At 48.4% G+C, this 144,179-nt stretch overlaps 1 protein-coding gene across 6 annotated transcripts; it reads left to right on the top strand.

Moving 5' to 3' along the window:
- The first annotated feature begins 24,012 nt into the window (after window positions 1-24,012).
- Window positions 24,013-120,644, top strand: RIOX2 (ribosomal oxygenase 2). 6 transcript variants are annotated; one of them, XM_063956276.1, is made up of 11 exons: window positions 56,477-56,663; window positions 63,893-64,064; window positions 65,897-66,319; window positions 79,835-79,954; window positions 80,460-80,588; window positions 80,681-80,784; window positions 81,940-82,042; window positions 87,417-87,603; window positions 89,230-89,315; window positions 99,637-99,729; window positions 113,696-120,644. In XM_063956276.1, exons 2-11 carry the CDS (start codon window positions 64,062-64,064, stop codon window positions 113,864-113,866), a joined length of 1,419 nt encoding a protein of 472 aa, XP_063812346.1. In that variant the 5' UTR covers window positions 56,477-56,663; window positions 63,893-64,061; the 3' UTR covers window positions 113,867-120,644. The 6 variants fall into 6 exon arrangements, with proteins under 6 accessions (XP_063812349.1, XP_063812350.1, XP_063812351.1 ...); XM_063956278.1 differs by having other exon boundaries at window positions 63,893-64,058; XM_063956279.1 differs by lacking the exons at window positions 56,477-56,663; window positions 63,893-64,064 and adding an exon at window positions 24,013-24,097.
- Window positions 120,645-144,179: the final 23,535 nt, after the last annotated feature.

Here is a 144,179-nt window from a genome sequence, read left to right on the forward strand (position 1 = left end):
GGCACTCTGGCAGCAAAAGTGTGCACTGTACTTAAAATATGTACTCCTGCTATAACTGCTCCCCAGTCTCCCCCACAATTAAGCTGTGTGAGCAGTGAGCACTCAGCACAGTCAGATAATGATATACAGTATTACATATGATGCAGCACACTGGGCTGAGCACAGATATGGTATGTGACTGTGTCACACTGTGTATCGTTTTTTTTCAGGCAGAGAACGGATTAATTAAACTGGTGGTCACTGGTCACACTATCAGCAGCAAGTAGTACTCCTCCTAATAATATGCTCCCCAAAATTTGTGTCTCTCTCTAGTACTCTAGTCTAAACGGAGAGGACGCCAGCCACGTCCTCTCCCTATCAATCTCAATGCACGTGTGAAAATGGCGGCGACGCGCGGCTCTTTATATAGAATCCGAGTCTCGCGATAGAATACGAGCCTCGCGAGAATCCGACAGCGGGATGATGACGTTCGGGCGCGCTCGGGTTAACCGAGCAAGGCGGGAAGATCCGAGTCGCTCGGCCCCGTGTAAAAAAACCTGAAGTTCGGGCGGGTTCGGATTCCGAGGAACCGAACCCGCTCATCTCTACTATAAACCCCTGACTAAATGCACTCTTTCTTACTAACACTGACTAAAAAGGCAGGTAGAATACTTAAGTGTCATGTAAAGTCACAGCGCTGACAACCAGGCGGATTTACATAGGAGGATTTGCCCAAGCAGTCCCAGGAACAGTGAGCTGAGGAGTAATGGCGCCGCAGACACTGACAGGGAGTGAGGAAAAGACAGAGATGCAGCTCCAGGGCAGGAACACTTGCTGGATATGGCGCCCTGGGGCTGGGGGAGGGGCTTCAGGTCTAAGCTGGCAAAACCACCGGGTACTGTGGGTGATATTAAAATCGGTTTTAAGAGAAAACCTGACCTGCGCCCATGCCCTGGTGATCTAGTGGGATCGCCTGTATCCACAGTGTCCACCGCCAGCGCGCGCAGCCCGCCTCCCACTGACCGCGCAGGATCGCGATAAAGACCGGGTCCCGCGAGCGGGACCCACTTACCACCTCCCGAAGCGCGGCCACGCGATCCTGGAGAGACCCAGCCGTGTGTGTCTAACATGAAGAAAACCGGAGCCTCCGCTGTAGGTACCCGGCAACCAGGGCTCGGGAGTGTACAGCGCCGCTGGGGAGAGCTGGAGCTGCAGCAGTGAATGTCACAAGACATTTACCACCGCTGCTGCCCTTGAAGTCTTCACTTTTTACCTCATAAAAAGCTTTTCTCAGGGCTGCTTGGAGCAGCCCCTCTGTTAAGTGCCTGCTTACTGCAGCACCAACTGACAAACTACTGAGCTCCTGTGCTGGGAGGAGGGGTTATAGAGGAGGTGGCGCTGTGCATTCTGGGAACAGTCAAAGCTTTGAGTCTGTTGGTGCCTCGGATCAAGATCCTACTCTACACCCCATTGTCCAGACTTGTGGAGCCCAGTGTACCCTGCAAGCAGAAAGTCATATAAATAAATTGTGTGCACTCGCCGCAGGCGCGTGCTGAAAAAATGGCCATGGCCACATACCCTAAGGGGCGTGGTTACTGAAAATGGGGCGTGACAACATGACAAGCCACCTGTTTCACGTCCCACTGGGAACATTCTTTTCAATTCAACATGCACCTTACCTGTATGATGGTTTCTCACAATATGGAACCTCTGAAGAACTGTATTCTCTGAGGCAGACGGCGTCTTCAGTCGGTATTCACTATTCATGTAGGAGATCCCATCGTCCAGAAGATGCCTGTTTGTGTAGGGATATTAACAAGGTCAGCATCATGCAACAGCGGTTCAACAAGACTCAACATACTGTCCCCTGTGTCACATCCTGCCCGCTGTGTCACATACTGCGTCTCTCAGCCACACCATTATCTCCCTCTCGTGTCATATCTCAGTCACACCATCACCACCCCCTACATCAGCTCTCAGCCACACATCACCTCCTCCTGCGACGTCTCTCAGCACACCATCACCACCCCCTGCATCATCTATCAGACACACCATCACCTCCTCCTGCGACATATCTCAGCCACACCATCACCTCCTCCTGTGACGTCTCTCAGCACACCATCACCTCCCCCTGCATCATCTCTCAGCCACACCATCACCTCCTCCTTGTTAGGTTCCTGGTGCTCAGAACAAGGGAGATGTTGCGTAGTGAGTCCAGAGCACCAGAACGTGACGCTGAAATAAGGTGTGGTGTGGAAATAGCCCCTAGCACCCTACCTCCATTGTTTCACCAGTGTGGTCAGTTCACGCCTGAGTGACTATGGTTTCTTGGGCCCATGGCAGCCGCGTTTGAAGGGCGGATTAGGTCTACCCAACTCCGATGCCCCCAGGTCTTAGAGTGAGACAAGGCGTGAACCGAGACAGGATAATAACAAGGGGACCTCTAACTAAAGCAAACAGAAGGCTAGGGGCTACTAACAACCCTAAAACTAAATATATGTGCGGCACGCCGCCAAAGGAAAAGAACAACAAAGGAAATGCTGTCCACACGCCGTCACAATACTGTTGTGTACCGGCGGTGACAGCATAAGCAGAACCCTCTGCAAAACACCAGTAACAAATATAACCAAAGAATACTGCTGCCTAGGCTGACGGACGCGGCAAAGCCGCTACTCACGGAACCGGTACAAATACTGGCAAATGGACAGGAACCCCCAATGTAGCCGACACAGACTCTCAGAACCGGAGGACAGGCAGAATCCCAAACGACAGACCGGTGGACACCAAGAAGCCAGATACTCGACCAGGCACAGACAAAGCCACAGGACTTCTGGACAGGAACGCTTCACGGCAGGACACAGGATCAGACACTGGAACCGACACTGGAACCGACACTGGAACCGACACTGGAAGCAGCTAGACAGACACTGCTAGACAGGAGCTCAAGAACTGGCAGGGACTAGCTCAGAACTCAAGAACTCTGGAACTATCACCAGCGTCTGTGTATTGCACTGAGCCAGAATATAACAGAGAGTCCTAATTAATTATGTCGTGCAGCTGACCTGCTGCACAACTGAGAGGTGGAATTAACAGACAGGTGAGGCTGAACACATGGGAACAAGCTGCAATTACACAGACTCACCACCGGCAGCAAACAAGAGTCTTCTTAAACCAGAGCAACGGGAAATCCTGGCCTGCAAGACAACTATAAACATAAAATAGGAATGAACCACTACCTGTGGTTCATAACAGTACCCTCTCCTTAAGGGTGGGCTCCGAACACCCCATGACACCCATGGGGAACAGAAACAGAAGTATAACATAAAATACATAACCAAAATGCAAAACAGGAATGAGCCACAGCCGTGGCTCATAACAGTACCCCCCCCCCCTTGAGGAGGGGTCAACGAACCCCAAAATTCAGACTTTCCAAAACAAGGGATACAAAAAAAACCTGACACACTGGTCTAACAGGCAAGAAAACAGAAACAAGCTGTGGCAACAGCTTGTAACAGTGCCCCCCCCCCCCTTGACGGTGGCCACAGGACACAAGACAAGGAAAAAAAAAACTATATATATATATATATATATATATATATATATATATATATATATATATATACACACCACACGGCAAGAGTCAGCAATATTTATTTTTCTTTTTTTTACCCTGTGCTTGCTTGGCGACACCAGGAAAGGAAGAAATCTCTGGCTCAAAAAATTCATCAAAACATATAGGTCGAGCAATCAGATGCTTCTTCCGTCTCCTACCAGAGTGCCCCGGCATATAAGAAACCTCATCAGTTTCGGAATCTAAGAACAGACCATAGATTGGTTCCATTCCCCTAGGTACTGAAACTTTAGAAGATTTCCTGTAGGGAGAAGACAGGAAAGCACATCCAGTAGCAATGGTAATAGGCTGTGATTTTTGTGCTGACTGGCTGGAGTGCTTCACTGTGACCAAGTCATTACAGACCTTCCTTGAGGCTGTGACTTTCTGAACCCCACCTGGGGCAGTGGCCCTCGGAACCCCACCCGGGGTAGTGACTTTCTGAACCCCACCCGGGGCAGTGGCCCTCGGAACCCCCTCTGGGGCAGTGGCCTTCGGGAACCCCGCTGTGGCAGTGGCCTTCGGGAACCCCGCTGGGGCAGTGGCCTTCGGGAACCCCGCTGGGGTCAGCACCTCAGATTCTTTTACTGGGACCGGGCCGTCAGCCTCCCTCTCTGGGACCGGGCCATCAGCCTCCCTCTCTGGGATCGGGCCGTCAGCCTCCCTCTCTGGGACCGGGCCATCAGCCTCCCTCTCTGGGACCGGGCCGTCAGCCTCCCTCTCTGGGACCGGGCCGTCAGCCTCCCTCTCTGGGACCGGGCCGTCAGCCTCCCTCTCTGGGACCGGGCCGTCAGCCTCCCTCTCTGGGTCGATAATTATCGAAACTTCTCCCGGGACTATGACTTCCGGGACTTTTGCTGAAGCTATAACCTTCAGAACCTCCACTAACGCTATGCCTCTTAAGTTCTTTCCTGGGGAAGCGACCTCTAGACCCTTCTCTGGGGCTGTGTCTCTCGAGACCCCACTTGGGGATATTACTTCAAAGATCCCTTCTGGGGTTTTGCTTCTCGAGTTCCCTTCTAGAACCATGGTTTTAGACACCCTTTCTGGGGTTGCGCTTTTCAAGTCCCTACCTGGGGTAACAGCTTTTGAGACCCCTTCTGGTATTGACACCTGAGCTATAATATTCGATGTCCCTCTATGACTCTGGGCATCGGGTACCGCTCCAGGACTCTGGGCATCGGGCACCGCTCCAGGACTCTGGGCATCGGGCACCGCTCCAGGACTCTGGGCATCGGGCACCGCTCCAGGACTCTGGGCATCGGGCACCGCTCCAGGACTCTGGGCATCGGGCACCGCTCCAGGACTCTGGGCATCGGGCACCGCTCCAGGACCCTGGGCATCGGGCACCGCTCCAGGGGTTTGCAACTCTGCTTCAACAGGAAAATCAAGAGAGGAGAGAAACATTCTCCTTTGGTTCCTGAATCTATAATGGGGCTCCCTAGCCCAAGTACCCCAACTATAGGACAGAGTGCTTTTTAGTGTGGGTTGTGTGACAAGTACCTCTGCCACAGTAGAGACAGGAGTAGGTCTTGAATCCTGACTCCACTTGGCCAGAGGGCAGGACTTGTCGCCACACTTTGGCTTGCGCAACTCACAGGTCTGCAGATAGTGGCATAAACCCCCACAATATAGGCATAAATTTAAGTTTCTGCGACGCAGACGCTCCTCTTCTGAGAAACTGGGCCGCAGAAAACTTTTAAACTTTTTCTCTCCAACTGAACCTGAGGATTCTCTTGTCACCATATTGTGAGCAAGAGTCTCTTTAGAGGTAGATGAACTCTCAACGACTTCTGGCAAGATAAGGAAAATTTTAGTCAGAAGGTTTTGCAGTTGCTTTAAGGATTGCTGCAAAACTTTCAGTCGCTCAGGTTTCAAAGCACTGAAAGCAGAGTTCAGGGCTGAGAGAGACGCCTGCAGGGCTTGCATAGTTGGCATAGGAGGATTTTAAACTAGACAAGACAAGACTAAACTAGACTAGATAAGACAAGACTGGACTGGATTATTTTTTTTAAACTAGACAAGACAAGACTGGATTCTGCACACCGGACTGGATTCTGCACACTGAATTCTAGACAGGACTGGATTCTGCACACCGGACTGGATTCTGCACACTGAATTCTAGACAGGACTGGATTCTAAACACCGGACTGGATTCTGCACACTAAATTCTAGACAGGACTGGATTCTAAACACCGGACTGGATTCTGCACACTGAATTCTAGACAGGACTGGATTCTAAACACCGGACTGGATTCTGCACACTGAATTCTAGACAAGACACTGGACCAAAAAAGAAAAAACTACTATTTAGCTTTGTTTCTTTTTTGTTGTATGGCTGGTGATAATGTTAGGTTCCTGGTGCTCAGAACAAGGGAGATGTTGCGTAGTGAGTCCAGAGCACCAGAACGTGATGCTGAAATAAGGTGTGGTGTGGAAATAGCCCCTAGCACCCTACCTCCATTGTTTCACCCGTGTGGTCAGTTCACGCCTGAGTGACTATGGTTTCTTGGGCCCACGGCAGCCGCGTTTGAAGGGCGGATTAGGTCTGCCCAACTCCGATGCCCCCAGGTCTTAGAGTGAGACAAGGCGTGAACCGAGACAGGATAATAACAAGGGGACCTCTAACTAAAGCAAACAGAAGGCTAGGGGCTACTAACAACCCTAAAACTAAATATATGTGCGGCACGCCGCCAAAGGAAAAGAACAACAAAGGAAATGCTGTCCACACGCCGACACAATACTGTTGTGTACCGGCGGTGACAGCATAAGCAGAACCCTCTGCAAAACACCAGTAACAAATATAACCAAAGAATACTGCGGCCTAGGCCGACGGACGCGGCAAAGCCGCTACTCACGGAACCGGTACAAATACTGGCAAATGGACAGGAACCCCCAATGTAGCCGACACAGACTCTCAGAACCGGAGGACAGGCAGAATCCCAAACGACAGACCGGTGGACACCAAGAAGCCAGATACTCGACCAGGCACAGACAAAGCCACAGGACTTCTGGACAGGAACGCTTCACGGCAGGACACGGGATCAGACACTGGAACCGACACAGGAACCGACACTGGAACCGACACTGGAACCGACACTGGAAGCAGCTAGACAGACACTGCTAGACAGGAGCTCAGGAACTGGCAGGGACTCGCTCAGAACTCAAGAACTCTGAAACTATCACCAGCGTCTGTATATTGCACTGAGCCAGAATATGACAGAGAGTCCTAATTAATTATGTCGTGCAGCTGCCCTGCTGCACAACTGAGAGGTGCAATTAACAGACAGGTGAGGCTGAACACATGGGAACAAGCTGCAATTACACAGACTCACCACCAGCAGCAAACAAGAGTCTTCTTAAACCAGAGCAACGGGAAATCCTGGCCTGCAAGACAACTATAAACATAAAATAGGAATGAACCACTACCTGTGGTTCATAACAATACCCTCTCCTTAAGGGTGGGCTCCGAACACCCTATGACACCCACGGGGAACAGAAACAGAAGTATAACATAAAATACATAACGAAAAAGCAAAACAGGAATGAGCCACAGCCGTGGCTCATAACACTCCTGCGATGTCTCTCAGCACACCATAACCTCCCCCTGTGTCGTCTCTCAGCACACCATCGCCTCCCCCTGCGATGTCTCTCAGCACACCATCACCTCCCCCTGCAACGTCTCTCAGCACACCATCACCTCCCCGTGTCATCTCTCAGCACACCATCACCTCCCCCTGCGTCGTCTCTCAGCACACCATCACCACCCCCTGTGACGTCTCTCAGTACACCATCACTACCCCCTGCATCATCTCTGTCACACCATCACCTCCTCCTGCGACATCTCTCAGCACACCATCACCTCCCCCTGCATCGTCATTCAGCACGCGCCATCGCACTTTGTGTCTCTGTGTGTGTCCCATGCGCTGGGAGCCCATGCTACTGCTGTCAGGTAGACTGCACCGCACCTGAGCGCCCTGTGCTGGCATTCTGACAGAGAGGGCGGGATGTATTAAAATACACTGCCACCAATCGCCACCTACCGCAGCGATGCTAATCGCATATGTATTAACATATGCAATTAACATCGCCCTGTGATGTTGAATGGAGATACTCACACTGCTGGTGGGGAGGGGGCATGGAGACACACTGGTGGGGGGGATGTAGGGCATAGACACACACTGGAGGGGGAGGGGGGCATGGATTCACCCACTGCTGGTTGGGGCATGGAGACACACTAGCGGAGGGAGAGGAACATGGAGACACACACACACACACACACACTGCTGATGGGGGGGAGAGGGGCATGGAGACACACTGGTGTGGGTAGAGGAACATGGAGACACACACTGTTGATGGGGGGGAGGGAGACATGGAGACGCACACTGCTGATGGGGGGAGGGGGACATGGAGAGACACACTGCTGATGGGGGGGAGAGGAACATGGAGAGACACACTGCTGATGGGGGGGAGGAGGACATGGAGACACACACTGGTGGGGGAGAGGGACATGGAGTCACATGCAGTCAGGGTCACACACACACACACACACACACACACACACACAGACAGGGTGCCCTCACCTTTGATGACTTGTAGCCTCCAGCAGCTGCCCCCTCCTCTTCCACGCTGCCAGCCAGGGCCCAGGAGAAGAGCAGCAGAGTTGTAGAAGATGCCGATGTAGCCCCGCCCCCTAATCGGGTCAGATGAGCATGTGCTGAGCTCCACCAATCTGGGCTCAGCACACGCTCCTCTGACCCACACTGTCAGCAGGTTACTCTCTGCTGCTACTGTTCATTAACACAGAACAGGCACCCGGCTCATCCGTAACGCAGGAGGGCGGCGCCAGCAGCACATTGACGGAGGCGGGTGGCGTAGCAGGTACGATGCCCTGGGCACATGCCCTGCTCAACCCCCCTTAGTTATGCCTCTGCTGCATCATACTTGCCTACCTGACCCTCTCCATGAGGGAGAAAATGCTCTGTTCCTGGACTTTCCAGGAAATGTATGATTGCCATCACCTGTGGTGAGCTAGTTAATTGCTAAGAAAGGTGTTTCACCACAGGTGATGGCAATCATACATTACCAGGAAAGTCCAGGAACAGAGCATTTTCTCCCTCATGGAGAGGGTCAGGTAGGCAAGTATGTGCTTCATGCATAGTTCAAAAAATATATTCCATTTGCCTGAATAACGGCATTTGTGGGACTCAGAATCGGGCCCTAGGTTGCCTTTTCTGGCCATTTGTAACCTACTGTAACTGGCTAAATATTGCACCATGTGTGGTCCAACCAGATAAAATAAAATCATATCCACCTGGAAAGAAAGCATCAGGGTACTAAACCAATCAGAAGGGGCATCCGTTGGTGTATGCAGGGCTATCAGTGCCTAGTTAGCTCATGTGCATTGAGAAGAGTGTTTTATACTAGGCTATAGGTGCCTGTGAGACGCCACTCTCCATTATCATAGAAATGAAGGCAATCCTTTGACACCTCACAGATTCTCTCTCCGCTGAAGATTACCTACATGTGCTTTCTTTCCCCTAGTCTTCAGCGACACTGAACCTGGAGGCAGTGCAGGCCATGGCGTTTGATGACTGTTACCATGACAGCGATGTCGACCTGAACTATGCCGTACATTCCAAGGAGACCTCATCTCGTGGGCGGGCTTCCAGCGTCGCCACCCTAACGCAGCACGTGTGAAACGCAAGAAATCCATAAAAGGGAACGTTGGCAGAATAATTCTGGCGAACAACCATGCCATTGACACTTACTCTAGGATTTTCTTCCCCATTGTCTATATTGTATTTAATTTTTTTTACTGGGGCATGTACTTATGAGAATAAAAGATGTGGAGTTGTATAAATAGGATTTTGGTTACCTACCGATAAATCCTTTTCTCGTAGCCCGTAGAGGATGCTGAGGTCCACATTAGTACCATGGGGTATAGACGGGTCCACCAGGAGCCATTGGCACTTTAAGAGTTTGAGATTGTGGGCTGACTCCTCCCTCTATACCCCTCCTACCAGATTCAGTCTAGAAACTGTGCCCGAGGAGACGGACATCTTCGAGAGAAGGATTTTACACAGATAGTGGCGAGATTCATACCAGCTCACACATACAAGGCACACCAAGCTAACTAGCTTGAACTACTCAGCAACTGCTGAAACATTACTTACCAAGTAACAATGCAGTACTTAACTAAAACGAAGTTGCACTGAACCAAATAACATTTTCAGGAAAACGAAGCGTTGGGCGGGCGCCCAGCATCCTCTACGTACTACGAGAAAAGGATTTACCGGTAGGTAACCAAAATCCTATTTTCTCTTGAGTCCTAGAGGATGCTGGGGTCCACATTAGTACCATGGGGATGTACCAAAGCTCTCAGAATGGGAGGGAGAGCGCGGAGGCTCCTGCAGAACTGACAGACTGAACTTCAAATCATCAGAGGCCAAAGTATCAAACTTGTAAAACCTTGCAAATGTGTTCGACCCGGACCAAGTAGCAGCTCGGCAAAGTTGCAAAGCCGAGACACCCCGGGCAGCCGCCCAGGAAGACCCCACCTTACAAGTAGAGTGGGCCTTAAAAGATTTTGGACACGGCAATCCTGCCGTAGAATATGCGTGCTGGATAGTGAGCCTAATCAAGCGAGAGATCGTCTGCTTAGAAGCAGGACACCCAATTTTCTTGAGATCATATAGGACAAACAGAGAGTCCGACTTTTTGAGACGAGCAGTCCTCTTCACATACATCTTCAAAGCCCTCACAACATCCAAGGACTTTGATGTAATTGAGTAGTCAGTAGCCACTGGCACCACAATTGGTTGGTTGATATGAAATGCCGACACAACCTTCGGAGGAAACTCCGGACGTGTCCGAAGCTCAGCTCGATCTTCGTGGAAGATCAAGTAAGGGCTTTTACAAGATAAAGCCCCCAATTCAGACACGCGTCTAGCAGAAGCTAAGGCCTTCCAAGTAAGAAATTTGACAATTTAAACTCAACCTCCTGTAGAGGCTCAACCAATCCGACTGGAGGAACTGCAACACCACGTTAAGGTCCCAAGGCGCCGCAGGCGGTACAAAGGGAGGTTGCATATGCAGAACTCCCTTCAAAAAAGTCTGAACCTCAGGGAGGGCAGCCAATTGTTTCTGGAAGAAAATGGATAGGGCCGAAATCTGGACCTTCACAGATCTTAACCTCAGGCCCATATCCACACCTGCTTGCAGGAAGAGGAGAAAACGTTTGTTACCCCTTTCCTAGCCTGCATGAAGGTAGGAATGACCTTCGGAATGCCCTTCCGAGCAAGTATTAGGCGCTCAACTTCCATGCCATCAAACGTAGCCACAGTAAGTCTTGATAGGCGAACGGCCCCTTCTGCTGCAGGTCCTCCCGAAAAGGAAGAGGCCTCGGCTCTTCTTGCAGTAGATTCAGAAGGTCCGCGTACCAAGCCCTTCTTGGCCAGTCTGGGGCAATGAGGATCGCTTGAACCCTTGTTCTCCTTACGAGCTTTAGGATTCTTGGAATGATTGGGAGTGGTGGAAACACGTACACTGACTGGAACACCCATGGAGACACCAGGGCGTCCACTGCCACTGCCTGTGGGTCCCTCGACCTGGATCAATAACGCCGAAGCTTCTTGTTGAGACGAGAGGCCATCATGTCTATTTGGGGCAATCCCCAAAGGTCTGTTATTTCATTGAACACCTCCGGAGGGTGTCGAAGTAAAAAAATATTACATAAAAAGAACATACAAACTACACACATTATGAGTCGCTATACTTGCAAATACGCACAGTGAGCACAGCAATATATAGTAACACACGCATTTACACGGACATGCCACAGAGATGGATTCGACACTTAATTCATGCAGTACATAATTAGAATAATATCAAGCGCCAGACATCATGATGATTTAAAATTATATAATGAAGTAATGTCATGTATGTGTATTAGTTGAACGAAACCAGATACACCTGTCATGTTTGGTATTGAAGCAAGCAGATTGGTGTGTAGATTAATTTGATACTTGTTGTTAAGTTGTAGGACATTGCGACAGATAGTTATGATTAAAAGTATAAAAGCTAAAATCACTTTTATTAGAAGAATAGATATTCCAAACAGGTAGTGGACAGGAAGCTCAGGCCAGCCCCTTTGGACGTCCCCAAGGCTGAACCTGTTCAGCATATACAAAGAGACTAATGACTCATCATGAATGAAAGTCCCCTCCCCCAAACTAGATAACACATTGCTGATCACACAGGAGGTCAGTTCCTGTTTTGGTCTCAGAGTTGCTGATCGGTCCCAGACGATGATGGAGTTCTTGCATGATTTTACAGAGAGACAGAGCGTCATATGGAGGGACAAATTTATATGAGAAAGATATGGTAATTGTATCGCTAGCCTGTAACTGTATGTAACTGTAACTGTATGTAACTGTATGTTTTAACTGCTTACTGTGTGAGTGTAACCATGTAACTATAGGTATACTGTACATTGTAATATATATTGAATCCATATCCTTTTAATAACAAATATATACATCAATGAGCTTTGGAACTCAGATAATGTGTGGGTGTGTTGTTTTCTCTTATGGGATGCAGTGTTTTGCGATGTACAGCGCAAGATGCGCCTGGCGTTTGCAATATATATTAGAGCGGCCATTTTAAATATTTGTGAGAAAGCAATCTGGCATTCACAATGGAGACCCCACTCCCCTGGATGGAGATCGTGTCTGTGGAGGAAGTCTGCTACCCAGCTGTCTACTCCCGGAATGAAGATGGCTGACAGCGCCAATGCATGTTTTTCTGTCCAGAGGAGTATTCTTGTCACCTCTGACATTGCCGCTCTGCTCTTCGTTCTGCCCTGTCGGTTTATGTAAGCCACTGTTGTTACGTTGTCCGACTGCACTTGAATGGCCCGATTTCTTAGAAGAGGGGCCGCCTGAAGAAAACCGTTGTAGATGGCTCTTAGTTCCAGGATGTTGATGGGCAGGCTGGCTTCCAGGCTTGACCACCGACCTTGGACGGTTACTCCCTGAGTGACCGCTCCCCAACCCCGAAGGCTCGCATCCGTGGTTAGAAGGACCCAATCCTGATTCCCGAACCTGCGGCCCTCCAGAAGGTGAGGTAATTGTAACCACCAGAGGATCGAAATCCTGGCCCTCGGCGACAAATTATCTGGTGCATGTGGAGATAAGATCCCGACCATTTGTCCAGAAGATCCAGTTGGAAGGTCTGAGCGTGGAACCTCCCGTACAGGAGAGCCTCCTAAGAGGCCACCATCTTTCCCAACAGGCGAATGCATTGATGAACCGACACCCGGGCTGGCTTCAGGACATCCCGGACCATAGTTTGCATCACCAATGCCTTTTCCTGCGGAAGAAACACCTTCTGCACTTCTGTATCCAGGATCATTTCCAGAAAGGACAACCTCTGGGTTGGTTCCAAATGTGACTTTGGAAGGTTCAGAATCCAACCATGACTTTTGAGGAGGCGTGTTGGGAGAACAATAGACTGCAGCAGCTTCTCCTTGGACGATGCCTTTACCAGCAGATCATCCAGATATGGAATGATGTTCACCTCTTGTTTGCGGAGGAGAACCATCATTTCTGCCATCACCCTAGTGAACACCCTCGGTGCTGCGGAGAGGCCGAATGGCAGGGCCTGGAACTGGAAATGACAGTCCAGCAATGCAAAACGGAGATAAGTCTGATGCGGCAGCCATATCGGAATGTGGAGGTACGCATCCTTGATATCCAGTGATACCAGGAATTCCCCCTCTTCCAGACCTGATATCACCGCCCTGAGAGACTCCATCTTGAACTTGAACTCCTTTAGAAAGGGGTTCAATGATTTTAGGTTCTGAATGGGCCTGACCGAACCATCCGGTTTCGGTACCACAAAAAGGTTTGAATAGTAACCTTTGTTCTGCATGTGAGGTGGTACTGGCACAATGACCTGTGCCTCCACCAACTACTGGACAGCTTCTTGTAGTACAGTGCTGTCTGCCAACAGAGTTGGCAAGCCTGATTTGAAAAAACAACGAGGGGGAAAACTGAAATTCCAGCCTGTATCCCTGGGACACAACATCTATCACCCAGGGATCCAGGCCAGACGATACCCAGACGTGACTGAAGTGTCTGAGTCTCGCTCCCACCGGCCCCACCTCCAGGCCGCGCGGTCCACCATCATGCGGATGGCTTTGGCGTACCTGAAGCAGGCTTTTGTTCCTGGGAACCTGCGGTGGCAGTTTTCTTGGACTTAACTTGACCTCCCCTAAAGAAGGTATTGGACGGTCTGGCCTTTCTAGGCTTGTTAGGCCGAAAGGACTGTGTTGCAGATGAAGAGAAGGATTTCTTCGGAGCAGGTGCTGCTGAGGGAAGAAACGGAGACTTACCCGCTGTAGCCGTGGATATCCATGTGTCTAGAGCTTCCCCAAAGAGAGCCTGACCTGTATAGGTTAGGGACTCCACACTTTTTCTGGATTCTGCGTCGTCTGACCACTTGCGCAGCCACAGTCCCCAACGAGCTGAAACAGACATGGAAGAGATTCCCGCAGCCATGGAACCCAGGTCTTTCATGGATTCTACCATAAAACCTGCTGAATCATGTATGTTGCGTAAATATAATGCAACATCATCCCTATCCATCGTATCCAAATCCTCAAGTAAGGTAGCCGACCACTTAACTATTGCCGTTGCAATCCATGCCGTAGCAATAGTGGGACTTAATATGGCCCCTGAAGCAGTGTACATTGATTTAAGCATGATATCAATTTTTCTATCAGCCGGCTCCTTTAAGGCGGTAGATCCTGGAACAGGCAAAACCACCTTCTTTGAGAGTCTGGACACAGATGCGTCAACAATCGTCAGGTTTTCCCATTTTTTCCTATCCTCCTCAGGGAAAGGAAATGCCACCTGGACCCTTTTAGGGATCAGGAATTTTTTCTCAGGGTTTTCCCATGCCTTTTCAAATATAGCATTCAATTCCTTTGATGCAGGGAAGGTTAGCGAGGATTTTTTATTCTCAGTGAAAAAGGCCTCCTCAATCTGCTCAGGAGTGATATCATTAACATTCAACACACCCCTGATAGCCTCTATCAATAATTGCACCCCCTTTGCAAGAGACGCGGACCCCCGCAACACATCCCCATCACCGTCTGTGGTGTCAGAATCGGTATCTGTGTCGTCTTGTGTGACATGCACAAGAGCACGTTTGTGGGGTTATATAGCGGGGCGTTCTGAGATACCGGAAACCGGCCATACTGCCATAGAACTCTGTAATACCTGGTTTGCAGATTCATTACTTGCAACCCTGTCAGAAATCTGAGAAATCCAAGATTTGATAGAGGAAAACCACTCAGGCTCCCTTGCTGGTATCTGTGATAAACCAGTGCTATCCTGATTACATGGAATGGGATCATCCTGGGAGGATAAATCCTCTGCAGCATATGACACAGTGTCCCTGGACATAGCTAAAGGAGACCACCAAACACTCCACACATACACAGGTGAGGGCAGACAGAGTTTCCCCCCGAAGAATGGCAAGAGAGACACAGAGACTGGAGTCAACCCACACACAGCGCTTTTATCAAAGGGAGACCCCCTTGTCAGCGCTGACTGTGCACCATACTTGCCTACTTTTGAAAACTAGTTTCAGGGAGATTCCAGGCGGCAGCAGAATACGCCATACAAAGCGCGGCACGCTGTTGAAGGGGGGGAAGGGGGTCATGCTTCGCCCAAAGTGCGTGTTGAGGACTACCTATAGGCGTATTTATTGACACTCAGGGGTGTGTCCTGCAATGGCAGGTGAAAATTAGTACTAAAAGCAGCAAAAAAAAAAAAAAAGGGTAATACTATAGGTACACTAGAGTAATAATACAGGTGCACTAAATTATGATACCATGTACATTTCTGAGAAGAAACGGAAGGTACACATTACACCCAGTACACACAGTATATAATACATTATATTATACACAACCCCCCTCCACATATTGTACCCAGTACCATATTACATTACGTTAAACACAGCCCCACTCCCCCATATTACAGCCAGTACCACATAACATTACATTATACATAGCCCCAGTCAGTGCCTTAACTAGACATTTTTTTTAGCACTGTGTGCAAGAAACAGCATCGGTGCCCCCCCATAAAAAAAACTGGGCAAGTGTGTGCCGCAGACGCGTGCGTGCCAAAATTTAGGGGCGTGGCTTCATAGGGAAGTGGCGTGGCCACAGAGCTCCCTTTTGCAGATTACGGCAGGCAAAGTCCCCTTTTTTGCACATGACGGCAGCAGAGTCCCTCTTTTTTACACATTACAGCAGCATATTCCCCTTTTTTTACACATTACAGCAGCATAGTCCCCTTTTTTTACACAGTGCGGCAGGCAGTCCCCCCCCCCCCTTTTTTTTTTTTACACATTATGGTAGGCAGTCCCCTTTATTTACACATTATGGCAGGCGAGAGAGAGAGAGATACTCACCTTTAACAAGTCGGCATGCCTCTCCTCTTCCCGCCCTACACTGCACTCTTCGCAGCACAGGGCATTGTGGGTGGGCTGGGGGCGGGCTGGGAGAGACGTCATCTCTCCCAGCACATAGGAAGGGAGCGGAGGGGGAGCTGCAGTGCTGCCTGGCTACCTAGGTGAGAGTAGCGGTGATGGCGGAAGGAGGGCCGGACCCCCAGTGCGACGGAGCAGCCAGGTGGGTGTTGCTGGTGGTCCTGGCACACACCTCGTTACGGCCCTGGCCCCAATTCCCCATATCACAGCCAGTACACACAGACCCATATTACATTATACAAAGCCCCAGTCCCTCATATTACAGCCAGTACACATAGTACCATATTACATTACATTACACAGCCTTCAGTCCCCACAATATTACACTGATTAGCACATTACATTTCACACAGCCCTCCTCCCTCTTATCACCATACCTCCCAACTTTCTTTAATTGTGGAGCTGGACACTCGCGCGGCGCGTGCTCCCGAAAAGGGGCGTGGCCTATGAAAAGGAGGTGTGGTTTTGTGGAGGACACGCCCCGTTTCCGTCACTGAGGGGGCATGCCCAGCGCTCTATGAGCCGCTGGCATGCTCCCTCTCCCTCTGACTCCACTGAATAGACGCTGTGCGCATGCTGTGCGCTGTGCGCATATATTACATTATATTAAACACTGCACAATCCTACACCACCACCACCCCACAACCCCCCCCCCCTCCCCCCCAATATTACACCCGGTAGCATATTACACAGCTCCCCCCCCCCTTATTACAGAAAGTACCATATGTCATTATAGCATGCACAGCACACACACCCCTCCCCCGACCACATTATACACATCTCCCCCTTTCTCATAAAACCCCCAGCACGCACAGCACCCACCTGGCTATTGCTGCTCCTTCTAGTGAACAGCAGGAGCCGGGGCCGGGACAGTGTGGTGGAGGGAGGCAGCAGCACTGGGCAGGCACATGAGGAGGAGCAGGAAGATGTAAGATGGGCTGTGTGTATTACACGCAGCCCTGTGAGTGTGGTGGGCGGGGCCAGCAACAGCGAAGCAGAGCACCGGCTGTCAGTAGACCAGCTGCTGTGCTGTTTATTTTCCTGCCTCCGCTCAGGCTGCCGTCTCTGTGTGCACAGCAGGAGTCAGGACGGCCACCACGGCTCTGACCTCTTACGTTCAGGCCCCGCCCCCCGCATTTCTGGACTTGCGCATGCGCAGTCCGGATTTACAGGGCTCTAATTTAAAAACCGGGAGGGCAGGTAAGGTATGCGGGGCAGCGGGAGGCTCATTGAAAAATCGGGAGCCTCCCGCTGAATGCGGGAGGGTAGGCAAGTCTGCTGAGTACCTTAATAGGACGCACAGTCTTATTACAGCCTCCCCCCCTTCTACAACCCGCTGGTACCGTGTACAGATAGCTGGAGTTGCTGTGGAGGGACCTGTTCTCATTCTCAGCGCTGTGCAGGCAGGAAAATGACACTGAAATGCTGCTGGGTCCGCTCTGAGGAGAAGCTCCTCCCCCTTAATGGCGCTGTATTCCTGCTCTTCAAGGATTATACTGGCCTGAGGAATTGGTGCTGGCTGAGATCCGAGGACCCCGACAGGCTTGTGGACCAGTGTGGGGGGTAAGCGCTGGCCCAGGGCGCCCCTCACAGCGCCGCACCATGTACCGCTGAGCCTTCTCATGAGCGCAGTTAATACTGCGCCCCCTCCCCGCTGCCGCTTGCTAGGGGGGTCGGTGTCTCACTCACCACTTCTTCAGCTCTGTAAGGGGTTGGCGGCATGCTGCTGGGGCGAGCGGGCTCCTGTGGCAGATAATGATCAGACCCCTCTGGAGATCAGTGTCCAGTCAGCGGAGACAGTGGCTCAGACCCTGCAGGGCGGACACTGCTCCCCCCCCTTAGTCCCTCGCTGCAGGGAGGCTGTTGCCAGCAGTCTTTCTGTAAAATAATAAACTCTAAAAAATAACATTTCTAGGGAAACTCAGGAGAGCTCCCCTAGCTGTGACCGGCTCCTCCGGGCACATTTTCTAAACTGAGTCTGGTAGGAGGGGCATAGAGGAAGGAGCCAGCCCACACTCTCAAACTCTTAAAGTGCCAATGGCTCCTGAAGGACCCATCTAAACCCAATGGTACTAATGTGGACCCCAGCATCCTATAGGACGTAAGAGAAAAATAAGATTTTAAACCTACCGGTAAATATATTTCTCCTAGTCCGTAGAGGATGTTGGGGACTCCGTAAGGACCATGGGGTATAGACGGGCTCCGCAGGAGATAGGGCACCTAAAAAGAACTTTGACTATGGGTGTGCACTGGCTCCTCCCTCTATGTCCCTCCTCCAGACCTCAGTTAGAGAACTGTGCCCAGAGGAGATGGACAATACAAGGCAGGATTTAGCAATCCAAGGCAAGATTCATACCAGCCCACACCAATCATACCATGTAACCTGGAACATACATAACCAGTTAACAGTATGAACAAACGACAGAAACGGTCCAAGACCGATGTCAACTGTAACATAACCCTTATGTAAGCAACAACTATATACAAGTCTTGCAGAGTTTCCGCACTGGGACGGGCGCCCAGCATCCTCTACGGACTAGGAGAAATAGATTTACCGGTAGGTTTAAAATCTCATTTTCTCTTACGTCCTAGAGGATGCTGGGGACTCCGTAAGGACCATGGTGTTTATACCAAAGCATCCAATCGGGCGGGAGAGTGTGGATGACTCTGCAGCACCGACTGAACAAACGCTAGGTCCTCATCAGCCAGGGTATCAAACTTGTAGAATTTAGCAAAAGTGTTTGACCCCGACCACGTCGCCGCTCGGCAAAGTTGTAAAGCCGAGACGCCTCGGGCAGCCGCCCAAGAAGAGCCCACCTTCCTAGTGGAATGGGCCTTAACCGAATTTGGTACCGGCAATCCAGCCGTAGAGTGAGCCTGCTGAATCGTATTACAGATCCAGCGAGCAATAGTCTGTTTTGAAGCAGGAGCGCCAATCTTATTGGCCGCATACAGGATAAACAGAGCCTCTGTTTTCCTAATTTTAGCCGTCCTGGCTACATAAATTTTTAAGGCCCTGACTACGTCCAGGGATCTGGAATCCTCCAGGTCACCAGTAGCCACAGGCACCACAATAGGTTGATTCATATGGAACGATGAAACCACTTTAGGCAAAAATTGCGGACGTGTCCTCAATTCAACTCGATCCACATGAAAAATCAAGTAGGGGCTTTTGTATGATAGAGCCGCCAATTCTGACACTCGCCTCGGTGATGCTAAGGCTAACAACATTACCACCTTCCAGGTAAGAATGTTCAAAACAGTGTGATTTTAGGAACTGCAACACCACGTTCAAGTCCCATGGTGCCACTGGAGGCACAAAAGGGGGCTGGATGTGCAGCACTCCCTTTACAAATGTCTGGACTTCTGGAAGAGAAGCCAATTCCTTCTGAAAGAAAATCGAGAGGGCCGAAATCTGTACCTTAACCGAGCCTAATTTCAGACCCATATCCACTCCTGTCTGTAGGAAGTGGAGAAGACGACCCAAATGAAAATCTTCTGTAGGTGCATTCTTGGTCTCACACCAAGACACATACTTTCGCCAGATACGGTGATAATGTTTTATCATCACCTCCTTCCTAGCCTTTATTAAAGTAGGGATGACCTCTTCCGGAATCCCCTTTTTTGCTAGGATTTGGCGTTCAACCGCCATGCCGTCAAACGTAACCGCGGTAAGTCTTGAAATACACAGGGCCCCTGCTGCAACAGGTCTTCCCTCAGAGGAAGTGGCCAGGGGTCTCCTGTGAGCATCTCTTGTAGATCCGAGTACCAAGCCCTTCGAGGCCAGTCTGGGACGAGTATCGTCTGTACTCTTCTTCGTCTTATGATCCTCAACACTTTCGTGATGAGAGGAAGAGGAGGGAACACGTAGACAGAGTCGAACACCCACGGTGTTACCAGTGCGTCTACTGCTACTGCCTGTGGGTCCCGTGACCTGGCACAATACCTCCGAAGTTTTTTGTTGAGGCGTGACGCCATCATGTCTATTTGAGGAGTTCCCAAAAGACGTGTTATGTCTGCAAAGACTTCTTGATGAAGACCTCACTCTCCTGGATGGAGATCGTGTCTGCTGAGGAAGTCTGCTTCCCAGTTGTCCACTCCCGGAATGAAGACAGCCGACAGAGCGCTTACATGATTTTCCGCCCTGCGAAGGATCCTTGTGGCTTCCGCCATCGCGACTCTGCTTCTTGTCTCGCCTTGGCGGTTCACATGAGCCACTGCTGTGACATTGTCTGATTGAATCAGAACCGGAAGGTTTCGAAGAAAACTCTCCGCTTGTCGAAGGCCGTTGTAAATGGCCCCGAGTTCCAACACATTGATGTGTAGACAGGACTCCTGGTCTGACCAAAGATCCTGAAAAGCCCTTCCCTGTGTGACCGCTCCCCATCCTCGGAGGCTCACGTCCGTGGTAACCAGGATCCAGTCCTGAATCCCGAACCTGCGACCCTCCAGCAGGTGAGCACTTTGCAACCACCACAGGAGGGACACTCTGGTTCCTGGGGACAGAGTTATTTTCCGATGTAAATGCAGATGGGACCCGGACCACTTGTCCAGAAGGTCCCATTGAAAAGTCCTTGCATGGAACCTTCCGAAGGGAATGGCCTCGTAGGCCGCCACCATTTTCCCCAGAACTCGAGTGCATTGGTGAACTGACACCCTTTTCGGTTTTAGCAGTTCTCTGACCATGTTCTGGATGTCTTGGGCTTTCTCTATTGGGAGAAAGACCTTCATTTGTTCCGTATCCAGTATCATACCTAGGAACGGCAGTCGAGTTGTCGGAATCAACTGTGACTTTGGTAGATTTAGAATCCAACCGTGTTGCTGGAGCACTCTCAGAGAGAGCGCCACACTGCTCAGCAATTTCTCTCTTGATCTCGCTTTTATCAGGAGATCGTCCAAGTATGGGATAATTGTGACACCATGCTTGCGCAGGACCACCATCATTTCCGCCATTATCTTGGTGAAAATCCTCGGGGCCGTGGAAAGTCCAAACGGCAACGTCTGAAATTGGTAATGACAATCCTGTACAGCGAATCTCAGGTATTCCTGATGGGGGGCATATATGGGGACATGAAGGTACGCATCCTTTATGTCCAGAGACACCATAAACTCCCCCTCCTCCATGTTGGCTATTATCGCTCTGAGTGATTCCATTTTGAATTTGAATCTTTTTATGTACAGGTTTAGGGATTTCAGATTCAAAATCGATCTAACCGAACCGTCCGGTTTCGGGACCACAAATAGGGTTGAGTAGTAACCTCTACCCTGCTGGTGCAGGGGAACCTTGATTATCACTTGCTGTATACACAGCGTTTGAATTGCAGCTAACACTACATCCCTTTCCGATGTGGAAGCTGGTAAGGCCGATTTGAAAAATCGGCGCGGGGGCACCTCCACGAATTCCAGTTTGTAACCCTGGGAAACCATTTCCAACACCCAGGGATTCAGGTCCGAACTGACCCAGGCCTGACTGAAAAGTCGAAGACGTGCCCCCACCGGTGCGGACTCCCTCAGGGGAGCCCCAGCGTCATGCTGTGGGTTTTGGAGCAGCCGGGGAGGACTTTTGTTCCTGGGCACCTGCCGCAGCAGGTGCTCTCTTGCCTCTGCCCTTACCTCTGGCGAGGAAAGAGGATCCCCGACCTCTTTTGGACTTGTGCGACCGAAAGGACTGCATCTGATAGGGTGTTACTTTCTTTTGCTGTTGGGGAATATATGGTAAAAAATTTGATTTACCTGCTGTAGCTGTGGAAACCAGGTCCGTCAGCCCATCCCCAAACAATACATCCCCCTTATAGGGTAGTACTTCCATATGTTTCTTGGAATCCGCATCACCCGTCCATTGGCGAGTCCATAAGGATCTTCTCGCTGAGATAGCCATGGCATTGGCCCTAGAAGCTAGCAATCCAATATCCCTTTGAGCATCCCTCATAAATAAGACTGCGTCTTTTATATGGGCTAGAGTTAGGAATATAGTGTCCTTATTCATATTATCAAATTGATCTGTCAGCTCATCTGTCCAAGCTGCAATTGCGCTACACACCCATGCCGACGCAATCGTCTGTCTTAGCACAGCACCCGTATGAGAATAAATACCCTTTAAGGTAGTTTCTTGCCTGCGATCTGCTGGGTCTTTAAGGGCCGCTGTGTCAGGAGACGGTAGCGCCACTTTCTTGGATAAGCACGTCAGGGCCTTGTCCACAGTGGGGGGTAATTCCCAAATCTCCCTGTCCTGCTTAGGGAAAGGGTATGCCATAAAAATTCTTTTGGGGATCTGCGGTCTCTTAGCCGGAGCCTCCCAAGCTTTTCCAAAGAACTCATTTAATTCATGAGATGTGGGAAAATTAATAATCTGTTTCTTTTCCTTAAACATGTGTACCCTTGTGTCGGGGACTGAGGGTTCATCCACAATATGCAACACATCCCTTATTGCCACAATCATACACTGAATAGTTTTAGTCACCCTAGGGTGCAATTTTACTTCGTCATAGTCGACACTGGAATCAGAATCCGTGTCGGTAGTAGTGTCTTGTGTTAAGGGTATCTTTTGAGACCCCGACGGGCCCTGTGAGTCGGTCCAATCTGAGGATTGACCGCCTGATGTCCCCCCTAAACCAGCCTTATCAAGCCTTTTATGTAAAGATGCCACACTTGCATGCAACGTATGCCACATGTCCATCCAATCAGGAGTCGGCACAACCGACGGGGACACACCACTCATTTGCTCCACCTCCTCCTTGGAGAAGCCTTCCGCCTCAGACATGTCGACACACACGCACCGACATCCCACACACACACAGGGATTTACCTATAAGGGGACAAAACCCCAACCAGGCCCTTAGGAGAGACAGAGAGATAGAGTATGCCAGCACACACCCAGCGCTTAAAAACACTGGAATATACAACCAGATAGCGCTTTTATATGTTTATAATCGTAATCTCCACTCACTGCGTCGCCAAAGTGCCCCCCTCCTCCTTTTTCCAACCCGTGAAGCTCAGCAGGGGAGAGAACAGGGAGCCAGCGTTTTCTCATGCAGCCTCTGTGGAGAAAATGGCGCTGGTTAGTGCTGAGGATCAAGCCCCGCCCACCCGACAGCGGGCTTCGGTGCCTTCATCATATATTAATAAAATAGCGGGGGTCCGCGGATGGGATTTACTGTCCCCCAGCCTAATCCACCTTATTTATGGCCAAATCGAGGTTTATTGCTGACCAGGGCGTCTCCCCCCCCCCCCCCCCCCTGCGCCCTGCATCCTTCAGTGCCTGCTTTGTGTGTGTGACTGGGAGCAATGGCGCGCAGCTTACCGCTGCGCGCTTACCTCATGAAGATCTGATGTCTTCTGCCGCCTGAAGTCTTTTCCTCAATACTCACCCGGCTTCTATCTGCGGCATCTGTGAGGAGGACGGTGGCGGCGCGGCTCCGGGACGAACCCCAGGTGCAGGCACGGATACAGAGGGGGGCGGTGGGGGCGATCGCCCCCCCTAGCACACTTCTGCCTACAGACAATCTGTCTGTGAAGTCCTGCTCCTTAACCCCTTCCTATCTCAGCTGGCCGTCAGCTATAGTCAGTCAGCTATAGTCAGTGGTGTGAGTCGCAGCAGCTCACAGCGGGTGCCCCTTCCTCCTCACTCACCCTTTTGGCCTGCACGGCAGTTAATCAATCAACATAGTTTGTTGATTGAGACTGCTTTCATCTCCCCAGCGTCTCCTTGCTGATAACAGATCCAGGAAGTGTGGCTGTGTGTTGGGGGCGTGGCTTCACTTATAAGACAGGCTAGTGGGCTAATACAAACAGTATACTATAGTGTGTTTACTTTTTTCCACACTGAGAGCATGCTGCATTCCTGCACCCAGAGACCAGCCAGAGGGACTTTCCTGCCAATCTGTGCCATTGACCAGCCTGTGGAAAAGGGACCATCTTACCAGCCTGTTGCAGAGGAACCAGCCAGTAAGAGATCTTCTTGCCATATTCCCTAGGCAGGGTATTACAGGTTGAGTCTCACATATGTGCGATACAGTAGAACAGAGGATGTCTGTAGTAGATGCACTTATAGGTTTTAAAATATTCCTTGTATTTCATAATATTAAACATTACATATCATGTCCTGTCAGTGAAATACTAAAATAATAGAGAGATGCGTGTAAAAGTACAGAAAATGTGTATAAAAATGCTATACAAGAAATATGGTGTATGCTAATCTGTCCTCTATTTGGTTACTTTCTCATAACACCATACTCCTTCTACAAGGTATCAACTCGGAATTGTCCTCACCGTGTAATTCCCCTACAAGGTGCCCTCACTATAGCCTCACAAATGAGTATTAACGTCTTCAAGTTCCTGTATAGCATTGGTCCTATAATGTGCATCAGTTTATATATCAGTGGGAGAGATCCCTTGATTATAAATGGCACCCTAATAGCTGGTAGGGATATATTGCAAGATAAGCAGGTAAAGGATGTTAGTGGGTGTTTGGTATAATAATCACTTCTACAACACATCAAATCAAAGTCCCCCAATATAACATCTATCCAAATCCCTAGAAATATTTCAATTGCTTGATATGGTGCGTCCTCGGGAGCCTCACTCTCTTATAACTGATGTCATTACAGACAAGGGGCCTAATTCACACCTGATCACTGCTGTGCATTTTCTCACAGCAGCCGTTCAGGTTTGAACTGCACATATACGCTGGTGCATGCCAGACAGCCGACGGCCATCTCAGCCCTGCCAGGCAGAGGCGGACGCTGGGCAGGAGGGTGCGGGCCGGTGGCGTTTTGCTGCCTTTTTAGGGGTGCGGTCCAGGCAACGCAGGTGTGCCCGGACCGTGCGGGGGGCAGGCTGCTGCGTGACGTCACACGCAGCCGCTGTGACCCGGTCAGTGACTAGTAGCTCCCTGCCTGTGCGCAGGAGCTGCGCTGGTAGGGAGCTACTCATCAAGTACAAAAGCATTGCCGCTGTGCGATGGTTTTGAACTTGTACGGTGGGGAGTCAGACATGCGGGGCGGACTAGCCTTGTGCTGGGTCCCCCCCCCCCCCCGCATGTCTGAGTAACTGATCGTAGCTGCACGGCTACGATCAAGATTGAATTATGCCAAATGTCTTGTCACTACTGTTGCCACAAATGCCGTATTTTGATGGCCCTCTATTATACCATCTATATGTTCATCATAATTTATGACACGTCCTGTACAGTTGTGATACCTACAGTATACAAAGTTGTAATTCCCTAATATTGGGGTATAACAAAAAAATATTAAATTAAAGCAGAATGTCTGGATTAATTATGATTGACTTATTCTATATCAGCACCTCATATTAACATGAGAAACATTAACAATCTGATAATAGATTTATAAAATAGACAATCCTAGCAGTGCGCACAAGCAGAAAAAAAGCAGCTCGGTGAGCTCAATATTTTACTTAAAGGTATCCTCACATCTTCACCAAATATGTGCCAAAAAAGGTTGAATAGAAGTTATCCAGCGCTACTGCATACAGTATGTAGGTCATTCATAAATATACCACTTCAGATACAGCAGATGTCATATCTCACAGTATACTTCTTATTAGGCTCATTCAGATATACCCAAAATGTAAGAGATAAGCAATTATAGTGAAACACTGTTTAATAATTGTAAGATTTAATATGAGAAAAACGAAAACATATAAACTCCACACAGATCACATGTATTTCCAAGTGGCCAAATTTTGACAATTCCAGCTAGACATGAACTGTTATTTAAGCAGTTCAGAATGCACTTGAAACAGTGCAAGTCCTGGGTTCTCCCACTGGTGCAGGCTCAGGTTTGGCTGAAATTTACAATTATTAAACAGTACTTCACTATATTTGCTTATCCCTTTCATTGGAGATAGCTGAATGAGCCTAATAAGAAGTATGACATCTGCTGTATCTGAAGTGGTATATTTATGAACAACCTACATATGCAGTAGCACTGGCTAAATTCTATACAACAATGTGATAATACCTATAATTCCTTAAATTAATTGTATCAATCAGATAACTATGGTATACTTGCAACATTTTTCTGGAAAAAAAAGGGTGGTGGGGGGATTTCCCAAACCTATGTGGCACATAGATGCAAAAGGGATTTTAATCTACAGGTGAACTCCTGCGAGTATTACGTACTCTCACTTAATCCTGGTTAGTCTCAAACTCCATTATTGGACAATTACAAATGTGGAATTCATCTATTAGGGTTGGCAAGTGTTGAGTACTGTGTGGGATTATCAAATAATTGGTCTAACCCCCCAAGACTCTGTGCCTAAAATCCCCTTGGTACTATTCAGCAGTTCCCCTTATTATAATAATATAACAGGGTATTATAATGTGTCTTCCCTTCCTGGTTCAGTAACACATAAAATGCCAGTTGTTACCATTTGTATCCATAAAAGTTGCTAGTATCCCAAAGAAAGGAATTATAGGTATTATCACATTGTTACTGTTTCTCATTTTAATATAATGCGCTTATATAGATTCAGTCAATCATCAAGGTTTATGATAATACTGTATTTCATAACGACGTTGACATATAAACCTTGATGATTGACTGTCTCTATATCAGTACCTCATATTAAGATGAGAAATAGCTGCAAATAATTACTCCAGACATTTTGTTTATATTTAATTTTCTTTTGCTATACCCCAATATTAGGGGATTATAACTTTTTATACTGTAGGTATCACAATTGTACATGACGTGTCATACATTATGATGAACATAAGGAGGGATTTGGATAGATGTCATATTGGGCAACTTTGCTTTGATGTGTTGTAGAAGTGATTATTATACCTAACATCCACTAACAAATCCTTTACCTGCAATTATACCTATTTGTGTGATGGATGAATTTGGACGGGAGAGGGGAGGAGTCAAGATGGGAGGGGTCAAGATGAGAGGGGTGGAGTCAAGACGAGAGAGGGGAGGAGTCGGGACTGGAGAGGGGAGGGGTCAAGATTAAACCGTAAACCGCCCCCCCTAAAAGAAAAGTCTAGATCCGACCCTGCCCAGGTGAGACCTGTGTTCCGACTCCCTCTGGAGCTAATGGTGTCCAGTAGCTTAGAAGCAGTGCCCAACTTTACAAGCCAGCTCTGCTTCTCTCTCCTCGGTCCCACGATGCAGGGAGCCTGTTGCCAACAGGACTCCCTGAAAATAAAAAACCTAACAAAATTCTTTTTCCACAGAAAACTCTGGAGAGCTCTCTGCAGTGCACCCATTCTCCTCTGGGCACAAGATCTAATTGAGGTCTGGAGGAGGGGCATAGAGGGAGGAGCCAGTGCACACCCATAGTCAAAGTTCTTTTTAGGTGCCCTATCTCCTGCGGAGCCGGTCTATACCCCATGGTCCTTACGGAGTCCCCAGCATCCTCTAGGACGTAAGAGAAATGTTAATACATTTCGAATGTACTGTAAAGCTGGGTACATGGGTACATACTAAGAAATATTTTAAACAATATCACTCATTTTCACCCTTCTGAGCAATATCGTTTGTAATATTGCCCAGTGTGTACGCTGCAAACGATGAACCCAGTGCGATTCCGCGGGCTGTTATCGTACCCCTCTGTTGCCTGTACCTGCAACTCAATTTGGACTTATCGACCAAAGCTGCATGTACGGGCCAGCTGCGGCATGACGTGAAGGATATTGTTAGTGATATCGTGCAGTGTGCATGCACTAGGGGGTCATTCCGAGTTGTTCGCTCGCTAGCAGTTTTAGCAGCCGTGCAAACGCTATGCCGCCGCCCCCTGGGAGTGTATTTTAGCTTAGCAGAATTTCGAACGAAAGGATTGCAGAGCGGCTACAAAGTTATTTTGTCAGTTTCTGAGTAGCTTCAGACCTACTCAGCGCTTGCGATCACTTCAGACCATTTAGTTCCTGATTTGACATCACAAACACGCCCTGCGTTCGCACAGCCACGCCTGCGTTTTTCCTGTCACGCCTGTGTTTTTCTGAACACTCCCTGAAAATGGTCAGTTGACACCCAGAAACGCCCTCTTCCTGTCAATCACTCTGCGGCTGCCTGTGCAACTGAAATGCATCGCAAGACCCTGCGTAAAACGACATCGTTCGTTGTAATAGTACGCGGCGCGTGCGCATTGCGCCGCATATGCATGCGCAGTAGTGCCGTTTTTTGGCCTCATCGCTGCACAGCGAACGAATGCAGCTAGTGATCAACTCGGAATGACCCCCAATATTGGGCACCCAGCAGGGTAGGGAAAACACTAGGCGATATCACTCACGGAGCGCATTGTCAAGTGTGTACCCAGCGTAACTGTAACAGGAAACAAGAGGTATCCAATCTCTATTGAGTTCTGGTGTGGCAATTTAACTTCTCCATCTTAATTTACTGACCTTTGGTAATGTAAAATATGTAAGTCGCAAGATAACAGCTTGATGATTATGGAGTGGGCTACCCTTTGGCTGTCATCATTGACGGTGCCGTCGGTGCTTAATATTGATGGCATGAAACCATGGATGGTGAACCAGCAGATGGAGAACTAAACAGGGAGGGCTTAGCAGAGCTCTGGGTGGCGGGACTAAGCTCTGTGCTCCCTGTGCCTAGGGGAAAAATAAAAACATTGCTGCCCCTAAGCCATCAATGGCCGAACATCTTCAAATCTCCACCATCGATGGCAAAACATCATCCTTGGTTGGTAAATATTTTCAAAGTGAGTGGTGTTAGAACATGTAGCCAATCAGCAGGAGTGTTTCACTTGATCCAACATGTGCAGCATTGGCAAAATGTCCATCTTAATTACTATTATCCTCCTCGGCCAAGATAGAATTTGATTTTGCCAACACTTTAATGGGTACAGGACTAATTTTCCTTGTAGAGTGAATTATAATTATGTGTGAGAAAAAAATGCTAAATATTTTATTTTTTGGAAATTGGTGGTTGGTATGTGTATGGTGTGCTACTTCATTTATCTGTGGTATATTGTATGACTAGATTGTCATATAAGCACAAAGGGATTTATTTACTGAGCATCCGATCATGTTTATGGGCCTAATTTAGACCTGATCGCTGTTGTGAAAAAACGCACAGCGACCGATTATCGAATGACTGCGCATGCGTACGGATCGTAATGCGCAGGTGCGAGGCCAAACTGCGGAAACATTCTGCGTTTTTTTTAAACTATAGGCGAACCCAGATTGTTAGGAAGCGGGCATTTGGGGGTGGTAACTGGCCATTTTCTGGGAGTGTCAGGAAAAACGCAGGCGTGCCCAAGCGTTTTCAGGGAGGGTGTGTGACATCAGCTCCCACCCCGATCAGCCTATTTTTTTCGCACTGTTGGAGTAAGTGCTGGGCTAAGCCTAGACTGCACACACTGCAAGAATCATTCGATGCTAATGCTGCTTTCAGATCGCAAATGTTGGATCCCAGCCGGTAAGAGAAACGTGTCCTTACCGGGTGGGATCCGGCATTTGCGCTCCTTTGCTGGCTTTCCGACCCGGCAATATACCGGGTCGGTTGCCATAGCAGCAGGGGGCGCAGCAGCAGCAGGGGCGGGGGTGGAGGCGGCGCTGGGAGATGAGCTCATCTCCTGCGCTGCCTCTGCCTATGCTGTGAATGGGAGCCGTGTCGCATCGGAACGGCTCCCATTCACAGTTCACACTGCACCTGACCCGGTATTCAACCCGGTAATAACTCTTCTTTTTTACCGGGTTGAATTACCGGGTCAGGCGACCCGCTAATTCAGCAAAGGAGCTTTCACATCGCACACTGACCCGTTTCGACACGGCAATATGCCGTGTCGATACCGGATTATTTGTGCGATGTGAAAGGGGTATGAGTGAGTTGCAAATGGATTTGCAGCTGATCGGCATTTGCAAAGTTTTTCACACGAAATACGCAGACTTGCACAAGGCGGATTTTCACTCTGGCTGGCCGGTGACTATCCAATTGCAAACCTCTGCAAATTCGCAGAGGTGTCTGAATTAGGCCCAATGTATGAAACTTTAAAGGGCAATGATTTTACTAGCAAAACACAGATAGTGAAAGTATTGCCCTTTTTTAAATTTGGTCATATAACTTTGGCAAAGCCAACTGAGATTCCCTTGATACCTATAAGGTGTAGGTAAAAAATAAAACTGGCCAAAAAAGGCCGAGCAGAGAACACTCAGAAAATCTGGATAGTTGGGAGGTGTGCAATTGCTTACTTGTTTGGTTTGCTAACACACCTGAAAAACCCCCTTTGTCCTCTGTGTTCTTACTCACCCCAAATCTCACACTTACCCCAGAGAGCAAATTTATATTTTTAAGCATGAAAGCCCCTGGGACAACTTCAACCCTGTGCTAACAAACAGAAAGAGGTCAATGCAACAACAGATCTCATACTTCAAGGCATCAGCCCACACCAATTGTTACTACAGTATATTTAAACCAATATACAGTATATAGCAATGCACAGGAAACTTTATATTAAAACTCCATGCATTTACAGAAAATCCTTGTGTGCTGAAGTCTAAGCTTTGTAATAGAGATAGTCTTTATTACTTCTGGAATCAGGTTACGCTATAGTTCATCTCTTATACAAATTGTACAATGGGCTTCAGTGACCATTCTAAATATGCAGTAAATTGCAGATACCTTGCTGTCAGAACAAAAATCAATTGCTATTTGCATAATTTATGAGAAGAAATAGACTAGTCTGGTGTGATGATCAGGGGTCTATTTACTAAGCCTTGGATGGCGATAAAGTGCACAGAGATAAAGTACCTGCCAATCACCTCCTAACTGCCATTTTTCAAACCCAGCCTGTGACATGGGAGTTAGGAGGTGATTGGCTGGTACTTTATCTCCATCCAAGGCTTAGCAAATAGACACCCAGGTCTCTACGTCCCCTTTGCCCAGTCCCAGCAGCCACTCAACAGCATGCTCCCCTGCATTCTTTCTAACCATCTTGATCATCAGCTTCTTCATGTTGGCTGCGCCTGGTTGTGTGCTGGGGAACTTCATGGATAGGTCACCTGACACTGCATCAAGCCATGCCCCCTCTGTGAGATAGATCTGATAGCTGCCTCCCCTTGTGCTTTTTGCAGTATTATTCTGGTCTCTCTGACAGTCCCTGTATTTCTAGCAGAGTGCTGCAAATTTGGTGAGTTTTGACTATAAAAATGATTAGAATAATACAAAGATGATATTTATAAATTATAAATATCTTCTTAGTATTATTCTAATAACTTTTTAGTTAAAACTCTGTAGTATACTAGAGTATGACAGGTGAGGCAATGATAAGGTCAGGGCTGCACAAAGTGTCACGTAGGACTGGAGCTGAAAATGATAAAGGGCCTATGGTGAGAAGAACCGGAACTATAACCAGTGCTGTGTGGGTATGGCTAGTGCTGTGTGGATGTGATCAGTGCTGTGTGGGTGTGGCTAGGGCTGTGTGGGTGTGATCAGTGCTGTGTGGGTGTGACACTATCAGCCCCAATGACTCCTAGATGTGTAAAAATAAAAAATAATAATGACCTCTTCATAAAGGTCCGGGAAACTCCTGATTTTACGAGTAGTCCCGCAGAACCCCAGAAGAGGGGGTGGATCTACTGTACCTGCCTATTTCCTAGTGATGTGGGCAGTATGGGGAGAATACTACTGGGAATCGCAGGCCCATTGGGTGGGGCCAACACATAATTTTTGCCCTGACCCATACCCGTGGACAAGGGATTCACTGCATTGTGATACAATGGGAGCGGGCCCTAATGTCGTGAACAGCCCGCCACCGCAGTGGTCCCTTGCATCTCCTCCCTGAGCTTTTCCTGTAAAGGAGAAAAAAAAGTCAGCAAGTATAATACAATATCATCTCAGCCAGGCTACAACAAGAGAAGGGAACTGCAGCTAAAGATTTGTGTTGGAGATTGACTCTGAGTATTTGTGTCCACCTCTGGATAAAGCCTTGTCTAGGATAGTAGAGAATTAAGACCAGCTACCACCACGCCAAAGGCAATGCCGCTGACCACTCTTCTTTCTACCATAGGGCAAGCCCAGAAATTTTACACTTATGGTTAGAAATGGTCTGTACTCTACAGAGACAGCAATAACAATTGCCCCCACTGCCCTTCATTCTCACAGGTTATGGACAGGATGTGTCACCAGTACAAATGCAGTCAAAGATTTTTGAGTCATGGCGCCCTAGAGTATCAGAATTTTATTCACGGCACCCCTAGGCCAACAGCTTTTTAATGTGAAATTCAGAAAAATGCATTAAAATAAGTAAATTGTGTTTATATGTCATCTTTGGTTTCAGTTACGTGGTGAGGGAAAGGATGCACTTCTGTTTGTCCACGTATTTTATGATTGGAAGCCACAAGCATTGGTTTTTGTCTGTACAGAATTTTAATTGGCCCTTGACCACTACCCGAGGCACCACAGGCTGCCACGGTACACAGTTTGAGAATCACTGGGCTACACCATGTATAGATGACATTGCATATACCAGGCTTTTTCAACCAGTGTGCCGCGGCACACTAGTGTGCCGCAACCAGTTGCAAGGTGTGCCGCGTAGCCAGAGCAGCTTCTTGCACCTTGAGAGTGAACTGTTGGCCCGGGCTCTTCTTAGAGGAATAGTTGTGCTCTGGCTGAGACCTATGCCTTGAAGACGTTGCGGTGTGATATCATAGGTCACGACCGCTACATCTCACCAGCCAGCCAGCCCACCCGCCTGCATACATATCTTCCAGTTCCTGCTTGCATTCACAGCTTTCCTTGCCCACCCACATCCACACCTGCCCGCTGCTCAGTATTCGCAGCACTCCACTATGAACAACCCCCACCACTGAGGGACAGGAAGGAGGACAGCTGACTGGTAGGGGCTAATATTTGTTATTTTATTTTTCCTGTGGGGAACAATAGGATTTATGTGGGGAGAATAAGGATTTATGGGGGGAACAATGTGAATAAATCATGTGGGGAGCATTGCAATAGGATTTATGTGGGGTGCAATGTGATTGTTTTTTCTGTGTAGGCCAATGTATGTGTGGATTTTTTTTTTACTGTGAGGGCCAATGTGTGTGTTTTGTTTTTTTCTGTGGGGAACTTATGGTGTGCCTTGGCAATTTTAAAATATTGTTCGGTGTGCCGCGAGTAAAAAAAGGTTGAAAATCACTATGCCATATACAGTAGACTGTTTTACTCTGCAAGTCCTCCTTCCCCCTTCAGGGACCAAGGGGTGCACATGCTCAGTAGGTCTCCCATGTAATAAACTCAGAAGTCAATACTTCACCAGGACAGAAGTATATCGGAAGAGCTGTCCCAGGAGGTAAGTGATCATGAATACCAGCAGTAGAATCCATGGTGATGAAGCACTTCAAATTGGGCTGCACAGACCCGAACATGTTTCTCTGGGTTTTAGGCTCCTGGTTTAATCAGAAGGAAGGTCTGCAGAGTCTACTGCAAATGTTGCCTTCTCTCCCATACACAAGCCAAGGCTCTGTGATCCACATAGATTATGCCAGCCAACAGTCAGTGGACTGCCTCCCCACCTGGTGCCTCTGATCATTACCACGGAACATTATTGAAGCAAGTTGGCCTTACACAACAGCATACACTTGACCGCCCAGGGTACCTGGGGTGAGACACAGTGCATCCATCTACCCACTGGGAGATCCCTGCATTATTGGGAGCATTTGTGCTTGCAGCCAACAGACATTCTTCTCCCTGCTCAACTTCTATGAACGTCACTACGGAACCTCAAAGCAGCAGGCATGCCCACACAGTGACATTTGCCAAATTGTCCAACGCATGAGTGAGAGGCTTACTTGCCTACATCTTATTATTATTATACCTTGATTGGAACATCACCACCAGTGATGAATAATATATATGCACACTGATCGTTTTGAAAGTCCGATGGTAAACTCACAGGTTCTGTAGGCACGTGCCCGCTTCAGATATAGGGCTTAATTCAGATTTGATCGCAGCAGCAAATTTGTTAACAAAAGGGCAAAACCATGTGCACTGCAGGGGGGCAGATATAACATGTGCAGAGAGAGTTAGATTTGGGTGGGTTGTGTTCAAACTGAAATCTAAATTGCAGTATAAAAATAAAGCAACCAGTATTTACCCTGCACAATAACAATATAACCCTCCTAAATCTCTCTCTGCAAATGTTATATCTGCCCCACCTGCAGTGCACATGGGGGGTCATTCAGACCTGATTCAGACCTGATTCAGCTAGATTTTTTCGCTGCCCTGCGATCAGGTCAGAACTGCGCATGCGTATGCACCGCAATGCGCAGGTGCGTTGTATGTGTGTAAAGCGGATCGTTGCTGTGCGATGGATTTAACGAAGAATCCATTCGCACAGCCGATCGCAAGGAGATTGACAGGAAGAGAGCATTTGTGGGTGTCAACTGACCATTTTCTGGGAGTGTTTGAAAAAACCGCAGGCGTGTCCAAGCGTTTGCAGGGCGGGTGTCTGACGTCAATTCCGGGACCTGACAGGCTGAAGTGGGCAACTCAGAAACTGCACAAAACTTTTTTGTAATGCATGGTTTTGCCAATTAGCTAACAAATTTGCTGCTGTGATCAGATCTGAATTACCCCCATGGTCTGAAAGTGGAGTAAGCAGTGAAGGAATCATCTGGCTCCTGAGGCTTGAAGTGAAATCTTCTGTACTCAGGAACTGGCCACTCATGTTGCTCAGCAGTAGCCGCGGAGACCCTTCTGCAATCACAGTGTTCCTGGCTGCTGCTAGCGCAGCTCACTGGAGTCCGGTACAACAAGGGGAGGCTGGATGGATTTCCAGATTTGGCTGTGTAGCATTGGGCTACTGGTAGAGGGTTATACATTCTCCCTGGAACACAACTGATACCACTGCAGCAGTAGTAGGTGCGGCGCTGCCTAATGTTGGAGTATAGTGCACTCTGGCCCTCATTCCGAGTTGATCGCTCGCTAGCTGCTTTTAGCAGCATTGCATTGCTCGAGCGACTGAAAAACGTCGCTCGAGCTTGGGTAAAACTACAAAGTTTTGTGTGAAAGTACTTAGCGCATGCACGCTGCGTACCATGCGCAAGCGCAGAATTGCCGTTTTTTCACTTGATCGCTGCACTGCGAAAAACGGCAACGAGTGATCAACTTGGAATGACCACCTCAGTACCTTGTCTCCTGTGTATACATTACACTGGGTGTGCATCCTTTATTGTTTACCCTCTAGTGCTGGAGCATCAGGGAGGCAGAGACTGATGACACAGTAAGTGCCATACACACTACACTAGGGGTGGCCAACCCGCGGCTCTCGAGCCGCATGCGGATCTTTCATCCGCCACATGCGGCTCAGCTGGCTCCTGGCCACCGCTGCCCTGGCCTCCCCTACTCCCGTGCTGCTGCTGTCTGTGAGGGGAGGAGAGCGCAGCGTGCGCCTCTCTTGCCCCTCACTCTCCGGCGCCGGTCCGTGAGCCAATCAGAGCTCGCGGACCGGCAGCTAAGGCTGCCGGACCGCGAGCTTTGATTGGCTCACGGACCGGCGCCTAGAAGAGAGACACAGCTGCCAGAGCGTGAGGGGTAGGAGAGGCGCACGCTGCGCTCTACTCCCCTCACAGACAGCAGCCACACGGTGAGCAGCACGGGGTAAGGGGGGTGGGTCGTCGTCATGTATAGCTGGCACTAGGGGCATTGCTGGCACTAGGGAGACATGCATATCTGGCAGTGGGGGCATTGCTGGCACTGGTGGGACAAGTATATCTGGCACTTGGGGGACATATCTGGCACTGTGGGGACACTGGCATTGGGGGCATAGCTGGCACTGTGGGGACATATATCTGGCACTAGGGGCATAGCTGGCACTGTGGGGACAAGTATATCTGGCACTGGGGGCATAGCAGGCACTGGGGGGAAATGTATATCTGGCACTGGGGGGGACATGTATATCTGGCACTGGGGGGACATGTACATCTGGCACTGTGGGGACACTGGCATTGGGGGCATAGCTGGAACTTTGGGGACATATATATCTGGCACTAGGGGCATAGCTGGCACTGTGGGGGCATATATATCTGGCACTGGGGGCATATCTGGCACGGGGGCATAGCTGGCATTGGGGGAAATGTATATCTGGCACTGGGGGGGCATGTATATCTGGCACTGGAGGCAGAGCTGGCACAGTGTGAGGACATGTATATCTGGCACTGGGGGCATATCTGGCACGGGGGCATGGCTGGCACTGGGGGGAAATGTATATCTGGCACTGGGGGGGCATGTATATCTGGCACTGGGGGCAGAGCTGGCACAGTGTGGGGACATGTATATCTGGCACTGGGGGCATATCTGGCACTGTGGGGACACTGCATTGGGGGCATAGCTGGCACTTTGGGGACATATATAACTGGCACTAGGGGCATAGCTGGCACTGTGGGGACATATATATCTGGCACTGGGGGCATATCTGGCACTGGGAGGAAATGTGTATCTGGCACTGTGAGGCATATATGTATCTGGCACTGTGGGGCATATATGTATCTGGCACTGTGGGGACATATGTGTATGTGGCACTGTGGGGACATATGTTTCTGGGAGTGTGGAGGCACCCATTTTTTGAAATTTTTATATGTACAGTATGTGCCACTGTACTGGGGCATTATATGTATGTGGCACTGTACAACATGACTAAAAACGGAGTTATGACAGAAGGTCATACTCCTACAAACGTCATAACGAAAGGTGTGCGCACAAAATGGGGTGTGGCTTTGTGAAAACTAGGCCACGCCCCATTTTTGAGCGCGCGCATGATACTGGCTCTTGCCCTTGACTACAGATCTTTTCTGGCTCTTTGCCTCTGACTGGTTGGCTACCCCTGCACTAGACGATTATTTTGCTCAATATGGCCGATACCGACGATTGTTAATGATATATTGTTCACATCGTCTAGTGTGTATGGTCCTGCAATCAACGATGCAAGCACCCGCACTCGTTGATTGCAGGTTGGCGTTCTCCCGTGCAGCATGCTCATTGTGAGCAATGTCACTTGTGACATCACTCATCACAGCATGTGTGTACGGAGCCGCGATGAGCGATGTACACAATGTGACATTGCTCACCTCCCCGGCAGCGGCTCACCTCCCTGGCAGCGACTCACATCTCCGGCAGGCGGCTCCCTTCCTGGCAGTGGCTTCCTCCCCGCCAGCGGCCTCATTCTAGTTGAGCCACTGACGGGAGCCGCTGACCGCTCAGCGTCTCCGACCAATTAAATTACCACTGTGCCACCAACGTAATAAAAAATTCATTATAATGGGTTCAATAAAATATATATATATATATATATATATATATATATACATATATATATATATATATATATATAAAATATATATACATATATATATGTATATATATATATATATACACACAGAGGAAAAACCACAGCACTCACCACACCAGAAGCGGGGCACAGCTATGCACTTACCACTCACAGGGTGGGGTGCATGTAACACTGCACTCTCCACCACAGAAGCGGGGTACACAGCTGTACTTACCACTCACAGGGCGGGGTGCATGTAGCCCATGACCACATCGCTCTAATAAATATAATTTATTTATTGAATTGTTGAGGATAAGTGAGTTTACTTTGGTGAGTGCTGGGTTCTCTGTTTGTATATATATATATATATATATATATATATTGTATACCTCCATCCCCCATAGTTTGGGGTTACATTCGTTGCAGGTGTTTCTGAACGATAAAAGTGACTTCTCCTCTGATAAGATTGGTATCATGCTCCAGTTGTTTGAACTTATTTTAAATAACAACTTTTTTCTGTATAACGGCAAGTTTTATTTGCAAACCAGCGGCTGTGCCATGGGTAGTTCTATGGCTCCAGCCTATGCCAATGTTGTTATGTTTTTTGTGGAGCATGCGCTATTCTTTTCCGATGAGACAATATCATCTAGAATTTTATTGTTTTTACGATATATAGATGATCTGCTTTTGATTTGGTGTGGAGATATAGAGGTACTAAGCAATTTGATTAATAAGCATAATTGTTCTGAACATCCCATCAAATTTACTTATTCTATAAGCAGAGAGACGGCTCACTTTCTTGATGTATGTATTTCTGTAAAAAATCAACAAATTCATACTAGTCTCTTTACAAAGCCTACGGATAGGAATATGGATATGCTACTGAAAGCACAAAGCTGCCATCCGTCAGCTTTGATAAATGGCCTTCCATACTCCCAGATGCTTCGCATCCACCGTATCAATAGTGATAGGGTAATGTCTGAATCCCAAATTGATTTATCGATTAAAAAATTTCTAGATCGGGGTTATAGTAAGGATCTGCTAGAGGCTTGTAAAAGTAAAGTTCTATCTTTGGATAGAATTTCTTTAGTGAATAATATAAATACATCAGCCACCCCGGATACTAATAAACGAAAGAAGTTTGGGTGGGTCAACAAATTTAATCTTGCTTCCCCTACTGTCAATAAAACAATTAAAAAATTATGGCCTATTGTACAAAGCGATGCTAAATTAAAACTTGCCAATTATGATGTAAGGTCTTGCTACTCCCGTGGACGTAACTTAAAAGACATTTTGGTAAAAACCGATGTATCTTCGTTAAGTATTCTTAACCGCCCCTTGTTTGGAAGGACACGTATGGGTTGTTTTAAGTGTACATGTACTACTTGCCAGTTTTTGTTAACTGGCGACACTTTTCAACATCCTCATTCAGGCAAAACTTATAAAATCCTCCATCATTTCACATGTAATTCATCCTTTGTTATTTATCAAATTATTTGCCCCTGCGGTTTGAGTTATATCGGTAAAACCGAGAGCAAGTTTAAAGAGCGAATGGGTAACCATCGGAGTGCTATTCGGGCAGCTATTGGTTCCGGTTCTAGCGACCAGCCGGTCGCCCGACATTTTGCGGAATTTCACCATACCCTTTCAAGCTTAAGATATCGGATGATCGATACTATTTTGCCAAATACCCGAGGAGGTGATCGCTCTCTGCGCCTTTTAAAGTGTGAGGCGCGATGGATCTATAGGCTAAATGTCATTTCCCCTAACGGGTTAAATGAGAGTATCACCTTTGCGAGTTTACGTTGAAATTATCTTTGCTGCTAGCCTGTATTGTGAGGCAATGTACTATCGCTGTCTCTATGTGTAGTGTTTTGTAAGGTTATGTATATGTCAGCATTGATTTTATATTGCATTGTTACAGCGTCGACGTTGAATTCTGTATTGCATTTTTCAGCTTGTTGATGGGTTACCATGGTAACGATGTACGTAGCAGAATGCGCCTTACTGTTAGGGTCTCCTGCCCTGTGCTGCCACGTCGTCATGGCAACCGGGAGACAAGTGCTAGCGGAGTAACCTGAGCGCAGCTGATACTCCGGTTCGGGTCTTTTGCTGTGCAGTGGTTATAGGCTCTGTGCATGGCAGGGGATCCGGTGCTGGTTTTTGTGCTCACAGTCTGTGAGGTCTGAGTGGGGCGTGGACAGCACCTGCTTTATAAGGCCTCTTTTCAGGGTAAGCAGATGCTGCTGAATCTTTGTTGGTTAGTCAGTTTCTGAAAGTTAGCCAGTACTGTGTAGCTTTGTATTTGTTTGTTGCTTACTGCAAATAGGCCTGGGGATTTGGTATTACACTCTGCCAATCCAGACCTAGCAGTAAGACTGGAGTCAGTCGTTTAGCTTGCTGGGGTTCTGTTACTACTCTGTGAACTTAGCAAGTTTGCGGCTGTATTCTAAGACTTGCCTGTCTAATCCTGTCTCACTGTGCTAGGTGTCAGGGGTCAGTTTAGTGGCAGTAAACCGAACCTGTGCACTGCAAGTGAGAATTAGGATTGTGGAGAATCTCCTTGTGTCTATCATTCCATCTCTGACCAAGGAGTTTACTGCCACACCCGTTGGTAACCCTTTAGGGTTTTGCTGTTGCCCTTAGCAACAGCATTTTGGGTTTTCTATGTATTAAAACACAACATCTTGCTTTTCACATCTGAGCAGTTCTAATACAAGGGAGATACCCAGTTCCTTAGGCTCTGGGCTTCTCTGTTCACGTTGTGTGTATTTTGTTACCCTACCACCTTCTGTGTACGTTATGTCATATTCCCTAGTCTGTCTGTGAGTCCATTTGTTTTGCATAACAGTTCAAACACCAGTACATTCCTGCAGGCACTGGAGTGCATAACAGTCCTGACACCAGTACTTTCCTGCAGGCACTGGTGTGCATAACATATTCAGCAGCCCAATACTCCTGTTGAAATTTTGTGGGAATATGGAGCATACCCCTCAAAATACGTTGCAACAGGTGGTTGATCAGGTGCAGGTCCTGACTCAAAAATATAATGATTTGTCCATTAAAATGCACACCTCCCAGGCTGCTGGCGGAGCTCCCGCAGCAGCAGCACCTGCAGGGGTTAAGGAGCCGAAAGTAAATCTCCCGGATCGTTTTTCTGGAGATCGCTCGCAGTTCTTTTGTTTCAAGGAGAGCTGCAAGCTATACTTCCGGCTTAGGCCTCAGTCTTCTGGGTCGGAGATTCAGCGGGTGGGCATAGTGATTTCCTTGCTACAAGGAGACCCACAGGTCTGGGCATATGGGTTGCAGCCTGACTGTCCGTCGCTTAAAAGTGTTGATGCTTTTTTTACGGCACTGGGCATGTTGTATGATGACCCTGACAAGACGGCCTCAGCCGAGGCTCAGATTTCGATCCTTAAGCAAGGGCGAAGGCCAGTTGAGGTTTACTGTACGGAGTTTCGGAGGTTGGTCCATGATACCCAGTGGAATGACCCAGCCCTGAGACACCAGTACCGAAGAGGTCTTTCTAACCAGATAAAGGACCAACTGGTACAACATCCCTTGCCTGATAGCTTGGATCAGCTCATGCAGTTATCCATCCGGGTGGATAGACGGCTGAGAGAGCGTAGGCTTGAAAGGGAGACTGAGATTTCCTTCCTTCCCAAGGGAACCTCAGACTCTGAGGAATTTTCCGAGGAGCCTATGCAGATTGGGGCTACCCGCCTCTCCTCGCGTGAGAAGATGCGGAGGAGACAGCAGGGGTTGTGTTTGTACTGTGGGAATAAAGGTCATGTGGTAGTATCATGCCCAGAAAAGCCGGAAAACTTCAGGGCCTGAGGGTGATGGGAAATATCCTGTCAGGCCAGAAGTCAGAATTTCCCAAGAAGACTTTTATCATTCCGGTGACCTTGAAGATCCTCGGTCAAACTGTCAAGACTGAGGCCTTTGTGGACAGTGGGGCCGACGGGGTTTTTATGGACCGCCAATTCGCCCTGAAACACTCTGTTCCCTTAGTACCCTTGGCATCGGAAATTGAGATTTGTGGGTTAAACGGGGAACCATTATCCCAAGGTAAAATTACCTCTTGCACTAGCCAGATTTCTTTGTTTATTGGAGCCACACACTCTGAAAAATTGTCCTTTTATGTGACTGTCTGTACTTTTGCCCCATTGGTGTTGGGGTTACCCTGGCTAAGGGCCCACAATCCTCAATTTGACTGGGTCTCTGGGGAGATTCTTAGTTGGAGTACTGATTGTTTCAGGAGTTGCTTGAGCCTTCCAGTCAGGTTCTCGCAGCTAAGTTTGCCAGGATTGCCAGGGTGTTATGCAGATTTTGCGGACGTGTTCTCCAAAAAAGTTGCAGAGGTACTACCTCCCCATCGCTCCTATGACTGTGCCATTGATTTGTTGCCAAATGCTAAGCTTCCCAAGAGCAGGTTGTACTCCCTGTCACGTCCTGAGACTCAGGCTATGGCAGAGTACATTCAGGAGAACTTGGCTAAGGGATTTATCAGACCTTCACAGTCTCCAGTTGGGTCGGGGTTCTTCTTCGTGGGTAAAAAGGACGGTTCGTTGCGACCCTGCATCGACTTCAGGGAATTGAACCGTATCACGATTAAAAACTCATACCCACTGCCTCTCATTTCGGTCTTGTTTGACCAGCTTCGTACTGCCACCATTTTTTCTAAGATTGACCTACGCGGTGCGTACAATCTAATCCGAATAAGAGAGGGGGATGAATGGAAGACTGCCTTTAATACCCACTCGGGGCATTATGAATATTTGGTGATGCCTTTTGGGCTCTGTAATGCCCCGGCAGTCTTCCAGGATTTCATGAATGATGTGCTCAGGGAATATTTGGATAGATTCTTAGTTGTATACTTAGATGACATCCTAATCTTCTCCCATTCCCTGGAGGAACATCGGAAGCATGTACGCTTAGTCCTCCAGAAACTCAGAGACCACCGGCTTGGGGCGAAGCTGGAGAAGTGCGAATTTGAAGTTCAGCAAATCGCATTTCTAGGATATATTATCTCCCCAGAAGGTTTCCAAATGGAGGGTTCCAAGGTACAGGCAGTCCTGGATTGGGTGCAGCCCACTAGTTTGAAGGCGCTTCAGCGTTTCCTGGGCTTTGCGAATTTTTATAGACGATTTATCGCTGGATTTTCGTCTATAGTGGCGCCCTTGGTGGCACTCACTAAGAAAGGGGCGGATGTTGCTCACTGGTCTTGTGAGGCTAAAGCGGCTTTTGCCCGTCTCAAAAGGGCATTTGTTTCGGCCAAGGTGCTGCGACACCCAGATCCAGAGCGTCCTTTTGTGGTGGAGGTGGATGCCTCTGAGATGGGTATTGGGGCAGTGCTTTCTCAGATGGGAGTGTCAGATAATCGCCTTCATCCCTGTGCTTACTTTTCCCGTAAATTTTCGCCTGCCGAGATGAATTATGACGTGGGTAACCGGGAATTGTTGGCTATTAAGGATGCACTCGAGGAGTGGAGACACTGGCTTGAGGGGCTAAGTTTGTGGTCTCAATTCTCACTGACCATAAGAATCTGGCATATTTAGAGTCAGCGAAGCGTCTCAATGCCAGGCAGGCACGATGGGCTTTGTTTTTTGCTCGCTTTAATTTTTTGATAACATATCGCCCTGGGTCAAAAAACATCAAGGCTGATGCGCTCTCGCGGAGTTTTGCTCCAATCCAGGAGACCACCGAGGAGCCGTTGCCCATTGTTTCCCCATCATGTATTAAAGTGGGCATTACCCAGGACCTCTTATCATTAGTCCTTAGAGCACAGGAGCAGGCTCCTCCAGACCTTCCGGTAGGTCTTTTGTTTGTGCCTCCTAGGTTAAGACAGCGAGTGTTCCTGGAATTCCATGCCAAGAAGTCTGCAGGTCACCCGGGTATTGCCAGAACTCGGGAGTTGCTATCTAGGGCGGTGTGGTGGCCCTCGGTGGCTAAGGATGTGGATCAGTGGGTTCGGGCATGTGACATCTGTGCCCGAAATAAGACTCCTAGAGGGGTTCCTGTTGGCCCACTACATCCACTCTCTATCCCATCTAAGCCATGGACCCACATTTCAATGGATTTTGTGGTGGACTTGCCCAAATCCTCGGGGATGACAGCCATCTGGGTTGTCGTTGACAGGTTTTCGAAGATGGCGCACTTCGTTCCACTGGTTGGGCTGCCATCGGCCAGACGCCTGTCTGAATTATTTATGCTGCATGTTGTGCGTCTCCACGGGTTGCCACTTGATGTGGTCTCTGACCGCGGATCCCAGTTTGTGGCCAAATTCTGGAGGGCATTTTGTTCCGATCTCCAGATTTCTGTCAGCTTGTCGTCGGGCTACCATCCGCAGTCTAATGGGCAGACTGAAAGGGTGAACCAGTCCTTGGAGCAGTTCCTCAGGTGTTATGTCTCCAAGTGTCAGACTGACTGGGTTGCTCATCTGTCCATGGCGGAGTTTGCCTATAACAACGCGGCTCACTCTGCTACAGGGATCTCTCCCTTCCTTTGTGTGTATGGGCATCATCCTAAGGCCAATTCTTTTGACCCCCTGGACTCCACGCCTGGTGGTTCCTCTGTGGTTTCGGTCCTTAGAGGTATTTGGCGGAAAGTGAAGAAAGCCCTTGTGTCTGTGTCATTAGTGACCAAAAGGGTTTTTGATAAGCGGAAAAGACCCTGCAGCTTCAAATTAGGAGACTTCGTCTGGTTGTCTACCAAGAATTTGAAGTTGAGACAGCCATCTCATAAGTTAGGCCCCCGGTTCATCGGCCCTTATAAGATCACCAGGGTTATCAATCCGGTGGCATTTCAGTTAGATCTGCCCCGTTCTTTGGGTATCAATAAAACATTTCATTGTTCCCTTTTAAAACGGGCGATTAGTAATCCTTCTTCCAGTGGAAGACCTTCCCCTCTTCTGATACGTGGCCAGAGGGAGTTTGTTGTTGAAAGGATTCTTGACTCCAAGGTGGTTCGGGGTCGGCTGTCATTTTTGGTGCACTGGAAGGGGTATGGCCCGGAGGAGCGGTCGTGGGTGCGCAGTTGTGATCTTCATGCCCCCAGACTGATACGCTCTTTCTTCTCGCAGTTCCCCGATAAACCCGGTGGTAGGGGTTCTTTGACCCCTCGTCAGAGGGGGGGTACTGTTAGGGTCTCCTGCCCTGTGCTGCCACGTCGTCATGGCAACCGGGAGACAAGTGCTAGCGGAGTAACCTGAGCGCAGCTGATACTCCGGTTCGGGTCTTTTGCTGTGCAGTGGTTATAGGCTCTGTGCATGGCAGGGGATCCGGTGCTGGTTTTTGTGCTCACAGTCTGTGAGGTCTGAGTGGGGCGTGGACAGCACCTGCTTTATAAGGCCTCTTTTCAGGGTAAGCAGATGCTGCTGAATCTTTGTTGGTTAGTCAGTTTCTGAAAGTTAGCCAGTACTGTGTAGCTTTGTATTTGTTTGTTGCTTACTGCAAATAGGCCTGGGGATTTGGTATTACACTCTGCCAATCCAGACCTAGCAGTAAGACTGGAGTCAGTCGTTTAGCTTGCTGGGGTTCTGTTACTACTCTGTGAACTTAGCAAGTTTGCGGCTGTATTCTAAGACTTGCCTGTCTAATCCTGTCTCACTGTGCTAGGTGTCAGGGGTCAGTTTAGTGGCAGTAAACCGAACCTGTGCACTGCAAGTGAGAATTAGGATTGTGGAGAATCTCCTTGTGTCTATCATTCCATCTCTGACCAAGGAGTTTACTGCCACACCCGTTGGTAACCCTTTAGGGTTTTGCTGTTGCCCTTAGCAACAGCATTTCGGGTTTTCTATGTATTAAAACACAACATCTTGCTTTTCACATCTGAGCAGTTCTAATACAAGGGAGATACCCAGTTCCTTAGCCTCTGGGCTTCTCTGTTCACGTTGTGTGTATTTTGTTACCCTACCACCTTCTGTGTACATTATGTCATATTCCCTAGTCTGTCTGTGAGTCCATTTGTTTTGCATAACAGTTCAAACACCAGTACATTCCTGCAGGCACTGGAGTGCATAACAGTCCTGACACCAGTACTTTCCTGCAGGCACTGGTGTGCATAACACTTACGGGTGACGTCAGTGGGTGTGCGGCGACGGGGCGGGTGTGCAGTCCCAGCCCGGGAACCGCTTTTTCTTGTTTGGTGGGCACTATAAAGGTATGTGTTGCACTTGTTGTTATAATCCTGATGACAATATTTTAAATATTGAAACGTTGATTGATTGAACTATACAGTCTCCGCCTGTCATTTTTTGCTGATCACCGTGGCTCGAGTGCCGCACCTGCGCTTGTTACATATCCTTTACCTGTGAGGGCACCGGCTCAAGTTTTCTATGCTATGGGGAGTGCCGGACTTTGGAACTTTTATATATATATATATATATTATATAAAGTCCAAAGGTGCGGCACTCCTAGCCGCTTCAATAAAGGACAACAGCAGGGCATGCGTGTAGACAACATTTCAATGCCTTTAATGCGGCATTGTCATCATGTCTTTTTTTGTTGCAATTGAAACGTTGTCTACACACATGCCCTGCTGTTGTCCTTTATTCAAGCCGCTAGGAGTGCCGCACCCTTGGACTTTATGTGATTATTACTTGTGGAGGCACACGGCGCAGTCATGCGGTCTTAATGGGAGAGTCGGGCACTCTGGTGTGTGTGTGTGTGTGTGTGTGTGTGTGTGTGTGTGTGTGTGTGTGTGTGTGTGTGTGTGTGCGTGTGTGTGTGGTGATGTGCACCGGAAATTTTTCGGGTTTTGGTTTTGGATTCGGTTCCGCGGCCGTGTTTTGGATTCGGATGCGTTTTGGCAAAGCCTCCCTGAAAATTTTTTGTCGGATTCGGGTGTGTTTTGGATTCGGGTGTTTTTTTACAAAAAAAAAACTCAAAAACAGCTTAAATCATAGAATTTGGGGTCATTTTGATCCCATAGTATTATTAACCTCAATAACCATAATTTCCACTCATTTTCAGTCTATTCTGAACACCTCACACCTCACAATATTATTTTTAGTCCTAAAATTTGCACCGAGGTCGCTGGATGACTAAGCTAAGCGACCCAAGTGGCCGACACAAACACCTGGCCCATCTAGGAGTGGCACTGCAGTGTCAGACAGGATGGCACTTCCAAAAATAGTCCCCAAACAGCACATGATGCAAAGTAAAATGAAAGAAAAAAGAGGTGCAGGCATCGCAACCGACACAATTGGACTCTCCTTGGGGATTTGTGATTTATAAGAACGCACAGTTCTTTGCTGTGCTTTTGCCATCTTAACTCTTTTAAGTTTTCTAGCAGGAGGATGAGTGCTTCCATCCTCATGTGAAGCTGAACCACTAGCCTTGAACATAGGCCAGGCCCTCAGCCGTTCCTTGCCACTCCGTGTCGTAAATGGCACATTGGCAAGTTTACGCTTCTCCTCAGATGATTTTGATTTAGATTTTTGGGTCATTTTACTGAGCTTTATTTTTTTGGATTTTACATGCTCTCTACTATGACATTGGGCATCGGCCTTGGCAGACGACGTTGATGGCATTTCATCGTCTCGGCCATGACTAGTGGCAGCAGCTTCAGCATGAGGTGGAAGTGGATCTTGATCTTTCCCTATTTTACCCTCCACATTTTTGTTCTCCATTTTTTAATGTGTGGAATTATACGCCAGTAATATATCAATAGCAATGGCCTACTACTATATATACTGCGCACAACTAAAATGCACCATAGGTATGGATGGATAGTATACTTGACGACACAGAGGTAGGTAGAGCAGTGGCCTACTGTACCGTACTGCTATATATTATATACTGGGGGTCAGCAAAATTATGCACTGTCCTACTACTATATATATACTGTGCACAACTTAAATGCACCACAGGTATGGATGGATAGTATACTTGACGACACAGAGGTAGGTAGAGCAGTGGCCTACTGTACCGTACTGCTATATATTTTATACTGGTGGTCAGCAAAATTATGCACTGTCCTACTACTATATATATACTGCGCACAACTTAAATGCACCACAGGTATGGATGGATAGTATACTTGACGACACAGAGGTAGGTAGAGCAGTGGCCTACTGTATCGTACTGCTATATATTATATACTGATGGTCAGCAAAATTATGCACTGTCCTTCTACTATATATATACTGCGCACAACTTAAATGCACCACAGGTATGGATGGATAGTATACTTGACGACACAGAGGTAGGTAGAGCAGTGGCCTACTGTACCGTACTGCTATATATTATATACTGGTGGTCAGCAAAAGTATGCACTGTCCTACTACTATATATATACTGCGCACAACTTAAATGCACCACAGGTATGGATGGATAGTATACTTGACGACACAGAGGTAGGTAGAGCAGTGGCCTACTGTACCGTACTGCTATATATTATATACTGGTGGTCAGCAAAATTATGCACTGTCCTACTACCATATATATACAGCGCACAACTTAAATGCACCACAGGTATGGATAGTATACTTGACGACACAGAGGTAGGTAGAGCAGTGGCCTACTGTACTGTACTGCTATGTATTATATACTGGTGGTCAGCAAACTGTGCAAAACTGAAATTCACCACAGGTATGGATGGATGGTATACTTGACGACACAGAGGTAGATAGAGCAGTGGCCTACTGTACCGTACTGCTATATATTATATACTGGTGGTCAGCAAACTGTGCAAAACTGAAATGCACCACAGGTATGGATGGACAGTATACTTGACGACACAGAGGTAGGTAGAGCAGTGGCCTACTGTACCGTACTGCTATATAGTATATACTGGTGGTCAGCAAACTGTGCAAAACTGAAATGCACCACAGGTATGGATGGATAGTATACTTGACGACACAGAGGTAGGTAGAGCAGTGGCCTACTGTACCGTACTGCTATATAGTATATACTGGTGGTCAGCAAACTGTGCAAAACTGAAATGCACCACAGGTATGGATGGATAGTATACTTGACAACACAGAGGTAGGTAGAGCAGTGGCCTACTGTACTGTACTGCTATATAGTATATACTGGTGGTCAGCAAACTGTGCAAAACTGAAATGCACCACAGGTATGGATGGATAGTATACTTGACGACACAAAGGTAGGTAGAGCAGTGGCCTACTGTACCGTACTGCTATATAGTATATACTGGTGGTCAGCAAACTGTGCAAAACTGAAATGCACCACAGGTATGGATGGATAGTATACTTGACGACACAGAGGTAGGTAGAGCAGTGGCCTACTGTACCGTACTGCTATATATTATATACTGGTGGTCAGCAAACTGTGCAAAACTGAAATGCACCACAGGTATGGATGGATAGTATACTTGACGACACAGTGGTAGGTAGAGCAGTGGCCTACTGTACTGTACTGCTATATAGTATATACTGGTGGTCAGCAAACTGTGCAAAACTGAAATGCACCACAGGTATGGATGGATAGTATACTTGACGACACAGAGGTAGGTAGAGCAGTGGACTACTGTACCGTACTGCTATATATATAGTTATACTGGTGGTCAGCAAAATTCTGCACTGTCCTCCTACTATATACTACAATGCAGCACAGATATGGAGCGTTTTTCAGGCAGAGAACGTATAATACTGGTGGTCACTGGTCACTGGTCAGCAAAACTCTGCACTGTCCTCCTACTATATAATACTGCTGGTCCCCTGTCCCCACAATAAAGCAATTAGTACACTGAGCACAGATATTTGCAGCACACTGAGCACAGTCAGATATGGAGCGTTTTTCAGGCAGAGAACGTAGATATTTGCACTTGCAGCACACTGAGCACAGATATTTGCAGCACACTTAGCACAGATATTTGCAGCACAATTTGCAGCCCACTGAACATAGAAACTGAGAGGACGCCAGCCACGTCCTCTCACGATCATCTCCAATGCACGAGTGAAAAATGGCGGCGACGCGCGGCTCCTTATATAGAATACGAATCTCGCGAGAATCCGACCGCGGGATGATGACGTTCGGGCGCGCTCAGGTTAACCGAGCAAGGCGGGAGGATCCGAGTCTGCCTCGGACCCGTGTAAAATGGGTGAAGTTCGGGGGGGTTCGGATCCCGAGGATCCGAACCCGCTCATCACTAATAAATATATATATATATGTATATATATAAGCAAAAAGAAAGGACCGGCACTCCTCCTCCCGGGTTCAATGCTTGGGTGCCCTCCTAGCGAGTAGGATACAGGGTAACAAAAATAGGCGGCACTCCAAGTCTGTAGTAAATTTCAAGTGTATTACACACAAAACTAATTCCAACGTTTCGGGGTCCAAGCGCCCCTTTGTCAAGGTGAACACTGTTCACCTTGACAAAGGGGCGCTTGGACCCCGAAACGTTGGAATTAGTTTTGTGTGTAATACACTTGAAATTTACTACAGACTTGGAGTGCCGCCTATTTTTGTTACCCTGTATGTATATATATATATATATATATATATATATATATGTATATATGTGTGTATGTATATATATATATATATAATTGAACCCATTATAATTCATTTTTCATTAAGTTGGTGGCACAGTGGAAATTTGTGGGGCAGTGGGTGATAAAAACTTAATTGGTTCCCCCTTCTACAGCCCCGCCCACACACCCAGAAATGGCTTCGTGTCAGCATTGCAGAAGAAGTCCGCACTTGGGACGGGCGCCCAGCATCCACTACGGACTACGAGAAATAGATTTACCGGTAAGTAAAATCTTATTTTCTCTAACGTCCTAGTGGATGCTGGGGACTCCGTAAGAACCATGGGGATTATACCAAAGCTCCCAAACGGGCGGGAGAGTGCGGATGACTCTGCAGCACCGAATGAGCAAACACAAGGTCCTCCTCAGCCAGGGTATCAAACTTGTAGAACTTTGCAAAGGTGTTTGAACCTGACCAAGTAGCCGCTCGGCAAAGCTGTAATGCCGAGACCCCTCGTGCAGCCGCCCAAGAAGAGCTCACCTTCCTTGTGGAATGGGCCTTAACTGATTTAGGCAGCGGCAATCCAGCCGCAGAATGAGCCTGCTGAATCGTGTTACAGATCCAGCGAGCAATAGTTTGCTTTGAAGCAGGCGCCCCAAGCTTGTTGGAAGCATACAGTATAAACAAAGATTCTGTTTTCCTGACCTTAGCCGTTCTGGCTACATAAACCTTCAAAGCCCTGACTACATCCAGTGACTCGGAATCCTCCAAGTCAGTAGTAGCCACAGGCACCACAATAGGTTGGTTTAAATGAAAGGATGAAACCACTTTCGGCAGAAATTGTGGGCGGGTCCGCAATTCTGCTCTATCCGCATGGAAAACCAGATAAGGGCTTTTATGTGACAAAGCCGCCAATTCTGAGACACGCCTAGCCGAAGCCAAGGCTAATAGCATGACCACCTTCCACGTGAGATATTTTACTTCCACCGTTTTGAGTGGTTCAAACCAGTGTGATTTCAGGAAACTCAACACCACGTTAAGATCCTAAGGTGCCACTGGAGGCACAAAAGGGGGCTGAATATGCAGCACTCCCTTTACAAACGTCTGAACTTCAGGCAGAGAAGCCAGTTCTTTTTGAAAGAAAATGGATAAGGCCGAAATCTGAACCTTAATGGAACCCAATTTAAGGCCCAAAGTCACTCCCGACTGTAGGAAGTGAAGGAAAAGGCCCAGCTGGAATTCCTCCATAGGGGCATTCCTGGCCTCACACCAAGCCACATATTTTCGCCATATACAGTGATAATGTTGAGCCGCCAGATCCTTCCTAGCCTCTATCAGCGTAGGAATGACCTCATCCGGAATGCCTTTTTCTGCTAGGATCCGGTGTTCAACCGCCATGCCGTCAAATGCAGCCGCGGTAAGTCTTGGAACAGACAGGGCCCCTGTTGCACAAGTCCTGTCCTAGAGGCAGAGGCCACGGGTCCTCTGTGAGCATTTCTTGCAGATCTGGATACCAAGTCCTTCTTGACCAATCCGGAACAAAGAGTATTGTTCTCACTCCTCTTTTCCTTATGATTCTCAGCACCTTGGGTATGAGAGGAAGAGGAGGAAATACATAGACCGACGGGAACACCCACGGTGTCACCAGTGCGTCCACAGCTATCGCCTGAGGGTCTCTTGACCTGGCGCAATATCTCTGCAGCTTTTTGTTGAGGCGGGATGCCATCATGTCCACCTGTGGCAGTTCCCACCGACTTGCAATCTGCATGAAGACTTCTTGATGAAGTCCCCACTCTCCCGGTTGGAGGTCGTGCCTGCTGAGGAAGTCTGCTTCCCAGTTGTCCACTCCCGGAATGAACACTGCTGACAGTGCGCTTACGTGATTCTCCGCCCAGCGAAGAATTCTGGTGGCTTCTACCATCGCCACCCTGCTCCTTGTGCCGCCTTGGCGGTTTACATGAGCCACTGCGGTGATATTGTCTGACTGAATCAGAACCGGTTGGTCGCGAAGCAGGGACTCCGCTTGACGTAGGGCGTTGTATATGGCCCTTAGTTCCAGGATGTTGATGTGAAGGCAAGTCTCCTGACTTGACCACAGCCCTTGGAAATTTCTTCCCTGTGTGACTGCCCCCCACCCTCGGAGGCTTGCATCCGTGGTCACCAGGACCCAGTCCTGAATGCCGAATCTGCGACCTTCGAGAAGGTGAGCACTCTGCAGCCACCACAGGAGAGACACCCTGGCCCTGGGGGATAGGGTGATTAACCGATGCATCTGAAGATGTGATCCGGACCACTTGTCCAGTAAGTCCCATTGGAAGGTCCTCGCATGGAACCTGCCAAAGGGAAGGGCCTCGTATGATGCCACCATCCTTCCCAGGACTCGAGTGCAGTGATGCACTGACACCTGTTTTGGTTTTAAAAGATTCCTGACCAGTGTCACGAGCTCCTGAGCTCTCTCTATCAGGAGATAAACCCTTTTCTGGTCTGTGTCTAGGATCATGCCTAGGAGAGGCAGATGAGCTGTAGGAACCAACTGCGACTTTGGAATATATAGAATCCAGCCGTGTTGCCGTTACACTTCCAGAGAAAGTTATACGCTGTTCAGCAACTGCTCTCTTGATCTCGCTTTTATGAGGAGATCGTCCAAGTACGTGATAATAGTGACACCTTGCTTCCGCAGGAGCACCATCATTTCCGCCATTACCTTGGTGAATATTCTCGGGGCCGTGGAGAGACCAAACGGCAACGTCTGAAATTGGTAATGACAATCCCGTACCACAATTCTGAGGTACGTCTGATGAGGTGGATAAATGGGGACATGAAGGTATGCATCCTTTATGTCCAGAGTCACCATAAAATCTCCCCCTTTCAGGCTTGCAATGACCGCTCTTAGCGATTCCATCTTGAACTTGAACCTTTTCAGGTATATGTTCAGGGATTTTAAATTCAATATGGGTCTGACCGAACCGCCTGGTTCCGGGACTCCAACATGGTCCAATATTAACCCCCTCTTTGTTGAAGGAGGGGAACCTTAACCACCACCTGTTGAAGATACAATTTGTGAATTGCAGTTAACACTGTTTCCCTCTCGTGGGGGGAAGTCGGCAGGGCCGTCGGTGAGGGGGCATCTCCTCAAAGTCCAGCTTGTATCCCTGAGACACAATATCTATTGCCCAGGGATCTAACAGGGAGTGAACCCACTTGTGGCTGAACTTACGAAGGCGTGCCCCCACCGGGCCTAGCTCCGCCTGTGGAGCCCCAGCGACATGCGGTGGATTTTGTAGAGGCCGGGGAGGACTTCTGTTCCTGGGAACTAGCTGTGTTGTGCAGCTTCTTTCCTCTGCCCCCGCCTCTGGCAAGAAAGGACGCACCTCGGACTTTCTTGTTTCTTTGTTCGAAAGGCTGCATTTGATAATGTCGTGCTTTCCTAGGCTGTGCAGGAATATAAGGCAAAATATCAGAATTACCAGCTATAGCTGTGGAGACCAGGTCCGAGAACCCTTCTCCACACAATCCTCAGCCTTCCATATGCCTCTTAAGTCGGCATCATCTGTCCATTGCATATTCTACAGGACACGTCAAGCAGAAATCGACATAGCTTTGACTCTAGGACCCAGTAGACTCATGTCTCTTTGGGCATGTTTTATATATATATATCTCTTTAAGACAGCATCTTTTATAAATATATCTCTATATATACATATATATATATATATATATATATATATATATATATACATACTAGGGTCTCAATCTCTGCTGATAAGGTACCTGTCCACGCTGCCACAGCGCTATAAACCCATGCCGACACAATCGCCGGTCTGAGTAGTGTACCAGAATGTGCACGCTATCTGCAGAATCCCTGAGAATAGCTGTTACGTCAGGGCTACCTTTTGGGCAAACGTGACACCCTAGGGGAAGATTCCCATCGTATCCTGGCCCTAGTGGGGAAAGGATACAGCCTGAGAATTCTCTTGTGGGAAGCTGCCGTCTCTTGTCTGGAGATTCCCGCTCTTTTTCATCATGAGAGGAGGGAAATTTACCTCAGCTTTCTTCCCCTTAAACATGTGTACCCTCGTGTGAGGGACAGATGAGTCATCAGTGATATGCAAATAATCTTTTATTACAATAATCATATATTGAATACTTTTCTGCCATTTTGGCTGTAACTTTGTGTAATACCCTGGAACTGCAAGCACAAATCAACTGTAGCACTACAGGTGCCAGCATGGCTGTGTAATATAGAACAGAGCCAGCAGCCTACAGCTTGCAGCACAGAAGGAGTTAGCAGCCCAGCTCACAGCAATACAGATCAGTCTGCAAAATGCAAAGGGCATGACTCACCCATTTGCAGACTCAGAGCGGGAAACTGAGAGCGGGAAACTCAGAGCGGGAGATCCCAGATGGAATGTGTCCCTGGGAATGCAAGGTTATAAAAAGATTGTCCTGCAGTGAGAGAGCACTAGTCATGGGCAAAGTGATTCACTGAACTGAGTTGAGACACATGACTCAGTTCAGTGAAGTGTCTCGAGTCAGTGTCTCGGCACATGAGTCATGACTCATTTGTATTGGAATGTATTGCAGAGACTGCACATGAATCAGTGAGTTGCCAGTGCTGGCAGATCAGTGCTGGACTCATGGAGGGAGTTATTCAGCTGCAGTGACTGTGCAGTGCATCTGGGGGAGGCAGTTGCTTATGCACTGATTGTTAATAATATATTAACATAGATTCAGTGTTATGTTGATATATTATTAATAACCACTTATTGCATACTAGTTACGGAATATGCACATTACTTCTGGCTGAGGAGAGAAAGCTTAATAGCCATGAAACACATCATTCAGTCTGTTACTAAACCAAATAAAAACATTTTTTTTTTTTACTTTGCATACTTTGCTAATTAGATAATTTTAGGTGGGCTTGTATTTATTATATTATCCACTATCTAGCCTCCAGGGAGTTTGCCACCCACACTCACATTGAGCAGGAACAGTGAGTTGAGTTCACTGAGCTGAGAGCCCTGTACCACAGGGGCTCCACCTCCTGCAGGCTTATGCTGCATGAATCAGATCCATCCACTGAGTCACTGAGTCTACACAGTGTACAACTGTCTCAACTCACTGGCAGACTCAGGATGAATCATGATTCATGACATGACTCAGGCACAGCAGCACAGCACTCACTGACTGGTGAGTCGTGACTGCTCCCTCCCCCCTCCCACTGGGTGTCACCTGGTATAGCCTCTGGCCAATCACAGCTAATGTCCTACACAACACCCAGCAGAAGATTTAGCACAGCAGTATGCACAGGAGCCAGTAGTACCAGAAGTAGCAGCAAGTGTTTGGACATCTGGACTAATAGGACAGTGATTATATCACAGAAAGGTGAGAAGCATGACCACACATGCTCACTCACAGACACACATAGACTTTGGCCAGGCAGTGCAGATGCTATTTTTTTTATTAGATCTGTATTGCTGGGCTGTGTTGTACTTTTAACTTTCATTTTACAGCATCAGATTCAGGAAATGAAAATCCAGTGAGTGAGACAGTGAGAAGCCTAATGCTGGCTCTATTCTGTCTGTGTCTGACTCCTCCTTCCTGATGAACTAATCTTTGCCAAAGCTGTGAACTGAATGAACTAGTTCACTTTGAAGATTAGTTCATTTTGAACTAATCATTCATGAACTACCCATCACTATTACACTGCAGTAGGTGAAGCTCCTCGGCAGCAGCAGCTGTAATGGAACATCTCAGCAGCTGAGGAGGACAGAGAAGAGACAGGTAAATGCTGTACTACTACTCCAATGTTTTTTTTGCGGTTGTGAGAACAGTGTGTGGGGGCCCCGGGACGATTGCCCCTTCCGCCCCGCCGTTAATCTGGTTCTGGTGGTGTGAAAGGATTTTCTATGGTTTGCGCACTGCGTTGTAACGTGTTCTACAGTCACAGCCATGGATTAGCAGGGCCCAGTCACTGATGCAGCAGGTGTCATCTGTTCTGGGTAAGTCAAGTGGCATCTCCTCCTGCTATGTGTATATAGGAGGACCCATGTTGGACTGTACTGTGTAATTTATAAATCAAGAGAAGTGGCAGCAAGGGACATGTCTGCATGTGGGCACACTGCACACCAAGCTTACAGCACGGACTGTATACACTAGAGCGATAATACATTCGGCCCGATTTATCGGATGAAATCAGGCATTTTGTAGGTGTTTCCGATCCGATCCAATGCGCATTCCTGTGAGCATTGGATCGGATCCTCCAGATTGAATGTGCTACGCATTGAATCAGGTCCGACCTGGGAGCATGGCTGGGATTGCCCAGGATCACCCAAGATACATCGTATGCAAAAGGACAGCATACAATGTATCTTGGGCGATCCTGTCCTCTATGGGAGGCTGCCGGGGTGGTCGCCTGCGATCGCCTGAGACATGTGGTCGCATAAGTGTATGGGGCCCTTTATTCTGTAGTTACTGCAGATAGATTGCCCTCACTGGGGAGTAAACAGAACCGTTGTGTCTATATGCTGGGTTGAACTTACTGAGGCACCATGCCTGTGCATAATATCACTGTTACATGATACTATAAAAAGTCATGTACTCCAACTCAGGGACTGCACTTGGAGATTGGAGCCACTAGGTGTCTCCCTACAGAGCAGCAGCTCCCAGGACAGTGTCTTCTTCTTGCCTCTTTCATTGCTTGCAGCAGCAGAAGGCATGCTGGGATACTGAGTACAGCTCACACGTGTGTGTATACTGTGCCTGGGACAAGCTGAGCTTAGGGTACAGCCGGTGCGGGTGTGCAGTGACTGTCAGGACAGGTGAGGGCGTGCAGCCATTAGTTAGCTAAGTGCACATTATACATCTTATCACTGATCTCTTCCTTCAGTCTCTGTCTCCAGTATACTCTGTAAGTCTGTCACATGCAGGAAGTGTGCAGGGTCTCCTGTACTTTTTTTTTTTTTTTATATGTAACAGAGAAATCTATAATTTGTTACTTTATATAATAGCAGCAGCAGTTTTGCAGACAAGTCTGCACATACTGTCAATTCAATAATGTGCCAGCGTATTACACAGCAACTTACTGTACAGAATGTCATTCACATCAGTCCCTGACACGCTGGAGCCCTGAATGTGTTTGGACTACGAGGCTGAAGTTAGCTTCTTATTCGGCCAGCTTCTTATTCACTTCTTATTCAAGCTCCAGCTTCTTATTCACTTCTTATTCGAACTCCAGCTTCTTATTCAGATCATTCAGTTTCGCAAGGGTTAATAAGTCTTCTGTCACAAATTTGACACCTGAAATCAACAGAGTAGGGTCCCTTGCATATGACCCACTTGTATTTTGCCTGGCCCAACACTGTTTTGGGCATGAAATACACTGGCAAAGTGGGCACACACACCATATTTTCCATTTTGAATAAGTAGCTGTAGTTTTGCAAGGGTTAACCAGTCTTGGGCCACAAATTTGACACCTGAAATCAACAGAGGGTGGTCAGTTACATATGACCCACTTGTATTTTGTTTGGCCCAACACTGTTTTGGGCATGAAATACACTGGCAAAGTGGGCACACACACACCATATTTTCCATTTTGAACAAGTAGCTGTAGTTTTACAAGGGTTAACCAGTCTTGGGCCACAAATTTGACACCTGAAATCAACAGAGGGTGGTCAGTTACATATGACCCACTTGTATTTTGCTTGGCCCAACGCTGTTTTGGGCATGAAATACACTGGCAAAGTGGGCACACACACCATGTTTTGCTATTTTGAATAAGTAGCTGTAGTTTTGCAAGGGTTAACCAGTCTTGGGCCACAAATTTGACACCTGAAATCAACAGAGGGTGGTCACTTACATATGACCCACTTATATTTTGCTTGGCCCAACGCTGTTTTGGGCATGAAATACACTGGCAAAGTGGGCACAAACACCATTTTATAAATTGCCATTTTGAATAAGTAGCTGTAGTTTTGCAAGGGTTAACCAGTCTTGGGCCACAAATTTGACCCCTGAAATCAACAGAGTGGTCACTTGCATGTGACCCACTTGTATTTTGCCTGGCCCAACGCTGTTTTGGGCATGAAATACACTGGCAAAGTGGGCACACACACCATATTTTGCCATTTTGAATAAGTAGCTGTAGTTTTGCAAGGGTTAACCAGTCTTGGGCCACAAATTTGACACCTGAAATCAACAGAGGGTGGTCATTTACATATGACCCACTTGTATTTTGCTTGGCCCAACGCTGTTTTGGGCATGAAATACACTGGCAAAGTGGGCACAGACACCATTTTATAAATTGCCATTTTGAATAAGTAGCTGTAGTTTTGCAAGGGTTAACTAGTCTTGGGCCACAAATTTGACCCCTGAAATCAACAGAGGGTGGTCACTTACATATCACCCACTTGTATTTTGTTTGGCCCAACGCTGTTTTGGGCATGAAATACACTGGCAAAGTGGGCACACACACCATATTTTGCCATTTTGAATAAGTAGCTGTAGTTTTGCAAAGGTTAACTAGTCTTGGGCCACAAATTTGACACCTGAAATCAACAGAGGGTGGTCACTTACATATCACCCACTTGTATTTTGTTTGGCCCAACGCTGTTTTGGGCATGAAATACACTGGCAAAGTGGGCACACACACCATATTTTACCATTTTGAATAAGTAGCTGTAGTTTTGCAAGGGTTAACTAGTCTTGGCCACAAATTTTACACCTGAAATCAGGAGCTTGCAATACAAGCTCTGCGCACAAAGCTTTTCTTAAATACTGCAAAGTAGTGTCTGCGGGCCTAGGGGGTAATTCAGACTGCATCACTGCAGCGGCAACGATCACAGTCTGCATTACTTTGTGGAGTGCGCACTCCGGGAGCCCAGTGAGATTCTATCCGCATCTCAGGGCTTCGATCGCCTCTGCCTGATTGGCAGGCAGAGGCGGTCACGTGGTGGAAAGGGGCATGCCACCGGCTTTAGAACCACGGTCCGGACAACGGAGGCCTATCTAGACCGTGGGGGGGGGGGGCGTCCCGAGGCAGCTGAGTGGTGTTACACACAGCCTCTGCGACCCGGGATGTGGCGAGTAGCGGACTGCCAGCGTGCAGGAGCTTCGCTGGCAGGGAGCTACTCATCAGGTACAAAATCATCGACACCGTGCAATGGTTTTGTACCTGTGCGAGGGGGGGGCTAGGGCCAGTCATGCGGGGCGAACTAGCCCTGTGCTGGGCATCCACCCGCATGTCAGTACATGATTGTAGATGTGCTACATTTAGCACATCTGTGATTAGATCTTGTCTGGGGACTGTTTCCTCAGACATTCATTGAAGGATGCTGCCCTGTGGCAAATTCGCGCATGAACCTACGCAGTGGCGGAACAAGACCATGGTGGGCCCAGGTGCAACAAAATGCGTTGCCCCAGCCCCCCAAGATCCAAAACATGTGTGTCAAAAAATAGGGCATGGTCTCAGTGAAAAGGGGTGTGGGCACACAATAGTACCACCAATTCAAATGATGCCACACAGTAGTGCAACCTTGTTACATTACACCGATTTACATTACATTACACTGAACAGTAGTACTCCTTATATACGTTACGCTACACAGTAGTGCTCCTGAAACACGTTATGCCACACAGTACTGCTTCTTATACACATTACGCCACATAGTAGAGCTCCTTCTACACGTTACGCCACACAGTAGTGCTCCTTATACACATTACAACACACAGTAGTGCCTCTTATACATGTTACGCCACACAGTAGTATTCTTAATAAACGTTATACCACACAATAGTGCTCCTGATACACGTTACTCCACCCAGTACTGCTCCTTATACGTTACGCAACACAGTAGAGCTTCTTATACACGTTACAACACACAGTAATGGTCCTTATACACTTTACGCCACACAATAGTGCTCCTTATACACGTTACGCGACACAGTGGTGCTTCTTATAGATGTTACACCACACAGTAATACCCCTTGTACAGGTTACGCCACACAGTAGAGATCCTTATACACATTACGCCACACAGTAGAGCTCCTTTTACACGTAACGCCAATATAGTAGGCACTACGGTAAAGTTTTAGGGTTAGGCTGCTGGGGGTGGGGTGAGGCACTGGGGTGGTGGCTAGGGTTAGGCTGTGGGGAGGGGAAAAGGTTAAGGTTAGCTACTAGGGAAAGGTTTAGGGATTAGGGATAATGGGGAAAATACTCACCAGAACACTACTGAGACATCGCCAATGCAATGTGATCCAGAAAAAGGCACTGCTGTCGCCGGTATAAAGTACGAAACTGCTAGATCACAAGGGACTGTTTGTTGACAGTTCTTCATGTCGACATAATGAATATCAATATGATAACTGTCGGCCAATTGTATCCAACTCCCACAAAAACTCAGGAGACTTCTCACTGTATAAAGATGGGACAATTCCTTTGTACAAGGATACACAAGGCCCATGGAGACAGATGTCCACACTATGCATCATGCAGCCAGCAGCAGCACATGCACCCTGGGTGACAACACATGACCCTGTGCCTGGCTGCCTTAGTGGGGTCACTCTATGCTGTGCTGTATGTTATATGTCACTACACAGTCACCATTACTATTTGTAGAGAGACCAGCTTACTGTAACAACCCCGCCCACCACCTCCCAATCTCCGCCCCCTCAATGTAGGCTCCGCCTCTTCGAGGTCCGCGATTCTGAGTTTGCAGGATGAAATGTACAATTAGAAAAATGTATAATAAAATAAAAATAAACACACAGCTGCCTGACCGCCTTACAAGGAATGCTGCTGCACTACCTCAGATACTCTACAGTTTAGCCGCATGGTCACGTGATGCTCCGGCTCCGGTAGCAAAAAGAAACAGCTGGGCTGCCTGTGAATGAGAGGGGAAGATGGCCCCTTCTCCTTCTCCAGACTTCTCCACTGCATCCTCCTCCCCCTCTGGCCAGACTGCAGTTCTGCACACCAGCTCAGCCTCATTCTGTTTAGGGGAACCGGCGGCTTGCAGATGGCATGTAATGAGTCAGTCTGACTCATTGTAGTGCCTCCGGCTGTGGGCCCCTTCATCGTGGAGGGGCCCTGGTGCATTGCACCGGTTGCACCGCTGCAAGTTCCACCCCTGAACCTACGATAATAGCCCATCAGTCTAAAGAATATCCTGAGTTGCGACATACATTTTAGCTTAGGCCATGTGAAGATTGCTTCCACCTTGCTGGGTTGAGGTTTAACTTACCCTTGGCATACAATATACCCCAGATACTTTGCCTCCACAGTTATGATGGCACACTTCTCCAGGTTAGCTGTGAACCCTCCCTTGTGCCTGTAGAGACTAACACTGCATCCACCTTTGGAAGGTTCGACTGGAACAAACCCACTGTGGTAGAGAAGGCTGTTGTTGCTTTGGCGGCTTCCATCAGAGGAATTTGCCAGTACCCCTTCAGTAAATCTAGCGTAGTTAGATACTGGCTTATTGCTAAGTTTCTACCAGTTCATCAACCCAGGGCATAGGATAGGAATCAAACCGAGGAACTTTATGTAACTGTCTGAAGTCATTACAGAATCTCAAAGCTCCAAAAGGCTTGGGCTCTAAAAAAAATGGGATTATTCCATTCACTGTTTGACTACTCTATGACCCCCAAGCGCCGCATCACTTCCAGTTCCCGTTTTACTGCTGCCTGTTGAGCCTCAGATATACAATATGGCCTTTATGGCCTTTGCTTTATCACCCCCCCCGCGCCCCCCCCCCCCCCGGGTGGAGTAACATTGTCATGCTGTATGATTCGAGTTTTCCCCAGGAGGGCAGAGAACACAACCTGGTACTGCGCTATTAAGTTTACCACTTCTTGTTTCTGGCTAGGACTCAAAGTTACCTCAGTAGGCACCTGACATTCTGGGGTTTTCATGGCCACTAAAGAGGGATGCCTGGCACTTTCCAAGTCTTCAACAAATTCACATGGTAGACTTTTACCTCTTTCCTTCTACCTTCCTGCCGTACCTAGACACAAGTATCAGTACCTTGTTGCCCCTATTGAGAGTTGACCGCAGTAATGCCATGACTGCGTTTTTGATCCTGTTGAGCTCTTACCATATGCTTGGTCAGAAGTGGCGCAATTTGCCTTAGACAGCCATACAATTGGGACACAAACTGAACGATGTTAGGCTCTTGGGACGGGATCAGTACTAAATCCCGATGGACGGGATCCCGGCGGTCGAAATACCGACGCCGGAATTTCGACCGCACAATCCCGACAGGGGTGGCGAGCAGAACGCAGCCCCTTGCGGGCTCGCTTCGCTCGCCACGCTGCAGGCACGGTGCCTTGCTATGCTCGGCACACTGTTATATTCTCCCTCTATGGGTGTCGTGGACACCCACGGAGGCAGAATATGTCGGGATTGTGCCGGTCGGGGTTCCGGCGTCGGTATTTCGACCGCCGGGATTCTGTCCGGCGGGATCTTGACCGCATCCCCTTGGGACAATTGCTGCTCCCACCCATCTTTTAATAGATCTAGTATCCCTCTGCGTTGTCTACCATAGAGGAGTTTGAAGGGTCTAAACCCCATACAGTCTCTATATAAAGTCTCTGTATAAATAAAGGATAATAATAATAATTAATAATAATAATAAAAGAGGTTTGGGGTACCTCTCAAACTGCCAACAATAGCTAAGGTAAGAGTAGGTCCTAATCTCGCTTCTCCTGTGACACTGCCCTTTTCATCATCTGCATAAGGGTTCTGTTAAAGCATTCAACCAAGCCGTCTGTCTGCGGGTGGTAAACCGAAATGGTAATTCTATCCACCTTTAACAGGCGACACAGGTATTTCATTAATTTAGACACAAAAGCGGTACCTTAGACGGTCAGGACCTCTATTGGTATTCCTAGACGGGTATACAGCATCAAAAACTCCCGGACAATAGTGCTAGATTTCATGTTACATAGTGGTATGGCCTCCGGGTACCCGGAGTAGTCCACCGTCACCAATATATACTGATGCCCATGATCCGATTTTTCTACTGGCCCTATCAGATCTATAAAAATTGGCTCAATAGGCATGGAAATTATAGTCAGGAAAACCAAGGTCGCCCTAAATTCTGTCTGGGGTGCATTCTTTTGGTACACTGGGCATCGACCACATGACCACCCTCTGTTGATTTCAGTTGTCAAATTTGTGGCCCAAGACTGGTTAACCCTTGCAAAACTACAGCTACTTATTCAAAATGGTAAAATATGGTGTGTGTGCCCACTTTGCCAGTGTATTTCATGCCCAAAACAGCGTTGGGCCAGGCAAAATACAAGTGGGTCATATGTAAGTGACCACACTCTGTTGTTTTTGGGTGTCAAATTTGTGGCCCAAGACTAGTTAACCCTTGCAAAACTACAGCTACTTATTCAAAATGGTAAAATATGGTGTGTGTGCCCACTTTGCCAGTGTATTTCATGCCCAAAACAGCGTTGGGCCAGGCAAAATACAAGTGGGTCACATGCAACTGACCACCCTCTATTGTTTTTGGGGGTCAAATTTGTGGCCCAAGACTAGTTAACCCTTGCAAAACTACAGCTACTTATTCAAAATGGTAAAATATGGTGTGTGTGCCCACTTTGCCAGTATATTTCATGCCCAAAACAGCGTTGGGCCAGGCAAAATACAAGTGGGTCATATGTAAGTGACCACCCTCTGTTGATTTCAGTTGTCAAATTTGTGGCCCAAGACTGGTTAACCGTTGCAAAACTACAGCTGCTTATTCAAAATGGTAAATATGGTGTGTGTGCCCACTTTGCCAGTGTATTTCATGCCCAAAACAGCGTTGGGCCAGGCAAAATACAAGTGGGTCACATGCAACTGACCACCCTCTATTGTTTTTGGGAGTCAAATTTGTGGCCCAAGACTAGTTAACCCTTGCAAAACTACAGCTACTTATTCAAAATGGTAAAATATGGTGTGTGTGCCCACTGTGCCAGTGTATTTCATGCCCAAAACAGCGTTGGGCCAGGCAAAATACAAGTGGGTCATATGTAAGTGAACCTACTCTGTTGATTTCAGGTGTCAAATTTGTGACCCAAGACTCATTAACCCTTGCAAAACTGAATGAACTGAATAAGAAGCTGGCGTTCGAATAAGAAGTGAATAAGAAGCTAGAGCTTGAATAAGAAGTGAATAAGAAGCTGGCCGAATAAGAAGCTAACTTCAGCCTCGTGTTTGGACTGTGGTAATGGTAGCTATGCACAAATTAGGCAACGTATGCATTATACCCTGCTCACCCGCGAGTGTGGCAAACAGTGATAGTGGCACTTGATTTTAGAAACGACAGTATACAGCAGCTTGTTTGTTGTTTTTTTTCTCTCCAATTTGTTGAGGTAAAATGAGCAGTGTTGCAGTCACGTGTGCTGCTGCCACCATTACGGCCGATACATCTCTTGTAAGTGAACCTGAATTTTATGCTAAAGTACAGATGGAGGATGTGTCCTCATAAGTACGCCATGCAGCGCGAGATGCCTGGCGAGAGTGAGCCGCCAGGTCCTGTGCATCTCTGCTAACACTGGGTTTTTTATGGGTAAAAATGCATCTTAGTCACAACTCAGAGCGACTAGGACACACAAGGAGACTGTGGTGAAATAATTTGATATATGACACTTGTATATTGTGTGTGACAGACTGTATACAGAACAGAAATTGTATTGGAAAAAATCTGCGGCTGCTACATTGTAGTATTTTGTACATAGATATATGGTTTTATTTTTTTAAATACATTTTGCTTTATAACTGTGCTACTTACTAGATAATTATTTTAAAAAAAATTTTTTACTAAGGTGCTCCCACTCCCACTCCCAGCTATTAGCCAGTATTACCGTCCCTCAGCACAGTATCATCTTGTGCATTTTTGGCAAAAATAAAAAAAGGCTCCTGACGTAAGAAGATTCTCATGTGACCTGGCGTGCCAAGATGAGCTGTTTGGCATGACCACAGCAAAGATGTATAAGATCATATCTATAGGTTATCCACAGTTTTGATGTAACTTGAGTCTGGTGTAGGGAACAACATGTACAGTGAGTGACTTGTGTATTCCTGAGATAACAAATAACAAACCCGCAATATTGGTTTCCAAATTTTTTTTTTATGGCTATTGGGATACCCCTATCAGTTGCTTTGGGTTCTAATCTGTCTTTTCTTCTTGATCCATTTTAATTTATTAAACAGCCATGATCATCTAGCAAGTCTAATGCCCCTTTCACATCGCACAAATAACCCGGTATCGACACGGCATATTGCCGTGTCGAAACGGGTCAGTGTGCGATGTGAACGGTCCTTTGCTGAATTAGCGGGTCGCCTGACCCGGTAATTCAACCCGGTAAAAAAGAAGGGTTATTACCGGGTTGAATACCGGTTCAGGTGCAGTGTGAATGGGAGCCGTTCCGATGCGACACGGCTCCCATTCACAGCATATGCGGAGGCGGCGCAGCAGATGAGCTCATCTCCCAGCGCCGCCTCCACCCCCGCTCCTGCTGCTGCTGCGCCCCCCGCTGCTATGGCAACCGACCCGGTATATTGCCGGGTCGGAAAGCCAGCAAAGGAGCGCAAATGCCGGATCCCACCCGGTAAGGACACGTTTCTCTTACCGGGTGGGATCCGGCATTTGCGATCTGAAACCAGCATAATTGTAAATTAGATGACCGTTAATTGGAGGGTGTTAGGCTATGAATGGCAGCCTGTGTCTGATCATGACGATTCATATTTTTGCATTGATTTAATAGTGTTCATAAGTGTTTACTTCGGTTGATTTATCAAGCAGTGTAAAAAGTGGAGAAGTGGACTAATGGAGAAGTTGCCCCTAGCAACCAATCCGTGTGTACCTAGCATTTATCAAGTGCATTCTACAAAATATCTCAAAGCTAATTGGTTGCTATAGGCAACTTCTCCACTCCTCACTGCTTGATACATTAACCCCTTTGTGTAATTTCTTGATCTACTTTGTACGGCTGATTAGAATTATAAAAAATAAAACTGCTTTGTAATATTACATTATTGATGCCATTTGTTTCCCTGTAGAATATGCCACGGAGAGAGGCGCCGGCGGATGCCGAGGATGAATCACCGGCAACGAAAAAAATGCGGCACCAGCCCAGTGTTCCATCTATGGACTTTGCCACGCCGCGGAGCCTTTTTGAAAGCTTAATTGCCCCTGTGACAAGTGAGGAATTCTTCCGCACTTACTGGGAGAAAAAGCCTTTGTTAATCCGTCAGAACAGCCCTGATGTGCGCAGTTATTGCCAGTCTCTATTCACCATGAAGGACTTAAGACATGCCAGTAAAAAAGGCGTGTACTATGGACGAGACGTGAACATGTGCAAGTGCAAAGACAGAAAGAAAGTGGTTTTACAAAGACGTGGAAAAGCCACTTACCTGGAGATGTTGAAAGATTTCAGGCGTTCCAAAGCGACAATACAGTTTCATCAGCCTCAAAGATTCAATGTAAGTTAATGTTCCCTCCAGGGGATTGCAGTACGGGCCATACATATACCTGGCCATTCCCTGATTCTGATCTGCCAATCGACGTGCTCCGATGATCATCTATTTGTCGGAAAGGTCAGCAAAATCCTTGGTTGGCCAATTACAATTATATTAGGGTTGGAATTGCCGATTTCCAACATGTTGGACTTTGCAGATGACCCAGGCATCAGCTGATACAGATGAAGCCTTGATCAGCATGCAATGTGGCCCTATGGCAGGGGTGGGGAACCTTTTTTCTACCGGGGGCCATACAAAAATTCTCAACGTAAAAAATTACCGTGCCCCCCAGTAGGTCTGCCCCTCAGAGGTACTGTGTGTGCGCGCCAGAGGCGCGCACGCCAAAAAATGGGTGTGGCCAGTTCAAATGGGACGTGATACACATATGCCCCCAATAGTGCGGTGCCAGATCCACAATTGCCCCCACAGTGCCAGGTATACAGATGCCCCACAGTGCCAGGTATACAGATGCCCCACAGTGCCAGGTATACAGATGCCCCTCACAGTGCCAGGTATACAGATGCCCCTCACAGTGCCAGGTATACAGATGTCCCCACAGTGCCAGGTATTCAAATACCCCTCACAGTGCCAGGTATACAAATGCCCCTCACAGTGCCAGGTATACAGATGCCCCTCACAGTGCCGGGTATACAGATGCCCCTCACAGTGCCGGGTATACAGATGCCCCCCACAGTGCCAGGTATACAGATGCCCCCCACAGTGCCAGGTATACAGATGCCCCCCACAGTGCCAGGTATACAGATGCCCTGCCCCTCCCCCCCACCCTCCGTGCTGCTTACCGTGCTGCTTTCGGCGGGACAAGGAGGAGAGCGCGGCTATGTTGGGCGGCGGCGGCATGTAGGACTTGAAACCAGCTGCCGGTTCGAGAGCCAATCAGAGCTCACGGACCGGCAGCCGCGGCTCCTGATTGGCTGCCGGTCCGCGAGCTCTGAAGGGCTCACGAACCTGCGGCTGGTTTCAAGTCCTACACACCGCCGCTCCCACCCGACAGCCGCGCTCTCCTCCCTGTTCTGACAGCTGAGACACGCTGCCGCCGGACTGAGCGGCAGCGCGTCTCGCTGACACAAGCTGGTGGGCCGGACCAAACGTCTTTGCGGGCCTTATACGGCCCGCGGGCCGGAGGTTCCCCACCCCTGCCTTATGGGCACAAGCATCGTGGGTGCCCTGGGCTGTGACTATACGTACCTGGCACCGAGCTAATGCATTGTCTATGGCCATGTGTGTGCACACTCAGCGTGACTACTTAAGCAGCGTGGCAGAGACTAGGCTGGTTACATCTGTACATGCCTGATGTATGGGTCCCTGTATAGAAGTCTCAGATAAGATAAGACTATGTGAAATGGACTATTTCTTTACAGCAGGGGTACCCAACCACAGTCCTCAAGGCACACTAACAGCACAGGTTTTAAGGATAGCCATTCTTGAGCACAGGGTACTTAATTAGTACCTCAGTTAGTTTGATTAAACCATCTGTGCTCAAGCATGGGTATATCTAAAAATGGGATGTAGTTATGCAGTACCGACCACTACATACCGTCTGCTCAAAATCCTGCCGGTCGTCATGCTGACCAACAGGGACTATTCCCACTCTTGGTCATCCACTACACCCATAGAGTGGGAATAGAACCTGTAACGTTACAGCTTATTTGAACGCACTTTTCAGCTTTGAGATTACTTCCATTTTACATGCATATCCGTTCCAAACACAACCCATTGCATGGAAAGGATATCCATCTAAAAGAGCTATTACTGGCCTTGGCTACAAAGGAAGAATCTTTAAATTTATTACCACTTTAATTAAAACTATAACCCCTTTACTTATGTTATAATGCACCCCCTAATGTAATATATAATGATAATAGAAGTTATTTTGTGATCATATAAAAAGCACAAGACTGGTTGTGGCAAATCTTTTTGTATAGATCACAGAACTCTGAGGTATCTTGTAATATCTATATTAAAGTAGGAATGCACATTATCCTTTATAATACACGTTATGCTACAAAGATGAAGCTAAATTCTTATTGGGTGCTATAGTTTTATTGTAGATTTGCACCTTGAGCAATATTGGTTAATAACACACTGACAACTTTTTCAGCATTCCCAATTGGGAGCAGCACGGATGGTGTGATGGTTAGCATTACTGCCTCACAGCACTGAGGTCATGGGTTTGAGTTTGTATATTGGTGGTCATTCCGAGTTGTTCGCTCGTTGCCGATTTTCGCTATATTGCGATTAGTCGCTTACTGTGCATGCGCAAGGTTCGCAGAGCGCATGCGGTTAGTTATTTTACACAAAAGTTAGGTATTTTACTCACGGTATAACGAGGTTTCTCTAACGTCCTAGTGGATGCTGGGGACTCCGTAAGGACCATGGGAAATAGACGGGCTCCGCAGGAGACTGGGCACTCTAAGAAAGATTTAGTACTACTGGTGTGCACTGGCTCCTCCCTCTATGCCCCTCCTCCAGACCTCAGTTAGAATCTGTGCCCGGCCAGAGCTGGGTGCTTTTAGTGGGCTCTCCTGAGCTTGCTAATAAGAAAGTATTTTAGTTAGGTTTTTTATTTTCAGAGAGCTTCTGCTGGCAACAGACTCTCTGCTACGAGGGACTGAGGGGAGAGAAGCAAACCTACTAACTGCGGCTAGGTTGCGCTTCTTAGGCTACTGGACACCATTAGCTCCAGAGGGTTCGAACACAGGATCTTAACCTTGGTCGTCCGTTCCCGGAGCCGCGCCGCCGTCCCCCTCGCAGAGCCAGAAGACAGAAGCCGGCAGAAGCAAGAAGACATCGAAATCGGCGGCAGAAGACTCCTGTCTTCACATGAGGTAGCGCACAGCATTGCAGCTGTGCGCCATTGCTCCCACACTAACCCACACACTCCGGTCACTGTAGGGTGCAGGGCGCAGGGGGGGGCGCCCTGGGCAGCAATTAAGTACCTCCTGGCAAAAGCAGTATATATACAGTTGGACACTGTTATATGCATGAGCCCCCGCCATTAATTTTACACAAAATCGCGGGAGAAGCCTGCCGCTGAGGGGGCGGGGCCTTCTTCCTCAACACTCACCAGCGCCATTTTCTCTCCACAACTCCGCTGAGAGGAAGCTCCCCAGGCTCTCCCCTGCACGATAGAGAGGGTGAAAAAGAGAGGGGGGCCACATAAATTTGGCGTAAAAACAATATATACAGCAGCTACTGGGTTAACACTAAGTTACTGTGTGATTCCTGGGTCATATAGCGCTGGGGTGTGTGCTGGCATACTCTCTCTCTGTCTCTCCAAAGGGCCTTGTGGGGGGAACTGTCTTCAAATAGAGCATCCCCTGTGTGTGTGGTGTGTCGGTACGCGTGTGTCGACATGTCTGAGGTAAAAGGCTCCCCTAAGGAGGAGATAGAGCAAATATGTGTGTGAGAGGGTGTCTCCGTCGACAACGCCGACACCTGTTTGGATATGTGTAAGTGCTGAGGTGAATTTATTGCACAAAAGATTAGAGAACAGACAGGAAATCTACCCATGTCTGTCCCTGTGTCACAGAGACCTTCAGAGTCTCACAATGCTCACTATCCAAAATAATAAACACTGATATCGACACGGAGTTTGACTCCATTGTCGAGTACGATAATGCAAAGTTACAGCCAAGATGGCTGAAAGGTATTCAATATATGATTATTGTAATAAAAGATGATTTGCATATCACTGATGACTCATTTGTCCCTGACACAAGGGTACACATGTTTAAGGGGAAGAAAGCTGAGGTAAATTTCCCTCCTCTCATGAGGAAAAAGAGTGGGAATCTCCAGACAAGAGACTGCAGCTTCCCACAAAAAATTCTCAGGCAGTATCCTTTCCCCACTAGGGCCAGGATGTGTTGGGAATCTTCCCCTAGGGTGTCCTGTTTGCACAGAAGGTAGCACTAGCTATTCTCAGGATCCTGCAGATAGCGTGCACATTCTAGTATACTACTCAGACCGGCGATTGTGTCGGCATGGGTTTATAGCGCTGTGGCAGTGTGGACAGGTACCTTATCAGCAGAGATTGAGACCCTAGTTTGCATATATATATATATATATATATATATATATTAAAGATGCTGTCTTAAGTGATATATATATATATATATATCTATCTATCTATTATAAAACATGCCCAAAGAGACATGAGTATACTGGGTCCTAGAGTCAAAGCTATGTCGATTTCTGCTTGACGTGTCCTGTAGAATATGCAATGGACAGATGATGCCGACTTAAGAGGCATGTGGAAGGCTGAGGATTGTGTGGAGAAGGGTTCTCGGACCTGGTCTACACAGCTATAGCTGGTAATTCTGATATTTTGCCTTATATTCCTGCACAGCCTAGGAAAGCACGAAATTATCAAATGCAGCCTTTCGAATATAGAAACAAGAAAGTCCGAGGTGCGTCCTTTCTTGCCAGAGGCAGGGGCACAGGAAAGAAGCTGCACAACACAGCTAGTTCCCAGGAACAGAAGTCCTCCCCGGCCTCTACAAAAATCCACCGCAAGGCGGAGCTAGGCCCGGTGGGGGCACGCCTTCGTCAGTTCAGCGACAAGTGGGTTCACTCCCTGTTAGATCCCTGGGCAATAGATATTGTGTCTCAGGGATACAAGCTGGACTTTGAGAAGATTCCCCCTCACCGACGGCCCTGCCGGCTTCCCCCCACGAGAGGAAAACAGTGTTAACTGCAATTCATAAATTGTATCTTCAACAAGGAGGGGGTTATTATTCGACCATGTTGTAGTCCCGAAACCAGACGGTTCGGTCGGACCCATATTGAATTTAAAATCCCTGAACATATACCTGAAAGGGTTCAAGTTCAAGATGGAATCGCTAAGAGCGGTTATTGCAAGCCTGAAAGGGGGAGATTTTATGGTGACTCGGGACATAAAGGATGCATACCTTCATGTCCCCATTTATCTACCTCATCAGGCGTACCTCAGAATTGCGGTACGGGATGGTCATTACCAATTTCAGACGTTGCCGTTTGGTCTCTCCACGGCCTTGAGAATATTCACCAAGGTAATGGCGGAAATGATGGTGCTCCTGCGGAAGCAAGGTGTCACTATTGTCACGTACTTGGACGATCTCCTCATAAAAGCGAGATCAAGAGAGCAGTTGCTGAACAGCGTATCACTTTCTCTGGAAGTGAAACGGCAACACGGCTGGATGTTATATATTCCAAAGTCGCAGTTGGTTCTTACAGCTCATCTGCCTCTCCTAGGCATGATCCTAGACACAGACCAGAAAAGGGTTTATCTCCCGATAGAGAGAGCTCAGAAGCTCGTGACACTGGTCAGGAATCTATTAAAACCAAAACAGGTGTCAGTGCATCACTGCACTCGAGTCCTGGGAAGGAGGGTGGCATCATTCGAGGCCATTCCCTTCGGCAGGTTCCATAGGAGGACCTTCCAATGGGACTTACTGGACAAGTGGTCCGGATCACATCTTCGGATGCATCGGTTAATCACCCTATCCCCCAGAGCCAGGGTGTCTCTCCTGTGGTGACTGCAGAGTGCTCACCTTCTCGAAGGTCGCAGATTCGGCATTCAGGACTGGGTCCTGGTGACCACGGATGCAAGCCTCCAAGGGTGGGGGGCAGTCACACAGGGAAGAAATTTCCAAGGGCTGTGGTCAAGGCAGGAGACTTGCCTTCACATCAGTATCCTGGAACTAAGGGCCATATACAACGCCCTAAGTCAAGCGGAGACCCTGCTTCGCGACCAACCGGTTCTGATCCAGTCAGACCGCAGTGGCTCATGTAAACCGCCAAGGCGGCACAAGGAGCAGGGTGGCGATGGTAGAAGCCACCAGAATTCTTCGCTGGGCGAAGAATCATGTAAGCGCACTGTCAGCAGTGTTCATTCCGGGAGTGGACAACTGGGAAGCAGACTTCCTCAGCAGGCACGACCTCCACCCGGGAGAGTGGGGACTTCATCAGGAGGTCTTCACGCAGATTACAAGTCGATGGGAACTGCCACAGGTGGACATAATGGCGTCCCGCCTCAACAAAAAGCTAAAAAGGTATTGTGCCAGGTCAAGGGACCCTCAGGCGATAGCTGTGGACGCACTAGTAACACCGTGGGTGTTCTAGTCGGTCTATGTGTTTCCTCCTCTTCCTCTCATACCAAAGGTGCTGAGAATTGTAAGAAATAGAGGAGTGAGAACAATACTCATTGTTCCGGATTGGCTAAGAAGGACTTGGTACCCGGAACTGCAAGAAATGCTCACAGAGGACCCGTGGCCTCTGCCTCTCAGACAGGACCTGTTGCAACAAGGGCCCTGTCTGTTTCAAGACTTACCGGGAAGGCCCCTACAGAGGAATTCCAGCTGGGCCGGTTCCTGCACTTCCTACAGTCAGGAGTGACTATGGGCCTAAAATTAGGGTCCATAAAGGTCCAGATTTCGGCCCTATCCATTTTCTTTCAAAAAGAACTGGCTTCACTGCCTGAGGTTCAGACGTTTGTTAAGGGAGTGCTGCATATTCACCCCCCTTTTGTGCCACCAGTGGCACCTTGGGATCTTTACGTGGTGTTGGGTTTCCTGAAATCCCACTGGTTTGAGCCACTTAAGACTGTGGAGCTAAAGTATCTCACGTGGAAAATGGTCATGCTGTTGGCCTTAGCTTCAGCTAGGCGTGTGTCAGAATTGGCGGCTTTGTCATGTAAAAGCCCCTATCTGGTTTTCCATATGGACAGGGCAGAATTGCGGACTCGTTCGCAATTTCTGCCAAAGGTGGTGTCATCTTTTCATTTAAACCAACCTATTGTGGTGCCTGCGGCTACTTGTGACTTGGAGGATTCCAAGCTGTTTGACGTAGTCCGGGCTTTGAAGATTTAGGTAACCAGAACGGCTGGAGTCAGGAAGACTGACTCGCTGTTTATCCTGTATGCATCCAACAAGCTGGGTGCTCCTGCTTCAAAGCAAACTATTGCTCGCTGGATCTGTAACACGATTCAGCAGGCTCATTCTGCGGCTGGATTGCCGCATCCAAAATCAGTGAAAGCCCATTCCACAAGGAAGGTGGGCTCTTCTTGGGCGGCTGCCCGAGGGGTCTCGGCATTACAGCTTTGCCGAGCTGCTACTTGGTCGGGTTCAAACACCTTTGCAAAATTCTACAAGTTTGATACCCTGGCTGAGGAGGACCTTGTGTTTGCCCATTCGGTGCTGCAGAGTCATCCGCACTCTCCCGCCCGTTTGGGAGCTTTGGTATAATCCCCATGGTCCTTACGGAGTCCCCAGCATCCACTAGGACTTTAGACAAAATAAGATTTTACTCACCGGTAAATCTATTTCTCGTAGTCCGTAGTGGATGCTGGGCGCCCGTCCCAAGTGCGGACTTTCTGCAATACGTGTATATAGTTATTGCTTAATAAAGGGTTATGTTATGTTGGCATCCATTGGTTGATGCTCTGTTGTTTGTTCATACTGTTAACTGGGTAAGTTTATCACAAGTTATATGGTGTGATTGGTGTGGCTGGTATGAGTCTTACCCTGGGTTCCAAAATCCTTTCCTTGTAATGTCAGCTCTTCCGGGCACAGTTTCCTTAACTGAGGTCTGGAGGAGGGGCATAGAGGGAGGAGCCAGTGCACACCAGTAGTACTAAATCTTTCTTAGAGTGCCCAGTCTCCTGCGGAGCCCGTCTATTCCCCATGGTCCTTACGGAGTCCCCAGCATCCACTACGGACTACGAGAAATAGATTTACCGGTGAGTAAAATCTTATTTTTTTCATCGTTCTGGTGATCGTACTGTGATTGACAGGAAGTGGGTGTTTCTGGGCGGAAACTTGCCGTTTTCTGGGCGTGTGCGAAAAAACGCTGGCGTTTCTGGGAAAAACACGGGAGTGTCTGAAGAAACGGGGGAGTGTCTGGGCGAACGCTGGGTGTGTTTGTGACGTCAAACCAGCAACGAAACTGACTGAACTGATCGCAATGACTGAGTAAGTCTCGAGCTACTCAGAAACTGCTAAGAATTTTCTATTCGCAATTCTGCTAATCTTTCGTTCACAATTCTGCTAAGCTAAGATACACTCCCAGAGGGCGGCGGCTTAGCGTGTGCAATGCTGCTAAAAGCAGCTAGCGAGCGAACAACTCGGAATAAGGGCCAATCTCCCCGTACTTGCGTGGGTTTCCTCCGGGTACTCCGGTTTCCTCCCACAATCCAAGAATATACTTTTAGGTTAATTGGCTCCCAACAGAAAATGAACCCTAGTGTGAATGTGTGTGCGTGTACCAGGCCTGGTGACAGGGGGGAACAAAGGGGACACTTGTGCAGATCCCAGAGGTTCAGGGGGGCCCCAAGGATCAGTGACACAAATAACGGGGTCACAGTGCCAATATTGCTTTTTAAAGTGTGTGCTCCAACTGCTCAATTTAAGTAGGAATACAATTAACAGGCCCCCTAACCCTCCTCCCTCCTTTTACCCCATCACATTGTCCAGTCCCTGTGGTCCATGCTGTATTGCCATCATTATGCATGTCGCTGCTCTGGTGCTTTTCTGTATGTCCCTGCCACCGAAGAGCCTGCTAGCCCAGCAGGAAAACCGATAGTCTGAGTGAAAGGCTCCATTTTTTTGAAAGATCCCCTCTTTATAAAAAAACAAGACAAGTTGAGGGGCCCCAGAGAAATCAGTGTGCTGGGCACCAAGATTTCTGTTGCTGGCCCTTACCCTAATCCAGACCCCTAAACTAACCCTAATACCCGCAGTAAAATTCTATGTTTCTATGTATATAGTGTATTGCAAGAAAATATCTGCAAATCCAGTGGTACCGTAAGTGGGGTATATACTTACACTTCTTCGTGGGGCGAGAACTTCTCCCCTAATTGAATTTAGCCCTATGAATAGAGGATATGTAATCACTGTGCTGCAGTCACAGAAAGGGTTAAGGTGTGTACACACGGTGAGATTTTTTCTTGAGATTTTGACTATATAGTCAAAATCGCAAGAAAAGTTAGTGCAAATCGCAAGGTGAAAGTCACCTTGCGATCCCGATGCGCGGCCCCGCCAGGTCGGCATCGCAAGAAAAGATAGACTGTGCAGGCAAGTCAATCCTTGCTAGATCGGTGTACTATCTAGTTCATCTCACATGTCAATGACATCTCACATAAGCCAAAATCCCACATAAGCCAAAATCGTAAGCACACATAGTCCATATCTCAAGAAAAGTTAAAAGTTAACCCAGATGCCTTAACACTAAAGGTTATGATGAAAGGTTGCAGCAGGATTAAACTGTTGTGTCATTTAAGCTGCAGTGCTGTATGAAGGTGGTCATACATCATCCAAACCTGTATGTGCGTTATATATATATATATATATATATACACTGCTCAAAAAAATAAAGGGAACACTAAAATAACACATCCTAGATCTGAATGAATTAAATATTCTTATTAAATACTTTGTTCTTTACATAGTTGAATGTGCTTACAACAAAATCACACAAAAATTATCAATGGAAATCAAATTTATTAACCCATGGAGGTCTGGATTTGGAGTCACCCTCAAAATTAAAGTGGAAAAACACACTACATGCTGATCCAACTTTGATGTAATGTCCTTAAAACAAGTCAAAATGAGGCTCAGTAGTGTGTGTGGCCTCCACGTGCCTGTATGACCTCCCTACAACCCACACAAGTAGCTCAGGAAGTGCAGCTCATCCAGGATGGCACATCAATGCGAGTTGTGGCAAGAAGGTTTGCTGTGTCTGCCAGCGTAGTGTCCAGAGCATGGAGGCGCTACCAGGAGACAGGCCAGTACATCAGGAGACATTGAGGAGGCCGTAGGAGGGCAACAACCCAGCAGCAGGACCGCTACCTCCGCCTTTGTGCAAGGAGGAACAGGAGGAGCACTGGCAGAGCCCTGCAAAATGACCTCCAGCAAGCCACAAATGTGCATGTGTCTACTCAAACGATCAGAAACAGACTCCATGAGGGTGGTATGAGAGCCCGACGTCCACAGGTGGGGGTTGTGCTTACAGCCAAACACCGTGCAGGACGTTTGGCATTTGCCAGAGAACACCAAGATTGGCAAATTCACCACTGGCGCCCTGTGCTCTTCACAGATGAAAGCAGGTTCTCACTAAGCACATGTGACAGATGCGACAGAGTCTGGAGACGCCAAGGAGAACGTTCTGCTGCCTGCAACATCCTCCAGCATGACCATTTGGCAGTGGGTCAGTAATGGTGTGGGGTGGCATTTCTTTGGGGGGCTGCACAGCCCTCCATGTGCTCTCCAGAGGTAGCCTGACTGCCATTAGGTACCGAGATGGGATCCTCAGACCCCTTGTGAGACCATATGCTGGGGCGGTTGGCCCTGGGTTCCTCCTAATGCAAGACAATGCTACACCTCATGTGGCTGGAGTGTGTCAGCAGTTCCTGCAAGACGAAGGCATTGATGCTATGGACTGGCCCGCCCGTTCCCCAGACCTGAATCCAATTGAGCACATCTGGGACATCATGTCTCACTCCATCCACCAACGCTACGTTGCACCACAGACTGTCCAGGAGTTGGCGGATGCTTTAGTCCAGGTCTGGGAGGAGATCCCTCAGGAGACCATCCGCCACCTCATCAGGAGCATGCCCAGGCATTGTAGGGAGGTCATTCAGGCACGTGGAGGCCACACACACTACTGAGCCTCATTTTGACTTGTTTGAAGGACATTACATCAAAGTTGGATCAGCCTGTAGTGTGTTTTTCCACTTTAATTTTGAGGAGGACTCCAAATCCAGACCTCCATGGGTTAATAAAATTTATTTCCATTGATAATTTTTGTGTGATTTTGTTGTCAACACATTCAACTATGTAAAGAACAAAGTATTTAATAAGAATATTTCATTCATTCAGATCTAGGATGTGTTATTTTAGTGTTCCCTTTATTTTTTTGAGCAGTGTATATATACACATACATATAAAAAAAAATTTAAATTTTTTTTAAACCCTATATGCCTCTGGGTTGCAGGGACCCCGGAGATATCGGTGTACCGGGCCCCAAGACTTCTGTTGCCGGCCCTGGTGTGTACATGTGGTAGTGAATATTGGGCCTAATTCAGACCTGATCGCAGCAGCAACATTTTTCTCTAATAGGCAAAACCATGTGCAGAGAGAGTTATAGGCCCTACACATTAGACGACATCAATGAAAGATATGAACGATCTTGTTCATTAATGAACGAGATATCGTTCATATCATTCAGTGTGTATGCACTGATAAAGCTAATTATTTATCTTGAACCTAAGCAATATTCTTATTAAAGACAACATACGCAATAGGCGCACGAGGTGCCGTAATGGTACGCACTTAGCGTAGCAGACGCTAGGCCGTGGTCGAGACGCACGTTCGCTCACAGCTTACGCTTGGTATCGAGCACGCTATAGGCGGCCCGAGTACCGTAATGCTACGCTAATAGCGTAGCAGACGCTGTACCGCGAGAGCGGGATACGAGCGGCGCTGACGCTCACTGATTTATACACAGACAACCTTGTAACAACACACTATAAGGGTATGCTTATACTGTAAACCTTAGTACTGTAATATTATCACAATGTAACGCTGATTAACCTTTATAATATGAAAGCTGTTTGAGCGACTGAGACGCTCAAAAACCCTTTATACTAACTAGTGAAACACACACTCCTTGCTAAGGTTCCAACACCTTTACTGACGATATTTAGTACGTAAAAAAGGGGAAAACAGATACAGTTCATACACTACAGACCTGACATAAATACATAAACACAATAACTAAGCAGAAATACAAACACTAGCAAACGATTGCAAATACAAATAAACAGAAAGAGGATAAATGGCAAACACTTATAGGTTAGCTACAAAAGAACAATTGCATACATACAGAGTAACGAAATGGCCACAGAGAAAAACTTACACACGTGGGGATAAATCGCATGCGCTGTCTGGAAACCAGCTCTCAGTCATCACGGGGAAAACCTTTTGGAGAGAAGTGAGGCTGGTCTGGCTATGGGGGTCTTTATATACACAACATACTGTACAATACAATGGGCTCTACAATCTCATTGTTCATTGGACACAGGAATGTCTCTCTGCACTATGACAAAAGGTCATAGGTGGATTTGAACAGGTGGGCTGTGACTATTTCGAACTGCTCAGATGGGAGGTATCCTCAGGATTCCCGCCGCATGGATAATGAACCGCAAATACAGTAAATGTCCATAACCTACTCATAGACATAACTATACGCAGGAGCGATTAATCTCTACCTAACCAGCACCGGATTGTTTCTAATAAAATACTCTTCAGTTAGGTACCAGACACCACTGTTCAACCTGTGTCAGACCCTTTGTATCGTGAAAAGAGGAATTCCCAGGTCCCTGAACCATTTACACTAAACATACTTGCAGACATTATTAAGGGGATTAATACCTACAAAACACATTATATTGGTTAAATATGTAGCGATCGAGTCGCTCGCTAGTCGCACACAAACTCTACCGTAAATGCACATCCCCACGCGCAGGCGACGTGGGAGCGTCCCTTACGCAACCTGAGGGGATGCGTACGCACGGGGGAGTGGGTGCACGAGCAGCGGGCATGTGCATTGGGGTTAGTACATGGCGATGAGAATAACGATATTTTTCGACTTTGACAGCACCAATGATGAACGATGCGCGGCCCCACGCTTGTTAATCGTTGGTGCCGGGTCGCTTATACATGGAGGCCAATGTGGACAATCTCGTCCATATTAGCATACATTGCTATGAGGCCATGTAACGGGGGAGTGAAGTAACTTCACTCCAGCCCCCCCTTCCTCAGCGGCATATCGCCTAATGTGTGGGGCCCATTAGATTTGGGTGGGGTGTGTTCAAACTGAAATCTAAATTGCAGTGTAAAAATAAAGCAATAGCCCATCCAAATCTAACACACTCTGCACATGTTACAGTATATCGGTTGTTTAGGACACAAGCAAAGTGATTTGTGGCAATTTGTTCTTAAATTATATTAGTGTCTCACTAAGGGCGATAAATTACCTCGGCTAATTGTCCCTCCGAAGGCTATCTAATTAACCATGTAAAGCTTCGGCTCGCGCTGGCTTATCTTGGTTTTTATTTCACCTGCATCCAGCAAGCGACACCAAATCACCGGACACAGACCCGTTTTCACCGAAAACACACAGGTTTCACTGAACCTGTGTGTTCAGGAGATCTTTTTTTTTTTTTTTTTTTTTTTTTTTACAAGTGACCAAATTGGATAGCCTGTAAAAAAAAAAAAAAAAAAATCTACTTTTTTTTACAGGTGAAACATCTGGAAAAATTGCAATAATCGCCCGTTTTTCATGCCCATAGTGTTTCACCTGTAATTGGACAACCCCTGATTCTCAGTTTATGTTTGGTGCATTACACAAGTATGTAGTCAGTAAATCTCGGCACAGCAGTGATTTACTCACCACTCAGCTGACTATACGGTTCTATCTCTACAGGACAAGCTGTGGCACATTATGGAGAAACTGGAGTGTTACTTTGGCACACTAGTTGGGTGTAATGTTTATATCACACCGTCTGAATCGCAGGGGCTGCCCGCGCACCATGATGATGTTGAGGTAAATAATTTAATGTAGTTCAAGTCACGTGTTCTCTGTGTTTCAATGAGATGAGTACTACAAGTTATACACCTAAAGCAAAGTGTTGTTCTTCATCCATGTCGTGTTCATGGCATATTTGTGTGTGTGTGCGCGCCTCTGTCACACTGGTTGGGACACAGCCGTTCTTTAGACCCACTCTCCCCCCCCCCCCCCCCCCAAGAAAATAAAAATAATTTTCTTTACAAATTTGTCAGTGCAGTTTTACATTTATTTTATTTTTGTTGTCACACAATTCTTGTGCAAACGCAGGATTTTAAGTGGGGGGTGAGCATTGTAGTGCCATGTACAAGATACTGTAAAGAAGACACACACAATTTTTATATACATCCATACATACTTGGCACACTTGGGGCTGGGAAGAGGAGGGATCTGAAGACAGCAGGATTATGTGAGGTGCCCACCGTTGTGTTGGCAGGACAGTGTATTTGTGTTAGATGCTGCAGTACATTCTGTCTGTTTCCAGGTCTTCATTCTACAAGTAGAAGGGGAGAAGCACTGGCGCCTCTATGCCCCCCTCATCCCTCTGGCCAGAGAATACGATGTGGCCCCCGCTGACAAAGTCCTAACTCAGACCCATGACCTCTTACTAAAGGTAGGATTCCTCTATCCCATGCACTAGCCTGGGAGACCTTGCCGCTGGGAAGGGGGATTTACATTTAAACCACTGTGTTTTATTGACCTTAGGAAGGTGACCTGCTGTATTTTCCCAGAGGAGTCATTCATGAAGCTGACACTCCAGCCAGCTCATCGCATTCCACCCATGTGACGATCAGCACCTACCAGAACACGTAAGGACGCTCTGCCCGCCATTGGTGATTTCCCACAGTCTGTATGGAGACTGCTTTCTCAGGTGTCTTTTTCCTCTAGCAGCTGAGTGGTCAGCAAGCGTTACCCACAACATGGCATCGTGCTCAACCATTGTCAGCAGATGCCGCTTCCTTACTGGGGTCTCCCCTTCTGCAATTGTTGTCTGATTAATATGATTAATAGAAAATTAAAAAAATGGGTATCTAATTAGTGTTCACTCTAGGAGTGAAAAGGGGCAGGGCGCCGGACTCCGGGGGCACATGTGCGAAGCCGAGCACGGGCCCGAAACGGGGGCGCGGCCACGCAAATTAGGGGGCATGGCCACGCCTACGTCATTTTAGGGGGCGGTGCGGCCCACAGACGCTACTATAGAGAGCGTCTGTGGCCGGTGACGTCACTGTTGGGGGCGTGCCCAGCACCTCCGTCGGTGCTGGGCTTCCCCCAGCCCTCTCCCAATGCGTGAATGGATGCCGGGAGGGCAGGAAGCGGGCGGCTGTTCTAGCAGGGCGCCGCAAAAGGGGCAAGGCGGGTTTTGCCTGCTAAAAAATGGGCAGGGCGTGGCGCCCTGCTAAAACAGCCTAGAGTGAACACTATATAATAGTACAGGTATTTCAAGACACATTTGGAATTATTCTTCGTCATAAACAAAGTGGCTGAAACCAAATTTACTGCTTCATGCTAATGTGAGAATCAGTAGGGATTGGACCCATGCCACCCACGGATTTTACACCTATTGCGCCATGTACTCGTATTGTTGCTGTCCCAAAATGCTGAATTTCAGGGAAAGAGAGATCCATCTGAGTTCCGTCTAACTCGGAATAGGATGGATATAGACAATATAGGTAAATTCGCACCTATGCTATATACTGAAACTCCGTTTATGTCTGTGCATCGCTTTCGTTTGCAAGGCACGTTCCGACGTAGAATCAGCCCCATTGGGCTTCTCCACAGCCCAATTAGGCCAACGCTGTGTGGTCTTTGTATCCTGTGATTGGTACATAGGCAGTCTAGTGCCTGTGTTAGGGTCAAATATTAAGCTGCTTTGAACAATGGGTTGAAGCTGTGGTCCTTTTATTTCCTGCCTAGAGTTGTACACTATACAGTAAATGGCTTATTTCCGGTTGTCCCCTCTGCAGCTCCTGGGCAGACTACCTGCAGGACTTGCTGCCGTCTCTCCTGAATGACGCAGCAATGAGTGATGTGAAACTGAGGAAGGGCATTCCTTTGCAACAGCTACTGGTAACGATCAATTATCTTTAAGAGGGCTTCTGACTTTACACAACTTATTATATCTTTATCTTACGTCCTAGAGGATGCTGGGGACTCCAAAAGGACCGTGGGGTATAGACTGGATCCGCAGGAGACATGGGCACACTAAAAGACTTTGACTGGGTGTGAACCTGCTCCTCCCTCTATGCCCCTCCTCCAGACCTCCGTTAGATTCTGTGCCCAGGAGTGACTGGACACACACTAGGGGAGCTCTACTGAGTTTCTCTGGAAAGACTTTTGTTAGGTTTTTTATTTTCAGGAAGACCTGCATCGTGGGACTGAGGGGAGAGAAGTCAGAACTACTTCTTCTTAGTTCAAAGGCTCTGCTTCTTAGGCTACTGGACACCATTAGCTCCAGAGGGTTTGATCACTTGGTGCGCCTAGCTGCTTGTTCCCGAAGCCGCGCCATCACCCCCCTCACAGAAGACAGAAGCCGGGTGAGTATTAGAAGAACAGAAGACTTCAGATGGCAGAAGACTTCAGTAACGGAGGTACAGCGCAGCGGTCGCGCTGCGCTCCATGCTCCCACACACACACCAACGGCACTCACAGGGTGCAGGGCGCTGGGGGGAGCGCCCTGGGCAGCAGTTACTGAGGGTGTTTCTGACTGGCAAGAGGCATATTCGGTGCCCGGGCACCGTATACGATACCCCCGCCAGTATAAATAAATTCAAATTTGAGCGGGTCTACAGCGCGCCAGGAAGGGGCGGGGCTTAGCCGCACAGCTCACCAGCGCCATTTTATCTCTCCACAGCCGCTGCAGAGACGCTGGCCCGGACCTCCAAGCTCCTTACAAGTAACAAGGGAGCAAAATGGGGGGGGGGGGGGGCCACAGGAAATTTGGTGCTTTATTTGTGTATATTACAGCGCAAACAACATATATTATTTGTGTAGTAGTATATGGGCGCTGGGGTGTGAGCTGGCATACTCCCTCTGTGTTCTTTCTGCAGGCTTCCCTGTGGGTCTGTCCCCTTTTCTTTGGCCGGTGTGAGTGTGGGTGTATCGGTACTGCGTGTTGACATGTCGGAGGCTGAGTGTTCCTCCCCGGAGGAAGTTACTGGGGGCGCAGAAAAAGATTTAGGAATTACTCTGTCGGCACAGCCGACTGCTGATTGGGTGAATATGTTGAGTACGCTGAATGCAAATGTGGCATTATTGTCTAAGAGGCTGGATAAATCTGATTCTCAGACACAAACATGGAGGAAATCCATGGAGGACGTTTTGTCTCAGGTACAGACCCCCTCAGGGTCACAAAAATGTTCATTTACCCAGCTGGCAGATACAGATACCGACACAGACTCTGATTCCAGTGTCGATTTCAATGAGGCTACTTTACATCCAAAGGTAGTTAAGAGTATTCAGTACATGATTGTGGCTATTAAAGATGTTTTACATATTTCTAAAGAGCCCCCTATTCCAGATTAGAAGGTTTGTTTGTATAAGGGAAAAAAGCCTGAGGTGACGTCCCCCCCCCTCATGAATTGAACGCTCTTTGTGAAAAGGCTTGGGAGTCGCCTGACAAAAGGTGGCAGATTCCCAAGAGAATTTTTATGGCATATCCTTGCCCCTCTGACGACAGGGAGAAATGGGAGTCGTCTCCCAATGTCGACAAGGCTCTATCCCGATTGTCCAAAAAGGTGGCGCTTCCGTCTCCTGACACGGCTGCCCTCAAGGATCCAGCGGATCGCAAGCAGGAGACGACGTTGAAGGCCATTTTCGTTACTACTGGTGCATTGCTCAGACCTGCTGTGGCGTCGGCGTGGGTGAGTAGTGCTATTGCTAAGTGGGCTGATAATTTAGCTTCTGATATGGATACCCTTGATAAGGATAACATTCTTTTGACTCTTGGTTATATGAAGGACGCTGCAGATTACCTAAAGGATGCCGCGAGGTGTATTGGCCTCTTGGGATCAAGAGCCAATGCCATGGCGGTCTCGGCCAGGAGGGCGCTGTGGATTCATCAATGGAATGCTGATGCCGACTCCCAAGAAAGCTATGGAAGCTCTTCCCTTTAAAGGTAGTGTCTTGTTTGGTGATGGCCTTGCTGACCTGGTGTCTACCGCTACTGCGGGTAAGTCATCTTTTCTTCCTTATGTTCCCACACAACAGAAAAAGGCGTCCCATTATCAGATGCAGTCCTTTCGGCCTAATAAATACAAAAAAGGAAAGGGCTCGTCCTTCCTCGCTTCGAAGGGTAGAGGAAGGGGAAAGAGGTCACCTGCCGTGTCTGGCACCCAGGACCAAAAGTCCTCCCTCCTCTACCAAGTCCACCGCATGACACTGGGGCTCCCCTGCGGGAGTCCGTGCCGGTGGGGGTCCATCTCCGATTCTTCAGTCAGGTCTGGTTTCAATCGGCCCTGGATACTTGGGTCTTAGACATAGTGTCCCAAGGGTACAAACTGGAGTTTCAGAAGATACCCCCCCCCCGCCGTTTTTTCAAGTCGGCCTTGCCAGTTTCTCTTCCAGAAAGGTAAGTAGTAAATGCTGCGATACAAAAGCTGTGTCAACAGAGGGTCATTGTACCAGTTCCCCCGTCCCAACAGGGGGAAGGGTTCTATTCGAGCCTCTTTGTCGTGCCGAAGCCGGACGGCTCGGTCAGACCAATTCTGAACCTAAAATCCCTCAATCCATACTTGAAAACTTTCAAGTTCAAGATGGAATCTCTTCGAGCTGTGATCTCCAGCCTAGAAGGGGGGGATTTTATGGCGTCAGTCGACATAAAGGATACCTACTTACACGTCCCGATATATCCTCCTCATCAGGCCTTCCTAAGATTTGCGGTACAGGATTGTCATTGCCAATTTCAGACGTTGCCGTTTGGGCTTTCCACGGCCCGAGGGTTTTCACCAAGGTAATGGCGGAAATTATGGTGCTCCTTCGCAAGCAGGGGGTCACAATTATCCCGTATTTGGACGATCTCCTGATAAAGGCGAGATCAAAAGAGCAGTTGCTACGAAATGTGGAACTCTCCCTGTCGGTTCTGTGAAATCACGGTTGGATTCTAAATTTGCCAAAGTCTCAGTTGATCCCGACAACTCGGCTGCCCTTCTTGGGCATGATCCTAGACACGGAACTACAGAGTATTTCTTCCAGCGGACAAAGCTCTGGAAATACAGACCATGGTCAAGGAGCTTCTGAGACCGCCAAGAGTGTCGATTCATCAATGCACTCGAGTGCTAGGGAAGATGGTTGCGGCTTACGACGCCATTCCGTTTGGCAGGTTTCATGCCCGGGTGTTTCAGTGGGATCTGCTGAACAAATGGTCCGGGTCTCACCTGCACATGCACCGGAAAATAAGTCTATCTTCCAGGACCAGGATTTCTCTTCTGTGGTGGCTGCAAGGTTCTCACCTTCTAGAGGGACGCCGCTTCGGAATCCAGGACTGGGTCCTGCTGACCACAGATGCAAGTCTCCGAGGCTGGGGTGCAGTCACACAAGGAAGAAGTTTCCAGGGAAAATGGTCAAGCCAGGAATCTTGTCTTAACTCGAACATTTATGTGAAGAGCCATTTACAACGGCCTCCTGCAAGCGAAGAACCTTCTTCAGGGTCTCCCTGTCCTGATCCAGTCGGACAACATAACAGCGGTGGCGTCCGTAAAAAATGTGTGTAGTGGTGTGAAACCAAAGCAGCTCCTGCGGAGGAGTTTCACTTGGGTCGTTTCCTCCATTTTTTGCAGGCAGGCGTGGATGCAGGCCTGAAATTGGGTTCCATCAAAGTGCAGATTTCGGCTTTATCTATTTTCTTTCAAAAAGAATTGGCCGCCCTTCCTGAGGTTCAGACTTTCGTGAAAGGAGTGCTGCATATCCATCCTCCATTTGTGGCACCGTGGGATCTTGAAGTAGTGTTACAGTTTCTTGTCTCACTGGTTTGAACCTTTGCGAAAGGTTGAGTTAAAGTTTCTCACTTGGAAAGTGGTCATGTTTTTGGCTTTGGCGCCTGCCAGACGAGTGTCAGAATTGGCGGCTTTGTCTCACAAGAGCCCATATTTGATTTTTCATGTGGATAGAGCGGAATTGAGGACTTGTCAACAATTTCTGCCGAAGGTGGTTTATTCGTTTCACATAAATCAACCTATTGTTGTACCTGTGGCTACGGATGCTGTGGCAGTCTCAAAATCTCTTGATGTCGTAAGAGCTTTGAAAATTTATGTCGCCAGAACGACTCTTGTTAGGAAAACGGAAGCTCTGTTTGTCCTGTATGCTTCCAACAAGATTGGAAATCCTGCTTTCAAGCAGACTATTGCACGCTGGATTTGTAATACAATTCAGCACGCTCATTCTTCGGCTGGGTTGCCGTTGCCGAAGTCGGTAAAGGCCCATTCTACCAGGAAGGTGGGTTCTTCTTGGGCGGCTGCCCGAGGGGTCTCGGCACTTCAACTTTGCCGAGCAGCTACGTGGTCGGGTTCAAACACTTTTGCTAAGTTCTATAAGTTTGATACCCTGGCTGATGAGGACCTTATGTTTGCTCAATCGGTGCTGCAGAGTCGTCCGCACTCTCCCGCCCGGTCTGGAATTTTGGTATAGACCCCATGGTCCTATTGGAGTCCCCAGCATCCTCTAGGACGTAAGAGAGAATAGGCTTTTAATACATACCCTCCCAGTGCGGACTGTTCCTTGCAGTTGTATTGATACTTGTTGTTTTCGGTTACACACAGGTTGTGTATCAGTTATATTCAGCTTGTTGCTGTTGTTAGTTCATACTGTTATCTGGTTTTCCTGTTACTCCGGTTGTACGGTGTTTGTGGTGTGAGCTGGAATGTCTCTCGCCTTTAGTTTAACAAAAATCCTTTACTCGAAATGTCCGTCTCCCCTGGGCACAGTTCCTATAACGGAGGTCTGGAGGAGGGGCATTAGAGGGAGGAGCCAGTTCACACCCAGCTAAAGTCTTTTAGTGTGCCCATGTCTCCTGCGGATCCCGTCTATTCCCCATGGTCCTTTTGGAGTCCCCAGCATCCTCTACGGACTAGGAGAAAAGGATTTACCGGTAGGTATTAAAATCCTATTTTCTCCATAGTATTTCTGTCTGCCAGAATTTGATGGATTTTGTTGCTTTGCGTATGGCCCAGATCTGCTCTGTGCAATAAACACAATTTGGTCCACAGAGCAGTTTTCTGTTGTGTACAAAAAATATACAATTCTGCATACAGGACTTAATAAGCCAGAATGATAAATGAGTTGCTCATTGAATCAGAAGTCATTTAAATGCAGTACTCCTTTGCAACATTCAATGCTATATTTATTTGAATCCATGAATCTTGCCTTTATCATGCTTCTATCTTTCAGTTGTATTCTGTCAATGCGTGTGACTGTTTCATAGTATTTATGTCCTTTCTGACTCTTTCAGCACTTGGATCCCAGCAGCGTGGCAGAAACTCTGACCGGCCTCTTGTCTACCATAGCCAAGAGGATAGAGGCCAGGTGTCCGCTGAGGTCTTCAGAAATGCTGCGCGATTTCATGGCGCACAGATTACCGCCATATCTGGATGTTGGTTCATCGCTGTACATGGAGAAAAGAGGTGACATGAGAACGGGTGTGTAACGTACGATGCCTTTCTTATCTCTTCTGTTACAATCAAGCTGTGTCAACGTAGTATGACTTGACCTTCTAGAAGCCCCTTCTTCATTGGGCTATTTATAATGCCTTGGATGTCGTGTGTTTGTTTGGAACTAAGGGGTCTATTTACTAAGCCTTGGATGGAGATAAAGTACCAGCCAATCAGCCCCTAACTGTCATTTTTTCAAACACAGCCTGTAACATGGCATTTAAGAGCTGATTGGCTGGTACTTTCTCTCCATGCACTTTATCCCCATCCAAGGTTTAGTTAATAGACCCCCAAATACTTAAATATAAGCAATTACATTATTGTGCATACAGAATTCTGCATTAAGACATTACAGATATTCTTACTCTCTAGTGAGTAATAGGTTACATGTAGACGGGAAGTACTACGGCTAGCATTGCCCAAGGCTATATAAATGTGGTCTCGCATGCCTAATGTATGCTAGATTGAATTTTTGGGAACTTGCTCTACGTAGAACAGTGGATTTGGATAACATGATTTGTCCTTTAGGCCATTTTCCCAAATTCTAGTCAGTCCTAGGGGCTAGTAATGTACTGTGTATATATATATCTATTCTGGTTTCTTTCACAGCCTTGCGCATCTGTTCACATTCTCCTGTGCTTGTCAGGGTCCCATGTGATAAAGGGTCACGTACCTCCATTGTATTGTCTCAGTTGCATTATTCAGACCTCATAGGCAGAGCCGATAGTCAGTCAGTCCTGTTCTTAACCAGACTCAACACTTTTTGTAATGACTTTCTACTTGAAACCGCTGCATTGAGTTAAGGCAGAGGTTCTCAAATGAGGTCCTCAAAGCACCCCAACAGTCCAGGGGGGTCATTCCGACCTGATCGCACGCTAGCTTTTTTTTGCAGCGCTGCGATCAGGTCAAAACTCAGGAAAACTGTCCATACATATGCACCGCAATGCGCAGGCGCGTCGTACTGGTACAAAGAGGATCGGTGCTGGGCGATGGATTTAGCGAAGAATTCATTCGCACAGCCGATCGCAAGGTGATTGACAGAAAGAGGGCGTTTATGGGTGTCAACTGACCATTTTCTGGGAGAGTTTGGGATAACGCAGGCGTGTCCAGGCATTTGCAGGGTGGGTTGTCTGACGTCAATTCCGGGACCAAAAAGACTGAAGTGATCGCAGCGGGTAAGTCCAGAGCTACTCAGAAACTGCAAAAAACTTTTTTGTACCGCTCGGCTGCACAAGCGTTTGCACACTTGCAAAGCGAAAATACACTTCCCTAGAGGCGGTGATTATCTGTTCGCAGCGCTGCGAAAAATATCTAGCGAGCGATCAACTCTGAATGACCCTCCAGGTTTTAAGTATATCAATGCTTGGCCACAGGTGACTTAATTAGTACCACAGTCAATTTGATTTAACCATCTGTGCTGAGCCTTGGCTATACTTAAAACCTGGACCGTTTGGGTGCTTTGAGAATGTCTGGGTTAAGGTGTTTGGGGAAACGGGGGAGTGGGACAGAGAACTCTTGTGCTGTCACTTAGCAATCTTCAGCTGCCTATACATGTGTACCTACTGTATGTGGTTTAATGCTATTGCCAACTGTAATTTGTATGTCTCTCTGCAGACGACCCACCAAACATAAACAGCACGATCAAACTGCAGTACCAGGATTATGCAGCCATCGCAATAGATAAGGTTCCAAAACTGCTTGTGAGTAGATCCAAATATCGTGTATTACTGTAATAGTCACCTATTCTTATCTGCAGGACGCTTCAGACAATCCTATTGCTGATCAGATCAAATGTTTATAAACATTTATATCAAGTATACTTTACAGTTACAGGTAGGTGTGATTCAGCGTCACGGTTTTCCATATGACTGGAGCTCGGTACTTCCATAAAAAGTTTTGTTCCACAATAATAAGGATGGGCCTGTTATCTGAGTTCTTACAGGCAGACAGATGTTTCACGTATGTTCTGTAGCTATTCCTTGCACTAATGCAAGTGCAAATGCATTTCTCCTACGTCCTAGAGGATGCTGGGGACTCCATAAGGACCATGGGGTATAGACGGGATCCGCAGGAGACATGGGCACACTATAAGACTTTGAATGGGTGTGAACTGGCTCCTCCCTCTATGCCCTTCGTCCAGACCTCAGATTCTGTGCCCAGGAGTGACTGGACACACACTAGGGGAGCTCTACTGAGTTTCTCTAAAAGACTTTGTTAGGTTTTTTTATTTTCCGGGAGACCTGCTGGCTACAGGCTCCCTGCATTGTGGGACTGAGGGGAGAGAAGTCAGACCTACTTCTGTGAGTTAAAGGCTCTGCTTCTCGGCTACTGGACACCATTAGCTCCAGAGGGTTCGATCACTTGATGCGCCTAGCTGCTTGTTTCCGGAGCCGCGCCGTCAGCCCTCTCACAGAAGCCAAAAGAAAGAAGCCGGGTGAGTATGCAGAAGGCAGAAGACTTCAGTGAGTGCAGAAGACTTCAGTAATGGAGGTACAGCGCAGCGGTCGCGCTGTGCTCCATGATCCCACACACCAACGGCTCTCACAGGGTGCAGGGAGCTGGGGGGGGGAGCGCCCTGGGCAGCAAGTTACTGAGGGTCTTTCCGCTGGCAAGAAATGCATATTCGGTGCCCGGGCACCGTGTACGATACCCCCGCCAGTATAAAGCAGCGGCCGCGCTGCGCGCCATTGCTCCCACACACCAACGGCTTTACAAGGGTGCAGGGCACAGGGGGGGGGGCGCCCTGGGCAGCAATATAGACCTCTTTTGTGTGTGGCAAAACGGACCCCCGCCAGCATAAAAAGCTATATTAATAGCGGGGCTGAAGCGCGCCGAGAAGGGGCGGGGGTTAGCCCTCACAACAGGATTCCGCGCCATTTTCTCCATGTCCCTGCCAAAAGCAATGTATACAGTGCAAACGAGGGGGGGTGCAGGCTTCCGTGCATTGGCCAATCCACCAACTGGGCCCCCATCATTTATTTATTGAATTGTTGAGGATAAGTGAGTTTACTTTGGTGAGTGCTGGGTTCTTTGTTTGTATTTATTAGAGCGATGTGGTCATGGGCTACATGCACCCCGCCCTGTGAGTGGTAAGTACAGCTGTGTACCCCGCTTTTGTGGTGGAGAGTGCGGTGTTACATGCACCCCACCCTGTGAGTGGTAAGTGCATAGCTGTGCCCCGCTTCTGGTGTGGTGAGTGCTGTGGTTTTTTCTCTGTGTGTATACAATGGGGTTAATCTATGGTTAGCTCTTATTAACCGTGGCCACTAGCTTTCTCATGCACCCCTGTGTGGACTTTATTATCCTGAACCTGTCTCAGCTGTTTCTTAGCAATCATCTTTGAGCCAGTGCAATAGGTGACTAGTGTGCCTTTAAAAGCCATAAAGTCTGTGGCAGGTACACATTAAATCTAGCAGGCAGATGAGTTGTGTAACAGCAGTGAGGTAGTCAGGTTTTAAGACTCTGTGATAGTGTGGGACCTGCATGAGGGTGGGGTACCTTGAAAATCGGTGTGCAGGCTTCCGTGCATTGGCCAATCCACCAACTGGGCCCCCATCATTTATTTATTGAATTGTTGAGGATAAGTGAGTTTACTTTGGTGAGTGCTGGGTTCTTTGTTTGTTTGTGTGTGTATGTATGTATGTATGTATATATATATATATATATATATATAATATATATATGATATGTGTGTGATTGTGTGTTACATTATGTATAGTCATATTATGATTTATAATGAATGCTGAAGTAATAGTATTCCTTCTCATGTGCTGGTCGCTCTGTTGATAAAGCTCTAGGTCGGCCGTGACGAGTGGGTCTCACATCCTCTCAAGGAGTCCGAATGTTTATTCTTTTCCCGCCGCGGATAGAATACTGTGAAAGTCAACTCCTGGTCGACACGGGGCCCTGTCTCAACGGATCGTACACAGGAAGGTAAGTGATATTTTATTTCTATGCTTTGGAGTTATTGGCATTACCTGCACATGGGGGAGTGTTTATATTCGGACATACATCCGATAGAATTACCCTAAAGAGAGAGGGGATTTTCCTTATCTTGATTCTTCTCTGTAACATTGCGGCAGGCTGCCGTGCGTATACAGGAGGTGTGGCCGGGGGAATGCTGAGGCTGACTCAGAGAGTTACTGGAGTTTCTTCCTGGGACGGTATACCACTGTTTGGGGATGCCTCAGTCCAGTCAATCTTGGCGGATACTGCTGGTAAATCTAACTTCGTGAGTTAGACTCCTTCACAAAGGTTGGTGACGCATTCTTTTGTGGGATGCAGTCATTTTAACCGGTTTGATACAGTTCTTTTTTCCTTTTATGTGCAGATAGTGGTGAAAAGGTAAGAGTTCTGCAGCCTTGTTAGGTTCGCAGAAGCGGATGTCGTTTTCTGTTTCTACCACATCCACCACATGTCGCGGAGTCTATCTGGCTGGAGCCCAATTCGGTGGAAACTAGTCTACTACTTTTCAGTCAGTCCAGGAATAGACTAGGACCTGTGAGTTAATTATAGAATCCAAAGGGGGGACATTCTGGCGTTTACAGATGTTTCCCCTCACTGATTTTTCAAATAGATTTTGCCGTTTCCCCTCTGGAAGGGGAGGTAGTACGCGACGCCATACAGAATTGCGTCAGGTTCAGGGCATTGTCCTGCTGTCCCTGTTTAAAAAAAAAAACACAAAAAAAAAAACTGAGGGGTTTAAATGCGTTGTTCTCCGCATTCAGCTTACCTGGGTGGATATCCAGGATTGTCTTTGTCATTTCACCGGAGTGATGGCAGTAGGATGGTATTCTTTCAACAGTAAGAGCCATTGTTATTCTGTACTGGGACACTCTCTTGATTAAGGCGCGGTCAAGACACGAGTGGTGCAAATCGTTGTTTTCTCTCTGACTGTTCTTCAACACAGGGAATGGCTGTTATTCCCAACGACGCAGACGTCGGTGGTGGGCATCAGAGTAGATACTGAACGGTTAAAGTTCTGTGTGTTTCTGTGGAAAGAGGTCTGAGGATCCGGAGTCGGCTCAGATTTGCAGTGACAATCCATCAATATGTTCCGTTGATGAAGAAGATGGGTGCGGCCTAAGAGGTTTTTTTCCGGTGATCTGGTCAAGTGCCAGAGTGGTTTTCACGGGGCCAGTTGGATATGTGGTCCGGGTCTCGCCTGCACATGCACAGGAATATAATCCTAATGGCCAGGATATTGCTCCTGTGGTGTCTGCTCAGTTCTCACCTCCTAGAGGGACGAAGGTTCGGAATACAGGATGGGATCCTGGTGTACCAAAGAAAACCAAGTGGCGCTTGGGATCCTGGTGTCCAGGCATGCAGATTTCCGAGACTGGGGAGCAGTCCGTGCAAGGGAAGTATTTCCAGAGGAAAAGGTCAAGCTGCGAAGCTTGTCTGCAGTAAGCTTTCTTGAATTAAGAGCTAATTTCAATGAACATATGCTTCGAGATCTGCCCGTGTTAATTCTGTCGGACGACTTGACAGCAGTGGTGTAAGTAAGCCGCTAGGGCGGAACAAGGAGCAAAGCGGTACTGACAGAAGCCGAAAAAGGTTTCCGCTGGGTGAAAGGACTGGTAAACGCTATATTAGCAGTCTTCGGTCCGGATGTGAATGACGGAGAAATAGATTCATCTACAGACGCGATCTCCATACGGGAGAAATACAGTCATCGAGAAGTTCTCACTGAAGTGACAAGTCTTTGAGGAGTTCCTCAAGTGGACATGTTGGCGTCTCGCCTTAACGAGAGATCACAGGGATATTGTTCCGGGTCAGGGGACACTCAAGCTATAGCAGTGGACGTCCTCGGGACACCTTGGGTGCTTTCAGTCGGTCTATGTGTCCCCTCCGTTTTTCACTCTTCGGAAGGTGATAAACGTAAGAAGAACAAAGGTTCAGGCGATCCTCATTGTTCCGGTCTGACCAAGGAGGGCTTGGTATCCAGTTCCTCAAGATTTACTCATAGAAGATCCCTGGCCTCTTCCGCTACGTGAGGAACTGTTACAGCAAGATCCGGGCGTGTATCAAGGCTTACCGCGACTGCGTTTGACGGCGTGGCGGTTGTACGCCATATCCTAGCCAGAAAGGGTATTCCCAGTGAAGTAATTTCCACACTTCTTCTGGCTAGAAAAGAAGTAACGGCAAAGCCTTACCACCGTGTTTGGAGACAATATGTGTGTTGGTGTGAATCCAAGAAGGCTTCTACGGAAGATTTTCAGCTGGGTCGTTCTTCTCCATTCTTGCAAGCAGGTGTGGGTGCTGGCCTAAAGTTAAGCTCCATTTAAGTGCAGTTTTGGCCTTATAAAGTTTCTTTCAAGAAATAATTGGCAACCTTTCCGGATGTTCGGACCTTCGTGAAAGGAGTACTGCACATCCAACCTCCATTTGTGCCCCGTTGGCACCGTGGGACCTTGAAGTGGTGTTGCGTTTTCTTGTCTCACACTGTTTGGAACCTTTGTGGAGGGTTGTGTTAAAAAATTTCTCTTTTGAAAAGTGGTCATGCTATTGGCTTTGGCGTTCGCAAGGCGGGTGTCCGAAGTAGCGGCTTTGACTCACAAGAGCCCTGTTTGATCTTCCGTGTGGACAGAGAGGAATTGAGAACTCGGATAATAGTTCTGCCAAATATGCTTTCTGGGTTTCGCAGAAATCCGCATATTTTGATGCCGGTGGTTACTTAGGCATTAGCTGATTCAAAGTCTCTCGATTGTAGTCAGGGCTTTGAATATTTAGGTCGCCAATTTCGCTCAGATTGGGGAAACGGAGGCTCTTTTTGTCTGGTATGCTCCCAGCATGATTGGGGCGCCTGCATCTATGCAGTCTGTTACACACTGGATCTGTGATACGATTCGGAGTGCTCGTTCTACGACTGGCTTGTCGTTACCAAAAGTCGGTGGAGACCTATTCTACTAGGAAGGTGGGCTCTTCTTGGGCGGATGCCGAGGGGTCTCGGCGGTCCATCTTTGCCGATCGGCTATTTGGTCGGGTTCAAACACTTTTGCTATGCTCTACACGTTTGATACCCTGGCTGATGGGGACCTTTTGTTTGCTCAATCGGTGCTGCAGAGTCGTCCGCACTCTCCCGCCTGGTCTGGAGCTTTGGTATAAACCCCATGGTCCTTATGGAGTCCCCAGCATCCTCTAGGATGTAGGAGAAAATAGGATTTTAATACCTACCGGTAAATCCTTTTCTCTTAGTCCGTAGAGGATGCTGGGCGCCCATTCCAGTGCGTACTGTGTCTGCAGTAATTGGTTATGGTTACACTCTGGTAGTGTGTCTTTCTGTCAGGCTGTTGCTGACGTTGTTCATGCCATGGCATGCGGTGTCTTATTATTGGTTGTGTTGACACACAGGTTGTGTTACATATTCTCTCAGCATGTGGCTGTGTATTTTTACATGCCGTTGGCTGGTGTTCTATTGAATACAACGTTTTGCGGTATGTTCATGGTGTGAGCTGGTATGACACTCACCGTGTTTAAACAATAAATTCTTTCCTCTAAATGTCCGTCTCCCTGGACACCGTTTTCTAACTGAGGTCTGGAGGAGGGGCATAGAGGGAGGAGCCAGTTCACACCCATTCAAAGTCTTATAGTGTGCCCATGTCTCCTGCGGATCCCGTCTATACCCCATGGTCCTTATGGAGTCCCCAGCATCCTCTACGGACTAAGAGAAAAGGATTTACCGGGAGGTATTAAAATCCTATTATAAATGCCTTTCTACTGTACATGCATTCCATATATGACAATCGTTTGCAAATTCATCCTGAACAAAGGCAACACAGATTTGTGTTTAATTTTTTTTTTTTTACATTGGTTTGCATGCTTTGTAATTGTGTTCACAGTGGGTAAAAGGCATTAGTTATGGCTAAAATGGCAGTCCTAATCTCCAAGTTTATGGTATTTCTATTTTTCTATCATCAGTGGGGGACACTGGAGCATGGCTTATAGAGTTGAGCTCAGGAGCCAGCACCAAAGAGTTAACTTGGAGACAACACAGGCTCCTCGTCCACTATACCCTGCCCCCAGCCCAGGGAACCCAGTTTTTTCTTTGGTGCCTCAGGAGCCAAGCGCATTGTTTTGGTGCTGCCTGAAGCAGCCTGCTTTTAACTTTTTACTTTTCCTTCATTGTACATGCTCCCGCTGGCAGCTTCATCACACTGTTCTGACGGCCGACGCACTTGTGAACAGGTCATTGTCACCATCCATCTCCTACAGATGGGCACTAGGAGCAGCTGCGGCCGGAGTCTGTAGCAGCTGACAGGGCCGGCGGATCTGGACTGGCGCTCAGTTCACTCTGTGCGACCACTAAACTACCAGGGACACGAATTGCAACGGGGAGCCACCCCAGTACGGCATGTCCCTGGCCCCTCCCACTCTTTTGGCGGTACCCTGTCCTAGGCTACCCGCCAAAGGCTCCTATCTCTGCCAACTCCCAGTCACTGAGCAACCATATTGCTTCACAGCACTGCTTGCCTGCTTGGAGAGAGGATCTCCTGCCTCCCCTATACCTCACTATTGTGGCGCCAGGTTGTGTCTCATCCCCTTCCTCGCCTATCTGTGCTCGTTGCTGGGATTTTTGTGTCTTTTTTTCTCTATTTCTGGGTACTTGGAAGTGTTTGTGTGCTTGCTGTTGCTAGTCTTACTGTCATGGGGGTTATTCAGGTTAGATCTCTCCTTCAATCCTCAGTGCAGGTTCCCAGTTATCGGGAAACTGTGCATGTGCAGAATGGATCCTGCGATCGCATCGCATCACAGTATTGGGGGGAGGGACGGGGGAGGCTGGCCTGTCGCCACCGTTTTCCGGTGGCCTCACAAGCCACCCTGCGTAACCTGCGGCTTACTCAGCTGGCAGTCTGCGAAGAACGTTGCAACGGACATGATGTTGATCCCAGGCTGTGACGCGGTCGCATCGCTGGGATTGCAAATGCAGCAAGGAGGTGTTTAACATCTCCTAATGCATTTGCATTACTGTGGATCGAATGTGCAAAGCTTACAAATGCGATCCATGCTGAATTAGGCCCAAAGTTCTTTACTGCATTGCCTAATTGCTAATTGCATGGATCGCTATTCAGAGAATTTGCAAATTGAGCAATTATCGAACGACTGCGCATGTGCCGACAGAAAATGTGTACTGATCGTAATCGCAATGCGGCCGCTGTTTGACTGACAGGAAGCTGGCGTTTCTGGGCGGGTTCAGCACAGACCACTTCCAGGCTGTCTCAGTCACAGACTAGTTGTAGCCTCAGACCTACTCACATTTACTCAGATGGCAAAAAACTCTTCAATGTTCCGGAATTGCGTATGCATGTGCGAATGGATAGCGATCTGTGATGAATTCACAAACTTACAGGGGATGTTTTTTCTTCCTGTCGGGGCGGAGCCTTTCTACCCGCAGACAACTGCAATTTCTCAGAATAACGATCCATGATGAATTAGGCCCTTAGATCTTGTGCAATCTAGCTGTTAAGCTGTTTATTACTTTTCTTAGTGCATACTCAGCCTGTTTATATATTACTATATGTATAGATAGCTGAACTTGTACTGTGCTGCATTCGGAGTCAATTTCTGCAGTTTAGGTGTTCGGTATTTTTTCTTATTCTGTGCCTTCTAGTTTGTTGGTTAGTCACTGCACTGTGCTTGGGGCCTCACAGTGGAACTATGGGGTTAATTCAGATCTGATCACAGATGTGCTAAATTTAGCACATCCACGATCGTTTACTCAGACATGCGGGGGGACACCCAGCATGTCTGGCTTTGAAAGGCCCCCGCGCTTTTGCACCTGTTGAATAGCTCTCTGCCAGCGCAGCTCCTGCTACTCGCCGCGTACCAGTTGCTGTGTGTGACGTCACGCAGCCGCCGCGGCCCACCGCGCAACGGTTTGGAACCGCCTGCGTTGTTTGGACCGCGCCCTGCGTTGGCAAACGATCCAGTCTGAATTAGGCCCTATGTCTTCCAAGGGAACATGCTCATATCAGTTGACAGCATCCCAGTCCCCTCTGCCATTGGCAATTGGCAGCGGCTACTGGGAACATCAGCCGACCACTGCCCAACCACTCACGTGACTCTCAGCCTCTTCTTTCTGAACCAGTCTGGGTTCAAGGTTTGTAGCAATCTGTCCAAGGTCTGGTTCTAGTCTCTAGCTCTCTGCAGCACAAGCTAGAACCTTCCTCCAAGCCCAGGTCCTCCAGGGGGGTTAGCTCTACACCTTTCCTTTCTAGAGGATGGATTGTCACAGACATTGGAGATGGACTCTGCCTCGTCTCCAGATGATTGCTTAACACAGGTCGACGTGGATGCAAGGCAGTTTGCTTGGCTTTACACATTAAGGATTCAGATGCCTCCCCTGCCTCTGAGGCGCTCCTGTTCAAACGAAAGAAGAAAGAGCTGACTGTGTTTCATCCCTCTCCACAGCTGGAAAGTCTCCCAGCGGAGGCCTGGTTTCATCCAAACAAGAAATTTCTGGTGTCTAAGCGGTGTCTTGTCCTTTTTTCATCTCACTCAGGTGGACAATGTGCGCTTGGTTAAATCAACCACACTTCCCATTCCAAATGTGGCTTCCCTCAAGGAACCTACTGACAGGAAGTTGGATAATTTCCTTAAGACAATCTTTTCCAATGCAGGGGAGGCCTTGTGCCAAGCCTTATCATCTGCCTGTGCAGCCAAGGACCTACATTACATTAATGGTCTGACTTCTTGGGGGATGGCCTATCCGTTGTTGACCACATCTGGGATGCTGGCGCTTACTTGAGTGAGGCTGCTATTGACTCTGGCGTCCTTTCCAAGGTATCTGCTTCGTCTGTGGCAGCCAGGCTGGCACTTTGGCTTTGCACCTGGCAGACGGACAGCGAGTCCCAAAAAGTTCTGGAGCCGCTCTTTTTGGACCAGAACTGGATAAAATCATTGCACAGGGAAAGGCTTAGAGATCAGCCTTCCTCCAGATCTCGGGGCATTTCCACCAAAAGTTTGACAGAACTGGTCAGGTTGCTGCCATCCCCCCAAACCAGCCGATATGCCTGCGGTATAATGTCCCCTCTACCCTGGTATTCCCTAACCTTTCGGGAATGCCCTCCAACTCCGTTCTTTTCCATCAGTATTTCAGAAACTTTGCCGCATATTCCGTTGGGTAGTACACTTCCTTCCGGCCCCAGAGGTGGTATACGTTCCGGGAGTCCAGAACTGGGAGGCAGACTTCCTCAGCAGGCAAGACATGCAGGCAGGAGAGTATCCCCTTCACCCCGAGGTGTTCACGATGCTGTTCTGCCGCTGGGGCCGTTCGGCTTGATGGCCTGAAGGCACAACCACAATCTTCCTCGCTACGGCTCTCGCACCATTACATTGAATGGAAAAATAGGGTCAAAAACCACCATAGTGTAATATAGTTCATAAAACTGAAAAGATGATAGGATGAATGCAATCGAACCAAACAGGCCAATAAGTGACAATCCTACGTCAATGCACTTACACACAATAAAACTGTGACCGGCACATCTCGGGTAACTTGATATCTGTAACTCATGTGGATGGAAGCCAAATTTGTTGAAATCCTTCTCCTCCAGCTATACTATGATAGCAGTCGGAAAAGGAAAGGTGCTCGGGAGCAGCGCACCAGGTGGAGGAGGAGCGGTATGGTCAGAGGGGTGCAGCGAGTGCAGGAAGAGCTGTGCCCTCTGTGTTGAAAGCGTGGCCGCTAGCTGTGCCTCTGAGTATAGTTAGCATATGGCAGCTGTGCCCAGCCATGGCGAATTTAGGGCTGGCTTCACCTGCTATGGCACTGGGTGGACTGTGAGGTGGGCTGCATGCTTCATATGGCTGCCTTGGCTTACAAGCAGTTCTCTGTAGGGGCAAACTGGGTCGCTGCCATGGTAGGGAGCAGGAAAGGAGAGATCGGACCACTCGCAATCCCCCTTTTACACTCCCAAATAGTTTGCAGACAAGTTGCTACACCAGCAGAGGGTGTTATAGTGTCTCTATGGAGTGTAGTGCCCGGTGAATTCAATATATATATTTTCTAATTTATTTTAGAATCCCAAAGAAGAATTGATGATTTACGTCTACCATGCATTGAAGAATAACAGAAAGACACATATGGTCTCGGACAATGAAGAAAGCCCTCCTGTAAGTGACCAGTGTCTATCCTCTATACAGCTTATTATGTACATTTTTAAATTCATCAAACCAATTCCTTAAAACCAGACTCCTTTTCCCTTTCCTTCCCAGGTAGATAAATGTCACGTTCCTAAATATCCAGTCTAAGGTTTATCTCTTTTCTCACTCACCCAGATATTTCATTACAGATGCAATTTATGCTGCATGTCGGGAAATGTCAGAGAATATTTCAGTCTGTATAATGTGTCCAGCAGTGGTGGCTGTAGTCGCTGACCGAGCATTTGTAGTCTTTCTGAAGTTTCGCATCACCCGGAGGGTCATTTCCGGCGATATCGCTGCAGTTTCAGCTCACTTTCACTTGTCTGACTGCGTTACCTAGCAGAATTTTCGGTACTGAGGGGAAAACGATTCTCATCAGCTTCATGAAAGGCCTCTATACAGCCAATGGGGCCATCTGACAGCTGAGGTCTACATCCACCAAGAACCATTAATGAAGGCTGCCAACTAATGATGATATATTCAAAACCAATTGCAAAACTATAGTCTATGCACTTTTAAATTCTGAATATAATATTATCATTACTTGGCAGCCTGTCTACCCCATCTGTGTCGCCCCTGTCTGTCTTCCTCTCTCATTTACAATGTAAGCACTCACAAAGCAGGGCCCTCAACCACTCGTCCCTTTCCTACTCCTACTCAAACCATCTTCTACTCCATACCCTTTTCAAAGGCACCAAATCCTGCAGTTTTCTGTCACTATGATACTTATTTCAGAGTTGCCTGCTGTTGCAGGAATGTTTATATACCCTGTACTTGTCCTATATTGTGTTTAACTGTAGGTCACTGTTTTTCTTATTTCTCTATCGTCCTAAGTGGATGCTGGGGTTCCTGAAAGGACCATGGGGAATAGCGGCTCCGCAGGAGACAGGGCACAAAAGTAAAGCTTTTACAGGTCAGGTGGTGTGTACTGGCTCCTCCCCCTATGACCCTCCTCCAGACTCCAGTTAGATTTTTGTGCCCGGACGAGAAGGGTGCAATTCTAGGTGGCTCTCATAAAGAGCTGCTTAGAGAGTTTAGCTTAGGTTTTTTATTTTACAGTGATTCCTGCTGGCAACAGGATCACTGCAACGAGGGACAGAGGGGAGAAGAAGTGAACTCACCTGCGTGCAGGATGGATTGGCTTCTTGGCTACTGGACATGAAGCTCCAGAGGGACGATCACAGGTACAGCCTGGATGGTCACCGGAGCCACGCCGCCGGCCCCCTCACAGATGCTGAAGCAAGAAGAGGTCCAGAATCGGCGGCTGAAGACTCCTGCAGTCTTCTTAAGGTAGCGCACAGCACTGCAGCTGTGCGCCATTTTCCTCTCAGCACACTTCACACGGCAGTCACTGAGGGTGCAGGGCGCTGGGGGGGGGCGCCCTGGGAGGCAAATGAAAACCTTTAAAAAGGCTAAAAATACCTCACATATAGCCCCAGAGGCTATATGGAGATATTTACCCCTGCCTAAATGTACTAAATAGCGGGAGACGAGCCCGCCGAAAAAGGGGCGGGGCCTATCTCCTCAGCACACGGCGCCATTTTCTGTCACAGCTCCGCTGGTCAGGAAGGCTTCCAGGTCTCTCCCCTGCACTGCACTACAGAAACAGGGTATAACAGAGAGGGGGGGCAAAATAAATGGCAATATATTAATATAAAAGCAGCTATAAGGGAGCACTTAATCATAAGGCTATCCCTGTCATATATAGCGCTTTTTGGTGTGTGCTGGCAGACTCTCCCTCTGTCTCCCCAAAGGGCTAGTGGGTCCTGTCTTCGTATAGAGCATTCCCTGTGTGTCTGCTGTGTGTCGGTACGTGTGTGTCGACATGTATGAGGACGTTATTGGTGTGGAGGCGGCGCAATTGCCAAATATGAGGATGTCACCTCCTAGGGGGTCGACACCAGAATGGATGCCTTTATTTGTGGAATTACGGGATAGCGTCAACTCGCTTAAGCAGTCGTTTGCCGACATGAGGCGGCCGGACACTCAATTAGTGCCTGTCCAGGCGCCTCAAATACCGTCAGGGGCTGTAAAACGCCCCTTGCCTCAGTCGGTCGACACAGACCCAGACACAGGCACTGATTCCGGTGGTGAAGGTGACGAATTAACCGTATTTTCCAGTAGGGCCACACGTTATATGATTTTGGCAATAAAGGAGATGTTGCTTTTAGCTGATACTACAGGTACCACTAAACAGGGTATTATGTGGGGTGTGAAAAAACTACCAGTAGTTTTTACCGAATCAGAAGAATTAAATGACGTGTGTGATGAAGCGTGGGGTGCCCCGATAAAAAAAAAAAAACTGCTAATTTCAAAGAAGTTATTGGCTTTATACCCTTTCCCGCCAGAGGTTAGGGAGCGCTGGGAAACACCTCCTAGGGTGGACAAAGCGCTAACACGCTTATCAAAACAAGTGGCGTTACCCTCTCCTGAGACGGCCGCACTTAAAGATCCATCAGATAGGAGGATGGAAAATATCCAAAAAGGTATATACACACATGCAGGTGTTATACTACGACCAGATATTGCGACTGCCTGGATGTGCAGTGCTGGGGTAGTTTGGTCAGAGTCCCTGATCGAAAATATTGATACCCTGGACAGGGACAATATTTTACTGTCGTTAGAACAAATAAAGGATGCATTTCTTTATATGCGTGATGCACAGAGAGATATCTGCACACTGGCATCACGGGTAAGTGCTATGTCCATTTCGGCCAGAAGAGCTTTATGGACACGACAGTGGACAGGCGATGCGTAGAGTAGTTATTTGGGGTCGGTCTATCGGACCACGGCTACGGCCGGGAAATCCACCTTTCTACCTCAAGTCACTCCCCAACAGAAAAAGGCACCGACCTTTCAACCGCAGCCCTTTCGTTCCTTTAAAAATAAGAGAGCAAAGGGCTATTCATATCTGCCACGAGGCAGAGGACGAGGGAAGAGACAGCAACAGGCAGCTCCTTCCCAGGAACAGAAGCCCTCCCCGGCTTCTACAAAAGCCTCAGCATGACGCTGGGGCTTCGCAAGCGGACTCGGGGGCGGTAGGCGGTCGTCTCAAGAATTACAGCGCGCAGTGGGCTCACTCGCAGGTAAATCCCTGGATCCTGCAGATAATATCTCAGGGGTACAGGTTGAAATTAGAGACAGAGCCACCTCGCCGTTTCCTGAAGTCTGCTTTACCAACGTCCCCCTCAGAAAGGGAGACGGTTTTGGAAGCCATTCACAAGCTGTATTCTCAGCAGGTGATAGTCAAGGTACCTCTTCTACAACAAGGGAAGGGGTATTATTCCACTCTTTTTGTGGTACCGAAGCCGGATGGCTCGGTAAGGCCTATTCTAAATCTGAAGTCCTTGAACCTGTACATAAAGAAGTTCAAGATGGAGTCACTCAGAGCAGTGATAGCGAACCTGGAAGAAGGGGACTTTATGGTATCCTTGGACATCAAGGATGCGTATCTCCACGTTCCAATTACCCCTCACACCAGGGGTACCTCAGGTTCGTTGTACAAAACTGTCACTATCAGTTTCAGACGCTGCCGTTTGGTTTGTCCACGGCATCTCGGGTCTTTACAAAGGTAATGGCCGAGATAATATTTCTTCTTCGAAGAAAAGGCGTATTAATTATCCCATACTTGGACGATCTCCTAATAAGGGCAAGGTCCAGAGAACAGCTAGAGATGGGTTTAGCACTATCTCAAGAGGTGCTAAAGCAGCACGGATGGATTCTGAATATTCCAAAATCCCAATTATTGCCGACAACTCGTCTGCTGTTCCTGGGGATGATTCTGGACACAGTTCAGAAAAAGGTTTTTCTTCCCGAAGAAAAAGCCAAGGAGTTATCTGACCTGGTCAGGAACCTCCTAAATCCAGGAAAGGTGTCTGTACATCAATGCACAAGAGTCCTGGGAAAAAATGGTAGCTTCTTACGAAGCAATCCCTTTCGGCAGATTCCATGCAAAGGGATCTGTTGGACAAATGGTCAGGGTCGCATCTTCAGATGCACCTGCGGATAACCCTGTCGCCGAGGACAAGGGTATCCCTTCTGTGGTGGTTGCAGGAGGCTCATCTATTGGAGGGCCGCAGATTCGGCATGCAGGATTGGATCCTGGTGACCACGGATGCCAGCCTGAGAGGCTGGGGAGCAGTCACACAGGGAAGAAATTTCCAGGGAGTGTGGTCGAGCCTGAAAACGTCTCTTCACATAAGCATTCTGGAACTAAGAGCAATCTACAATGCTCTAAGCCAGGCGAAACCTCTGCTTCAAGGAAGACCGGTGTTGATCCAGTCGGACAACATCACGGCAGTCGCCCATGTAAACAGACAGGGCGGCACAAGAAGCAGGAGGGCAATGGCAGAAGCTGCCAGGATCCTTCGCTGGGCGGAGAATCACGTGATAGCACTGTCAGCAGTATTCATCCCGGGCGTGGACAACTGGGAAGCAGACTTCTTTAGCAGACACGACCTTCACCCGGGAGAGTGGGGACTTCATCCAGAAGTTTTCCACATGCTATTCAACCGTTGGGTAAAACCAATGGTGGACATGATGGCGTCTCGCCTCAACAAGACACTGGACAGGTATTGCGCCAGGTCAAGAGATCCGCAGGCAATAGCTGTGGACGCGCTGGTAACACATTGGGTGTACCAGTCGGTATAGGTGTTTCCTCCTCTGCCTCTCATACCAAAGGTTTTGAGGATTATACGGCAAAGAGGAGTAAGACTAGTGGCTCCGGATTGGCCAAGAAGGACTTGGTACCCGGAACTTCAAGAGATGGTCACGGACGATCCGTGGCCTCTACTTCTGAGAAGGGACCTGCTTCAGCAGGGTCCTTGTCTTTTTCAAGACTTACCGCGGCTGCGTTTGACGGCATGGCGTTTGAATGCCAGATCCTAAAAGGAAAAGGCATTCCAGAAGAAGTCATTCCTACCTTGATAAAGGCAAGGAAGGAAGTCACCGCGAAGCATTATCGCCGTATTTGGCGAAAATATGTTGCGTGGTGCGAGCACCGGAGTGCTCCGATGGAGGAATTTCAACTGGGTCGTTTTCCTACATTTCCTGCAATCAGGATTGTCTATGGGTCTCAAATTGGGATCTATTAAGGTTCAAATTTCGGCCCTATCAATATTCTTCCAAAAAGAATTGGCCTCAGTCCCTGAGGTCCAGATTTTTATCAAAGGAGTACTGCATATACAGCCTCCTGTGGTGCCTAAGGTGGCACCGTGGGATCTAAATGTAGTTTTAGATTTCCTCAAATCCAATTGGTTTGAACCACTAAAGAATGTGGATTTGAAATATCTCACATGGAAAGTGACTATGTTACTGGCCCTGGCTTCGGCCGGGAGAGTATCTGAACTGGCGGCTTTGTCTTATAAAAGCCCTTATTTAATTTTCCATTCGACATAGGACAGAGCTGCGGACGCGTCCGCATTTTCTCCCTAAGGTGGTATCAGCGTTTCACCTGAACCAGCCTATTGTAGTGCCTGCGGCTACAGACGACTTGAAGGACTCCAAGTTGTTGGACGTTGTCAGAGCCTTAAAAATATACATTTAAAGGACGGCTGGAGTCAGAAAATCTGACTCGCTGTTTATACTGTATGCACCCAACAAGTTGGGTGCACCTGCTTCTAAGCAGTCGATTGCTCGTTGGATTTGTAACAAAATTCAACTTGTACATTCTGTGGCAGGCCTGCCACAGCCTAAATCTGTTAAGGCCCATTCCGCAAGGAAGGTGGGCTCATCTTGGGCGGCTGCCCGAGGGGTCTCGGCATTACAACTCTGCCGAGCAGCTACGTGGTCAGGGGAGAACACGTTTGTAAATTTTTACAAATTTGATACCCTGGCAAAGGAGGACCTGGAGTTCTCTCATTCGGTGCTGCAGAGTCATCCGCACTCTCCCGCCCGTTTGGGAGCTTTGGTATAATCCCCATGGTCCTTTCAGGAACCCCAGCATCCACTTAGGACGATAGAGAAAATAAGAATTTACTTACCGATAATTCTATTTCTCGGAGTCCGTAGTGGATGCTGGGCGCCCATCCCAAGTGCGGATTATCTGCAATACTTGTACATAGTTATTGTTAACTAATTCGGGTTATTGTTTAGGAAGCCATCTTTCAGAGGCTCCTCTGTTATCATACTGTTAACTGGGTTTAGATCACAAGTTGTACGGTGTGATTGGTGTGGCTGGTATGAGTCTTACCCGGGATTCAAAATCCTCCCTTATTGTGTACGCTCGTCCGGGCACAGTACCTAACTGGAGTCTGGAGGAGGGTCATAGGGGGAGGAGCCAGTACACACCACCTGACCTGTAAAAGCTTTACTTTTGTGCCCTGTCTCCTGCGGAGCCGCTATTCCCCATGGTCCTTTCAGGAACCCCAGCATCCACTACGGACTCCGAGAAATAGAATTATCGGTAAGTAAATTCTTATTTTTGCTTTTTTTTTTTTATAGGAAATTTAATAATAATTATGTACTAAAATTCTGAATAGCATATACCATGCCTTTTTGTTAACCCTAAAAATCTGGGATTTTTTTTTTGCTTCACCCTGTTATCAGATTGGCTGACTTCTCCAGTCTAGGTGGCTATAACAAAATGTGCCACAGATTGTGCGGTGGATCGCAAATGAATCCCATAGATGGACATACCCTCCAACATGGCTGAGCAGAAAACCGGTTCAAATTAGGAAAGAGGGCGTGGCCATGGGTAAAGGGGGTGGCCCCACTTGCTATCATAAAAATCAGTAGGAAGGGGAGATGATGAAACCCGGTACAAAGCCCTTCATGGCCGGTACAGACCATAAAACATGGTACAGGTTGAGTATCCCATATCCAAATATTCCGAAATACGGACTTTTCTCTAACGTCCTAGTGGATGCTGGGGACTCCGTAAGGACCATGGGGAATAGACGGGCTCCGCAGGAGACTGGGCACTCTACGAAAGAATTAGGACTACTGGTGTGCACTGGCTCCTCCCTCTATGCCCCTCCTCCAGACCTCAGTTAGAATCTGTGCCCGGACGGAGCTGGGTGCATTTTAGTGAGCTCTCCTGAGCTTGGTAATAAGAAAGTATTTTAGTTAGGTTTTTATTTTCAGAGAGCTTCTGCTGGCAACAGACTCTCTGCTACGTGGGACTGAGGGGAGAGAAGCAAACCTACTAACTGCGGCTAGGTTGCGCTTCTTAGGCTACTGGACACCATTAGCTCCATAGGGATCGAACACAGGAACTTAACCTTGGTCGTCCGTTCCCGGAGCCGCGCCGCCGTCCCCCTCGCAGAGCCAGAAGACAGAAGCCGGCGGGTGAAGCAAGAAGACGTCAAAATCGGCGGCAGAAGACTCCTGTCTTCATATGAGGTAGAGCACAGCACTGCAGCTGTGCGCCATTGCTCCCACATTACACCCACACACTCCGGTCACTGTAGGGTGCAGGGCGCAGGGGGGGGCGCCCTGGGCAGCAATTGAGTACCTCCTGGCAAAATAGGGCATATATACAGCTGGGCACCTTATATATGCATGAGGCCCCGCCATTATTTTTACACAAAATCGCGGGACAGAAGCCCGCCGCTGAGGGGGTGGGGCTTCTTCCTCAGCACTCACCAGCGCAATTTTCTCTCCACAGCTCCGCTGAGAGGAAGCTCCCCAGGCTCTCCCCTGCAGACTCACGGTAGAAAGAGGGTAAAAAGAGAGGGGGGGCACATAAATTTAGCGCAATAATCACAAATACAGCAGCTACTGGGTAAACACTAAGTTACTGTGTAATTCCTGGGTTATATAGCGCTGGGGTGTGTGCTGGCATACTCTCTCTCTGTCTCTCCAAAAGGCCTTGTGGGGGTTCTGTCCTCAAATAGAGCATCCCCTGTGTGTGTGGTGTGTCGGTACGATTGTGTCGACATGTTTGACGAGGAAGGCTATGTGGAAGCAGAGCAGGTGCAGATGAATGAGGTGTCTCCGCCGACTGCGCCGACACCTGATTGGATGGATATGTGGAAGGTGTTAAATGATAATGTAAACTCCTTGCATAAAAGGTTGGATAAAGCTGAAGCCTTGGGACAGTCGGGGTCTCAACCCATGCCTGCTCCTACAGCGCAGAGGCCGTCAGGGTCTCAGAAGCGCCCACTATCCCAAATTGTTGACACAGATATCGACACGGATTCTGATTCCAGTGTCGATGGCGATGATGCAAAATTGCAGCCTAAAATGGCTAAAGCCATCCACTACATGATTATAGCAATGAAGGATGTATTGCACATATCGGAGGAAAACCCTGTCCCTGACAAGAGGGTTTATATGTTTTGGGGAGAAAAAGCAAGAGGTGACTTTTCCCCCTTCACATGAGTTAAATGAGTTATGTGAAAAAGCGTGGGATTCTCCTGATAGGAAAGTGCTGGTTTCCAAAAGGTTACTTATGGCGTATCCTTTCCCGCCAACGGACAGGTTACGCTGGGAATCCTCCCCTAGGGTAGACAAAGCTTTGACACGCTTATCTAAGAAGGTGGCCCTGCCGTCACAGGTTACGGCCTCCCTAAAGGATCCTGCGGATAGGAAGCAGGAAGGTATCCTGAAGTCTGTGTATACACATTCAGGTACTCTACTGAGGCCGGCAATTGCGTCGGCCTGGATGTGTAGTGCTGTAGCAGCATGGACTGATACTCTGTCTGAGGAACTGGATACCTTGGACAAGGATACTATTTTACTGACCCTGGGGCATATAAAAGACGCTGTCCTATATATGAGGGATGCCCAGAGAGACATTTGGCTACTGGGCTCTAGAATAAATGCAATGTCCGTTTCTGCCAGAAGGGTCCTGTGGACTCGGCAATGGACAGGTGATGCAGACTCAAAAAAGCACATGGAGGTTTTACCTTATACGGGTAAGGAATTGTTTGGGGACGGTCTCTCGGACCTAGTTTCCACAGCTACAGCTGGGAGGTCCAAGTTTTTTGCCATATATTCCCTCACAACCTAAGAAAGCACCGTATTACCAAATGCAGTCCTTTCGATCACAAAGAAGCAAGAAAGTTAGAGGTGCGTCCTTTCTTGCCAGAGGCAGGGGTAGAGGAAAGAAGCTGCACAATACAGCTAGTTCCAGGAACAGAAGTCCTCCCCGGCTTCCACTAAATCCACCGCATGGCGCTGGGGCTCCACGGGTGGAGCCAGGAGCGGTGGGGGCGCGTCTCCGTCATTTCAGCCACCAGTGGGTTCGCTTACAGGTGGATCCCTGGGCTATACAGATTGTGTCTCAGGGATACAAGCTGGAATTCGAAGTGATGCCCCCTCACCGTTACCTCAAATCGGCCCTGCCAGCTTCCCCCATAGAAAGGGAAGTAGTGTTAGCGGCAATTCACAAATTATATCTCCAGCAGGTGGTGGTAAAGGTTCCCCTCCTTCAACAGGGAAGGGGTTACTATTCCACAATGTTTGTGGTACCGAAACCGGACGGTTCGGTCAGACCCATATTGAATTTAAAATCCCTGAACATTTACCTGAAAAGGTTCAAGTTCAAGATGGAATCGCTCCGAGCGGTCATTGCAAGCCTGGAAGAGGGGGATTTTATGGTGTCTCTGGACATAAAGGATGCTTACCTGCATGTCCCCATTTATCCACCTCATCAGGAGTACCTCAGATTTGTGGTACAGGACTGGAATTACCAATTCCAGACGTTGCCGTTTGGTCTGTCCACGGCTCCGAGAATATTTACCAAGGTAATGGCGGAATTGATGGTGCTCCTACGAAAGCAAGGAGTCACAATTATCCCGTACTTGGACGATCTCCTCATAAAGGCGAGGTCCAGGGAGCAGTTGCTGGTCAGCGTAGCACACTCTCAGGAAGTGTTGCAACAGCACGGCTGGATTCTGAATATTCCAAAGTCGCAGCTGATTCCTACGACACGTCTGCCCTTCCTGGGCATGATTCTGGACACGGACCAGAAGAAGGTGTTTCTCCCGGCGGAGAAGGCTCAGGAGCTCGTGACTCTGGTCAGAGACCTCTTAAAACCAAAACAGGTGTCGGGGCATCACTGCACGCGAGTCCTGGGAAAGATGGTGGCATCATACGAGGCCATTCCCTTCGGCAGGTTCCATGCGAGGACCTTTCAATGGGATCTGTTGGACAAGTGGTCCGGATCGCATCTTCAAATGCATCGGCTGCTCACCCTATCCCCCAGGGCCAGGGTGTCTCTTCTGTGGTGGCTGCAGAGTGCTCACCTTCTCGAGGGCCGCAGGTTCGGCATACAGGACTGGGTCCTGGTGACCACGGATGCAAGCCTCCGAGGATGGGGGGCAGTCACTCAGGGAAGAAACTTCCAAGGGCTGTGGTCAAGTCAGGAGACTTGTCTGCATATAAATATCCTGGAACTAAGGGCCATATACAACGCCCTGAGTCAAGCGGAGCCTCTGCTTCGCAACCAACAGGTGCTGATTCAGTCAGACAACATCACCGCAGTGGCTCATGTAAACCGCCAGGGCGGCACAAGAAGCAGGGTGGCGATGGCGGAAGCCACCAGAATTCTTCGTTGGGCGGAGAATCACGTGCAAGCACTGTCAGCAGTGTTCATTCCGGGAGTGGACAACTGGGAAGCAGACTTCCTCAGCAGGCACGACCTCCACCCGGGAGAGTGGGGACTTCATCAGGAAGTCTTCACTCAGATTACAAATCGATGGGAACTGCCACAGGTGGACATGATGGCATCCCGCCTCAACAAAAAGCTACAAAGGTATTGCGCCAGGTCAAGAGACCCTCAGGCGATAGCTGTGGACGCTCTAGTAACACCGTGGGTGTTCCAGTCGGTCTATGTGTTTCCTCCTCTTCCTCTCATACCCAAGGTGCTGAGAATCGTAAGAAAAAGAGGAGTGAGAACAATACTCATTGTTCCGGATTGGCCAAGAAGGATTTGGTACCCGGAACTGCAAGAAATGCTCACAGAGGACCCGTGGCCTCTGCCTCTCAGACAGGATCTGTTGCAACAGGGGCCCTGTCTGTTCCAAGACTTACCGCGGCTGCGTTTGACGGCATGGCGGTTGAACGCCGGATCTTAGCGTAAAATGGCATTCCAGATGAAGTTATTCCTACGCTGATAAAGGCTAGGAAGGATGTGAGAGCAAAACATTATCACCGTATATGGCGAAAATATGTTGCTTGGTGTGAGGCCAGGAAGGCCCCTACAGAGGAATTCCAGCTGGGCCGGTTCCTGCACTTCCTACAGTCAGGAGTGACTATGGGCTTAAAATTAGGATCCATAAAGGTCCAGATTTCGGCCCTATCCATTTTCTTTCAAAAGGAACTGGCTTCACTTCCTGAGGTTCAGACGTTTGTAAAGGGAGTGCTGCATATTCAGCCCCCTTTTGTGCCACCAGTGGCACCTTGGGATCTTAACGTGGTGTTGAGTTTCCTGAAATCTCACTGGTTTGAGCCACTTAAGACCGTGGAGCTAAAATATCTCACGTGGAAAGTGGTCATGCTATTGGCCTTGGCTTCGGCTAGGCGTGTGTCAGAATTGGCGGCTTTGTCATTTAAAAGCCCCTATCTGGTTTTCCATATGGACAGGGCAGAATTACGGACTCGTCCGCAATTTCTGCCGAAGGTGGTGTCATCTTTTCATTTGAACCAACCTATTGTGGTGCCTGCGGCTACTCGTGACTTGGAGGATTCCAAGTTACTTGATGTAATCAGGGCTTTGAAGATTTATGTAGCCAGAACGGCTGGAGTCAGGAAAACTGACTCGCTGTTTATCCTGTATGCATCCAACAAGCTGGATGCTCCTGCTTCAAAGCAAACTATTGCTCGCTGGATCTGTAACACGATTCAGCAGGCTCATTCTGCGGCTGGATTGCCGCATCCAAAATCAGTAATAGCCCATTCCACAAGGAAAGTGGGCTCTTCTTGGGCGGCTGCCCGAGGGGTCTCAGCATTACAGCTTTGCCGAGCAGCTACTTGGTCGGGTTCAAACACTTTTGCAAAATTCTACAAGTTTGATACCCTGGCTGAGGAGGACCTTGTGTTTGCCCATTCGGTGCTGCAGAGTCATCCGCACTCTCCCGCCCGTTTGGGAGCTTTGGTATAATCCCCATGGTCCTTACGGAGTCCCCAGCATCCACTAGGACGTTAGAGAAAATAAGATTTTACTCACCGGTAAATCTATTTCTCGTAGTCCGTAGTGGATGCTGGTCGCCCGTCCCAAGTGCGGACTTCTTCTGCAATACTTGTATATAGTTATTGCTTAAATAAGGGTTATGTTATGTTGCATCAGGTTGTCTGATGCTCTGTTGTTTTTCATACTGTTAACTGGGTATGTTATCACAAGTTATACGGTGTGATTGGTGTGGCTGGTATGAGTCTTACCCTGGATTCCAAAATCCTTTCCTTGTAATGTCAGCTCTTCCAGGCACAGTTTCCTTAACTGAGGTCTGGAGGAGGGGCATAGAGGGAGGAGCCAGTGCACACCAGTAGTCCTAATTCTTTCTTAGAGTGCCCAGTCTCCTGCGGAGCCTGTCTATTCCCCATGGTCCTTACGGAGTCCCCAGCATCCACTACGGACTACGAGAAATAGATTTTCCGGTGAGTAAAATCTTATTTTTTGAGTGAGTGAGACAGTGAAACCTTTGTTTTTTGATGGCTCAATGTACACAAACATTGTTTAATACACAAAGTTATTAAAAATATTGTATTAAATGACCTTCAAAGGTACAGTCAGAGGGTATGGGTGGATAGATGTTCAAGCTAGCCACTAGCCGGAAAACATTCATGCGCACTGTGGATTGTATTAGAAACATGCAGGTCCTTTTTTTTTTTCTTAATAAATAAACTTTAAATTGGTAGTTATTGATCCCATCGTTAATCTTCTCATCAGAAAAGCAATACATCTGAACGGAGTCTGGATGGGAGTGTAGCCGTGCGGCCATTTTTTAAATATCTCTGAGACCTGTTGAAACATGAATATCTCCCTGCCTTTATGTCTGAGCACAGGTCTGAAATTACAAACTTGAATCTTGGTTGCCATAGATACTTCATTGTGGTGGGTTCGCCATAAGAAAAATAGTATTACAAGTCACCGTTTATATATAATTGTGCGTAGCCGTTGAGGGACAATAAGGTTGTGTGGCCGGTGTGGTTAAGCTTGGAGAAAGTTGACCTGAGACTGTAGCTTTAAGACCTGTCGGCAAGAATAAAACATGCCTTGTTGTTTTATGGTAGGCAGCAAAGATATGGCTGCAAAATTCCCGAAGTGCAAGTAAAAGTAAGAAAAATATCTCTCCCTTGGGGGATATATTGATGTTTTAGGAGTTTGGCTTCCTCCTCTGTCTTTAAAGAAAAACTGATGTTGCGTGATCTGTGTAACAGGAGCAAGTGTAAGCGGCATGTAGCTTTACTGCAAATGGTCAGCAGGTGGCACTGTTTAATCACTTGTGTTAGCTGGCAGCAGCAGCTTTTCATTTCATTCCCCCAATACACACAAGGTGAACTGTGAATGCCTCTTGTACATCATCTGACACGTTCTAGTGTCTAACAGGTATTGTAACAAGTCTTTTCAGGACTATAATAGTGTGTTTACAAGTTTGTGGTTTTATTGCTAGATATAATTATAAAATGCACACATTTATATATTATTTGAAATATGTGGTGTGCACAGAGGTTCTCAGTTTACAAGTCTTAAGCATTTACTTTTATTCTAAGATGTTATAGTTTGTCTTAAAAAAAACAATGCACATGGAATGCCTGCTGCAGCCTATTGCATCTAAACATACTATTGTTCTGTGCCATGTATATAGTATGTATATATGCCATGTGTGTACTAACCCCGAGCACATCACATGAGACATTTGCTTCTAGAGGGGAGGATTAGGAGGGAAGCAAGCCTTAATGGAGCCATTATTCAGTGTGCCATACTGTACTTTTCCCCATGTGGCGGCTGTCTTTATTAGAGCCTATGTAATCTCCTCTCCCCTTCTTGCAGGTGACTGGCTTGCGTTTCCCACTCTCCCACATGAGCGCTCTAAAAGCAATCTGGGAGAATAAGCCGCTGCGTGTCAAAGATTTGCCTCTAGAGAGTGACCACGACAAGGAAACCCTGGTGCTGTCCCTCTGGACTGAGGGATTAATGGAGAACATCCCTGCCGAAGCTTAAATACTGATTCCCTTCATTGTGTCCAAGCCGAAGCTGACATTCTTACATAATATGTTCACGGTGGCCCCCTACTTCCCAGTAAAATGTGCCTTCCGCTGCCTTAGTGCTGTCTCATAGATGGCCTGTAATCGCTCGTTTTAGTTACAGCCAAGAATAGAGAAAAATACAATGAGGTGGGACAGTCCTTTGCAAGGGGACGTGAAAGCTGAATGCACTGCTGAACCCAGGATTTGCACCTTTGTGCTACACTTGTGCCTTTTCTCGAACGTCCTAGTGGATGCTGGGGACTCCGTAAGGACCATGGGGAATAGACGGGCTCCGCAGGAGACATGGGCACTTTAAGAAAGAATTTAGATTTTGGTGTGCTCTGGCTCCACCCTCTATGTCCCTCCTCCAGACCCCAGTTTGAATCTGTGCCCGGACGAGCTGGGTGCTGTTCAGTGAGCTCTCCTGAGCTTGCTGTAAGAAAGTATTTTGTTAGGTTTTTTATTTTCAGGGAACTCTGCTGGCAACAGACTCCCTGCATCGTGGGACAGAGGGGAGAGAAGCAGCCCTACTCTCTGAAGCTAGGTCCTGCTTCTTAGACTACTGGACACCATTAGCTCCAGAGGGATCGTACACAGGATCTCACCCTCGTCGTCCGATCCCACCCTCGTCGTCCGATCCCAGAGCCGCGCCGCCGTCCCCCTCGCAGAGCCGGAAGACAGAAGCCGGGTGAGTATGAGAAGCAAGAAGACTTCGAAATCGGCGGCAGAAGACTCCGTTCTTCACATGAGGTAACGCACAGCACTGCAGCTGTGCGCCATTGCTCCAAACACACCTCACATACTCCGGTCACTGTAAGGGTGCAGGGCGCAGGGGGGGGCGCCCTGGGCAGCATATGGACCTCTGTTGGCAAAAGTATTCATATATACAGTTGGGCACTGTATATATGTATGAGCCCCCGCCAAAAAGATATGTATTTTAGCGGGACAGAAGCCCTCCGTCGAGGGGGCGGGGCTTCTCCCTCAGCACTCACCAGCGCCATTTTTTCTCCACAGCTCCGCTGAGAAGAAGCTCCCCAGGCTCTCCCCTGCAGATCACGGTAGAAAAGGGTAAAAGGAGAGGGGGGGCACATAATTAGGCGCTAAAAACACAATATACAGCAGCTACTGGGTTAACATTAAGTTACTGTGTTATTCCTGGGTTATATAGCGCTGGGGTGTGTGCTGGCATACTCTCTCTCTGTCTCACCAAAGGGCCTTGTGGGGGAACTGTCTTCAAAAAGGGCATTCCCTGTGTGTGTGGTGTGTCGGTACGCTTGTGTTGACATGTCTGATGAAGAAGGCTATGTGGAAGCAGAGCGGGAGCAAATGAATGTGGTGTCTCTGCCGACGGCACCGACACCTGATTGGATGGATATGTGGAAGGTTTTAAATGATAATGTTAATTCCTTACATAAAAGGTTGGAAAAAGCTGAAGCCTCAGGACAGTCAGGGTCCCTACCCATGCCTGATCCTATGTCGCAGAGGCCGACAGGGTCTCAGAAGCGCCCACTATCCCAAATTATTGACACGGATACCGACATGGATTCTGACTCCAGTGTCGATTACGATGATGCAAAGTTACAGCCAAAATTGGCTAAATCCATCCGTTATATGATTATAGCTGTTAAGGATGTGTTGCACATCACAGAGGAAACCCCAGTCCCTGACAGGAGGGTTCATATGTATGGGGAAAAGAAGCTGCAGGTAACTTTTCCCCCCTCACACGAGCTCAATGAGTTATGTGAAAAGGCTTGGGAATCTCCAGATAAAAAACTGCAGATTTCCAAAAGGATTCTGGCGTATCCTTTCCCGCCAACGGACAGGTTACGCTGGGAATCCTCCCCTAGGGTGGACAAAGCTTTGACACGCTTATCCAAGAAGGTAGCCTTGCCGTCACAGGATACGGCTACCCTCAAAGATGCTTCGGATCGCAAACAAGAGGTTACCCTGAAGTCCATTTATACACATTCAGGTACCTCACTGAGGCCGGCAATCGAGTCGGCTTGGGTGTGTAGTGCTGTAGCAGCATGGACGGATACCTTATCTGAGGAACTTGATACCTTAGACAAGGATACTATATTAATGACCCTGGGGCATATTAAAGACGCTATCCTTTATATGAGAGATGCTCAGAGAGACATTAGCCTACTAGGTTCTAGAATAAATGCTATGTCGATTTCTGCCAGAAGGGTCCTGTGGACTCGGCAATGGACAGGTGATGCCGACTCAAAAAGGCACATGGAGGGTTTTACCTTACAAGGGTGAGGAATTATTTGGGGAGGGTCTCTCGGACCTGGTCTCCACAGCTACGGCTGGAAAGTCAAATTTTTTGCCATATGTTTCCTCACAGCCTAAGAAAGCACCGTATTACCAAATGCAGTCCTTTCGATCACAGAAAAACAAGAAAGTCCGAGGTGCGTCCTTTCTTGCCAGGGGCAGGGGCAGAGGAAAGAAACTGCACTACACAGCTAGTTCCCAGGAACAGAAGTCCTCACCGGCTTCCACTAAATCCACCGCATGACACTGGGGCTCTACAAGCGGAGCTAGGCCCGGTGGGGGCGCGTCTCCGAAATTTCAGCCACAAGTGGGTTCACTCCCAGTTGGATCTCTGGGCAATAGATATTGTGTCTCAGGGATACAAGCTGGAATTCGAAGAGATACCCCCTCACCGATACCTCAAATCGGCCCTGCCAGCTTCCCCCTTAGAGAGGGAAATAGTGTTAACTGCAATTCACAGATTGTATCTTCAACAGGTGGTGGTCAAGGTTCCCCTCCTTCAACAAGGAAAGGGTTATTATTCGACCATGTTTGTGGTACCGATACCGGACGGTTCGGTCAGACCCATATTGAATTTAAAATCCCTGAACATGTACCTAAAAAGGTTTCGGTTCAAGATGGAATCGCTGAGAGCGGTCATTGCAAGCCTGGAAGGGGGGGATTTTATGGTGTCTCTGGACATAAAGGATGCATACCTTCATGTCCCCATTTATCCACCTCATCAGGCGTACCTCAGATTTGTGGTACAGGATTGTCATTACCAATTTCAGACGTTGCCGTTTGGTCTCTCCACGGCTCCGAGAATATTTACCAAGGTAATGGCGGAAATGATGGTACTCCTGCGGAAGCAAGGGGTCACAATTATCCCATACTTGGACGATCTCCTCATAAAAGCGAGGTCAAGAGAGCAGTTGCTGATCAGTGTAGCACGTTCTCTGGAAGTGTTAAGGCAACACGGCTGGATTCTAAATATTCCAAAGTCGCAGTTGGTTCCTACGACTCGTCTGCCTTTCCTGGGCATGATTCTGGACACAGACCAGAAAATGGTTTATCTCCCGATAGAGAAGGTTCAGGAACTCATGACACTGGTCAGGGACCTATTAAAACCAAAACAGGTGTCAGTGCATCACTGCACTCGAGTCCTGGGAAAGATGGTGGCATCATACAAGGCCATTCCCTTCGGCAGGTTCCATGCGAGAACCTTTCAGTGGGACTTACTGGACAAATGGTCCGGATCACATCTTCAGATGCATCGGTTAATCACCCTATCCCCCAGGGCCAGGGTGTCTCTCCTGTGGTGGCTGCAGAGTGCTCACCTTCTCGAGGGCCGCAGATTTGGCATTCAGGACTGGGTCCTGGTGACCACGGATGCAAGCCTCCGAGGGTGGGGAGCAGTCACACAGGGAAGAAATTTCCAAGGTCTGTGGTCAAGTCAGGAGACTTGCCTTCACATCAACTTCCTGGAACTAAGGGCCATTTACAACGCCCTACGTCAAGCAGAGACCCTGCTTTGCGGTCAACCAGTTCTGATTCAGTCAGACAACATCACCGCTGTGGCTCATGTAAACCGACAAGGCGGCACAAGGAGCAGGGTGGCGATGGCGGAAGCCACCAGAATTCTTTGCTGGGCGGAGAATCATGTAAGCGCACTGTCAGCAGTGTTCATCCCTGGGTAGACAACTGGGAAGCAGACTTCCTCAGCAGGCACAACCTCCACCCGGGGGAGTGGGGACTTCATCAAAAAGTCTTCGCACAGGTTGCAAGTCGGTGGGAACTGCCACAGGTGGACATGATGGCATCCCGCCTCAACAAGAAACTACAGAGGTATTGCGCCAGGTCAAGAGACCCTCAGGCGATGGCTGTAGACGCCCTGGTGACACCGTGGGTGTTCCAATCGGTCTATGTATTTCCTCCTCTTCCTCTCATACCCAAGGTGTTGAGAATCATAAGAAAAAGAGGAGTGAGAACAATACTCATTGTTCCGGATTGGCCAAGAAGGACTTGGTATCCAGATCTGCAAGAAATGCTCACGGAGGAACCGTGGCCTCTACCTCTAAGACAGGACTTGTTGCAACAAGGGCCCTGTCTATTCCAAGACTTACCGCGGCTGCGTTTGACGGCATGGCGGTTGAACGCCGGATCCTAGCGGAAAAAGGCATTCCAGATTAGGTCATTCCTACGCTGATAAAGGCTAGGAAGGACGTGACAGCTCAACATTATCACCGTATATGGCGAAAATATGTTGCTTGGTGTGAGGCCAGGAATGCCCCTACGGAGGAATTCCAGCTGGGCCATTTCTTTCACTTCCTACAGTCAGGAGTGACTTTGGGCCTAAAATTGGGTTCCATTAAGGTCCAGATTTCGGCCCTATCCATTTTCTTTCAAAAAGAGCTGGCTTCTCTACCTGAAGTTCAGACGTTTGTGAAGGGAGTGCTGCATATTCAGCCCCCTTTTGTGCCCCCGGTGGCACCTTGGGATCTTAACGTGGTGTTGAGTTTCCTAAAATCCCACTGGTTTGAACCACTCAAAACGGTGGAATTGAAATATCTCACGTGGAAGGTGGTCATGCTACTAGCATTGGCTTCGGCTAGGCGTGTGTCAGAATTAGCGGTTTTGTCACATAAAAGCCCCTATCTGGTTTTCCATGCGGATAGAGCAGAGTTGCGGACCCGTCCACAATTCCTGCCAAAAGTGGTTCATCTTTTCATATAAACCAACCTATTGTGGTGCCTGTGGCTACTACTGACTTGGAGGATTCCGAGTTGCTTGATGTGGTCAGGGCTTTGAAGGTTTATGTAGCCAGAACGGCTAGAATCAGGAAAACAGACTTTGTTTATCCTGTGTGCTTCCAACAAGCTTGGTGCTCCTGCTTCAAAGCAAACTATTGCTCGCTGGATCTGTAACACGATTCAGCAGGCTCATTCTGCGGCTGGATTTCCGCTGCCAAAATCAGTTAAGGCCCATTCCACTAGGAAGGTGGGCTCTTCTTGGGCGGCTGCCCGAAGGGTCTCGGCATTACAGCTGTGCCGAGCGGCTACTTGGTCAGGTTCAAACACTTTTACAAAGTTCTACAAGTTTGGTACCCTGGCTGAGGAGGACCTTGTGTTTGCTCATTCGGTGCTGCAGAGTCATCCGCACTCTCCTGCCCGTTTGGGAGCTTTGGTATAATCCCCATGGTCCTTACGGAGTTCCCAGCATCCACTAGGACGTTAGAGAAAATAAGATTTTACTTACCGGTAAATCTATTTCTCGTAGTCCGTAGTGGATGCTGGGCGCCTGTCCCAAGTGCGGACTTCTTCTGCAGTACTTGTATATAGTTATTGCTGCAATAAGGGCTATGTTATTGTTGCATCAGGGTTGAACTGATGCTCTGTTGTTGTTCATACTGTTGACTGGGTAAGTTTATCACATGTTATACGGTATGATTGGTGTGGCTGGTATGAATCTTGCCCTGGATTTCCAAAATCCTTTCCTTGTACTGTCAGCTCTTCCGGGCACAGTTTCTCTAACTGAGGTCTGGAGGAGGGACATAGAGGGAGGAGCCAGAGCACACCAGAATCTAAATTCTTTCTTATAGTGCCCATGTCTCCTGCGGAGCCCGTCTATTCCCCATGGTCCTTACGGAGTCCCCAGCATCCGCTACGGACTACGAGAAATATATTTACCGGTAAGTAAAATCTTATTTTTACACTGTGTTCTGTATGCCAAGGAGGTCTTCAAATGCCGATGTGGGATTTTCCACGAAGTTGGTTACTAGGCGGGGTAAGGGGGTCTGTTGGCAACTAGAACAGTAAGTGCCAGGCTATAAATATGCAGCTATGATCAGTAATAGACGAGAAGGTTGGCTGGGCCCTCCTGGCATGCAGAGCGCTTTCTTAATTGCAGGAAATGGTCAGCCGTTTTAAAACTCAGTTTGGATATTCTTCATCTTGGCCCACATGGCAAGAATAGACCCATTAATACAAAATGTCCCAACTAGCTGACCGTCATGGCTGTCTTCACTGTGATATACTGCGAGCTATGTGTCCATACACAGGCGCATGCAGCTAATCCTCCACAGTGGCTACATCTAGGTCTAATTTGGCCACAGGCCCTTTGTATACCTGATCCGATCCTGCAGCGCATGCTGACTGGGATCAGCAGGAACCTTGTGCCCATGCAGTGCAAACCTTTACATTGTATAAAAGTATCTGTTGAAGACTAATGTGGAAGAAAACAGAACGAGAATGAACATCCCCGCAGCTGAAAATGTGCCTTCTAGATTCACGCCTTGTGTTCTATTGAATACCTAGAGGGCAGGATGTCCTCCAAACCTAAAAATGCCTTAACTTAGAACTGTACTTTTTATATCTGGGCTACTGAGAGAGCAAATCCGTTCTTTCCATGTTGCTGTCATGCATATATGGCTCATTCATTTTGATTGTCTGTAATTTTTCCAAAATCTGTAACCAATAAAATTATTATTTTTAACCGTTTGCAACATGAAATGCTGAGGAGTCATATACGGTGCCAGGGGGCGGGTTGCCTCCTAATACTTTTATTGAAGCAAATCACTTGTCCTTTCCTATGGGCTCAATGGAACTTAGCACAGCTAAAGAGTTAATGCCTCACCCGCCGTGGATGGGATGGGTGTGGTTCGTTTTATCGACAGTATCTAGGTCGACAATGTTTAGGTCAACCACTATAGGTCGACATGGTTGGAAGGTCGACAGGGTTTCTAGGTCGACAGGTCTAAATGTCGACATGAGGATTTTTTTATTTTATTTTTTATTTTTTTTGTGTCGTTTTCTTCATAGAGTGACCGGGATCCCAAATTAGTGCACCGCGTCCCCTCGCATGGCTCGCCATGCTTCGGGCATGGTGCCTTCGCTCCGCTACCGCTTCGCTCGGCACACTTTACCGTTCCAATCGTAGTCCACGTGGATCGTTAAGTATGAAGAAAAAAAAATGTGAAAAACTCATGTCGACCTTTAGACATGTCGACCTAGCACATGTCGACTTATAAACCCTGTCGACCTAGTGACTGTCGACCTATAGTGGTCAGCCTAAACATTGTCGACCTTCAGACCGGATCCCGATGGGATTGTATTATGAATCCCATATCAGTTATTGCTGCTTGTGTCTCAAGATGTCAAATTCCATAATATAAACGCAAAGCATCTATCAGATTGTGATTTCCATCTGTGATTACTTATTATTTTTAAACATTATATATACAGGTTTAGTATCCCATATCCAAATATTCCGAAATACAGAATTTTTTGAGTGAGATAGTGAAATCTTTGTTTTCTGATGGCTCAATGTACACAAACTTTGTTTAATACACAAAGTTATTAAAAAGATTGTATTAAATGACCTTTAGGCTGTTTGTATAAGGTGTATATGAAACAAATGAATAATATGTTTGTACACAAACTTTGTTTAATGCACAGTTATTAAAAATATTGGCTAAAATTACCTTCAGGCTGTGTGTATAAGGTGTATATGAAACATAAATGCATTCTATGCCTAGATTTGGGTCCCATCGCCATGATATCTCATTATGGTATGCAATTATTCCAAAATACGGAAAAATCCAATATCCAAAATACTTCTGGTCCCAAGCATTTTGGATATGGGATACTCAACCTGTAGTATGAATTTGTGGGAAGATTCTATGATCCATATTCAAGTGATCTTATTTTACTGTTCATTCTGAAATGTTAAAGAATATCCTGTTATTCTGTGGGTGTGTCTACAATCTTGATAGGACTGCGAGTGTGTGTGGTTCATTACGATTTGCCGTCAGTGTCTGCTCATCTTATATGTGATCACCTTTTATATGCGCTCGATGATTCTATACATCTCTCCCTTAATCTGAATAACTCTGCATATCGGTATGTATGGCTGTGATCCCATATCTGTCCTTGGGGATAATTGATTGCAGATTGGCAACTCATCGATATTGTGTTTTGCATATTTTCCATCACAATCTCTTCTTATTAATTGTTTACAGAACATACATTGTCTGCTGATATTTCAGTCTGGTTTTCACTAGGGTTACTGAAAACTGTTGGTCATGTATATTATTAAAGTTATAACCCCCCCCGCCTTATTTTGGTCTAAAGGACGGTCACTATTTTCTATATGTGAATGGCATTTTTGATATTACCTTTAAATAAAGCTGGAGTCATCCTTTAGGACTCCTAACATCCCAGCTTGGGTCCTAATTCAGACCCGATATCAATCGCAGGGCCAGATGTATTAACCTGGAGAAGGCATAAGGAAGTGATAAACCAGTGATATGAGCAAGCTGATAAAGGCACCAGCCAATCAGCTCCAATATGTAAATTAACAGTTAGGATCTGATTGGGTGGTGCCTTTATCACCTTGCACATATCACTGGTTTATCACTTCCTTATGCCTTCTCCAGGTTAATACATCTGCCCCACAGTCTGAAGACCTCTGGGGAGTGCGCCTGCGCACCCCGTGAGGCTAGCCGAGATGTGAAAGCATCTCAGGGCTACGATCACCTCTGCCTGATTGACAGGCAGAGGGGGTCGCGGGGCGGGAGGGGGCGTGCCAACAGCGTTAGAACGGTGTTGGTAGGGCGTGGTCTGAACAATGCAGGCGTGTCCAGACCGTTGTGTGGGCAGGCCGCGACGACTGTGTGACATCACATGCAGCCGCTGCGACTTGGAATGCGGCAGGTAGCCGCCTGCCAGTGCAGCTAGGCTGCACAGGCAGAGAGCTACTTGGCGCGTTCGAGAGCATTGCCGCCAGGCGATGCTTTCGCACCTATGAGGGGTGGGGGACAGGGCCTGACATGTGGGGCAGACTAGCCCTGTGCTGGGCGTCTCCTGCATGTCAGAGAAGCAGATGGAATATGAGCTAAATTTAGCACATTTACGATCAGGTCTGAATCACCCCCTTGGTTCCCTAGTGCTGGGTTTTGTATGTGACCATAGTACATTCAGCCAGAGCTGAGCCCAGGTGCTTGCAGAACAAGCGTTATGTAGCCTGGAGATGACTGATCCCGGTTGATAAGTGCTCTTGCTGTTCATGTTACATTCATTTTTAGGTACACTATGACTGCACACAATGTCATGTAATAGTGGTCCTGGTTCATATAAATGCCTTGCGTATTCTCTCAATGGGATCAGTGATCCTTATTCCACATGTTCCTCTTGACAAAACACTAGAGGTAAATGACGTACAGCTCGTTCATGTCCCGTTTCTGCTATGCTATATGTCTTAAGGTACCCTGACGGCCAAGGTTTAAGGATAATCATGCTTGGGCACAGGTGACTTAATGAGTACCTCAGTCAATTTGATTTAACACTGTGTGCTCCACCATGGTTATCCTTAAAACCTGGACTGTTAGGATGACTTGAGGAGCAAGTTTGGGAACCACTGGTATATGCTTTTGTTTCCTAAAAGCTAAAGTGATCCATAGATTGTTAAAAATAAAACTGGTAGATACAACTCTAGATTGCGCGCCTACATCTCATACAGTATATATGATGTGCCACTGGTTATTATACAATAAATGATGCAATTAGATTCTTCCCTCTTTCAAATAGTACTTGACATGTCCTTTGCAGTTCTCCTATACCAAAATGACAAAGAAATAAACAGATAATGTCTAACAGTTTTAATATTGCAAAGTTGTCACAACAGCAAGGTTCCCGTATTGGACAAAAAGATCCCTAGGGGGGGATATAAGCCGGAGGAGCTGCAGACACTAGTCTTTCATACTGCCCCAATAAGGTGAGAGGTTATCCACGAGTAGGTATATAAGTGTGCATATGGAGCTCCTCACTACACACCATGAATAAGACCATTTTAAGGTCGAAACACGTTGCTGTATAGGAGCCCCAGTTCCCATCTGTACCCTGAATCTATATGGTGAGACAACCCGGGTTACATATTCCATCTTCTCCCATGTGGTTTTATGATATGTTGCCAAAACCATTTGATGCACTGGGTACAAATATCTCTGTAAACATTTTTCTGTTTATTATTTCTCATACGTCCTAGAGGATGCTGGGTACTCCATAAGGACCATGGGGTATAGACGGGATCCGCAGGAGACATGGGCACTTTAAGACTTTAAATGGGTGTGAACTGGCTCCTTCCTCTATGCCCCTTCTCCAGACTCCAGTTTAGATTCTGTACCCAGTGAGACTGGTCACACACAGGGGAGCTCTACTGAGTTTCTCTGAAAAAGACTTTCTGTTAGGTTTATTATTTTCAGGGAGCACTGAAGCAACAGGCTCCCTGCTTCGTGTGACTGAGGGGAGAGAAGCAGACCTACTTCTGTGAGTTTAAAGGCTCTGCTTCTTAGGCTACTGGACACCATTAGCTCCAGAGGGTCTGATCACTTGGTACGCCTAGCTGCTCGTTCCCGGAGCCACGCCGTCACCCCCCTCACAGAGCCAGAAGAAAGAAGCCGGGTGAGTAAACGAAGAACAGAAGACTTCAGTTAAGACGGCAGAAGACTTCACTGTCTCTGAGGTACCGCGCAGCGGTCGCGCTGCATGCCATTGCTCCCACACACAAGCGGCACTACAAGAGTGCAGGGCGCGGGGGGGGGGGCGCCCTGGGCAGCAATAAACCTCTTTTTAAGCCTGGCAATAAAGGTACACACTGTATACAGAGCCCCGCCAGTATAAAAAATAGCGGGACTGAAGCGCGCCATTAAGGGGGCGTGGCTTAGCCCTTACAGCTCTAATCAGCGCCATTTTCACTTCGCAGAGATGCTGGTCCTGGCCTCCTCACTACTGCCCAAGTAACAGGGTGCAAAATGGGGGGGGGGGGGGGAGACGGCTAATTTGGTGTTGATTTTATATAAAAAGCGCTGACAGGTCTGAGCCATTGTATATCAGTTTCAGACCGGGATAGGCGCTGGGTGTGAGCTGGCAAACTCCCTCTGTGTTTCTCCAACAAGCCTTACTGTGGGTCTGTCCCCTATAGCCCAGTGTGATCGTGTGTGTCGGTACATGTGTGTCGACATGTCTGAGGCTGAATGCTCTTCCCAGGAGGAGGCTGGAGTGGGGACAGAACAGAATGTGGGAGTTAATCTGTCGGCACCGCCGACTGCTGATTGGGTAAATATGTGGAGTGTCTTGAATGCAAATGTGGCTTTATTAAATAAGAGATTGGATAAATCTGAGGCTCAGAACCAAGCATGGAGACAATCCATGGAGGATGCTTTGTCCCAAACTCAGACCCCCTCAGGGTCACAGAAACTGTTGTTTACCCAGATAGCAGACACAGATACCGACTCGGATTCCAGTGTCGACTATAGTGATGCCAGATTGAATCCTAAACTGGCTAAGAGCATTCAGTACATGATTGTGGCAATAAAAGACGTGTTACATATCACGGAAGACCCTGCTGTTCCTGAGACAAGGGTCTGTGTATAAAGGAAAGAAACCTGAGGTAACATTTCCTCCCTCATGAACTGAACGCTCTTTTTGAAAAGGCTTGGGAAATTCCTGACAAAGTTACTGATTCCCAAGAGAATTCCTATGGCATATCCGTTCCCCTCTGAGGACAGGGAAAAGTGGGAGTCAACCCCCACTGTGGACAAAGCTCTAGCACAGCTGTCCAAAAAGGTGGCGCTTCCGTCCCCTGACACGGCAGACCTAAAGGATCCTGCGGATCGTAAGCAGGAAACTACCTTGAAATCTATTTGTCACTACGGGTACGCTGCTCAGACCTGCCGTGGCATCGGCATGGGTGAGTAGTGCTATTGAAAAGTGGGCAGATAACTTGTCATCTGAATTAGACACCCTGGATAGGGATAGCGTTCTTTTCACACTGGGTTATATCGGGGACGCTGCAGCCTATCTAAAGGACGCTGCGAGAGATATTGGCCTCTTGGGATCAAGGGCCAATGCCATGGCAATCTCGGCTAGGAGAGCATTATGGACTCATCAATGGAATGGTGATGCTGACTCTAAGAAGGCTATAGAGTCTCTGCCGTATAAAGGTGGTGTCTTGTTTGGTGAGGGCCTCGCGGACCTGGTATCTACAGCTACCGCGGGTAAGTCATCTTTTCTACCTTATGTCCCTGCACAACAAAAGAAAACGCCCCATTATCAGATGCAGTCCTTTCGGTCTAATAAATTCAAAAAAGGACAAGGGTCCTCCTACCTTGCTATTAGAAGTAGGGGAAGGGGAAAAAGGTCGCCGGCTGTGGCACGCTCCCAAGAGCAGAAGTCCTCCCCGGCTTCTACCAAATCCACCGCATGACGCTGGGGCTCCGCTGCTGGAGTCCGCACCGGTGGGGGCACGTCTTCAACTCTTCAGTCAGGTCTGGGCTCGCTCGGCCCTAGATCCTTGGGTACTAAAAATAGTGGCCCAAGGGTACAAACTGGAGTTTCAAGACGTGCCCCCTCACCGATTTTTCAAATCGGCCTTGCCAGCTTCTCTTCCGGAAAGAGAAGTAGTATGCGCTGCAATACAAAAGCTGTGTCAACAACAAGTCATTGTTACGGTACCCCCGCCACAACGGGGAGAAGGCTTTTATTCAAGCCTGTTCGTGGTCCCGAAGCCGGATGGCTCGGTCAGACCGATTCTGAACTTAAAATCCCCTCAATTTATATCTGAAAAGTTTCAAATTCAAGATGGAATCTCTCCGAGCAGTGATCTCCAGTCTGTAAGGGGGGGATTTTATGGTGTCAGTCGACATAAAAGATACCTATTTACATGTCCCCACATATCCTCCTCATCAGGCTTACCTGAGGTTTGCTGTTCAGGATTGTCAGAGCCGGCCTTAGACATAGGCAAACTAGGCAAATGCCTAGGGCATTTGGTATGCTTAGGGGCACCAGCAGCTTCTGCTGATTAAAATGATATGCGGCATGCCTATATTCTGTGTGTATTCCTGGAAATCACGGTAATGTAGCATTTCGTATGCAGATACAGCCGCAGTCTCACACAGTATATAGGCATGCTGCATATCATTTTAATCAGCAGAAGCTGCTTGTGCATACTAGCCACATAGTAATGCAAATAAGATGCATTTTCATAAACAAAAGGTGCCCGACGTTAGCAGAGCTGCCAGCTGACTCATGCCAGGCATCTCCTGCAGAACTAGCGGTGGTGCTAGGGGGCACCAGCCAAAATCTTGCCTAGGGCATCATATTGGTTAGGGCCGGCTCTGAGGATTGTCATTACCAATTTCAGACGTTGCCGTTTGGTCTTTCCACGGCTCCGAGGATTTTCACCAAAGTAATGGCGGAAATGATGTTGCTCCTGCGCAAGCAGGGTGTCCCAATTATCCCGTACTTGGACGATCTCCTGATAAAGGCGAGATCAAAGGCGCAGTTACTAAGAAACGTTACGCTCTCCCTGAGAATTCTGCAACAACAGGGTTGGCTCCTAAATTTGCCAAAGTCACAGTTGGTTCCGACAACACGGCTGTCATTCTTTGGCATAATTCTGGACACGGAACTAAAGACAGGTTTTCTCCCAGTGGAAAAAGCTCTGGAAATCCAGAACATGGTCATAGGAATTCTGAAACAGGCAAGAGTGTTGATTCATCAATGCACTCGGGTGCTGGGGAATATGTGGCGGCCTACGAGGCCATTCCGTTTGGCAGGTTCCATGCCAGGGTGTTTCAGTGGGACCTGTTGGACAAGTGGCCCGGGTCTCAACTGCACATTGCACATGCACCGGAAAATAAGCCTATCTTCCAGGACCAGAATTTCTCTCCTGTAGTGGCTCCACAGTTCTCACCTCCTAGAGGGACGCAGGTTCGGGATCCAGGATTGGCTCCTGGTGACCATGGATGCAAGTCTCCGAGGCTGGGGAGCAGTCACACGGGGGAAATTTCCAAGGAAAATGGTCAAGCCAGGAAGCTTGTCTGCACATAAACATTCTAGAATTAAGGGCCATTTACAACGGCCTTCTACAAGCGGAACATCTTCGCGGCCTGCCCGTCCTGATTCAGTCGGACAACATAACAGCAGTGGCGTACATAAACCGCCATGGCGGAACAAAGAGCAGAGCGGCAATGGCGGAGGCCCCAAAAGTTCTCCGCTGGGCAGAAAAACATGCAAGCGCTCTGTCGGCGGTCTTCATTCCAGGCGTGGACAACTGGGAAGCAGACTTCCTCAGCAGACACGATCTCCATCCAGGAGAGTGGGGACTTCATCAAGAGGTCTTTGCAGAAGTGACAAGTCATTGGGGAATTCCTCAAATAGACATGATGGCGTCTCGCCTCAACAAGAAACTTCAGAAATATTGTTCCAGGTTGAGGAACCCTCAAGCGGTTGCGGTGGACGCCCTGGTGACACCGTGGGTGTTTCAGTCGGTCTATTTGTTCCCCCCACTTCCACTCATTCCAGAGGTGATAAGGATCATAAGAAGAACAAGGGTTCAAGCGATACTCGTTGTTCCAGATTGGCCACGGAGGGCCTGGTATCCGGATCTTCAGAAATTACTCATAGGAGATCCCTGGCCTCTTCCTCTAAGAGAGGATCTGTTACAGCAAGGGTAGTGCGTGTTCCAAGACTTACCGCGGTTGCGTTTGACGGCATGGCGGTTGAACGCCAAATCCTATCACGAAAGGGTATTCCCGGTGAAGTCATCCCCACACTACTTAAAGCTAGAAAGCAGGTAACGGCGAAGCATTATCACCGTATTTGGAGGAAGTATGTGTCTTGGTGTGAATCCAAGAAGGCTCCTACGGAAGAATATCAGCTGGGTCGTTTTCTCCATTTTTTGCAAGCAGGTGTGGATGCGGGCCTAAAGTTAGGCTCCATTAAAGTGCAGATTTCGGCCTTATCAATTTTCTTTCAAAAAGAATTGGCCTCCCTTCCAGAAGTTCAGACTTTCGTGAAAGGCGTGCTGCACATCCAACCTCCATTTGTGGCCCCAGTGGCACCATGGGACCTTAACGTGGTGTTGCATTTCCTTATGTCACATTGGTTTGAACCTTTACAGAAGGTTGAGTTGAAATTTCTCACTTGGAAAGTGGTCATGCTATTGGCCTTGGCGTCCGCAAGGCGGGTGTCGGAATTAGCGGCTTTGTCGCACAAGCCCCTATTTGATCTTCCATGTGGATAGAGCGGAATTGAAAACTCGTCAACAATTTCTACCAAAGGTGGCTTCTTCGTTTCACATGAACCAACCTATTGTGGTGCCTGTGCCTACTGAAGCCTTGGCTGAATCAAAGTCTCTCGATGTAGTCAGAGCTTTGAAAATTTATTTCGCCAGAACGGCTCGAATTAGGAAAACAGAGGCTCTGTTTGTCCTGTATGCTCCCAACAAGGTTGGGGCTCCTGCTTCCAAGCAGACTATTGCACGCTGGATCTGTAATACGATTCAGCATGCTCATTCTACAGCTGGATTGCTGTTACCGAAGTCAGTGAAGGCCCATTCTACCAGGAAGGTGGGCTCATCTTGGGCGGCTGCCCGGGGAGTCTCGGCGGTACAACTTTGCCGAGCGGCTACTTGGTCGGGTTCAAACACTTTTGCAAAATTCTACAAGTTTGATACCCTGGCTGATGCGGGCCTCATGTTTGCTCAATCGGTGCTGCAGAGTCATCCGCACTCTCCCGCCCGTCCTGAAGCTTTGGTATAAACCCCATGGTCCTATATGGAGTCCCCAGCATCCTCTAGGACGTATGAGAAAATAGGATTTTAATACCTACCGGTAAATCCTTTTCTCTTAGTCCGTAGAGGATGCTTGGGCGCCCGTCCCAAGTGCGTACTGTATCTGTAGTACTTGTTAATAGTTATTGCTTATGTTACACAAAGGTTGTGTTTCGGTTAAGATCAGCCTGTTGCTGATTTTGGTTCATGCCGTTAACTGGTATTTAGTTAAAAGCCATGTTGTACGGTGTGTTGTGGTGTGAGCTGGTATATACCTCACCCTTAGTTTAACAAAAATCCTTTTCCTCGAAATGTCCGTCTCCCTGGGCACAGTTCCTATAACTGAGGTCTGCAGGAGGGGCATAGAGGGAGGAGCCAGTTCACACCCATTTGAAGTCTTAAAGTGCCCATGTCTCCTGCGGATCCCGTCTATACCCCATGGTCCTTATGGAGTCCCCAGCATCCTCTACGGACCAAGAGAAAAGGATTTACCGGTAGGTATTAAAATCCTATTTATGGCATACAAGAACTACAAAGGATATGTCAAATACTATTTGAAAGAGGGAAGAATCTCACGATCCAGTGTATGGTAACAATTGTATAATTTATTGCACAATAACCAGTGGTACATCATATATACTGTATTACATGTAGGAGCGCAATCTAGGGTTGTATCTACCAGTTTTATTTGTAACATTAGTCCCCAGATGTGTATGGTGACACATCTTTGATACTGCCGATAGAAGCAGCTCCTAAGTGCACAGAGGTCTGATCTCATCTGTTCCATGTATTGATCCACAGATTGCCTAAACCCATTCTAAGTGAACTGCAGGACTGTTAAATGAGATTGTGTGGAGATTGCATCTGATTGGCCAGTTCTACAACCAGCCAATCAGTTAGTGCTGTGGTTCACACACCTCCCATTTTACATGGAGTATGAACCTTTACATGACTGCATCTAGTGAATATACAGGTGCACAGGTTGCAATGGTAAATATAAGTCTGGGCTGGGTGTTGCTTTGGTAGGAAGGGTGTGACTTCAGTGATGAAGAAGTATTGGCTAGTGACTTGGAGCCTGCATGGTAATGTGTTACATTCATGTACTTAGGTGGTTCGGTAAACATGTAGAGCAGTAGTCAGGGAACAGGGGTAAATTACCCCAAATGAGGTAAAAATGAAATTCCTGGGGGTAATGGACGGTCGTGCTGCCGAGACACAGCCCCGTCCAGCACTGGCCGGCTCGCGATGTGTTCCTGGCCGCGGTGGGACGTGCTGACGTCACACCGTGCTCCCTCATGTCCGACTGTCCTGCGCTGTCCTGTCCTCCTGTCTACGGCCCGCCAACCCACAAACAGAACAGTGGGACATTCCCACTGACATTACTGAGGTGAGGATGTGGCCATCTGTCTCCTAAAAGTTGTGTATTCCCCCCCTCATCCATCTTTCTTACATTCATTCTGGTGTTTTGTGGAGAAAGTGTTAATTAACCCATTCATTGGCAAAAAATAATTGGTGAAAATAATAAATAAAAAAATAAAAATAATTTTTTATATGTGTGTGTGTGTGTATATATATATATATATATCCTATATATTTGGCTACATCTGTGACTCTGCCTGGCCGTAATGCTGGGTGGAGTCACAGCGGTGGGCGGAGTCAGCAAGTCTCTGCTGCCTGTCCATCTCTCTCTCTCCCCTCCCCCCACCCATCAGCAGCTCTGACTCCCCGGGCGCGGTGCCGGGCGAACAACAACGGCTGAGGCCGCCCCCGCCATACACATTAGGAGGGACAGGTGGTGCAGGAGAAGGCTTTCATAGCCCTCCCTGCGCCGCGTACACACACCCGCCGCCTCCTCCACGCACATCCAGCTGTCAGCACTCCTGCTGTGACAGGAGCCGAGTGCTGCAGTGACATCATCTCCTGCAGCACTCTCCTCCTGTCACAGAGAAGAGCTGGCGCACACACTCCAGTCTCCGGGGGCTGCCAGCATCAACAGGCAAGCTGGAAACACCCCCGGAGCGAGAGAAAACACACCCGCGAGGCCATGCCCCTTTCACAGCAGGCCACACACCCTTTTCGCCCGCCGGGGGGCGGGTGAGAGATGTGTGTAACAGTAATACTGACCCGGTGACTCCTCTGGACACTGTACTGCAGGCATTCCCAACCACGGTCCTCAAGGCACACTAACAGTGCATGTTTTAGTGATATCCAGGCTTCAGCACAGGTGACTTAATTAGTAGCTCAGTTATTTTGATTTAACCATCTGTGCTGCAGCCTAGATAGCACTAAAACCTGCACTGTTGGTGTGCCTTGAGGACCGTGGTTGGGAATGCCTGCTGTACTGTTTACCAGCCTGCAGCAGCCGCCCACAGCCTTAACGGTGAGTCCTTCCGGCCATCCTACCCACTGATTCTATGTGTGGTCCCCACTTTACACAAGTCTCCTCTTCTGGTGCCCTCCCTCTCCACTACTTTCCCCCTCTCTTCATCAGCTTCCTCACTGGGGACCCTCCCTGCCGCCCCGCGTCTCTCTATCCCCTCCCTACCGCCCCGCGTCTTTCTATCCCCTCCCTACTGCCCCGCGTCTCTCTATCCCCTCCCTACCGCCCCGCGTCTTTCTATCCCCTCCCTACTGCCCCGCGTCTCTCTATCCCCTCCCTACCGCCCCGCGTCTTTCTATCCCCTCCCTACTGCCCCGCGTCTCTCTATCCCCTCCCTACCGCCCCGCGTCTTTCTATCCCCTCCCTACCGCCCCGCGTCTCTCTATCCCCTCCCTACCTCCCCGCGTCTCTCTATCCCCTCCTTACCTCCCTGCGTCTCTCTATCCCCTCCTTACCGCCCCGGGTCTTTCTATCCCCTCCCTACTGCCCCGCGTCTCTCTATCCCCTCCCTACCGCCCCGCGTCTTTCTATCCCCTCCCTACCGCCCCGCGTCTTTCTATCCCCTCCCTACCGCCCCGCGTCTCTCTATCCCCTCCCTACCTCCCCGCGTCTCTCTATCCCCTCCTTACCGCCAAGCGTCTCTCTATCCCCTCCCAGCCGCCCCGCCTCTCTGTATCCTCTACCTGCTGCCCCGCTTCTCTGTATCCCCTCCCTAACACCCTGCATCTCTGTATCCCCCTACCTACCGCCCCGCGTCTCTCTATCCCCTCCCTACCGCCCCGCGTCTCTCTATCCCCTCCCAGCCGCCCGCCTCTCTGTATCCTCTGCCTGCTGCCCTGCGTCTCTCTTTCCCCTCCCTACCGCACCGCGTCTCTATATCCCCTCCCTACCGCCCCGCGTCTCTCTATCCCCTCCCAGCCGCCCCGCCTCTCTGTGTCCTCTACCTGCTGCCCCGCGTCTTTCTATCCCCTCCCTACCGCACCGCGTCTCTATATCCCCTCCCAGCCGCCCCGCCTCTCTGTATCCTCTACCTGCTGCCCGCGTCTCTCTATCCCCTCCCTACCGCACCGCGTCTCTATATCCCCTCCCTACCGCCCGCGTCTTTGTATCCCCTCCCAGCCGCCCCGCCTCTCTGTATCCCCTCCCTACCGCCCCCGCGTCTCTCTATCCCCTCCCAGCCGCCCCGCGTCTCTGTATCCCCTCCCTAACACCGCCCTCCCCTCCCTACCGCCCCACGTCTCTCTATCCCCTCCCTACCGCCCCACGTCTCTCTATCCCCTCCCTACCGCCCTGCGTCTCTGTATCTCCTCCCTACCGCCCACGTCCGTCTGTATCCCCTCCTCCCTACGCCTCTGTATCCCCACCCTACCACCCTGCGTCTCTCTAACCCCTCCCTACCGCCCACGTCTCTCTATCCCCTTCCTACCGCCACGCGTCTCTCTATCCCCTCCCAGCCGCCCCGCCTCTCTATCCTCTACCTGCTGCCCCGCGTCTCTGCATCCGCTCCCTAACACCCTGCATCTCTGTATCCCCTCCCTACCGCCCCGCGTCTCTCTATCCCCTCTTTACCGCCCCGCGTCTCCCTATCCCCTCCCAGCCGCCCCGCCTCTCTGTATCCTCTGCCTGCTGTTCCGCGTCTCTTTCCCCTCCCTACCGCACCGCGTCTCTATATCCCCTCCCTACCGCCCCGCGTCTCTCTATCCCCTCCCAGCCGCCCCGCCTCTCTGTATCCTCTGCCTGCTGCCCCGCGTCTCTCTTTCCCCTCCCTACCGCCCCGCGTCTCTCTATCCCCTCCCTACCGCCCCGCGTCTCCCTATCCCCTCCCAGCCGCCCTGCCTCTCTGTATCCTCTGCCTGCTGCCCCGCGTCTTTCTATCCCCTCCCTACCGCACCGCGTCTCTATATCCCCTCCCTACCGCCCCGCGTCTCTCTATCCCCTCCCAGCCGCCCCGCCTCTCTGTGTCCTCTACCTGCTGCCCCGCGTCTCTCTATCCCCTCCCTACCGCACCGCGTCTCTATATCCCCTCCCTACCGCCCGGGTCTCTGTATCCCCTCCCAGCCGCCCCGCCTCTCTGTATCCCCTCCCTACCGCTCCGCGTCTCTCTATCCCCTCCCAGCCTCCCCGCGTCTCTGCATCCCCTCCCTAACACCGCCCTCCCCTCCCTACCGCCCTCCCCTCCCTACCGCCCCACGTCTCTCTATCCCCTCCCTACCGCCCCACGTCTCTCTATCCCCTCCCTACCGCCCTGCGTCTCTGTATCTCCTCCCTACCGCCCACGTCTGTCTGTATCCCCTCCTCCCTACGCCTCTGTATCCCCACCCTACCACCCTGCGTCTCTCTAACCCCTCCCTACCGCCCGTGTCTCTCTATCCCCTCCCTACCGCCCTGCGTATCTCTCTATCCCCTCCCTACCGCCCTGCGTATCTCTATCCCCTCCCTACCGCCCTGCGTCTCTCTATCCGCTCCCTACCGCCCACGTCTCTCTATCCCCTCCCTGCCACCCTGCATCTCTCTAACCCCTCCCTGCCACCCTGCATCTCTCTATCCCCTCCCTGCCGCCCTGCGTCCCTCTATCCCCTCCCTGCCGCCCTGCGTCTCTCTGTATCCCCTCCCTACCGCCCTGCGTCTCTCTATCCCCTCCCTACCGCCCTGCGTCTCTCTATCCCCTCCCTACCGCCCTGTGTCTCTCTATCCCCTCCCAGCCGCCCCGCCTCTCTGTATCCTCTACCTGCTGCCCCGCGTCTCTGTATCCCCTCCCCAACACCCTGCATCTCTGTATCCCCTCCCTACCGCCCTGCGTCTCTCTATCCCCTCCCTACCGCCCCGCGTCTCTCTATCCCCTCCCAGCCGCCCGCCTCTCTGTATCCTCTGCCTGCTGCCCTGCGTCTCTCTTTCCTCTCCCTACCGCACCGCGTCTCTATATCCCCTCCCTACCGCCCCGCGTCTCTCTATCCCCTCCCAGCCGCCCCGCCTCTGTGTCCTCTACCTGCTGCCCCGCGTCTTTCTATCCCCTCCCTACCGCACCGCGTCTCTATATCCCCTCCCTACCGCCCCGCGTCTATCCCCTCCCAGCCGCCCCGCCTCTCTGTATCCTCTACCTGCTGCCCCGCGTCTCTCTATCCCCTCCCTACCGCACCGCGTCTCTATATCCCCTCCCTACCGCACGCGTCTCTGTATCCCCTCCCTACCGCCCCGCGTCTCTCTATCCCCTCCCTAACACCGCCCTCCCCTCCCTACCGCCCCACGTCTCTCTATCCCCTCCCTACCGCCCCACGTCTCTCTATCCCCTCCCTACCGCCCTGCGTCTCTGTATCTCCTCCCTACCGCCCACGTCTGTCTGTATCCCCTCCTCCCTACGCCTCTGTATCCCCACCCTGCGTCTCTCTAACCCCTCCCTACCGCCCACGTCTCTCTATCCCCTCCCTACCGCCCCGCGTCTCCCTATCCCCTCCCAGCCGCCCCGCCTCTCTGTAGCCTCTCCCTACCGCACCGCGTCTCTATATCCCCTCCCTACCGCCCCGCGTCTCCCTATCCCCTCCCAGCCGCCCCGCGTCTCCCTATCCCCTCCCAGCCGCCCCGCCTCTCTGTAATCCCTCCCTACTGCCTTGCGTCTCTCTATCCCCTCCCTACCGCCCTGCGTCTCTCTATCCCCTCCCTACCGCCCTGCGTCTCTCTATCCCCTCCCTACCGCCCTGCGTCTCTCTATCCACTCCCAGCCGCCCCGCCTCTCTGTATCCTCTACCTGCTGCCCCGCGTCTCTGTATCCCCTCCCTACCGCCCTGCGTCTCTCTATCCACTCCCAGCCGCCCCGCCTCTCTGTATCCTCTACCTGCTGCCCCGCGTCTCTGTATCCCCTCCCCAACACCCTGCATCTCTCTATCCCCTCCCTACCGCCCTGCGTCTCTGTATCCCCTCTCTACCGCCCCGCGTCTCTCTATCCCCTCCCTACCGCCCTGCGTCTCTCTATCCCCTCCCTACCGTCCCACGTCTCTGTATCCCCTCCTCCCTACGCCTCTGTATCCCCACCCTACCACCCCGCTTCTCTCTATCCCCTCCCTACCGCCCTGCGTCTCTCTATCCCCTCCCTACCCCCCTGTATCCCATACACGGTCCATACCACTGGCTCCTTGATACCTCCCTGACAAACCTTCACCAGGAGTACAGGAGCCATAACCCCCTGCGGTGCCCCCCCCCCCATAGTTAGATATATCGGTGATGCTCCGCTCTGCCGCCTCCTCCCTATCCCTCACACAGCAAGCGCAGGGCGCAAACCCAGCACATGACCGCGCTGTCCATGCCCATTGGCCCTGGTACCAGCTCCAGCCATCGCCCCCCTCCTCCTACTGCACCTGAGGGGGGCGCGCACATAGCGCATGCAGAGGGGACTGGTGCACCTGCGGCCGCGTGGAGACCTTGCGTGCGCAACATGTCCGCGTTGCTACACCTGAAGGATGGTACGGTGTAGAGAGAGGACACAGCTGCCCCTGCTCCGCATTGTACCAGCACTCCCCTCTGTGTCTAATGACACCATTTACCTCTTCATGCGGGTATGTCTATATCACATACATCCTTATCCGTGTCCTATATATTGTTACAAATAAAATGACATAGGTATAGGTCCCACACCCCCTGCCCCCCACACCTGCATCCACCTCCCCCTCCACTCGCAGCATCTACATATTCCCTGCCTCATCCGCGGTCCCCCCCGCACCCACTACATTCTGTACATCGTGCTCTGCAGGCACTGTTCACGCCGTCGCAAGGGGCTACGCCCCCTTCACCATTGGAAGCACTTTCGTCGTGCAATATTTAACCACTAACAAACCTAGGAATGCAGGTAATACTCATACAAATATTGAACCGCAGCAAGGCGTGCAGGGGTTCAGTGCCGGTTCAAGGGCGCAGAGCGCCCCGGGCAGGAAAGGGGCGTGGCCTAATACAGGGGGCGTGGTGAGTCACGCCCCCTGTACATTGAAAGCGCCGCTTGAATGCTGAGCGGTGCGCGATGACGTCATCGCGCACCGCACAGCAAAAGGTCCTCTCCACGAAGAGAAACTAGACGCTATGCGTCTAGTTCCCTTCTTGGAGAGGACCTTTGCTGTGCGGTGCGCGATGACGTCATCGCGCACCGCTCAGCAGTTACTCTCCACGAAGGGAAACTAGACGCATAGCGTCTAGTTCCCTTCACAGGAGGCGCCGAGGACGGGGACGGCAGCGGAGGCGGACGGGGGACACAGCGGGCAGCAGTGGCGGATCTTGCCACGGTGCGGCGCCCTCCGGATGGCGCCAGCGCCCTCCGGAAGGCGGCGCCCCGGGCAAAAGTCCTGCTTGCCCGTGGCAAGAACCGCCACTGCAGGGGTTAAGGGGGCGTAGCCCCTTTCGACGGTGTGAAGAGCGCCCGTAAGGCGCGATGAAGCACCTAGTATATATATATATATATATATATATATATATATATATATATATATCAATTTCACATGCTGTTGTGCAAATGGTATAGAAAACAGGTGGAAATTATAGGCAATTAGCACTTAAAATCCCTCAATTTATATCTGAAAAGTTTCAAATTCAAGTTGGAATCTCTCCGAGCAGTGATCTCCAGTCTGGAAGGGGGGGATTTTATGGTGTCAGTCGACATAAAAGATGCCTATTTACATGTCCCCATATATCCTCCTCATCAGGCTTACCTGAGGTTTGCTGTTCAGGATTGTCATTACCAATTTCAGACGTTGTCGTTTGGTCTTTCCACGGCTCCGAGGATTTTCACCAAAGTAATGGCGGAAATGATGTTGCTCCTGCGCAAGCAGGGTGTCCCAATTATCCCGTACTTGGACGATCTCCTGATAAAGGCGAGATCAAAGGAGCAGTTACTACGAAACGTTACGCTCTCCCTGAGAATTCTGCAACAACATGGTTGGCTCCTAAATTTGCCAAAGTCACAGTTGGTTCCGACAACACGGCTGTCATTCTTGAGCATGATTCTGGACACGGAACTACAGAGAGGTTTTCTCCCAGTGGAAAAAGCTCTGGAAATCCAGAACATGGTCATAGGAATTCTGAAACCGGCAAGAGTGTTGATTCATCAATGCACTCGGGTGCTGGGGAAGATGTGGCGGCCTACGAGGCCATTCCGTTTGGCAGGTTCCATGCCAGGGTGTTTCAGTGGGACCTGTTGGACAAGTGGTCCGGGTCTCACCTGCACATTGCACATGCACCGGAAAATAAACCTATCTTCCAGGACCAGAATTTCTCTACTGTGGTGGCTCCACAGTTCTCACCTCCTAGAAGGATGCAGGTTCGGGATCCAGGATTGGATCCTGGTGACCATGGATGCAAGTCTCCGAGGCTGGGGAGCAGTCACACGGGGAAAATTTCCAAGGAAAATGGTCAAGCCAGGAAGCTTGCCTTCACATAAACATTCTAGAATTAAGGGCCATTTACAACGGCCTTCTACAAGCGGAACATCTTCGCGGCCTGCCCGTCCTGATTCAGTCGGACAACATAACAGCAGTGGCATACATAAACCGTCATGGCGGAACAAAGAGCAGAGCGGCAATGGCGGAGGCCCCAAAAGTTCTCCGCTGGGCGGAAAAACATGCAAGCGCTCTGTCGGTCGTTTTCTCCATTTTTTGCAAGCAGGTGTGGATGCGGGCCTAAAGTTAGGCTCCATTAAAGTGCAGATTTCGGCCTTCTCAATTTTCTTTCAAAAAGAATTGGCCTCCCTTCCAGGAGTTCAGACTTTCGTGAAAGGCGTGCTGCACATCCAACCTCCATTTGTGCCCCCAGTGGCACCATGGGACCTTAACGTGGTGTTGCAGTTCCTTATGTCACATTGGTTTGAACCTTTACAGAAGGTTGAGTTGAAATTTCTCACTTGGAAAGTGGTCATGCTATTGGCCTTGGCGTCTGCAAGGCGGGTGTCGGAATTAGCGGCTTTGTCTCACAAGAGCCCCTATTTGATCTTCCATGTGGATAGAGCGGAATTGAGAACTCGTCAACAATTTCTACCAAAGGTGGTTTCTTCGTTTCACATGAACCAACCTATTGTGGTGCCTGTGCCTACTGAAGCCTTGGCTGAATCAAAGTCTCTCGATGTAGTCAGAGCTTTGAAAATTTATTTCGCCAGAACGGCTCGAATTAGGAAAACAGAGGCTCTGTTTGTCCTGTATGCTCCCAACAAGGTTGGGGCTCCTGCTTCCAAGCAGACTATTGCACGCTGGATCTGTAATACGATTCAGCATGCTCATTCTACGGCTGGATTGCCGTTACCGAAGTCGGTGAAGGCCCATTCTACCAAGAAGGTGGGCTCATCTTGGGCGGCTGCCCGGGGAGTCTCGGCGGTACAACTTTGCCGAGTGGCTACTTGGTCTGGTTCAAACACTTTTGCAAAATTCTACAAGTTTGATACCCTGGCTGATGCGGACCTCATGTTTGCTCAATCGGTGCTGCAGAGTCATCCGCACTCTCCCGCCCGTTCTGAAGCTTTGGTATAAATCCCATGGTCCTTATGGAGTCCCCAGCATCCTCTAGGACGTATGAGAAAATAGGATTTTAATACCTACCGGTAAATCCTTTTCTCTTAGTCCGTAGAGGATGCTGGGCGCCCGTCCCAGTGCGTACTGTATCTGCAGTACTTGTTAATAGTTATTGCTTATGATACACAAAGGTTGTGTTTCGGTTAAGATCAGCCTGTTGCTGATTTTGGTTCATGCCGTTAACTGGTATTTAGTTAAAAGCCATGTTGTACGGTGTGTTGTGGTGTGAGCTGGTATATACCTCACCCTTAGTTTAACAAAAATCCTTTTCCTCGAAATGTCCGACTCCCTGGGCACAGTTCCTATAACTGAGGTCTGGAGGAGGGGCATAGAGGGAGAAGCCAGTTCACACCCATTTCAAGTCTTAAAGTGCCCATGTCTCCTGCGGATCCCGTCTATACCCCATGGTCCTTATGGAGTCCCCAGCATCCTCTACGGACCAAGAGAAAAGGATTTACCGGTAGGTATTAAAATCCTATATATGGCATACAAGAACTACAAAGGATATGTCAAATACTATTTGAAAGAGGGAAGAATCTCACGATCCAGTGTATGGTAACAATTGTATAATTTATTGCACAATAACCAGTGGTACATCATATATACTGTATTACATGTAGGAGCGCAATCTAGGGTTGTATCTACCAGTTTTATTTGTAACATTAGTCCCCAGATGTGTATGGTGACACATCTTTGATACTGCGGATAGAAGCAGCTCCTAAGTGCACAGAGGTCTGATCTCACCTGTTCCGTGTATTGATCCACAGATTGCCTAACCCATTCTAAGTGGACTGCAGGACTGTTAAATGAGATTGTGTGGAGATTGCATCTGATTGGCCAGTTCTATAAGCAGCCAATCAGTTAGTGCTGTGGTTCACACACCTCCCATTTTACATGGAGTATGAACCTTTACATGACCGCATCTAGTGAATATACAGGTGCACAGGTTGCAATGGTAAATATAAGTCTGGGCTGGGTGTTGCTTTGGTAGGAAGGGTGTGACTTCAGTGATGAAGAAGTATTGGCTAGTGACTTGGAGCCTGCATGGTAATGTGTTACATTCATGTACTTAGGTGGTTCGGTAAACATGTAGAGCAGTAGTCAGGGAACAGGAGTAAATTACCTCAAATGAGGTAAAAATGAAATTCCTGGGGGTAATGGACGGTCGTGCTGCCGAGACACAGCCCCGTCCAGCACCGGCCGGCTCGCGATGTGTTCCTGGCCGCGGTGGGACGTGCTGACGTCACACCGTGCTCCCTCATGTCCGACTGTCCTGCGCTGTCCTGTCCTCCCGTCTGCGGCCCGCCAACCCACAAACAGAACAGTGGGACATTCCCACTGACATTTACTGAGGTGAGGATGTGGCCATCTGTCTCCTAAAAGTTGTGTATTCCCCCCCTCATCCATCTTTCTTACATTCATTCTGGTGTTTTGTGGAGAAAGTGTTAATTAACCCATTCATTGGCAAAAAATAATTGGTATAAATAAAAAAATAAAAATAATTTTTTATATATGTGTGTGTGTGTGTGTATATATATATATATATATATATATATATCAATTTCACATGCTGTTGTGCAAATGGAATAGAAAACAGGTGGAAATTATAGGCAATTAGCACTTAAAATCCCTCAATTTATATCTGAAAAGTTTCAAATTCAAGATGGAATCTCTCCGAGCAGTGATCTTTAATTATAGACAATTAGCAAGACACCCCCAATAAAGGAGTTGTTCTGCAGGTGGTGACCACAGACCACTTCTCAGCTCCTATGCTTTCTGGCTAATGCTTTGGTCACTTTTGAAAGCTGGCGGTGATTTCACTCTAGTGGTAGCATGAGATGGAGTCTACAACCCACATAAGTGGCTCAGGTAGTGCAGCTCATCCAGGATGGCACATCAATGCGAGCTGTGGCAAGAAGGTTTGCTGTGTCTGTCAGCGTAGTGTCCAGAGCATGGAGGCGCTACCAAGAGACAGGCCAGTACATCAGGAGACGTTAGAGTAGGCCGTAGGAGGGCAACAACCTAGCAACAGGACCGCTACCTCCGCCTTTGTGCAAGGAGGAACAGGAGGAGCACTGCCAGAGCCCTGCAAAATGACCTCCAGCAAGCCACAAATGTGCATGTGTCTACTCAAACGATCAGAAACAGACTCCATGTGGTGGTATGAGGGCCCGACGTCCACAGGTGGGGGTTGTGCTTACAGCCCAACACCGTGCAGGACGTTTGGCATTTGCCAGAGAACACCAAGATTGGCAAATTCGCCACTGGCGCCCAGTGCTCTTCACAGATGAAAGCAGGTTCTCACTGAGCACATGTGACAGAGTCCGGAGACGCCAAGGAGAACGTTCTGCTGCCTGCAACATCCTCTAGCATGACCGGTTTGGCAATGGGTCAGTAATGGTGTGGGGTGGCATTTCTTTGGGGGGCCGCACAGCCCTCCATGTGCTCGCCAGAGGTAGTCTGACTGCCATTAGGTACCGAGATGAGATCCTCAGACCCCTTGTGAGACCATATGCTTGTGTGGTTGGGCCTGGGTTCCTCCTAATGTGAGACAATGCTAGACCTCATGTGGCTGGAGTGTGTCAGCAGTTCCTGCAAGACGAAGGCATTGATGCTATGGACTGGCCCGCCCGTTCCCCAGACCTGAATCCAATTGAGCACATCTGGGACATCATGTCTCGTTCCATCCACCAATGCCACGTTGCACCACAGACTGTCCAGGAGTTGGCGGATGCTTTAGTCCAGGTCTGGGAGGAGATCCCTCAGGAGACCATCCGCCACCTCATCAGGAGCATGCCCAGGCATTGTAGGGAGGTCATACAGGCACATGGAGGCCACACACACTACTGAGCCTCATTTTGACTTGTTTTAAGGACATTACATCAAAGATCAGCCTGTGTTAAAATTAAATTAATGAAAGTGTTTTTCCACTTTCATTTTGAGTGTGACTCTAAATCCAGACCTCCATGGGTTAATAAATTTGATTTCCATTTATAATTTTTGTGTGATTTTGTTGTCAGCACATTCAACTATGTTAAGAACAAAGTATTTAATAAAAATATTGAATTCATTCAGATCTAGGATGTGTTATTTTAGTGTTCCCTTTATTTTTTTGAGCAGTATGTTTTTAACTGTATATGTATTATTGCACTTTATTTGTATTTTTTGTTCACGGATCGGTGTTCCACTGATCTTGCCTTAAACTGTGGAGTCTTTTGCTTACAGTTGCCCCGGTTACGCGTTGATCGGTGATGACGTCATCTGTGGGCGTCAGCACTCGCGTCCCGCGCCGGAGCTGTTTGACACGCTGTGATGAGCTTATATAAGGTATGTTTTAGACTGTCTTTGTTATCCTGATGAAGAAGTAATACACTTCGAAACGTTGCTCTATCCTGCTTGTTGCATGTCATTATTTCTGAGTGCCGCCCGTCTGTCTGCTATATATATACACACACACACACACACACACACACACACACACACACACACACACACACACACACACACACACACACACACACAGTATCTCAGAAATGCCATATACACAGTGATAACCAGTATATATGCACAATAATATATGATTTCCTTCCTTTCAAATCAAGGGGGTAACCCCTGATATAGAAAGTGTTGCTGTTACTTTAAGATTAAGAGTTGCTAAATAGAATGTTCTCATGACATATTTCATTTTTATATACATCCTGTCCCATCTAGTAATTGTAAATAATAGTTTCATGTTGAAGCCATATAATTAAAGAGTGCTTCTGATTGGCGCCAATGCGATTTGTGTTAACAAGGTAAAAAGAAGAGGATATTTGCACTATGTTCTTCAGTGGCTGGGAGGTGGGCACAGCATTTATCTTTCGGGAACTTGCACCACACGATCAATATTCCTCCAGTGTTCAGTGTTTGTACATACCAGCCAGCGCAGTAATGCTAGTGATGCAGCAGTGGCAATGTAAAGGTTGTGCTGTAATGTTACACTATGAAAACACGCTGCCGCTACTGGAGCAGGAGGAAGCCAGTAGTGTACAAGCGTCCTTCTTTCTTACACCTGAATGGCTTATTAGCCAACTGGCTCTGATTTGGATTTTGACGAACTATAACAATGCTAATTTAATTATGTTGTGTAAACATGATTTCATTTATACAGAGTGTTTCATTCAGACTCCCATTGACATTTTATCTTACATGGGGATCCATCCTAGATGGGGCACCTGCAATATTTGATATAAGGAACATATGATAGGAGACCTGCAGAATACTCCACACATGACAAGTAGTGTATGCTAGTGCAGAGTTGTGCAGCCAGTGAGGTCACCTGACTGCTATGTATACAGACCCTCCAACATGACCCGCCCCACTAGGTACAAAATGCTCTGTTTCTGAACTTCCCTCTTAATTTATTATTGCCATCACCTATGAAGAAACAGCTTTCTTATCATTTAACTAGTTCAACACGTGATGGAAATCATAAATTAAGAGGGAAGTCCAGAAACAGAGCATTTTGT

The sequence above is a fragment of the Pseudophryne corroboree genome, chromosome 2 (assembly GCF_028390025.1).
Source record: "Pseudophryne corroboree isolate aPseCor3 chromosome 2, aPseCor3.hap2, whole genome shotgun sequence".
Lineage (NCBI taxonomy): Eukaryota > Metazoa > Chordata > Amphibia > Anura > Myobatrachidae > Pseudophryne > Pseudophryne corroboree.

What these genes read in the sequence shown, in the direction of transcription:
- RIOX2 (XM_063956276.1), top strand. An exon ending in TTCCTTTGCAACAGCTACTG is followed by an intron (nt 82,043 to 87,416) that starts GTAACGATCAAT and finishes TGACTCTTTCAG; the next exon opens with CACTTGGATCCCAGCAGCGT. An exon ending in ATAAGGTTCCAAAACTGCTT is followed by an intron (nt 89,316 to 99,636) that starts GTGAGTAGATCC and finishes AATTTATTTTAG; the next exon opens with AATCCCAAAGAAGAATTGAT.